Source organism: Electrophorus electricus, chromosome 6 (assembly GCF_013358815.1).
Source record: "Electrophorus electricus isolate fEleEle1 chromosome 6, fEleEle1.pri, whole genome shotgun sequence".
NCBI classification, from domain to species: Eukaryota; Metazoa; Chordata; class Actinopteri; order Gymnotiformes; family Gymnotidae; genus Electrophorus; species Electrophorus electricus.
This window is the reverse complement of record NC_049540.1, coordinates 22,268,402-22,412,580: the sequence shown is the minus strand read 5'-3', so window position 1 is coordinate 22,412,580 and position 144,179 is coordinate 22,268,402. Positions and strand designations below refer to the sequence as shown.

The following is a 144,179-nucleotide window of genomic DNA, read 5'->3' as shown; positions in this document are numbered from 1 at the left end:
TGGAGGGGCTTGCCATGTGGAAGCAGGAAGAAGAGATAGACTGCTTAGACTCCATGTTTATAAAACTCTGTGTTGAAGACATGAGAAGATCTCTCATAAATCATTCACCTCTCTGCCAGACAAGATGGGAAGAGCAAGAAACCCTCATGTAGTGTGGCACATGAAGACCAAGCCCGGAATATGGACAGTGCCGGTCTAGGACTAGCTCCGTGTTCATATTGCTTAGAGATATCAACAACAGAAACGTACCCTATATCACTGTTCTCAGTTTGAAACATATAAGCAAGTATGAGAGATGATATATGTGTGTATGTGGTAGAAATTCCTCCACAAGCGATAAATATACTCTCCACAGCTCTGGGGGAATATGGTCTTGTTTTTAACAGTTCAGCTTCATTGCTGAATGTAGAAGCTGACTAAGATAGACAGACAAGCACTCCAAAGGGTGGTGCGTTCAGCAGAGCGCATCACTCGCATGGAACTTCCTGACCTGCAGACCATCTACTACAAGCGGTGCCAGACCAAGGCCAGGAGGATTGTGAAGGTCCCCACCCATCCCAACAATAGGCTCTTCTCTCTGTTGAGGTCAGGGAAGCGCTTTCGCTCCCTAAAGACCAAGACAGAGAGACTGAAGAGGAGCTTCTTCCCACAGGCCATTCGGGCCCTGAATCAGGGAAACTGATAAACTGTGGGGACCACCACCACCATGTAACATAACTGTAAATATGTTCAATTACCACCATGTAATATATAACTGTAAATATGTCAATTACAAGATGGGACTGTACATTCTGTACATTGTGTACATACATATATACATATCATATATACATTGTACATTGTGTATATAAACATAATATACATATATTGTACATACATTGTTAATATATTTTTGTATATATATAGAATATATATTTCTCTATGCACCCCTGTTTTTCTTTTTCCTCAGTTTGGACAGAGCACTCAACCATTTCACTGCGAGTTATACTGTGTATGACTATGTATGTGACAAATAAACCAAACTTGAAACTTGAAAAGATGTGATGTTAGGTAATGCTAAGATCACTGCAATTCATGATGGCAATGGCCAGTTCAAGAGAGTGAGGCCCTGCACAACAGCTACTGCCATACAGAGCTTTACAGTGGACAATGGTTCCCTGAAAGTATATTCTCAAACACACACACACCCACACCCACACACACACACCCACACCCACACACACCAAAATACACAGAAATACACTCAAAGGCTCTGAAAGGCAAGAATGCAGATAAGTGTAGTCCATTTACTCCACAAACAGCAGCAGTCTGAATCACAGTAATTACTCTAATTACACAGATGGAGACACATGGTCAGACTACATCAGACCCAACAATGCACAACCACACATGTGCATAAGGGCGCATGAGCGTACTACAGCAGAGTGAATCACAACACATGCTTACAAACAACTAATCAGGCTAGTCACAATAGCCACAATGCTCATCAAACACATCAAGTCCGAAGTTATTTCACTGAACTTTAATCAAAACCTAGAGAATACACATCTACAGTCAGAACTACTACTCTGAAATGGTGTTCATAAACACATTCCTAGTATATGCCAGGGAGCCTGGTCTAGATCAGTCATTTCCACCAACCCCAGACAAGTGCAGTTTATAATTAACGAATCTTCTTCAAAGGAGATCACTTCTGTAAGTGCATCCATGCATTGTTATTCATGCCAGGCAGAGGTGAGGGGGTAAAAGGGGGTTTAAGAATAGATCTCTTATGTAATTGATCGCAATGTTCCCTGTGGTGCAGTGAGAGAGAGGGAGTGTATGGAAGGTAAATGTGTAATTGAGCTGTCATTTGCCAACCTCGACATCCATCTTAGGAATAACCATACTATGTGTAACCTCCACCCTGCAGTGACTCTCTCCGAACTGAACTCATCTCACAAATACACACAGCCACCTGACAGCTACCTTGCACATGTTTCTGCGTGGTACATAAAATCGACCAGTTTTGGGCTGAGGCTGATTCTATCTTTATCTGAATGTATTTCTAGAAATCCTTCCATTAGAACCAGCTCATTTGCTGAAACCCCTAAGCCATAAGGTAGCAGTGAGTGGCCGGGTTTGGAAGCCTCTGTCCACTCCTCATCAGGGATGGGTTTAGGAATGGCAGGGATGCACTAGACACACGCAGCATACACACACACCAGGCAAGCTACAGAGTTGTCTTTGGTTAAGGTTTTTCAAAGTCTAGCTAGTTCAGCTTAGTAGCCCACTTAATAAACTTCTGCGTGGTATTCTAAGACAGCACATCTTACGCTATGAATACAGCTTTCTGTGAAATTTTAAGACAGTACTTTCCAATCCAAGTCACAGAGCACCCCAGCAGCCTGTGTACATCTAAGACTTTTTCCATGAAAATCCATCAGGTTTAGCTAAAACTGGGCTTGGTAATAGTTGATGATGTTGGAAACACTAATCTGGAAGAACAGTTTTCTATATATAAAACGTCAGTATAACAGAAATGGTCACATTACAGGGAAATGTGTCAACTCTCAGCTGTCATAAGTAAAACCATATTGCTTCTCTCAAGCTAAGGTCTAATTAGATTCTGGCAGATCATCTATGTACATAAAGTACAGCAGTCACATGCCAGTAGACTTCTTTTAAGTTTAATTAAGATGCATCTTTTAAAACATATACACACAAATATCCCACATAATTTCATAAGCAGGAAATGCTCCCTCAGCATGCTGACTTCTTCAGAGACTACAAGTTTGAAGCATTTTCATTTTTGAATCTTTGCTAAGCACTAGAATTTGATCATTATGCTTTAACTTAGAAAACCCTCCAACATTATATCTTTCTCTGTATGAAGCAATTGCCACCGAGGTATGTAATATCTCATATTACGGAAAACACATGGCAAAGCAGTACATGATCCAACCAAAGCCTGTTGTGTGTGGCCAGTGGGAACCGCGTGGCTGAGGCAACTATAATTGAAATGATAAGGCACCCCTCGGCCTACCCTCTCTATAAATACCATCCAGGGCCCCACTCCTCAGCCTCTGCGATGTCCCACAATGTTCATTGTGGCTTAAAATTAACAAGCTGTGCATGCCAAAGCATCTTCTAACAATAGCACTTGTGCACCTCAATCGTACCGACGCAGCTTGTCACCACCAAGCTGCCATTTTTCATCTCTTACTCAGCATTGTGTATGGAAATGGCACCAATCTATGTCCTGCTGCAAGCCAAAGTCCCTGTCATAAGAGTGACTGAAAATGCATTGAGTCCAGGCTGCTCTCTGTCGTGTTTTTAACAACACATGCTTCATATCACCAAAGGTCTGGTGCTTCCACTGTGTTGTATCTGAGGTCACGAGGCTCAGAGGTCCACCAATGCCAACCCCTCTGCAGAAACCAAGCAGCCAATTTTCACAGAATGAATTCCTTCCAAAAATCTGCTGCATCCCTCAACGCTCCTCTTGACCAAAATAAAGAGCTTATCACTCTGCTCCAGATATCCTGAACTAGAATCTGTGATTATTGTTTTGGTCCAGGGATTTTGCATAATCAGCTCGGAACAGCACCGCAACAGCTGGCAGAGGATGGATTTCTGACCTGCAACTGAATCTAGCACAGCAATTAGCTAAGGGGGCAGTGGCCAGAGGAAGTGGAGGAGAATGGATCAGGGTTTCATGTATGAGGAGCACAGGGAGGAGCCACTGTAGCTGTGGGATTAGTAGCTGCGGGATTAGCCCCTCTGGATGCTCCATGCTTTGTAGCCTGCTCTACCAGCTCACGCTGGAGACAGGACCGAGAAAGAGGGCTGGTCACATGTGTGAGTTGTACAGAGAGATAGAGGGAAAGGGATTGAAAAGAGAGTGAGACAGAGGGAATAAAGACAGAAAGAGAGTGTAATGAACACATTGCTCAAAATCTAAGAGTGGTGCTCGGCACTATACACCTGTCAATCACATGACCACACCCCTTAATGCCCCAGCATGACCAGACTGGAGTGGCTGTGCGATGAACACTACAGCCTCCGCTTGCACACACAAGCTCAGCTCAAAGGGCTGATCTGATCAATATGGCGGCAACCTCTGAAGGAGAGATGACACAGAGCAGAGAGGGAGCACGAGAGATTAGTAACGGCTCACAGGCTCTACGGTCCCTCAGGTGCCAGAGCAGCAGGCAAGAGCGCTCAAGTCATCAGTGGAGCCACACACACGCGCACACACACACAGACACGCACACACACACACGCGCACACACACACAGACACGCGCACACACACACAGACACGCGCACACGCGCACACACACACACACACACAGACACGCGCACATACACACAGACACACACACACTAGTTTTCCCTGTCTCTCTCTCTTACTCTCGTCATGGGAGCAGGCAAAGCGGATAAGGTCTGGTGAAAACACATGTGTGCACTGTGTTCTCTCCTCCTAGAATCAATGCTGCAATCACGAAGTGTTTCCCATCTGACAGGTGAGTGGAGCGTAAAGATGTAGATTGTGATGGATACTGAGTACGTGTCCATGTGTGAGAGGCGTAAAGAAAGACCAGGGTTTGCCTTTCATTCCTAACCCTGCTACCCATTCCATACCCACTCCTCCATGCTAGAGCAGGCGCCACTCAATCAGCCAGCATGTCAGTGCAGCATGGCTTGGGATTCTGAGGATCTCATTAGCTCAGGGTGATCGTTTCTCTGGGAGCCAGGAACAATTTCCATGTCAAATTAAATTGGGACCATAAAAAATTGCTTAAAATATGGGATGAAAGCTAGCAGGCTTTATACAGGACCCTCCCATACTGCTCTAATGAGAGCCTGTGGATGTTACCACAGAGATTAGCACCTTTATTAAGCAAAACAATCCCGGTAGAATGAGGCCGCACCACATCCTTTCATTTTATTTGGCTAATACAATACCTGTGTCAACCAATGAATGAAACTATATCGTGACTTTCATTTCTGGACTAACAAACTGAGACTTTATTGTACTATCCATTTAAAACCACTTAAATCGCATGCATGAGAAATCACAGAGGTGTAGGAAGTGCAATCCCGATCTGCCCTAGGCTAGCGATCATTTGGGTGCTCACCTTGTATTTGGCGCTGTCCTGCAGGGGCTCGCCCTCCCGTAGCCAGCTGACAGAGGGCTTGGGGTTGCCGAACGCCGTGCAGCTCAGGGTGATGCTGCCGCCCTCCTTGGCCTCCACGTACTGCGCCGGCGTTTCTGTGAAGGTGGGCGGAGCTGTGACACACAGGGAAAAAGGCTTTCAGACACTTCGGCTTGCCCTGCGCTGACCGAACTCCTGCCTCAGATGGAGCCATTCAGTGGGGACATGGCAGGTACATGAAGAGTGCACACTGCAGCACTGGTTGTCAATAAAAGCGTGAGTTATCCCGCCATGGCAATTGGCACCACAGGGAGTTTGCGAGGCCATCTGTACTGTTAGCTCACACCGGCATGGCGCGCAGCCTCATGGCAATGAATCCTCTCCACGCACATATGCAGGCATTTATGAGCACTTAGTATATATGAGCTGCCACTGCTCTCTGCCTCAGTCTGGCCCTGCGTGTGTTCCCCCTAACTCTCTCTCTCTCTCTCTCTCTCTCTCTCTCTCTCTCTCTCTCTCTCTCTCTCTCTCTCTTTGTTTGAACAATTTCAGAGTGCTCCTCTCTTGTCCTTCTTGCCAGCTCCTGATTTAGTAGCTACAGTTTGACCGAGCTGCTTCCCCCCCCCTCCATAACTCAAGGAGACAAGAGGGCAAGAACAAAGATGGCCACTAAGGCACAGGAGTCAATCTGGACCCTCGCTGTGACAAGCTCAGTTACGGAGCTGACCCAAGCACATCGCTGAACAAAGAGCAGGTACGCAGGGCTGACATCTGTTATGTGCGCTGTCACCTCACGTAACAGTCATGCACACAAGCCTCATTATGAGAGACAGTAGAGATCAGAAGGGCAGGCTGCTGGAAAGAGTTTAGGACATAGCCATCTACAGAGAGGGAATGACGTAAGAGGATCTTAGTGTGCAGCGGCCTTGGTTGTAACTCACATGACGTTTCTGGGTTTTAAGCTTGAGGACTCTCAGTGGCCAAGCGTGTTCTGCTTTCTAATAAACAAAAATTGTAACTTCCTCAAAGATGTACCATTGCTATCCGTTGCTACACTACAAGCCTTTTTGACCATAAAAAAAACAAACAAAAAAAAAACACCAGCTGCAATAAACCAAGGTAGAGTAAGAGAAGGTGCACAAGGACAGAGCATTGTGGGGAAATCCATCAGGATCAAGAGTGTGCAAAAATATTTACAGCCTGGTGGTACCATGCCACTTTGGAGACCCTTGAGTGTAGAAGGGCCGGTGTCTTCACTATGCAGCCATAACATTTAAAAGACTCAGAGCTCAGGGATCTGCAGGGTGAGTGAGGAGACAGATGAAAAAGCAGCAGAGTGGGGAATGCCCCTCGAACCTGGACGCTGATCCAATTATACACACAAGCTATCTCTGACTAGGCACCATTGCTCCTCTTGGAGCCATGCAGGGTCATGCAGGAGCCACTGACCTCAGTAAGGCAGCACGGTCACAGACAGCTTCCGAGCCTTCTCCTGACCTGACTCCTCCGCATTTACTGCCATCTCCTTGATGGAACTCTGTCCTCAAGCCTTCTCATGGGCTTTTCTACTTTTGAAACATAACACATGAATGACTCATGAAGTCCCTCTGGAGGCTGACCATTACGCAACCCAGAGACTGTCTGTTTGAATGACGGCTCGGGCCAGAGTGGTGTGCTGTGAGGAATCTTTAAAGATGCCTTTTCCACTGAACAAGACATTTGAGTGGCTAACTTAGAAACAGGCACATCCTTGGGTACCAAGGAAGAGAAATGCAGAGACACCTGTCCATGTGGGGAGCTCCATCTGCTCAGCACTCACCAGTACACACACTCCTGCAGCAGCAACTCACGATGTTGGCTAAATACCTACTCTGCACACACAGATTACACTGCACACATAGACACACACTCATTTACGCTCTCAACCTCCCTCTTACAAACATCCACACACTCTCCCTCTCTCTCTCTCTCTTTCTCTCTTTCTCTCTGAAGCATCTGAAAGAAGGTCTCACGAGGCCGAAGGGCACGAGAATGCATTAGGTAAAACATTTGCCCTCGGATGCTGTTGCAGCCGCAGATTCATATCGATCTTATGGTCGGCCTCAACCTCCTGGATTAAAGCTCACCAGCCTCTTATCGAACCCACTTGACACCAGCCCCAAATTTTTGTTGATTCAGACAAGCATGGTTTTACACTTGCAATGGGTAGAAATCGAAGAGCCAGTGCAAAGGCATTCACGCAAAGTCAGACTGGGACTTTCCATAATCCTGTTTTCTCTGATTGCAGGAATGATGCTAGGCTCTGGCCAGCTGGAGTGGTCAGACAGCACCTGCAGTGAGGCTACAGAGAGCTTTCTGCTAGAGCTATACAGAGCAAGTGCCCATTACTGCATTTTCTCTATGGCTCTAACCATGTGCTTCACACATTCAAAATGACTGCAAGGGAGACCAGGAGACCTCCTATGAATAGAGCTGTTACATTCAGTTTGTCCTGATCATCTGTGCATTCCATACAGACGCGCACACACATGCGCACACACACACACACGCACACACACACACACACACGCACGCACGCACGCACGCACACACGCACACACGCACACACGCACACACGCACACACGCACTTAACAAAACGAATGAGAGAGCATGCACACACATTCTCTTGTCACCACTATATGACAAGTCTGTCAAATATTTTAGCTTTCCCTGGGAAAAATGACATCATTCCCACTGCAGAAAGTGTGCAAGTGTATGTGTGTGTGTGTGCGTATGTGTGTGCCACCAGTCACAGATAAAATCAGAAGCTTGTATCACAGGCACAGATTGTGAGAGGAGGGAGGCTATAATAAGGCTTTGTGGTGACACACAAGCAGATGTTCCCACAAGCAAACAAACAAAGATATGCACACACACAGACACACGCTGTCCCTGGACTCCAGTTCATCAGATCACACAGCCCATTTATGCACTCTGAGCAGGCTAAACACAGGCTAGCAGAGTGGCCTTAGCAGAGGCTGCCCTCTGAGATTAACACCACTCTCTCAGCCTCATCAGATCATTCCACCTGCCCCATCCTGAGGAAAAGCTGATGCATTTATTAGAATGCTCATGTCTATCATGTCTTTCACTTTCCTGTGAAAATGGAATAAAACTGCCACTATTGCTGCTTAGGAAGAGTAAGACATGGTCCACAGTCCATCTCTTAAACCTTTTTGATTCCCCTGGCATTTATGTCTGATTTCTTTCTTAAAGCAAGGCTTGAGATGTTGTTTTGCTGTGACGCCTCCTTTAGGCTGAGGAGTAAGAGCTCCCAGGACACAGACAGAATGTAGCCCATATTCTCCAGAGCCTTTATTTCTCAAAGACCCAGCTCTCAAACTCGGCTCATGCAATCACAGAACGGATTTGATCTCTCCAACAGTGCTGATCTGGGACCCGATTTCACAATGACTGTAATTATATAATTAGAGGGCACTGAGCGGAGCCTGGCACTCTTGAAATGTCTGCTGCAGAACTTATGCACAGAGGCCTGAGGGAACTAGTGGTGTTCAGCCTTAGGAACATTCGCTGTGGGCTTTCAATCTGCTCCTTTCTCATGACTTTCAAAAATTTCCAGCCATAAAGAAGTCAATTTAACCAGTTTATATCATTCTTAATCATGCATGGGTAGATGTTTAAAAATGCACATTTGTGAACAAGACTGACCATGGCATGACCTTCGGATCCCTCTTCCAGGAGAAGTGCCACAAGAGGACATTATTGGAACACTTTGCAGATACACAAAGGTCATGATTTTGCTACATCATCAGAATAGAGTCTCCCAGAACACAGAGCATGGACATGGCTCTCCTCAAGATCATATTCACTGTGGTGCTGCAGTCACAATTATATGATACAGCCTTGTGCTGGGGAATCAGTGAAGACCCTGGATACACTATTTCAATATATTTTCACCTATAATGATGGCACTGGAGTGCAGCACCTCCAATGCATTCTGAATGAGGAATGCTTATAATATCATATTTAGCTTATGTCCTGTTTGATACTGAGAAGGTTTACTTAAGTCTAGTCAACTCTGAGGAGCCTATCAACCACCTAGAACCACTCCCTTATCAGCAAGCACCTTTTGGGTGTGTGCAGACTGAATGTGAGCCTGGGTATGCTGACAAGCAGGCAGTGCCACTTCAGAGCCATGCACTTCATTTTCCCTTCATAGGGAAGCAGTGTGGCTGCTTGGAATACTAAGAGAAAGGAACAGGTGAGGAGAACAACTCTGCCCCTTTAACTCGATAAAAATCAGCACCTACCAGTCTTGCTGCTGCCACAACTACTGATGCAATTATCCCAGTCAGAGATATCTTTCTATGTCTCACTGGCTTCCATCCCCCTCTCTCTGTCTGTCTCTTTCTCTCTCTCCCTATCGGTGCAAATGCAAATAAAGTGGATGATAATGAGGTGACTTTGAAAACAAGAATCTTATTGAAACACAAGTGATAAACAATCTGAACACACAAGTGATAATCTAAAATCTATAGTGGTAAAGGGAAAGGCTTTAACACTTTAAAAATCTGCTTTGTTAATGGTCAGTATAGAGACATGAGATGGACCGATACCTGGAGCTTAGTACAGACAAACCCAAATACCATAACTATCATTTTAGAGACAATTTTCTCATAATGAGAAAATCCTCTTTGGACTAATCAAGATCATCCATACAGACTAGTTCATTCTGCCTATGAGGCCAAATTCCTGTTGCACACACACCCACCCACACCAACACACATAAATACATGCTCACATATATTTTATAAATTAAATACATAAATACATGCATAAATATATGCCATATATAATGACATAATCAGCAACCCTGCTGGCATATTTACATATTTACATAGCTCATTTTAAACACACAGACATGTGTACATTTGAAGGCAACAATTTCAGTATAACTTCATCACATAACTGAAACTGAAAACATTTAAATTTAGTTGGTGGTACAGAGCAATAGCTTCACTATACGAAAAAGGCAACAAACACAAAAAGAATATGACATATTCGATGACAAAATATGACATTATTGCACATACAACCACCTATAGAGGCACTGAAGCATATGGCTTGCTTTTCTCTGATGAATGCACCTACAGAAATTTGCAACGCCATCAGCACCATGGACAGCATCCAGAATGAACAGCATCAGGACCATGGACAGGTGCTGATTCAGTGTATTTGCCTGTTGCTGCACAATGACCAGTTGATCACAGATCTGCATAGTGCAGTTCATCCAGAATAGCAATTTGGAAACTGCTATTCCATCAGAGTGATAGGTCTTATTAAGATTGATAGTCAAGATAGGATTGGTCATGGCTGTGGAAAAGCATTATAGATCAAATGCTGAGCTAAACTTGTGAACTTGCTCATTACTGTCCATCATGCTCAGTGCCATAAGCCCAAGCTCATCAGATACACTGACTGCTATTTAAACACACATCTGTCTAGTGGCTATTTAGTATCCTGGTATCCTGATGTGACAATGAATTAATAATTCAAAATGGCTTATAGATATGAAAAAAGCAAAAGAAGGCAAAAATCACAGCACTGATTATACTGCGTGGTTACTCAATGAACCTTCAGGAACTTTAACAATATCTAGACATCCAACCGAGACATTTAGCTACAAGGCCTGAAGGTCTCGCCTCATTCTCTGAACTCTATTTGATCATATCATGGATGTTTTTCTTCCACTATGTCCATCAAGTCTCTCTGTTATGTTCCTAACTGCCTTCGACCTCTCTGGGGTATAATATTTTTGTGGAAATTCTTCTGCCCAAACTTCACCATATGCTTGCACAACAGTAATCTGCAGAAAGCAAACTTGATGGCACGGCATGAGGAGAACATGGCTTTGCCATCCAAGCCTATCTAGAGAAGGATATGGTAGAGCTGCAGTGTGAGAATCAGCAGCTCTAACCCTATGGGAGCACTTCACTCAATCCTGCAGGATTAGCCCTGTCTCACTGCCATGCACCAGTGCATTTAACCGCTTTGCTCTCCTCTCTGACCCTGCTACTAGCAATTGAGTTTTTAGACCAATATCCCTGTTCCTATGACAACAGCATCCCTCACCTTCGCTACAAGACATGGCATGGTGGTTATTCGCCACCATATTGACTGTCACCGCAAGGTCATTTATCTAAATGTTGATCTATATGTGGGCACCTTTTATTTGCAGTTCAATTGTGAGCGATTACTCTGTTGAGCAGTCGCCAAAGGCCTGGGAGGTAATGTGCATGGACAATACACAGAGGCTGTCCTGGAAGCAGCCTGACACTTAAACAGGTAGCTGGAGCCTGCGCTAATGACATACAGGCTAGATGCATATAAGTGAGAGAAACAGAGGGGAAAGAAGTTGCTCATCACACCAACCAGCCTTAACATATCAACTTGCCTCAACACACCAGCCAGCCTCAGCATATCAACCTGCCTCAACACACCAGCCAGCCTAAGCATATCAACCTGCCTCAACACACCAGCCAGCCTCAGCATATCAACCTGCCTCAACACACCAGCCAGCCTCAGCATATCAACCTGCCTCAACACACCAGCCAGCCTGAGCATATCAACCTGCCTCAACACACCAGCCAGCCTGAGCATATCAACTTACCTCAACACACCAGCCAGCTCTCAGCATATCAACCTGCCTCAACACACAACCAGCCTTAACATATCAACTTGCCTCAACACACAACCAGCCTTAACATTTTTTCTTAACATATCAACCTGCCTCAACACAGTAACCAGAATTCAAAGTGGGATTACAAGCCAGTTGAACTGCAAATTAAAAAGCTAGCCCTGTCAGACAGACAGGTATTTATTCAAATGAATTTGTATACAACATATAAGATGTGCCTGTGGTAAATATATGTGCAACTAAAGAGTTTAAAATATATGTACACTTTATATACTTTAAATACTGAAAGGATTTTCCAGAAAAGCAGCTGGATAGACTGACGTTCTCCAAATACTCATGTCCAGCAAATATCAAAATGACCCATTACAACTGAAGCTTGAATAATGTCAGAATAATATGGACACACAGTGATGGCAGTGATGGCAAACAAACATCAAGCTGTTTACATTCATAAATTAGAAACACAGAAAGCAAGGGAGAGAGAGAGAGATATTAATCATGCATGATATGTTTAGCTGAACTTGCCTCAATGACTGAGACTTATTACAATAAACACTATATGTGCAAGTAGGAACAGATATGCAGTGAATGTCCTACATGAGCAGCCAATGCCTTTCCCTTCTGTTCTCGCGTCCTCTTCTTTCTTGTCTCTGTGAGATAGCCACCAAGCAGTAACCTTGACAGGTTTGTCTGCAGGTCAAATAGACTAGAGGATAAAAGATTCTCTACTCATGCTACATAATGGATATGAAAAATATGCTGTCTCTCCGATATACTGGATGCATGGTAAGTCTTTTGTTTTTTTTAGCCCTTGGTATTGACCATCTTAAGTCCTCTCTACTATACATGCTTTACAAAATGTTTTTGGCTTAAGTAGGCCTGAACTCTTGGCATAGATAATTCAGTAATGCAATAAATCTTTTTATTTCTAAAAGCAGCCATTAGGAGGCAAATTTTCCTTCTAACCTAGACAGCCAAACTTCATCTTGAGTACACTGAGAGGCAGCTCTGTTTCACCAGACTGAGGGGGCAGTTCTGTTCCACCACACTGAGAGGCAGTTGTTCCACCAGACTGAGAGGCAGTTCATGTTCCACTAGACTGAGAGGCAGTTCTGTTCCACCAGACAGAGGCGCAGTTCTGTTTCATCAGACTGAGAGGTAGCTCTATTTCACCAAACTGAGGAGCAAACTGGTGCACAGCGGGGCAGATGAGATCCAGCAGCCTGAGGGACACAGATGTTTCAAAAGACTGAGAAGCACATCAGAGCACTTCAGTTTCAGCACTCCAGTTGGTAGCAGTTTAGGAGAGTGAGAGTGACCCAGTGAGCACAGAATAAGATAATCTAACATGAGCATACTTTGAAAATGCTCATACAACATAGGCCTGCATCCATACATGCAGCCCTAGACATATATGGACACACCTTCACACACACCTAACTTCTGCCTGCAGCACTGGTGGCATATTCCATCACTCTCTTCCCTTTCCCTGGTTTTGTGTGACATGCGCCGCATGGCGAGCTGCTCCAGAGCGTGTGTGAGGGTGAGGAAAATCACAGGAAAGGCGCTGCTAATGCAGGAGGTGACTGAAACCAAACCCTCAGCATGACATGTTCACTCAGCATCACTCTGCCGAGTGCCAACTTCTCCTCGATTAGCCCGCCACACACAGGAGCAGCACCACGGCGTGGTGCACCAGCAGCCCACCACTCAGTGCTAGGAGTGCTCTTCACTGCTGAGGGGATTCACCAACAGTCCACATGCATACATATATTCATGGAGGTCTGTAAAAGCGTCGTGCTATGGAGACACGGCAGAGCGCAAGAATTCACACGGAGGGAAAAAGAACTCTGCATGTCCTGGCAAGCACATTCGAATGACAGTAATAAATGGCATCTTCTAATGTCTGGACGACGCAACTATCTGGGATTTTCCACGCAGCAGATTAAATATGAATGAGGAGGATTTGAGGGTTCTGTGGTATGAATGAGAGGCCCCGTGTAGCTCAGCCTTTGCTAGCTCCGTATAGGCCTGGTGGGGCAGCAGTGTGAAATTGGATGTTGATCGATGAGAAACATGCTCTCAAACACAAACTGTAGTATTATTAGTGGCACACGCTGCTGCAGGGGTCTTATATCTTGTACTCCTCTGCCTGCATGTGGCAATCCAACATGGCAAATCAGTATTTTCAGTATTTTTCCAGTCTGGCCTCATGCAGACAGCGAGCGCTGCTCTAGCCTGCCAACCTCCAGTGTCCTGCTATGTACACAGCGGAAGAGACAGTGAGATGGGCCATCCCAATTAGAAATGTGATCCAGCAACGTCAATACTTGGCTACAATAAGTCAAACGCGCCTGCTTCCCTGGAAAACTACAGAATGTAAACGGCCATTTGATTTTCCAGCAGATGTTGCGGTAAGGGAGGGGAAAGTAGTTAACCGCATTGAATATTCATGATAGCAGTGAGGCAGCTGGCATGCAGCTGTAGGAGAAGGCAGCCCTCCAGGAAACAGCACGTGCTGCAACACAGGTGCAATGGGATGGAGGCTTCTACCTCTGGGTAGAGCCATGCTGTCACGCTGACCGGGGACTGGCTGCGTGACTCTAATCCGAGCCAGATCAGCATGAGAGATGAACCAAAACTTCTCTCAGTTCAGAATGAGGAGAAGTGGGTGGAGGCTCACCGTTCACCGTGAGGTGCACCCAGCTGCCATTGTGGAAGGTGTCGTACTGCTGCTCCAGCATCAGGACCTTGCACTCATACCAGCCCTGGTCATCCGAGCGCACTCGCTCAATCCGTAGGGACGACTTTCCATGCAGGGTAGCTCGACCTGCGGAGGGAACACACATGCATGTCATCAGCCCTGTCACACCTAGCAGGTATGGAAACAAAATAAACTTGACATGAGTAAAACAGGTCACTCTAATAAAAAAAAATTTAAAAACTGCCCAAAATGTTTAACAAGATGCCTGTGGGTGGCAATGAAACATTTGTGCACATATGTGCGTAATTGTTACTGCAACAGAAACAGCATGCAACACATGTAGACACTTAGACAAAGTGACAGTTCTTGACAGTAACTGCACTATGCCATGCAAAATTAACGTTTGTAGTATTTATTATTTATTTAATTCCTATTCATCAAGTTACTATGGCAATAATTAGTGCTCCAGTGTCAACTTACCACTGTAGTACATTCACCCTGTAGCCAGGGTGACAGTCAGTCAAAACTGACATGCGCATGAGACCATACATATTAAAGACCTATGCAAGAGGACAGATGACTGACTAACTTCCATCATGAGGCTAGTGGTTCGCTGGAAATTGCCAGTTACTTAAAAATGTAATGCACTTGTAAATTTCGCCAAGATGGCACCAATTTTAATGACTTCTAGTGGCAGAGCAGCACAACTGTATCTCTCTTTAGTTTATATCTATATGTGTAGTTTCTTCCTCTGTAAGAGGTAAATTTGCATTTCTGAGATCTTTGCCATCATGTTCACTCCAAACAGACCAAAATCATGTCTTTTAAAAAACTGTCAATCAGCTAAATGAGTGTGTGTGCAGAATGTTGTTGATGACTTGCATGTGTGACCAAACATTGTCATAGAAAACATCACACCAGTGTCCGACCAGGACATTTACCATCGGGCAGGTTCAGATGGTATTTTTTGCATAGCAGTGTTATTTTTATGAATTACTAACATCATATGTAAATGAGCACACAATGTGGTAGCACCATAATATAATGTGAACAGTATGATGCACTAGCAATCCACATTTATGATGAAAGTTGTTATTGCAGCATTATTTGCTGTGGTGAAGGGCACAGGTGATGGGAGAATAGTTGTGGTGAAGGGCACAGGTGATTGGAGAATAGTTGTGGTGAAGGGCACAGGTGATGAGAGAATAGTTGTGGGGGAGGGCACAGGGGATGAGAGAACAGCTGTGGCTCTTGGTCATTTCTTACACTTTCCTCTGAGCTCCATGGAGGAAAAATGCAACTGTAACCACAGCAGACACAGGCAGTATTCATGGATCAAGCAGTGGAGGGGATTTATGCCTTTCATTGAATTCTGGCAACTGTTCAGAGCAGATGGTAGGCAACAATATCAAGCTTAGGCAAAGAAAGTTTACACAACAGAAGACAGGGATATTATATGGCCTTCTGTGTCCACTTTATCCTTGGAATAACTTTCTTAATTCTAAAAGTAGCAGAATTCTGCAGGCTGCCTGTTCAAGTCCCATAACTAAAATAGGAAACACTGCTTTAATGTTTGCACGAATTTATGAACAGTGTATGCACATATATGGGGCTAATATATGCTTGCCTATACAGCAAAGGTATGTGCCCACAGGGTGCATGTCTGTGTTTCTGCTGGCTTTGGGTTCCCATCCATACTGTAATGTCATGGGTCAGCAGCAGCACTCAGCTCCTGAGTCTCTGGAGGATTAACAATGGCTATGCTCCAGATGTGCCCCCCTGCTCCTCTTGCTTTGTGCTGATGCAGAACTCTCATGCGGTCATCACCGCTTGCCTGCTAAGCACCATTCCTCACTATGGAGTCTGGGAGCAAATCCCCACAGCTGAGAACCCTACACAGCAAAGATGTTTTCATTTCTCAGAAAGGATGAATATGTTTCAAACAACATCTCAGGACTGTTGCTGTGAGGTCAGATGATGCCATTCATTGTTCCATTAAGGGAAGGTCTCCTTCAATCCTGAACTGACCTTAGATTTGCATAGAAGCGTGCGCCTGCTACCAGTTCAGTACGCTCAGTCCCAGATGAGAATGTGAGCCATCACTTTTTCCGAGTTCTGCTAGACACCAATACAGCTTCACTGAAAATGGTCTAGAGCAGCAAGGCAGCGAAAGGAGAGCACTGGGAAGTCTTGTGATGCGTTTAGAGCAGTGATTAAAGCAGTGACAAACACTGAGACATGCTGCTGGTAAAAATAAAGCACTCAGATGGAGACATTCTGGAGATGCTATAGAGGTTAATACAGCAAACCCGCATCAAGCATCTCTGTCACTTTCCCAATATCTCTCTTTCTCTCCACTATCTCTTTCTCTCCTTTTTGTGTCTTGTTCCATCTTCGTCTCTCTCTCTCTCTCTCTCTCTCTCTCTCTGTCTGATGTGCTTATATAACTTTAATGCTCCCTTTAAAAAAGGAGGACTAGAGAAAGTGACGTTTCTTTTTTGTATGTATAGAAAGTGAACCAATCACTTGCAGATTTCTTTATATGGCTGTTCTTACTATATTTGTTGAGCACAAATGTTCAGACAGACACCATCCCCCCCTTCCCATTAATGAGCTCCACTCAGCTCATAGTTACATGCTATCTTTCCCCATTCCAGTTCATAACCGTAAGCCCCATCACGAGTCCATTTAGCTCAAACAGAGGCATGTCAAGCAGCTTTCTGTAGATTCATTCAGCGAACTGCTGAAGACAAAAGGGCCCATTGTGGGACATGAAAGAGTAAGCCTGTCTGGGCCACAGTGGTCAGCCTGTTTAGAGATGACTCTCTTCACTGCACTATGAACTGTGCCCGCTGATGACTCCGCCATAACACGAGCCTCTCGGGCCTCAACAAAGCAGCACAGTGGCGTGATAAAGTGGAGACATTAGTGCAGCGCGGCCAGCGCCTGCTTCACATCACAGGAAATATGGCATCATACAGTCAAGCTCCTATGTCCACAGGGTGAGGGATCACCAAAGCTAAACCCTACTTTATTCGGCCTCTGTTCCGAATCATGCTACGAGCCTTGCTTTGTGGAGCAGTAACAAGAGTGGAAAGTTTTGAAAATGCTTTGTAAATAGAATAGAAGCACAAACAGCAGTGTAGCCATGTGCCTGACTGTAACGAGCGCCGAAGAAGTTGCGCTGCTCACTCAGGTAACGGAGTGGCAGGGAGCACTGTAGAGTGGCTGGCTGCGGGAGCAGCCGGCTGTGCCAGCACATTTATGGAATGCACATTTGCCTGAGATGCACTGCATCTGAAGCTAGGAATGCTGCACACCACCAAACTGCTCGAGGTTGTGAAGATTCTTTCACCTGCTTTTCGAAATTCCTGCCCAGCACCAAGAAATATGTTAAACCTGCTGTCAGAAATTCAGCAGCAATTTCAGAACTAAGAGCGGGGGGTGGGGGGGGTTCCTCTCCATCTCATTACCATTCTGCAGGAGCACAAGCCATTAAAATTGCATATTATGCCCCTAGTGACATCTGATATACTAGCAGAGTTTCTTTGCTTTCATAAATCTCTTACATTATGCCCTTTGTGTCTCTAAATATCAATAGGTGTAATTCCGAATCTCGGTTTTAGAGGAAAACATTGATTTGATCTGCCTCGCCCTCTCTAATCATCTGGTTCTCTAAAGCTCTGGCTTGGTTCATGCGACCTGCACCTCAACTACCTGACTGGAGGACTGCACTGGAATATACAGTATTTATTACTACAGATTAAAGGGTTCTTTAAATGGATGGATATAAAATATATTGGAACAGGCTCCCCCAGCATTTAGGTAAACCTTTGTAATGTTTATAACAGCCTATAAAGCAGGAAGAGAAATTTTATTTCAACAAGTTACACTTAGAGGAAAGTAGTCAACAGTTTATGCAATAAGGAGCAAACTAGGACACAAATATTTTTTATGCAGAGCAATAAAAAAGCCCATGTGTTCTGTGATTTCTGCACACTGTAGAATAAACTGTGTAATGCTGAGTAAATTATGTGAAAGCAGAGTGATTTTCTGATGCTATAAAGGGCCTTCATGCACTGTGAAGAAGGCTTCTGAATAGGTTCCTCATAAGGGAATGTCAGTTAATGAACCAAAACAGTCCCTTTATTGTTCAATGTTTGAATGGAAACCCTGTTTTTATCTGATGTAGACTGAAACTAATATACTACAAATGTTGAATCCCAACACAGATAACCCTTTATTCATTTACATGAAGTACTAGAGTAACAGTGAAAACATTCTATCTGGAATGAAGATGTACCTGGTAAATCCGGCAAACTGTGTTTCAATACACTTTAATATGAACATATGAAGGACATCTCTAGAAAAAAAAAAAGGCTACAATTCACTCTTTACATGCAGGCTGTACCAATGTGAAAGACCATATTAACATGCACTGTAAAATATCACATATATAGCACTCTTTCAAATGGAGAGCACTAAATCATTAAACACTAGAAATGTTAAAAGTGGAGGAAATGAAATACACCAAGGTTTTGGTAAAGTGAAGTACACGGTAAGATTATAATAAATTGAAGTACACTCCAAGATTTTGGTACAGGGAAGTATACACTATGATGCAGTGATGTACACTCTAAGATTTTGGTAAGGTGAAATTTTAATTTTACTTTTATCAAAATCTTATTTTTTGATATTGGTAGCATTGAGTTTTTGATACAATGAAGTACACTCTAAAATTATGACACAATGAAGTACTTTCTAAGATTATGGTACAGTGAAATACAGTCTAAGTGGCACTGCTGTGATCATAGCACATACTTTCCAGTAACAGGCTTCTAACAGCTCCAGGTCATTCATGTGAAGCCTTGCATGTTCCACCCACATATGCTACGTGTGTGCATGTGTGTGCGTGCGTGCGTGCGCGCATGTGTGTGGTGTGTATACGCCCAACACTGGAGCGATGCTGAGGGCTCACCGGCGTACTCTGGGTCCACATGTGGCGGGTAGAAGCGGAAGTTGATGAAGAAGGGGATGGGTACGCCGAACTTGAACCACTCCACCACGTAGGGCTGGCCGTCGAGCGGGTGGGCCACGTCACACCCCAGAACCACGGTCTCCCCGGCACGGGCTGTCACAAACTGAGGCTCCTCTCTGACTCCGTGGGCACCTGCAGTAAAACATATAATCAGTGAGCAATCTAAACACACATACACACCCACACACACCCACTACAATGACTTTACTATAGCAACCACTCTGGGAGACACAGTCACATGGTGAAAGTGGAGGCCTTGGCTTCAATATCTCTAATGCTGAGACTCAGAGACACAAAGAGTAGAGTCTGATGAAGAATGTGGCCTGCTTGTTTTTGTATTACATCATTAACAAGCCTCCAGGCTATGCGCTCTACCATGGCATTGATTTTCAGGTAATTCTTGCATGAGTAAACGTTACAACAGGATACAATGTAGCTATTTTACAAATCAATGTGCACACTCATTCACGTCACTGATAAACACCGGGACAGCTCAAGTATTTATGATGTGTTTTGTGCTTTGCAATTAACATGAAGCTGAACAAGACAGGGACAATGCCGTTACACAATGACAAAGAAAAAAAAATTAAAAGGAAATAAATCACACAATTCTCCTCCAGTCAAGTCAAATGCAGTTTCATTTGTGTGCTTTACAATCAGAGATATCAATCACTGAAACACACACAAATACACAGAGTGTGTCCTAGGCTCACTCCTTTTCCTCACTCCTCACAGAAGCAGTCACCTTGGCTGGAGGTCACCACCAAATAAAAGACATATCCTGTATGTCCTGTATCAACAGGACATGGGATTATGATCATGTAGATGGTCAAGCAGTAGAAACATGACAATATATGGCACAGGAATATTGTGGTTTAATGCTGTTTCATTATTTAATCTCACATATAAAAGCTGTGGATCATGCTTGCAATTAGATATTCTCAGTTTCTTTTGCTTTTTCTGTGTGCCTCGCAGTCTCTCTCCCTCTCTCCGTCTCGCAGTGAATCTGTCTCTCTCTCCCTCTCTATGTGTCTTTCTCTCTCCTCCATCCAGCGCTCGTAATGATGTGCTGATGAGAGACGCTGTGTTGCTAGCACGTCCCCATGCATATACCCCAGACTCCCCCTGCATCCACTGCCTACTGCAGCACCTCCTGCTGATTGGCTACTGATGACATCACCAGTGAGCAAAACAAGACATGGAATATATGACTTCACTGTATGCACGGATGAGAGCAACAAGCGGTTAACAAGCTCCTCTCCGCTGTCCTCCAGGATTACTGCCGTTTACAATGAAAGACACAAGGGAGCAGGGCAGTCCAACCACTTGATCTCTGAGAGAGAGGAAGAGAAGAAAGAGGAGGAGAGGCAGATAGAGAGAGCGAGGGAGAGAGAGAGAGAGAGAGAGAGAGAGAGAGAGAGAGAGAGAGAGAGAGAGAGAGCGCAAGAACGCACTGTTCTTATATGCACACAGACATCCTACAGAGGGGGCTCAAACTCCCAGTCTGGCTAAAGACTACATGCATTCATTTTATAAATGAACACTGTGAAAAAGGTACTGCAAAAAGATTTAGTATATATACAGTTTAATTGGTCAGATGCCATTGTGTCTTTTAAACAAAACATTAAAGCAGAGCAAGCAAGTTCTCTCAGCTGCTGTCATGATAATGGATTCAAACCTGCTCAAACCAACCTGTGGCTGTTAAGTATGTCTGACATAATGCAAAGGATGGCAGAATATTTTTGGCAGAATCAACTATGATCACAGAATGATAGTTTCAGCAAATGGACAAAAATGTATGATTCATTAAAAAACAATTCTTTCTACAAGCATGATTTCATCCATTTAAAGGTTTTTAATCATTATTTTGGCAAGGATTCATTACATTGACAGTCATACATGCAAAAGCATGGTTACAGCCTGGATAACCATCCAGTTCATCTTAAATACACATCCATCTCCATTACCAAACAGACAGACAATAGACAATGGAGTGCTCCTCACTACTGGCTTGTCACCAATGTGATAGGACCTAATACAAGAGATCATGCTTGTTGTCTGATGTGTCTGTGGTTAAAAACTGTCCATACCAGCATGTAAAAGTGGAAGTTAATGAGGCAATAACTGCAAAAAAAGGGGGAGTTTCATAGGGCAAATAAATTGATATGGTTTCCCCTCCATGACCATAACTGCTCTGCTCATATGCTTTTGCCTGCTATAAAATGGCCGACGGTGATTAAACCACCTTGGTGTCAGGTACGAATCAAGCTCTGGTGAGGAGGCAAAGCTTGACCTACTTCAGCAGATCCTCCTGCCACAGGTCACATGCCACATTCACAGCAAACCCTTAGACAGGAACAGCTTCACCCTGAAATTTAACCCCTGCTTTCCAAGAGTCAGAGATGACCTCTGCCCTCCCCTGACTCCACCCTTGGCCCCCATGTCCACCCCAACCCTCTTTCACAGCAATAGTCAGATTTGAAAAAGTGTATGATTAAAACCAGTGCTACCAATAGAAATGATGACTGAGTGGAAACCTGTTACTGTTAAAAAATACATTTATTCAAAAAGCTTATTTCTACTTGTTGAATGAAGGCTCACTGAAGTTCACCCTGCTCTTTCAAACTGATCCTTTCTGACACTCAGCTCGATCCACCAAATATCGTTTGGTGGTCTGAATGAAACATGGCCACACCTGGCAGAGAGAATGGCAGATACCAATATGACCCACAAACATGGAACATCCATTTTGAAAATGCCTGCCCCGCCAATGGATTTCCCATTTGTACTGCAGGCCTGTAGAATCATTCTATTGAGGTTATTGATGAACATCCCTGCTCTAATGACTATACCCAACACATGCACATACACATACACACAGACACACACTTCTGAAAGGTTGGCTTGGAAGCATTACCTCCCCTTTGCTTCTATAAATAACCATAAATTAGTCTTCAGTAATAACTACAAAACAAAATGTTAAGGGTTGACGGGCCTCTAATTGCAAAGGAGGAGCATCTTATAATTCATCCACAAGGCACCTATCAGCAGCCAGTAGCACCTGAACAGGTTCACAGCCATGGAACCTGCACACACCTCCAACACAGAGCTACAGAGGAAAGTTTAGTTCTGGCATTGTGCACAGGTGTATTATTGGAGCCTTTTTGTTTCAAAAGCTCAACTTATACAGTCTATGCAATTGTTTATCACTGGGCATCATAATGATAATACCACCAACCAGATTCTGTTGTACATAAAGGTTCTCATTTGCATAATGTAAAATAACTGTAATAAAAGATATTTGCACCTATAGTGTATAGCATTATGGTTTGTATTTGAATCTATTAGATTTAGCCAACATTTCAAAGGAATTCCTATGAAGAAGACCATTAAGAAGTCACTCCAAAACCTGCATAACGTTCTATTCAAAGCAATGTGCATTACGGTAATGTGGTAGACTACCATATAATGTCAGCAAGCACCAATAAAATCTTTTACTAATTCAAAACAAACACCCTTTTAAAGGACATAACTTGGAACTTCTGTGATTTAAATACTAGAGCTGCCTTCCTCTGTTCTATAAAGAAAGTGGGAGAAGGGAATTTATGCAGCCCTTCTTACGGCCTGGTACATGGTGCTAAGAAGAATAGATGGGCCATTATTCCTCTGGTCTACTAAGAGCAGTATGTGCAAGCCCCCACATACTCCACTGCTACCTTGCACTGGTCTTGACTCAGAGATCATCCATGAGTGTTCTAGGCTGTACCAAGTAATCAAGACTATAACCCTCTAATATAATTACAGTCTCATCACATTATCTCGGTACCTAAAGACAAAGTTATGGGCCTGACCTTTAAAAAGCTATGCTTTCATAGACTGTAGATATATTAAAGTTTCATTACACTAACATGGGCTTAGCTTCCACATTACATTTATACTGGTTAATTATGGTTATTCAAATCCTAAGCATCTGTGAAAATACTTCTGGAGACATACATAACCTAAAGATGTACATTTTTAAAACAGGCTTTAAAAACATCTCTGTGTGAACGCAGTACTAATTATCATGATACTGCAGAATTTTTTTGCTGGTTTGTTATCTGTTTCAGTGTCTTATTATTTTTTTCAATTCTTTAAGATGTTTCCTTTCAGAGGATCTATGCATGCTCTGGGTGTTTCTACAGCCAGTCTTGCATGAAAGGTCAAGCGCACCTAGGAAACCTGTGGTCTAATTGTTCCGGGATTATTTTTTTCTCCTTGACCCGTAGAACATGAGTGCCATTTTTGTTCTCAGAAACTAGAGAGGATTTAGAATTTATTGCTATACAATGGCACCTCTGATGATGTGTGTTAGTGTAAAATGATCTCCATTAATGTAAAGTGATTTCGTCTTTCAGTCAGAGAATAGGGAAATGCCTGTTTTGTCTTCCTATTCCCAGCTAACAACAAATGATGACGACCCAACAGGCAGAAAATAATGAGAGAAAATCATTTTATTGTGCCCTTCATTCAGGTCCCTGCGACAGGGCAATGGCAAAGATGGTGGGTTTAATTAATCCTGTGTGTTTACAGTATGTCATGCAGGGGAGGAGAGCTAAGTCCTCTAAGCAGGCCCAGAGGCCTGTTCTTTATGACCCTAAGTAAAGAGAACACCCAGCGGGGACACACAGCACTAGGTTTGGTGGTCATGTGGGCAACAATGAGACAGAGACACACACACACATGCACAACAAGGGCAATAGAAGAACTAGACCTCACTTATTTGCTTTAATGTAATGGTTATTAGGTCTTGACTTTGACCTCCACAGCCACATTTCATGGTTTGAGGTCATTTAGGGGGGTGGGGGGTGGTGAGCTGCTACCAATAAGGCTGTGTAAGCTGACCCTATTACACTCAGTGCATCCTACTTAGACCACTTTAATTTCAGCTCTCTCATCTGAAACCACCCTCAGCATATAGCAAGACTGGCCTCCAGACACCCTGCATACTGATAATGTGCCCTACAGTATTGTTCCGCAAAATAAACACTGCCTGAAGTCCCATAATTCCCTAGCAATTCTCTCCTCAACATCAGCAGCTGTGTACCAGTATTGTCATGGCTAGTGAAGTTCATCCATCCTCCAGATGGGAGACGTATGATTAAGATTCAGTCCCTGAAGTCTATGGAGGACATTGTCTGATTTGCTCCCCAATGTTTCATGGGGAGCTACTGGTGTGATTCCTCATGGTAATGATGTTAGGGGCTGACTCAGTCAGGCAAAGAAAGAAACAAAATACTGGATTTCACTAACGGGGTTTTAAAGCCTCTGTGACAATTACTTTTTTAATTGCTGGCAAGTAATGAAAGGACTGACAGAGAGAGAGAAATATGCTCCCTCACCACTGAGCCTTTCACCACAGATGGCTTACAGTAGACGTTTCCCTGAATGTTAATGACGCGAACCTAGGGTCATACAAACAAATCATTTCTCTGATACTATGGGGAAATAAAGGCAAAATCTTGAACAAAATAGGTTGGAAAAATTCCATTCTGTATTTATATGCAAACACCTTTGGTTAATGATGTACTAAACCTGTTGGAAACGTGCAACCATTAAGCTACCTATTTTGGCTGTATGTTGTATCTAGGTAGAAATTCAGGTATTTCTAACAAACCTCTCCCTACAGCTCCATGCCATAATATAGATGTAATGTGAGGTGGCCCGAGTGCTGCAGGGTGAGGGGCAGGACTCCAACCTCTGGGACGTACATTTATTCAAACACAAAGACAACCACACTCACATGTGTTACAAACAAAGGACACGAACATGAAACGATTAACATTAAACGAACACGATAAATACATCTAACAATGACGAGTATGACATTTAACATTATCACTAACAACAACACACCACATTAACACGTTACGTCAACAATGACCAAAGACGCTGCACACGCTGATGTGGGTTTAAATACACATGGACAAATGAGGCACAGGTGTTTGCAAGCGTGGCCACAAACGAAGGTCCTCCCACTACACATAGCTGGCCAAACCACGTGCCTCGTGGGAGGCGAGCGTTCCGTGACAATGGATACAATGGAACGGATTAATCAGATTTCTAATGAATAAAATTATTCTACACAGAGCTTACATATAATAAATATTTATATTATTTAATGCAAAATTTATTTTTTAACCAATTACATCAGTAGACAAACACTGGTCAGCACTGAAAAGTGTACAATGATTACGGGATTCTTCATTACAACATTACATAAGGGGTGGTGGAACTCTGATTTGCCTATTGGGCACTGATTCCATTGGCCATGCCAAAGGGTACAATACAATCAATACAACTTACTGCCTGCCCAACATCTAGTAGCAGTAAAGAAAATACAAATCAGTGGGTTTTCAAAGAATGACCATTTTAACATCATTCTCAAAACTGTGGGTATTGTTTGCGAACAGCATCTATTTATGTCATGTCCTGTTAAAATGCCCCTTGGGGATGTACAGTGATCAATGACCCCTCTGCCTGTCCCATGCACCACGCCACCAGTCAGTGCAACAGCAGACGTTCGGGATATGCCAACATGAGCTAGGCCAGTAACAGAGCTGCAGAAACCACTCTGCACCAAGGGCCACGGCTGAGACGGCCAAACCCTCCTCACATAATTCCACTGCCCTGGGTGAAATTTGCTGTGGCAGAGTTAGTATTTTAGCCAGCCTATTTTAGCCACTAGGCTCATCTCCAATAAAGTAGAGAGTGCTTCATCAGCAGTGTCCAGCAACGACAATGGAGAATCTACTCTGATAAATGAGACAGTGATGGAAGGGGTCTATGCCAAAAATCCTATACTGTTGAATTGGAAATGTTGAAACTGTATCCAAACATTGACTGTATCCAGTCCTCTTATTCTACAACTTTTCCTGAGTGAGTGCATCTCTCCCTCTATATCCCTGTCTCTCCTGTAGCAGTAACTTCCCCCATCTTCAAACAGGCAGAGAGGGGATCTGACTGGAGTATAGCACAGCTCCTGAGACCCCCCCCCCCACACACACACACACCAATGCATAGCTGACAGGTCAAAAGTCTGAAATCTCAAAACAGGATGCTCACCCTCTAGGGAATGAACAACCCAACCATACAATGATGATCCCTCAGTGGTCTGACGCTGTGCTAGTGACGTTACGATGATCTTTGTTTGTTTTTTGCATATTGTCTGGTAGGAGTTTCATGTAATTATGTGGCACACTGAGAATATTCAGACCTACAACATGATCAATGCAATGTGAAATGTAATCAATGCAATGTGAAAGATCATCTTTGATAATCCAGCATACTGGTGCAGTATATTAGTGTATTACTAAAGTGGAATCTCATGCAAAGGAGGAAGACATAATAAACTTGAGTGATCTCCAGTACACACCACAACATTTGATTACCAAAGCAAGACTATTATGGAACACACTGCTATATCTTTTGGCCTATGCAACAAAGCACAGGGAAACAAAGCAGCCCAGCGTATGTCACCTCCACACTCTCTCCATCAGCTCACTTTTGCTGGTAATACATCTCTCTGTTTATATCTGATACTCATTCCTTGCCTATCTCCTTTTCACGGTGTGCAAGTCGTGTTCATGTTCTACATGTCATTGTTGCGTGTTCTCTGAAAGGGGTGAACTCAGTGCACAAGCTAGCCAGTTATACAGCCTGATCTTCAGGCATGAATGGCTGAATGTAGATTAGCATGAAGGGTTTTTCCTGAAATCTTTTTATTATTTTATTAAGACCAGTGGCTACTGCTGGGAGCTGGAGAATGTCCAGCAGCACTTAATGGAGTATGGTTTGGCCTAGCCAAAAAACACTATAGTCCTCTAGTGTGCTTTTTCACACAATGTAACTGATCTAAATGCTTCTTCAGTTGCACTGAAAAAAAAACAATGGCATTCTTTTCTGCGGCTTTGAATTTAGATTTTTGTCAGGGAGGAATTCCATCAGTGCTGTGCTACACAGGATGATTACTGATGTTACACTTATCAAGTTTACTTGTTGCTAGTAAAATCAATATTTGCTACTTCTAAGCCAGTTCAATCACTCCCAACTGATGCACAAACAAACAGAAGTGAGGGGTGTGCACACTTTCCTGCATCCCATTGTAACACTGTGATTGATGTGGACAGACAACCCCCCCCCCCCACACACACACACAAAGCATGACCTATTCTTCTCCTCTAAATGTATACTTAAACATGACTGGGTTTCTAAAGAGACATCATTATGAAATCACTTCGTGTTGCTGCACTGTACACTTCAACAAAGCAAAGGTGAATCTAGCCTTAGCCTTAGCTCACAATCTGATGTACTGATGGACATAAATGTGTCAACCTTATGGGTGTCTCCTTCATATCCTTCCACTTTCTGCTATGCTCCTGCTATAATGAAAGCAGATAATTACAGGACCAGGCAGGCTTTAATGGCACAAGTTAAATGGTGGCCTTAATTACACTTCTATAAGCAAGTGATGGCAGGCCTGAGAATGATTTTACAGTGTGAAGGGTAGCCACCATCTGCTAAATGTGCTCTCAGGCATGAGGCCCAGACGAGGCCCAGACGAGGCTGATTCAACAGTCGTGCCCAACCATGCCTGTCCCAGCTCAGAGGAGGTTAGCAGCAGGATGGGGATTACTGAGCTGGGTAGAGGACAGAGGTGTGCTATTAAAGGACATTTCAACTGGGTCCAGAGGGCAAGGAGGGAACTCTTGCAGGAGGATACAGCTGAGCATGGCACCAAGCCTGTGCCAGGTGGGAGCCAGTGTGAGATCGTACCAGAGAGACAGGGCGAGCCAGTGTGAGATCACCTAGGAGAGACAAGGCGAGCTAGTGTGAGATCTCCCAGGAGAAACAGGGCGAGCTAGTGTGAGATTGCCCAGGAGAGACAGGGCGAGCCAGTGTGAGATTGCCCTAGAGAGACAGGGCGAGCCAGTGTGAGAACACCCAGGAGAGACAGGGCGAGCCAGTGTGAGAACACCCAGGAGAGACAGGGTGAGCTAGTGTGAGAACACCCAGGAGAGACAGGGCGAGCCAGTGTGAGATTGCCCCCGAGAGACAGGGCGAGCTAGTGTGAGAACACCCAGGAGAGACAGGGCGAGCCAGTGTGAGATCACCCTTTGAGCATGCACTCAAAGTGATCACTATATGAAGTCTAGTAAGGACATCAAGACCAGGGGACTCAGCAAGTGCAGCAAGGGACAGAGGGAGCATTTCCTGGACAGGGGCCTGAAGTACAGTGTGGGAACGTCTTATGGTCATGGAATGAATGTTTAATGGGCGCAGGAGAGTCGAGCAAGAGGAAGCAGAGAACAACGCATCAATAGCCACCTGAAAGATGAGCCAGCGAGGAAGCAGGCAAGCCTAGGAGAGAGGCAGTCAGCACACTGCCTGACGCCCTGCTGAGACCCAGCACCACAGTGAGGTCACAAACTCTCACGCACACTCACTCATGTCTCTCCATCACACACCCTGTACAAAGTAGGGCTCTGTGCTGTTCCAGTGCCCCTGTGCTACCATGCACTCATGAATCTTTGACTCCCTTTATGCACCATTTAGTTAGTAAATGAACCATTCCTATAATTTAGGAATATTTCCCTAATAGGTAATAAATAAATGACAACCATCTACTGAATTTATTAATTTAAAGATCTCACTAGTAACATGGAGCAAGACCTTTATCCTGTTCTCTAGGCCCTGTTTTGGATGATATACTCAGGAGCATATCTGCTTAATAATCTCAACATGAACAGCTCCCATTTACCTGGATCCCACTTACCTACCCATATATCCAAACCTTTACCCCAACAAGGTCTTTAAAAAGTTACCTCACTCCTTCCTGCTCTCCATAAAAAATATCCAATTACATATATAATGCATATTTTCCATTGCTTTAATGCTACATGTTTGTCTGATTGTACTCTCGCACTGGGCACTAAAGTGATGCTTGCTGTGCATTCAACACATGCCCTCAGATACATTAGCATCAGCTGATGCTTTCTGATTGTGCAGTGTGGGAGACAGCGCTGCCTGAAAGACCTTACTAACAGTCTGCTGATAAGTGAGCTCACATGACCCAACTTCACTCATTCACAAATACAGACCGACTGAAAGAGCTTTCGCACAGTATAGGCCCAGAGTGAGTTCCAACAGACAACCTGAACACAGCAGCATGAACTGAGAGGGACAGATCATGAGTTAATTTAGCAGCATGAACTTCCATAAAAGAGCCCATTTTCAAGGAGACAATTCTAACAAAAGTAAGCTCAACACTACAAGTAAATCTAAAAAGCCCTCTATTCAATATCTTGTTAATAATAAACAATAGATATAACAACTATAATTAAAAAGATTTTTAAACTGCGTATATTAGTTTTTATATTACATACACTTTAACTACTGGACTTTACCAAAACTTTCACTTATTATGTTCAATCTTATCTATGTAAAATGATAAAAATATATAAGGCAAACTTGACTGTCCCCACCAGATTTGTGTAACTATACAACAGGCATCCAAGTTTTATGTAATTTGCAGCAGGTCAATGCAATAATGCAACATTATAACACTATTCTGACATCTCCTTAAAAGACTTGCATATAGCATGCTTGGTAATATCTTCCAGTACATTTTTAATGGCCTCTTCTCATATGACATGTTACATTTCCTTTTCTCATTGAAAATGATTTGGCTTTCAGCAACTGTTAAAATAAATGATAAATGAACTTCTTAACCAAAGGTAAAGGTAGAGCTTGAAATTCAGTGAATGGTACCTGTTACTTACTAAAGAATAACTGGATTAATTACTCATACTGACGAATAATTAATGAGAGACTATGTAATATACACAGCTTAAACACATACCAATTTTTTTTAACAGTGGTCAGCCATTACACACACAAATTGATTCTCATACAAATATGACTGCTACATATTGCAGCTTCCCCTTTAGGCTCATCTTCAAAAACAGCTGGGGAAAACAGTCACATGGGCCAAAAAAAGGCAATTAATTTTATGAAATGTTCAGCCTTGTACTACAAACTTGAGAAATTGTCTCCATGTCCATGGGTCATGGGAAGTTGGCAAAGAGAACAGAGCTTCAAAATACAAATGCTTGAGTAAAGCTAAGTTTTCAAAGCAATAAAGGTAATCACAAAGCAAACATCTTGAATTAGAACTACCTGAAGTTTCCCTCTATGAGTCATAATGAGCACCTCTACAGACATACACATACACATGCACACACATGCACACACAGACCCACGTGGTCCACTCTACCAGCAGCTTCCTAACCACACTCACCTCCAACATAACTGTTCAAATACCTTTACTTTGTTACTTTGGATAAAAGGATCCATCAAATGAATACATGTAAATGGGGACATTAGCATTTTTCTTTTTGCTCACTCTATTTTATCCCACATTTAACAGTAAAGTCTAATTTACAGACTTTTTATATAAATTAAATATATTAGATTTTTTTTCTATGAATATAGTAAATCTACTACAAATTTTGAAGAAGTCATTCAAAAAAAAAAGGGAAAAATTATATTATTTTTAAAATATGAGCTAATCCATGTAATTTTGGTCTCCGTCATTTGAAACCTTACAAATGTCCCTTTGCATACAGATGTCAGCTCTAACACTGTATTATTCCTGCCATGTACATGTAGAGGAAATTGAAGGAAAACTTCATCTGAAAGAACCCTTAAATTTTGCACCTGACAGTAAGCTATTTCTAATGGCTCTGGCTAGTTCTATTTAGAGAATGTTTTCGTTAACGTGCTAAATATGTCATTTGTGTGCAGGAGGGTTTCAACGCCAGTGTTAGCAATGATCAGCATGTGCTTTGGACAACAGTTCTGTGACCTCATAGCTCGGATGAGCCAAGACCTCACTGCGACACAGAGAGGATGGCAATCAGGCAGCAAGCACCATCAAAGGGGCTATCCACAAATTGAACAGGCTTTCATAGTAAAATGCACGCAACTAAACTGACCTAATGAGCACTGTATTTGGGAGATCCTTGCCTATCAGTAGAGAGAGAAATTAGCATTGCCTACATGCTGTTTGTACTTAATCAAAAACTAATTACATAATGATGGCATGCTCTTTCCTTAAGCATGAAACACTCCTCTATTATATAATACAACTGACTGTCTGTTTAGCATGCTGCAGACATCAGGATACGTCAATCGTAAGAGTACTGATTAATAACAAGCTCTTAATTCATTACATATAACAATGTTAAATTAGAGGTAAAGATGCTTATTCCACAAAGACAATGAGAACAAGACTTTTACTTTACAGTACCTAAACTCTTAGCACATTAGAAAATTCTATCCCCACTACTTGCTGCTTAACAGATATACAGGTATAAGCCATAGAAGGAGATGGGTTACAAGGAGATGGGTTCTTTTCTCTAGAAAGACTAATGATTAGTGGGACAGAAACATGTCACACCTACAATCTACAAATGCATATTATATATATATATATATATATATATATATATAAAAAGAATGAAGGTGTTTTTTTTTGTTGATGAGACAAAAATAGTAACAGACTGACCTACACCAACTACTACACCAGCACAAAGTCATGAATAATTAACCAAGTTCCAAAGAGCCCTTTTGAATGTGTCTATATATAGAACTTATTCCTCTAGAGGTGTCTTACTCATGCTGGCTCCTCCTGTCACTATCAGCCAGAATAAGAAAGCAGGTGCTGCAGTAGGAGGAGAAGAACCCTGACTCAGTGTTGGCCCACATAACAGCTCACTGACACTGGTGGCTTTTGTAGAAGTACCTGTTAGATTTGAGGCAGAAGAGGCCTACTGCCATCCCTCAGTATCAGTCAGAAAGGATCCTAGTTGCTCCAAATACAGTTTAGTAATAATGGCTTGGTAAACTAAAATGTGAGCTAAGAGCTAAAGAAGGCTACCAGCCAAAACTGCATTTGTGCCTGTATAAGCAGTCTAAAACCATGGCAAAGATGACAGGCCCACCAAAGGTCTTGTTGGGCCTGATTTAATCCATGGTCTGAACCCATTCATTGAAAATGAAACTTTTGAAACAGCACGTTTGCAAAGGTTCTAGTGACCCAAGCCATGAGCCAACTTTTGTGTTATTGTCAACTGTGGTGTTATTGAAAAATGTGCTATTGCCAACTTTATAAGAACTATTTTAATCATTTTCAGAAACATTAAAATATCTACTTTAAGTCTCAAGTGATCAGATGTACATGAGAGTAGATAAACTATCCAATTATTCATGAAATCCTCTGGTTAAATTATTTAACTTGGACAAACAATAGCAGGAAACCTTGGTAAATTCAGCAAATATCAAATAAATGAAACAAACTTTCTTTAACAAAGAAAAACACAGTCAAACTCAACTGAGGACTCAGGAAGTGACCTACCCCATCTGATTTCAGAGACATGGGAACAACCCTAGAACAAAGACTGAGACGGCAGGTAGAGCTGTAGGGGTTTAAATGTTCAAATTTGAAATAATTTAGACCTTTCATAGTCCCTCTGGGAGACTCTTTGGCACACATGCCTCTCTCCTGGGCTGTGGCAGCAGACTACAGGCAGACTGCTCAGGGGAAAGTGTATCAGAGACAGGAAATGGCCTTTGAAGTGCTGAGGGAGGGGAAATGGAATCCAGGCACAGAGACAGATAAGATACTTACTCCACCTTCTACAGAGCTCAGGGCCTAAAGCCTCTACACAACTATTTGCCATTCATATTAAACAAGACTATCAAAAGCAGTTAATGTTTACAACAGAACAAAGCATTAATAAGAAGTCATAAATTATTCCAAAAGACAGAATATATTTTAAATGTGAAATCTCCTTACCCTCAACCTAAAATCTAATCCAGGAATCAGCTCTTGATGTCTGCATGATGGCAGAATTTAGCATATTTCAGCAGATACTTATGCATATGAATCAGTTGGGTTATACCAGGGAAGGGCTGTGCAGTGCTGTGGTCCTCAATGGTTTAAACCTAAGAACCCTGGGCTAGACTGTGCTTGCTAACTTCAAGTTACAGGATTAATACATTTTAACATTATTTCTCCTTCCCAATAGGTGCCCTGAACTTCCCCCTACTGTTGAATCACTATAGCCATCAAAATACATTTAGAAACTGGCTGCAAGAGCTATCCCCAATATGGTTAATGTTAGGCAGCCCTCCATGTGATCAACTGCACGCCACTGCCTGACTGGAACACTCCCTGTGAGTGATTTAACCAGACTACAGCTAACATTATAAATTGTAATTACTAGACATTAAAACTATTGTTAAATCAAGCCAACAAGGCAGATTACACCAAGTTCAAGTAATTATAGCTCTGACCTTTCCACCTTGAACAGAAATAGCTACAGGATTACAACCATAATACTTGTAGTGAATTAATATTGGACACTTGACCATGCTTGAAGAAAAGTCTTTAAATGCCTTTAATTACTTTTACGGGGGTGGAGGGACCTACACCAAAAATGTGCCAGAGAGAAACTTCCGAAAGCAAGCAGATTACATTAAGTTAAAATATGTAAAAATGTTACCAGCATAGTCCAACAGCAGCTTAGCGAACATTGTGCTAGATCTCTCCTTCATTTAATCGAATCACTGCACGAGGCCCTAGTCCTGAATCTCCTCTCAGGGTTTTACCACAAGCTGATGACAATGAGAAGGTTTCTCAGCAAGAAGAAACCAGTGGTCTCTAGTCTGTACTTACTTTCCACTGTCATAGTACTCTCTGCCTACTTCCATCCATATGCAGGCTAGAGCCTGGGTCCTGGAGCTCCACCAGAATCTGCATTCACTCAGGCACTGCAGATTAGTGATAAACTGTGCAATGGAAACAGACGTTACTAGGCATATGCTCATATCATGGTTAAAGTTGCTCTGTTTCCCTCAGGGAGCCTGCGAGAAGCTCCAACAAGTGCAAGCACAGTCTGCTGCCATCCATCCAGCCGGCGGGCCCCAGTTAGCAGACTTGACCCTGACTAGTTCATCAGCTCATGGCATTCTGAAGAGAGAGGCTCGCTTCATTGTGTTTCTGTTGAAGCAGAAAGAAGCAAGGCAGAGAGCCGAGCCTGGCACCTGGCCAGGAAAATAAAAGTAGATGCCTGTGCCAGATGACAGCTTGAGACAGTAGCATCCGAGCAGCAGCGGGGAGCTTCAGTAGTGCTGACTGAGAGTCACATGTGAGGGAGATGTGGAGCATATGTAACACAGGTGAGACACATCTCTTAGGCACTTAGACAGATGAGGTAGCTGTAAACGCCACCTCTGCCTAGACAATTAACTTATTTATGAGTAGACAACTAGTATATACCCTTTGAAATATCTGCACATAATGTTGTTTCCTTGCACATGGCTGATTTATTGATGCAAGAAAACCTACAAATGTGAACATGTTTACCTCTATATTCAGATGTGAATGTTACTGACCTGGTTGCAAATTGCAAAATGAAATATGAGAACATTTTTCACAGATTATCTGAATCATTTGAACAGCTATTACTTGCCTGCAACATTTAGCCCCCTAGTGGATCATTTGAAACTGCAGGGCTATATGAGTCCACTGACAATAAAATAAACCGCACCATTTTTCCAGTGCTTTCATCAACAAAACAGCATGTACTTATATATCTCTTGGTCAAACAATCTTACTGGGCAAATACATTTTAAATTATATTAACTTTTTAAATTCATGTTTTAACTAACCAAGCTAAGGGAGAAGGTACAAAAGAACAGCACAAAGAGGGTCTTTAGCACCTAGTAATAAGAAGCAGGTGAGAAAATGCTCGATTGGCATTTTTTATGTTTAATCGCATCTGCCTTAGAATCTGTTCTCAGTCACTAAGTTGAAGCAAACTTAAATCCTCTTTAGATACAATACAGTCAAAGTCATACTTACACAAACCTCAAGTTACATCATGATGTTAAAACAGGTGCACCATGCTCAGGTGCATACTGCAGAAATAGTTTACAGTGCAGAACACAACAGAACTACATACCACAGCCTGACATATTCTTTTCAGTTTCCCCTTCTGAATTTATATAAATAAAAATGCACAAATGTCACCTGTCCAAATGTCATCTAATGTATCTGTAGTCTGCAGAAAAGACATGCATGCATAAATAAAACCAATATTCACACAGAACTTCAGTAAACATAGTCTTACCTGGTACGACGCATTTAAAAGAAAGCTTTAAAAAGGTCAAACTGATTGTGTCTGTTAAACACTGTAATGACACTAAACCAAAGTTACGGTGCGGCAAGGGAAAAAAAATACAACTTGAGTATCGAACGGTATCAAACATCGTACTTCAACTCACCCTGAGCAGCCGTTCCTCGGGTGCTGAATACACTTGCTATCAAAGTGGCCACATACCAAATCATAGTACTATTGCCAGCCAGCAAGAAACCTCATCATATCTCAAAGTGCCCCTTTCAAGAAACCATTCATAGCCGAGCCCCAAGCACGTTAGACACACTATCGGCTGCTGAAATCCTTTTATTCATGCCCTGCACACTTTCTCCCGCTTCCCTTCATTCTTTCCCTCCCCTTCTCTCCTTTCGCATCCTCTCTCGAAGAGATAGAGCACCTGCACCAGCGCAAGGAAGGCAGACGCGGCTTGATAGCAATGCCAACGTGAAACCAAGCGTGAGAATTTAGTTATTGGAACCGCCCCCGCTTGAATTTCATTGGTAAGTGTGGGAGGACTTGCTGCGTGGATTGGTCACTTCTGCGTCGCTCTTGAGGTAAAAGCCGCTGGTCCATATTTCAAGGTGAGTTGGAGCGTGAAGTGGTACCGGAGCCGCAGTATCATGCGCAATAGCAAAAAAAAAAATAATAAAAAAAAAAAATTAAACGAGCTTGTGTTGGCGTCTCGCCGCCAGGGCTTCATCGCCGTCATGTTGTTAGACAACACATTAGTCCTGCCTTCTCGAGAAGCATGATGGAGAGGCGTAGAAAGGCTGCCGGGGTTGGAAGAGTCCTCTGACTGCGTGCTCAACCTGCATGCGTCATTCACAGATCACGCAGTTACACATTTTACCTAGAGGAGCAGCCTCTGCATCGCTGATAAGAAAACACAGTGTATTTACGCTGAGACGTTACATGAGACCGTGGAGTCATATCACATGTATATAGCCGTTTGATGATCATCACCGCAAGCGCTTTGACTGCAGTATCAAAGCCCAACAATTTTGAACGGCCCGCATATGAGACGTGATTAGGTGAACATCCTGGCGTTTGCCAAATATGACTGCCTCATAACAGAACACAGAATCATAAACTAATAGAATTCATTTCACAAACCGCTGGAAAAAACATTAGAGTTGGTCATTTTTCCTCACTGAACTAATGATGGTGCAGTCTTGTGCTTGAATACATAATTAGCATTCCTTAATTAAAATTAGTGAACGCTCACAACACAACTATGGATCATCTGAATGAACATGTGGCAATTTATTTCCATTTTAGATGGTGAAATTTGCGCTACAGTCCATTTGAGGCAATAAATGTAATGGAATCCCTGGTGTTCCGCCAGCGCTTACTTACTCTAAAATGCCATCGTCTTAGCAGTTTATGTCAAGGGGATCTCAAGCTGACATGTAGCTATTGGGCCCATCCTGCAACTGTATTTTTGTATTCTCCACTCACAAATTTCTATAACAATCACGTCAATTTTTCTATTATCATTCGATGCATAACATATAAAATATTGTATTGTGTTCTGTTGTCCTTTAAATACCCACACAGAAAACCTTGTAGGTAAACATTGTCTTTTTTTCTCTCCATCTTTGTCATGGTAAAGCGACCTTGAGTCTGTGAAAGGCGCTTTATAAATAAAATGTATTATTATTATCTACGATTTAACTAGAATAGCCCCACTGTCCCCAAGTAACTCAACTTCAAACATTTAGTACAGTTCAGCATAAGCCAACATGGATGTAATAATCAAAACTAGGCCCAGACATCAGCTAAAATCAGTTGTGTGGGATAAGGACACATTAGTTTCTGTTCACATTAAAATAAATCATGTATAGTGTTCAGAGAATAATGCAATGATGTTTATAAACTATCCCAAGTATCCCATAACTAAGTTTGTATTTACTTATGAGCACGTTACCATTGTACTCAATCTAGTTTACCTAATGTGATAGGTAAACTAGTGAATGTGTTATTTGAAAGTTAATTAATTTCTCAATGCATGCATTTGAATGGGGTTTCACATTTTATGTCATACATTACGGTAGTCATCTAATATACTATTATAAAATGTATAAAGATAATTTATAGTACATTGTTCACAAATCTGTGCTGTGATCTTGTCTACAAACGTCAGCTCAGTATGATGTCACTGTGGGATGAGTCTAAACTTTGGTTCCCCACACTACTCACATAGTCTTCAGCAGTGTTCCAAGAGAAATGTTCACGTAGAAGAACCCACTCAAATGCTGTCCTTTTCGACCCACACTCAATGACACACACTTTGCTCAGAGGCCTTGAAATAAAAACACCTCCATCAAGGATGTTCAGTGAAACCACATGAGCACAGAAGGCTTACCCACCCCATTATTTGTCTTGTACCTTTGTCATCCACACAGAACATGGGACAGCACTTACATCAGTGATGCTTTTTTTTTAAACATAAATTTTAGTATGCCTACATGCTGAAAATGTATGACTGATAAACAACCGGTGGGAATAATGAATCACATGTTCTTTGCTGTAAGCACTATAATATTTCAAAGACTGATGCTCAAATACAGCACATTATTCTTTGCTGACTCTACAAGCAGCTTTAGAGTCCTTTGCTATTTGCTGCAGTGAAAATAACAGACAAACATCAGAAAAAACTTTTCTCCGTCTACTCAGAGCAAACAAATTGATCAAAGTATTCTTCTGAGTCCCTCAAACAATTTGTCAGCTGCTCTGAGCAATTGTTTTAGAAAGGGCTGCTAGACGAGTTCCTTAGAGAAATATCACTCACATCTCTTCATAATCTAAAATTTGGTTTTGCAAGAGAAAAGCAAGGATTAAGTATTGGGATGAATGGAACCGTTATACTGGTACTGGACATACATCATTAAAAATTTATAACTAGATATGAGCTGTGTCCAGTGAGATAGCCCAAATGTTAAGTTAAAGAGTGAAACTTTTTATTTGGGACATTTGGTACATGAGTGCAATTATTCTGGACATACCACAGAGCACTCCCCTGAATCCCCTGAATACATTATTAAATACATAACTACTGTAATATCCAGTTCCAAATGAATGTGGATGTGACTTATATTCTCATGCTATATTGGAAAAGGGATTATATGGTGCCTCTGAAATCTTATCTATAAACCATAAACATAAACTAACATGTATTACATAAACAAACTTAAAAATGTATGTCTCTCAGTGGACCACTAAGGCAGTCATATGAAAAACTATGATAATAATGAGATGTTTTACATATTAATTGGTTTATGGTACTTTTGAACTTGGCTAACACATATATGTCAGCATCTTGTGTAGCATAATTTGTGTAAAACCTAAAGATGTTTGTTCACTTTTTCATTTAACTGTGCATGTGTGACAAGTTGTCACAATAATGACATAACCTGATAGAGCGTGGGCCTTCAAAATATATGTGTGTGTGTGTGTGTGTGTGTGTGTGTGTGTGTGTGTGTGTGTGTGTGTGTGTGTGTGAGGGACGAAAAAAGAGAGAGCATGATTAAAATGTAGAGTGTGCAAGTGTCATGCATCTGAGAACTGTTAGCTGATCTGATCAGAGGTTTATGATCTGCTAGCTAAACCTTATCATACTCACTCTCACTCACTCAATCTCTCTCTCTCTCTCTCTCTCTCTCTCTCTCTCTCCTCTCCTCTCCTTCTCTTGCTCTGTTGTACAGTTAGAGATAGGTGGGTTAGGAAGGTAAGCTAAATTAAAGTCTTCTTCATGTACTCCAGAACACCATGAGTACCACTGGCACAGTGGGCTTGTCTTTGGTTTTCCCAAAGATTTTGGGTCATCCAAAAGACCAACAAACAGTTAAAACTAAATAACAAAGCTAAACTAAAAAGATATATTCAATATATATTCAATGTAGTTGAAAGACTGGGCAGGTCCATATAAGGAACACCAATTATATGTTCATGCATCACAAATTAGATTGCATACAATTTACCAAAGACAAGAGGCAATATTAGCTATGGACTGGGGAAATTGTTCTCATGTGACCACTGTAAACAATAAATAGGACTTCTGTGTTTTTCCAATCGGTTTCCAAACAGTGAATGCTTCTTGTGGTCATTTATCCTTGTACCGGGTACATCTTGCATAGCCTGAGTTTCATGAAATGTTGAAAATGTAAAAAAATGCAAAGCAATGCAACTATGTACAGGTTCTCGGGCATTTAAGTAACATAGAGACAAAAGACAGATTGGCAGCACATTGGTTAATACCTGGAGCAGTCCTCAGGGTGGCAGAGAGAAGCTGCTCAACATACAGATAGCTAATAGTACTGCTCACAGCTGCTAAAGCTGCTAAAGCTCAGTTATGCTATTGGCTCATACATCACCTAATAAAGTCCTCAGCATGCTGGGTGTTCTTCATTCCAGTTCTTCCAACTCGCATTTACCTTCTGTTTCTAATTATTTTTTAGGGCCCAGCTGTATTCAGTAAAATAAATTGTAATTGATCAACCTCTACACATTTAGTCAATGGCATTGATTCCTTAATCAAAAAGACAAATTGTGTTTCCCCATATGGCATTTTTGCTAAACTGCTGTGTGTTGCACTGGTACTCCCTGCAGTAAAAGATCTAACTCTGACTTTTTTTTATACAAGAGACATTATTTAGACACAGTGGCAATGTTTTGTTGATTTGCTTAGGTACTTCAGGACATTACATCTGAAATGAAACAATGACCCTAACATGCAGGACAGCCGATTTAATATGAGAGTATTTCACTGATACTGGGTGAGAAATATAGAGAAATAACACCAAGCTCAGGGGACCATAAAAACCATGGGCAAATGAATATAATCTTAAATAAGATTGTTATGTCTGGTATTAGGTTGCAAATCCTTTGTCACAGCCAGAAATCTGTGACCCACAGACACCATGGCTTCCATTTTGTCATACATGACAGACATGGACATTAAATGCACATTAAATGCACTCACTGACCTCTTTAGTAGGTACACCTGTTCAACAGCTTGCTAACACAAATATGTATTCATCACTTGGCATGAAGTCAATGCATTTAGCCATGTAGACATGGTCAAGACGTCCTGCTGAAGCTCATCGGAATGGGGAAGAAAGGTGATTTATATAACTTTCAATGTAGCATGGTTGTTGGTGCTGGATGGGCTGGTCTGAGTATTTCAGAAACTGCTGAGCTACTGGGATTTTCATGCACAACCATCTCTAGGGTTTACAGTTCTCTGGGTGAAAATGCTTTGTTGATGCCAGAGATCAGAGGAGAATTGCCAGACTGGCTCACGCTGATAGAAAGGCAACAGTAACTCAAATAACCAATTGTTACAATCAAGGTATGCAGAAGAACATCCAAGAAACACACAACACATCAAACCTTGAAACAGATAGGCCACAACAGCAATAAACCATACTGGATGTCACTACTGTCATCTACGAACAGGCATCTGAAGGTATAATTCACACAGGTTCACCAATAGATTGGAAAAATGTTGCCTGATGAGTCTCAATTTCTGCTGTGACATTCAGATGGTATCTAGTCAGAATTTGGTGTAAACAACATGAAAGCATAGGTCCATCCTGACTTGTATCAACGGTATAGGCTGGTGGTGGTGATGTAATGGTGTGGGCTATATTTTCTCCAATTGAGCATCGTTTAAATGCCACAGCCTACCAGAGTATTGTTGCTGACCATGTCCATCCCTTTATGACAATCTTCTGGTGGCAACGTCCAGCAGAACAACGCGCCATGTCACAAAGTGTAAATGACCTCAAACTGGTTTCTAGAACATGACAATGAGTTCACTGTACTCAAATGGCCTCCACAGTCACCAGACCTCAATATAATAGAGTACCTTTGGAAGATAGTGGAACAGGAAATTCACATCATGGATGTGCAGCTGACAAATCAGCAGCAACTGTGTGATTCTATAATGTCAATGTGAACCAAGATCTCTTAGAATCACTTTGTAGAATCTAAATGCTAAATGCCATAAAATGTAAATGTAATGTAAATATAGAATCTATGCCATGAAGAATTAAGGCAAAATGGGTCTAACCTAGTACTAGCAAGGTGTACCTAATAAGTGGCCAGAGAGTGTATGTTTGCTCGATAATCAACATGTAATCAGCAGCACCAACAACAAGAATATAAAAGATATTAAAAAGCACTAAGCTGCATCCCCTCTTGACAGCTTATATTGTCCTGCATTACTCCATTCCCCAGGTCCTAATAAAAAGGCAGACTCCTGAATATGTCTGTTGCCTGTGGCATAACTAGCTGTGGTCGCTTGTAGTCTCAGCACATTTGGCTGGCTGCATTGGTCTGTTTTTCTGGGTGTATGGACACACTGCGTACCACACGGAATAGCTGCGGGAGGCTGATGCATGTGCCTCCAGCAGCTTGAGTTATGAGCTGGAAAAGAGCTCTCTGGACATCATAGCCTTTTGAGTGGGCAGCCTGCCTACATTCACTAGCCACTAGGTGCCACATTAGATGCACCCACCATTTTATTAGGTACACCTACATTATAGATTTCTTTTCCTTTGCTGTACAATTACAGCTTGTGACCCACTTACTGTCATGTACAATATGTCAGTCCTGCCTCTACTCCGTTCATTACCCGTGATCACAAGACCATTGCTGATTGACATTATTCAGATGGTGAACAATTCTCTACACAGCAGTGACGCAAAAATAGCAGGGGTAACGTAGTGAGTGTTGTGCAGATAGTGTGCTAGAGTTTTTAAATGTGAGTGTCACTGCTGCATTGAGAGAGGGCTGACACTCAAAAATGTTTTGAAACCTTAAAAAATAGTTGGAGGATGGAGAACACAAACTCTTCAAGACTACATGGTGTAGAATCTAATTGTACACCAACAAGATGTTTCTAATGAAGTGGATGGTAAGTGTATGGTTCAGAGTGTATTATTTAAAGCTGAACTACACACACTCGTGCACTATTCTTGACCACATTCACTCTGACAGTTTTACTTTTAGAGGTGCCCACGCTTTCATCTCATCCTTATATTCATCATGTTGCACTATATTTCTGTTCACTTTAACATTTTACCATAACATGCCTTCACAGACACTGTCTTTCTAATGCACTGTATATTAATTTTTCTGCACTATGATCTGCTGTTTTGTTTTTTTTCAATGTCATTCTTAGAGTAAAGGGCACCTTACAGCAGATTTTTTTTCAAATGAGCCAGTCAAGCCAATGTAATCCCTCTTCATTCTCTCCGTGGCTAAACAAATAATTGCATAGCTGTTGGCTGGCAATGCTCCACCCAGTCACCCAGGGGGAGCCTGGAATGGGAGGTTGGCTCTAGTGCTTTGGGTTTGAGAGAATGGGGAGGGGCAGAAAGTAGGTCATATGTAGAGTGGACCCACCACTCTCACTCTCCGGGCCCTGCCTGTTGCTATCTGCCTGTAGCTGTTGTCTGTACTACAACACCACCAAGCCCAGCACCAACACCAGCTCCCACCCCCTCCCCTCCGAATTACAAAGCAACTCTGTTTGATAGAGCACTGTGGAGTGGAAACTTTGCGCTCTATGGAAATTCCAGTGAAAAAGGCTCAGATGCCAGTCATTGGGCAGCAGCGTGATTCCACGGTTTCCCAGCCACTTGCTATCTCCATTAATGTGATGTCACTCCAGCATAAGACTGTTTTTTCAAACAAGTGTACCATTCAAAAATACGAAAATTATGTGGTTCCTCCACTTTACATTTAGATGTTACTTTGCCAATGGAAACATGTCTTCAAACCCCAGGGCACCACCGTGTAATCTCTGTCTAGCCATGAGTGATTTTTAAAGGCCATCGTGAATATGGAGTTGAGCAGAATTTCCCAAATATTCACAGTCAGATGTCTTGCTGTTTCAAATATAAAATGCAAGCTATAATACAATCATACACAGCCTGACTCTAATAGAGAGTGGAGTGGATTCAATGTTATACACACCTATTGGATTTTCATCTACCTGCTAAAATTCACTGCACACTAATTAGTTATAGTATTAAGAACTAAATTGTTATAATAATATGTTATAATAATATATAGAATTGCTATATATTCACAAATGATGATGAGAAAATAATTATTATTGTTGAATAGTATGCTTATGGATATATTTTTTTTAGATTGTCATGGTGTAAAATCATCATGTCAGATTCTGGGATTTAGCCCTTGGTGACAACAAAGAAAGGAAATAAATACATTTTTACTTGGCCCGTCTACCCTTCTAAAACCTCGGAGTTGAAGAGATATATATCTTCCCGTGACCTGAAGCAGTCTAGGCTCTCCAGGTAGAGAGCCAATAATTGTGCTCTGTTCACCATGCACTGTGTAGCATCCTGCATGTGCTTTAATGCATGTGAGTGTGCCCCCTAGGGGATGGGGCACATGTGCATATGTGCTGCTATTCCCACTGGAGCCATCAGCTGCCATGTCGTGTTTGCCTTATATTCAGATCTGTGTGGCTGTGCAGGATGGATACAATGCAGGATGGGGACAATGCAGGATGGAGTGTGCGGGGAAGACTGAGAGTGTCACTTACTGTGAATGTGAAGCACTCTGAAAGGAAGTGCAGTTACGTTCAAAATCTTGAGTGTGATCTGATCTTTCTGAGCATCTGGCCATAGACAATATGTCCTTATAAGTTAATATAGAGTATCATACTGAGAGTAAATCAAGTTGACATTTTTGCACTTAGAGAAAAAGGCTTGTTCCAGGACTGTGTTCAAATTGTCTAATAAAATAGGGAAGATTCTTTAATGTGGCACCTGGTAAATTTTGGGTGCCTACCACTGCAAGTGCTGTTCTTTCCTGCCTTCTTCAGCTAAGAGTTAATAGGCTTACCTTTGTTCACATGTTCACCTTTGTTGAAGGTCATTCATTGCTCTTTTAATATCTATAAATGTAATATTCAAATCTATGTTCAATCAAATTCATATAGGGTAGCCAAACTGAAAAGCCAGAGAGGTCATACACCACAATAACCTTTTTGGTTAATGAAACTAAGTATAGACATGCAAGAATCATCATTTTAAATGAATGAACATCTGAAAAGGTGACATGATAAAAATGAATTTGCTAAAAATTTAACTTGCTTTAAATCTTTGACTGATATCGCTGCTGTGCAACATATGTTTATATTCCTATCAACAATATGTTAAACTTTTTTCATAGAAAAATGTATGCTTTATCATTAGACTTCTGAAAGCTCTTGCACTAAACTACACTAGTAAAAGGCTACTCCGACCCCCCAGCAGACAAATCCTCCCTTTGTTTCATGATGCTTGAATACAGGCAGGCAAAAAGTATCTAGGGATTTCCCCAACTCTGCATCCCTGTACTTAATGACACTCTCTCTAAGTGCCTGCTTTGGCAGCCCACTTCACTTTCCTTTACCCCTGTTACATGCAGAGAGAACTGTCAACCCTTTTAAGATGAATGGGGCTTCCCGCTTCTGTGGTTCATATTTATTGTACGGGCCAGTACTAATTATTTGATCGGGGGGGACACTCTTTGAAAAGAGAAAGTGCTGAGGCACAGAAAGGTGAGACACGGGAGTAAGAGAGTGGAGGGGCAAACGTGAGTGAGATTACCTAAAGAAAACAGAGAATCTGAGGCAAATGAAACAGCATGTCCCCACTGACTACAGAACATGATGTGTTAAAACATTCAGAACTTTTCAAACTCAAGTGAAAGCCTCATTAGCAATCAAGTTTACTTGATGAAGTGTTATAGTGCAGTTTCTGTTGTGAAAATTCAGTGCAGCTCTGTACCTCCCACATGAAATCGTTAGTCTGAATCAGCCATTTTACATTCACACATGATTGAAGGAAATTCACAGCGGGCCAATCGGCTGAGCTGCTCTAAATGGAGGTTAGCTAATAGCTGTTCATGATTGATATAAAGATGCTGAAATAAGATGAAGATGGGCATGTTATAAGACTAGGGCAAAATATATCACTTGGTATTGTGCAGTGCATTATAATAGCTGATGAGACATTATATTCCTATCTCTCAGAGTGAAATCCACTTGATTTAGGAACTCCCTGCCAAATTAGTCAATATGCTAATCAAGATAATGTGGATTTGCAAAGGATAAATTGGTTTAAATCAGTGAGGTGTCATATTGCGATTTGCATGCATCTGAGATGTTATTTTCATATACTGATCATAACTTCAGTCACACAGCTTTTGGCAGTGCATTCACTATCTGCTGCTGGATCTTTCACATTTTGTGAAATGATCAGGTACCTTCTGAGACCCTGTTCATATGGCATGCCTGTCTTAGGTGATGAGGCACCTCTATCCCAGAAGCAAGTATTTCCACTATAACTTCTCACTGAGGCATCACTGAATACTTTGTCAATTCATAAGGAAATACCCTCAGACCTCACCTCTGCATCGTTCACCTACTTACCATCTCCTCATGACTGAGGTACCTCCACAGCAACATAAATTTCTCTCTGCTCATCTCTAATAATGCTGACACAAGAGCCATGCTTTATGGATCCATCCACTGTGTTATGGCCTCAGGCCAGTATTTTGGGCTTATTATTCTCATCAACAAGCTACAAGTAGGAGTGTGAATCATTCTGCTTGAGGGCAAAGATGGGAAAAGCAACACTTTCAGATAGCCTTTGCTTAAGTGCCCTGATCCTGGAGCATCATGAAGAAAACATAGCTGCTGCTATATTATATGTCAAGATAACTCCACAGAACACTGCATAATGTTGCCATACATGAAAAGCAAAGCCCAATGGTCATACAAAGAATTCGGCTCTCCAAGCTGCAAATTCCACATACGCAAAAAAATAAAATAAAATAAATAAATAAATCCAAGGCACAAATCATATTAACAAATCCAAGGCACAAAACAAAACACAGTGAAAAAACAGTTCAGGATCAAAAAGCAGAAGACAAGTGAAGAAGGCAGACAAATCCAAACAGAGCTGGCTAGCACAAGAGAAGGGTAAACAAACCAGGTCAGTAACTAGCAGTAATACAAACAACAGGGAACCACTCAGTATGCTTAATAGAATAGATGCAATACTTCACAGTGAATGCACATAACAGTGAAGAATATATAGGTATGCAGGTAATGAGAAACAGCTGACTGTAATAGTCCGGTGATGAGGATCTGGTGAGGTTGTGCTGGGGAATCTGGGAGCTGTAGTTAGTTGTGCTGTGAACAGAGAGTGACTGCATGATGCTTCAATTTACAGTTCCTCAAATAGATGTTTTTAATTAGTGTGTTAAAAGTGATATTCTGTTCTGTGACTCAAACAGACACTGAGCTCTAAGAACTGAATGGAGAGTGAATTTACTTGTTGGTGCTTCTAAAGAACAGCAAACAGTTATACAGACCTACACTTCATCATAAGATAATCTAAAGTTATTCATATTCTATGTTTATAGTATTGATGCAGAATACTTCCCACACGCTGATGATTCACTGGAAAAAAAATACAGTGAATCTACACGCATCAGACTTGAAAATCATATGCATGGATCGGATCTGTTTAAAAGGAATCATTTCCTGCATATCTTCATTTCAACCCACAGCTAGCTATGCAAGAAGTTGGTTTGTTTAATAATACATATTTGCAAATCTGTGCTGTGCACTGCATACAAGTACTCTCTTTTCTGACTGGATTACACAACCACAAGGAAAGCAAGACCCTTGTTGGGGTGAGAAAGGAAAGTAGCACAGGTATGCCTACAAAATTACTCTGCTTTAGAATTCAGGTCACTCCCACAGTGAACATTCATTTCAGAATGAGGTTTGAGAATCCTCAAATATTCATAAGTCAGAGGGCTTGCTCTAGCTTATCCAAATGCATTATTAAGTAAATGAAAAATGCATAGAGATTTAGTCATTTTCCCTTCAAAAATTGCAATTAAATAGGTCCAGGCTGTAACTACAACCAGCATGTTTGGAAAATTTAAATGAACAATGAATTCATGAATCAGTCAAGATGTAATGTATGACCTAGCATTGTTTTAACAAACTGTGGGTACAGTGTGAGCTGTGAGGTTTGATGTTGTTCCTCTAAGGTCTGAGGTGCCTGAAAGGATAGCAGGGTGTTGAGCAGCATGTGTGTTGGATGTGATGAATTTATTGCTTACATGCTGTTGTGAATGTCACACTCACAGAAACCTGATGCTCCCTGGTGCTCCCTGCCAAAGAGGGTGGTGACCTCTGAAGAAAGCCTATGTTGGCTCAGTTCTGTTATATACTGATATGTGCCAAAGTTCATGCACTTCACAGTTACAGATGATGCCATTCTGTAACATGCTTAGGTAAGATAGTGTTAGTTGATAGATGGTTACTCTGTGGTTCAAACACCAGTTTCATTGTCAGTATTTTGGTAAATTAATTAACATTCATATGTAGAAAGTCACTGAATCTTTGAACATGTTTAGTCAGAATGTAAATATATTTTATGTTTATTTTTATGTACATTTTACTTAATTTTCTTATTATATTTATTTCTCTGAGTAGTATCTCAAAATGGCATTGGATGAGACTAACATACCTCTGTCAGACACTCACAGAGAGATATCTACTCACACATACCTGGGTCAGACACTCACAGAGAGATATCTACTCACACATACCTGGGTCAGACACTCACAGAGAGAGATATCTACTCACACATACCTGGGTCAGACACTCACAGAGAGAGATATCTACTCACACATACCTGGGTCAGACACTCATAGAGAGAGATATCTACTCACACATACCTGGGTCAGACATTCATAGAGAGAGATATCTACTCACACATACCTGGGTCAGACACTCATAGAGAGAGATATCTACTCACACATACCTGGTCAGGCACTCATATCTACTCACGCAGGCCTGGGTCAGGAATCCTTTTGAGCGGAGCGTGAGCACTGTGAACTGACAACAGTGTGACAGCCAGGTGAGGCATAACCAACCTGGCACTCAGCTCTAAAAGAGACATCAAGAGTAAAGCTCTGATGGGCAGAAAAGTACATTTCTCTTGACTACATCTCCCTTTGACATGGCATGGCCCCTGATCTCCAGGAAGAACTCTGCCAATTGTTGTCACTCATGTAGTAATTACATACACAAGAGAGATCAACTGAAGATGTCTAGAAATCTCACTTGAAGCCACTGAGCAATAAGCTATGTGCACGGAAAACTAAGATATTTGTTCTTACATAAACAACATACTTCAGGTCAGTCACAGAAAATCATTCATTTATTTGTTCTGGCCCAATGAACTGTGCAACTGAAATGACTTATACACTCCACAGGCTTTGACACAATTTTTAAAACAGGCGAAGAACGTGCAGAAAGGAAAGAAGCAAATGCAAGTCTCCAACTGAAGAGTTTAATGAAACTAATGAAATGAAACTGAACATAAATGTGCACTAACAAGAACTGAAGAAAGCCAACGTAACTTCAATGACCGACAATCACTCATGCAAACAATGTAACAACATAACAACACACAGGTGACAGGGCAAATGAGGCTCAACACACACCACCTGTGTGAGGCATGGCATACAACCAAAACAAATAGCTAATACAACAGAAGCAACAGGAAAAGCACAACATAAACAAAAGGTCATGTGGATGCCACCGTCACCAGATGCAGGCTGCTGGCAGGGAGGCTCCATCACAAAAACATTATACAAAAACTGAAAATGCTCATGAAACAGATCAAATATGTCTCATTACCTATGTGATTTGTCATCATCTGCTTTAAAACATATGCCTTCCTCCTGCATTGCTCTACAACAAATCCATTTAAATGACAAAAATACAATTTATTTTTCTATTTGTAAAAGGGGTAACAGTAATTTAAATAAACATGTTTTGTTCAGTTAAACGCATGGTCTCACATTTCAGCTTTGCACCAAAAGATTTCAAAAAGAATGAATGTGGACAAAAGCATTTTTATACATTTCACTTCATGTTTTCCATGAATGTACACTAAATGTTAATTGTACATTAATTATAGTAACTATCCTAAATGACTACAAAAATATTCTGATGCACCAATTCTAGGAACACTTTGTCCCTTTGTAATATGTCCCTTTGTAATGTGTATATTAAAACAGTATATAACTTTGTAAGGCTTTTGTTTTTTTGTTTTGTTTGTTTTTTTTAAACGCATCCGAAGCCCAGATGTCCTATTCAGTATTAGTCATCTGACAGCTGAGCCTGCATTAGTCACACTGAGACTTCTGTCACATTACTCTTATATGGTAGCCTGAAGCTTTCTCTCTTTCTTTCTTTCTTTCTTTCTTTCTTTCTTTCTTTCTTTCTTTCTTTCTTTCTTTCTTTCTTTCTCTCTCTCTCTCTCTCTCTCTCTCTCACACACACACACAGAGAGAGAGAGAGAGAGAGAGAGAGAGTACTTATCTTTTTCATCCTGCTAAAAGTTTTTCTTGAGGCAAGCCCCACTGCAAAAAAAAAAAAAAAAAAAAGTAAAAAGATCTAAGCTTGAGAAGTAGGTTTCACCTTATGTGCTTTATTTCACTGAAACATCTAGCCTTTCAGAGCCATTGTGACACTGGTGGTGTTATCAGCGTCACTGACAGGCACTGATAAGATGTTCATTAACGAAAGTGCCTGAAAATAACGCCGCCCTGCTTATTTTGCCCATTACTCATCCTAGTAAACAATGAGCATGGAATGCGAATTGCATCAAATGCCCACCTCCACAGCAGCTGTTTCTATATTCACGTTTCCTAAGTAAGTTAAGGCCCTATTCCTCTACAGTCACATCACTAGTGAACATAGCCAAGGCAATGGTGACAGCAGTATACTGTGTGCACTAGAATGTTAAGGCAGCTTTTCTGTGGGGATCTTTATGTGTTTATAATTGCTGCACCACAGACTGGGGTAAATCCATGGTCTGGTGCATCCTCTAAATGACTGCGCTGCATACTGATCTGTGCTCGAGTCGTGAATACTGACTCTGCGAGCAGCACAGCTACGCTGCAGGCCAAGAGCATGGAAGCAAGTAGCAAGTCTGCAGACTGAGAATGGCTGGAGTTTACCATACAACAGCATCACAATTCAGAACATACTATAAATGTATGTCAGAAGTCATTAGACAGGAACAGTGAGGTATACAATGGAAAATCAAACATCTACAAAGAAAATATACATTAGTTCATCACATTTCCTATATTTACCATCTAATAGCAAACATCACACTTAATGTATTTTTTTGAGAAAGAGAAGTGTGACTGGACGTTTCACAGCATGTCCACTGTCATCTGTTATTTGAGTCAACCGTAAAAGTAACTGGATGGTGAGTGGCCTGTAATTCAGTTAATGTTCCATTAAAATCTTGCCTTCAAAGTTGATTAAATAGAAACCAACATATTAATGTCACAATGAGATATGCTTCACTTTTCTTTTTTTCTTTTTTTTAATGAAGATGACAATATTTAAAGTCATAGACAAGAATGTCCCATCTTTCTTCACTCTGTGAACATTCAGTAAAGAGGAAATGAGTGCAGTGCACTTTTATTTAAAGTGAATCGGAAAATGATGCTTATACATTGCATTCAAGTGTAAGCGTTATAGTGGTCAGTCTAAAATCAGTTTGAGCACTGCAAATATGTTTATCAAAAAGATGAATATTTTCAATGTCTAGTTTCTAGGGTTTACAAACTCACAAATCAACCTCATTTAAGACAAATATTTTTAAAAAGCCGTCTCTGGCTCTGATGTGCTTTCTGCAGTGTCGTACAGTTTAATCTGCATCAGCATTTTGGGTGTGACATTGGTCACATTGCTTATACTGCTTACAAATACGTATCATGTCCACAGACAGAACATTTGCAAAAATATACATCAGTGCAAGGAGATTGATTGTGAATAAAATATTTCTGCAAGGCATCTTTCATTGAGTTTCACTGAACTGTCTAAAAATATAGAGACTAAGTACAATTTTTCTTCTCATAAATCATGGATTAAAAGATAAAGATGCCAAAAAACAGCTACTAAAGTAAAGCATGGATTATCTAAAAAGCTTTCTGACTACAAAAATAAAGCAAATGGACTACGCTGCATCCCACCACTACACAGAAGCCTCAATGCCATGTGCACTGCAGCTCTTCATATGAGCACTAGTGGCTGGGGATTACCATTTGTTTCTTACAGCATCAGCCATCTAGCTGTCATGCACATGAGGATGAATGAGATTAGCCTTCAGCATGGCTGGAGAGGATCCACAAGGAGCATGGCACTCACAGCAACATCCACCATAGGTCCATTCTCATTTTCTCAATGGACACTGACTGATAAATTAGAGTGCATCATGCTTGGCCGCCACTGCCGATGCCTTACAATGGTGGACAAGCTTAATTACCATGGTGGGCAGAGCCGTTTGCCGATTTGCTTGCTGAAGGTCTCTGCTGCAGATAATCAACTGGTGAGTGCATTTAAAGGTTTGAAGTTACAACCTTCAAATAATCTGTGTCCAGTTTATTCTGAATCATGCAAAAAGGAGAAATTTTCTTCCCATTCTATAAACTGTGTATAGTATACTGAGGATATTACAGAGGGCAGCTACACACAAAGCATGGAACACTGAATTGTTTTATAAAAATGCTTCAGATTTTGTAACAGATGGTTTTAACTGTTAATTTTTTAGATCCCTCATGCTGTAGTAAAAAAATAAGGGATGAAGAGAGAGGGAAGACCTATTTAGATTATTTAAAACCTCTCAGATATATCAAACAGCTCTAAGAGGCAAACTGTTCTCATATAAACACATTGAAATTCTATAAAGTCCTGCCCAAATCAAATTGCTATAAGGTAAAATCCTAGTTCTCAAAACTACCTTTAGTATTGTAAAACTAGGTGTGTGCTTAGTGCTTCCTGTAATGCACTCCAGTTTCACATGTGAAACCCCTTTTATTGTCCATATATATATATATATATATATATATATATATATATGTCTTTAAAAATCAAATTACAGAGTAACCTTGTATATATTCTTCTTTATGTGGGCGTTATGGCATTATATATGAGGGCCATGGGAGTCAGATATCCGTATGCTGAATTCAAGAGCCAAGCTCTGGAGCCCCTTCCTGCAGAGTGGCTGTGAGAGGCTTTACAATGGCATGAAAGACTGAGAACAGGGCATACCTGCTTGTGGATGCCCCTGAATGCAAGAGTGAGGCAGACTGGCAGAGTCACAGATGCCAAGATGCACAGCAGCACAGAGGCAGGGAGGCAGCTCCTTGAGAGAGGACCGAAAGGCCCATGGTGAGTCAGAACTCCTGTACCATCTCTGCTTAATTACACAGAACACAAACAGTGCTTAAAGGATTATCCTAAGACACAGCAGGCTTCCGTGAAGATGTCGGCCTGCCCACCGGCCTCTTCCTTATGTTCAGTTGCAGCCGTTGGCGCCTGTCCAGTGAAAACAAGTCATTACTACTACATTTCCCATACAAGCCAGACACTTTTAAAAATGCACAGTCATCAGTCTGAGAATTTGACTAACGCACAGCAGTTGTATCATGCAGGCTGGACACAATCCTTTCTGATTGTACATAAGGGCAATACTGGCGACATGGCATTCTTAGAATGCATTGAACTGGTATGTGTGTAACACACAATTCACTACATACATACAATTCACTACTTCCAGCACAAGTGGCAACCCTCCTTGTTCATTCAGAGGCTTGTTTAAGCTGCTCAGTTGATAAGCAGTGAATGGAGCAGTCATGAAGTCCTTCACATACACTCAGAAGGAAGATGACTGCCAACGGTGGAGAACGGAGAGAAGCAAGGTCTGCTGGTAGTGCTGAGTGTTCCAGCTGGGCTCAAACACACATCCCACATAAACATGACAAACACGCAGCCACACACAGTCCCATGCACTCCTAAGTACATGCAGAAACAAACACCAGTCTGTAAACCAATTACTCCAATGGCCACAATTTCCACACAGAGGAAAAATGATAAGACTAGTTGGGGTGTGTTGCCGCTGAACTGCTCTTGAAGGGAAGACAGGGGAGTATCTTTGTGTACGTTCATGAATGTTTGTGATAGAAAAACAGAGGAGAGACAAAAATCGAAGCAAACAACTTTGTTACCTTCTCTAGCGCCCCCTAACCACATTACTCAGAATGCAGCTCATGCTGCTGCCGCATAAACAATTTTCAGGCAGGCAACACCTGAAACCACCCCAGTATCGCTCACAGTGTCTGCAGCTGCACACATCACTAGGGAATGTTCCCAGCAAAAGACTCTGCATGTCCTGGAGAACGCAGATCCAGTCTGTGGGTCCCATTTTGGGGCATTCCCCAACTCACTGTCTGCTCAGCTCCCAAGTGTTAGCAGCATGTAGTAACATACTGAACCACATCTAAACTCAGTCAACAGATGGGCCCAAACAGAATGGCTACGCTACTTTCTCAGCTAGTGTGGGGAAGGGGCTATTAGAGAGAGACCGCACTTGTCCTTTTGCTCAGAATGATGGTTGGCCTTGTGTTACTTGTCTTGTTTGTCTCCTGTCATCACGTGCAATATAAATTCTATCCAGCAAGCATTCTGTTCAACACTGCCAGGTCCCACTTCCCGAATGGCCATTGCCAACAGCAATGCATGCATTACGTTGACCATGCTGTGGGATGATTAAAAAGGCCTGATCCTAAATCCATCTAGTAGTTTGTAGTTGATATGGAATCTATGGATTTTGTTTGACCTTCTCTAGGCATAGATTCATATATATGGCTTCACACCAGTCAATACAAGGAGGGCAAGGAAATGCAATGGTCCATGTGTAAGTCATTTAACACACTTCACATTTCTCTTGTAGCCTGATTGGGGACACTGGTTGAATACATCTGTCCTTTTCTTGTTCATTAAATAAAACATCTGAATCATTGCCTTACAAATGGTCATAGGGTGTGCTCAAGACACAATCAGAACTTAAAATCATCATAAATTTATTCAGCATGAACTGAGGGAAAATAATATTTTCTTGCACATCTGAACCATGGGATAATAACTGTTTTGGAAGCTCTGCCCCAACCCTCTTCACAAACAGCCTTTGCTCCATTTTGATAATGCACCATAATTGCCCTCATATGCATGCCTAATTGCCTGTGTTTGTTCAGGCATGAGCTCTGCATGTTTCTTAATGGCCCTTTTTATGCATGATAATTACACATGATTGCTCAAGCAATGGACTGATGGAGTTAAGAAGCCTTTAAGAGGAGCCTAATGAAAAGGAATCACTTATATTGGCAACTTCATCATTCCTATGAGATTGCTGTTCTATACACAGTCAATGTCTATTTAAGGAAGGGGTAAGTATAATGACCACTCCACACTGAACAATATACAGAGGATAAGGGGGAACACTACCCACAGCTGGCTTCAGCAACCTTATTTGTGTCGCTTGCTGACTTATTTTTCAAAGACAAAGCGCTCTGTGCTATGCAGTACTTTAAAAAACACAGGTCAAATAACCTGATTTAAACCAAATTTAAATTGTTCTGTCATAGGCCATGTAAACAACATCATCATCTCAGTGTGATCTCTCTGCCTTTTTATTTATTTATTTATTGCCAGGCTGTTATTTGTTGGGATTTTTTGTGGCAAATATGTAGTGACATTGGTCTTGTTTACATAGATTTCATATGTCTGAAGTATATTAGTATTATATAAGGATATGAGTTAATCACGTATTTACACTAGGAGGTAAAATGCATCTCCAGTTTTCAAAGACAACAGGCAGACTGGACACAATTGTAAACAGTTCTTTAAATGAAAAGGGGGCAGACATATGCAGACAGGGTAGAGTAATGAGTTGGGTGATTGGCAAACACGGATACAAGGGAGAATCCAGAAGAGAGGTCAAAAAACAGTCATACATCAAAATGACTACATCGTTTGATGCAATGTATCAGGACAAATATCAATTGAAGAAATGAACATATTTACACTTGGCTATTTACAACTGGCTAAAAGACATTTCAAAAACACCTTCCGAAGTGATGTGGCGTGGTCTTTAATGTGCTTTGGATGCATTTGAATCAGCATTCATTGATTCATTTATTGGATAATCCATATAATCCTGATAATCCTGAAATGGGGCCTTTGATCTGAACATAGACCTTGGAGAGGTGATACTCTCCTATGTCTTGAGGGGCTGAGACATCATGTTTGAAAAGCACATCCAAGTCATTCATGTGATACCTTGAAAGTTCTACAAGATCTTACATTTCACAGGACATTGGACTGTTTCTTGTCCCTTGTGATTACTCATAAAATTGATTCAGATTTGTCACCCATGAATGAGCTCTGGTGTCTAGCATCAAAACATCTATGCACACATTGACATAAATGTCACAGATTACTGACTCCTTTCGGCAAATTAATGTGGATGAGATGAAAGTCTGCTTTTCAGGAGAAATAAAAGGGGAGCATGCATAGTAAAGGGAAGCAGTCATCTTCATTTCCCCTTAAATGATGGTGTGTTTTTTCCTACTGCGTGTGATGTCTCTGACCTCCCTGACACTCTTATCTCTGTACTAGCCAGTTTGGTGCAGGCTTGTTCAAACTCAGCAGCCTTCTGATAATCTGATTCTGATCACAGGTAGTTAGTTAGCAGCTGTCTATATACAAACATAGGTAAATGGGTACCTAGCTAGATAGATTATTTTATTAATTCCAGAGGGAAAAGGTTTTGTTATAGCAGCACAAAAGGCACATCATGTACATAGTTGGCACAGAATGGGCGCCATGGGAACCATGACGGGTAGACAGGAGATGATTCCATCATTCTCACCAACATGTTGTTGACAGGAATATAACCACCAGGAATATAACACCGGGTCTGAAGGGGGATAAGACCAGCCGCTCCAGAGTCTTTGTTAGATGGTAGTGCCACTGATATATAGTCATGAAGGGCTGTTGGGCACCCTTTCTTGGGTAATGGCACCAGGCAGGATGTCTACCAGAGTGCGAGAACCTTACTTTTCCTCAACCTGAGGTTGAACAGTAGTACTCCACAGAGCTGGTTAACACAGGCCTTAAGGACCCTCAAGGTAATGCAGTCCAGTTGAGCACCCTTGCTCTGGCAGAGTCTTAACAACTCTTTCTTCACCTGCAAAAGTCATGATGCGTTCATCATGCATTTTGGGGTTTTTTTGTGAAGCCTTGCCTTTGCCAGTCTTAGCCACACTTGTATTTTGTATGGCATTTCCAGATTACAATGTAGGTTGTTTTTCTGACTGTGACTCTGTCTCACCTGTACATACCTGTATGCAGTGTCTCAACCCCTGCCTGTCTAAGTCCGCCCATGTCTGCCCCTTAACCGGAAAGAATAATTTCCTGCACTTATGAACAACCTTCTCACATGGTCATTACACCATGGCCTTCTACATTTCCCATGATCTTCCCACAGATCCCAACAGCATCTCTGAATATTAACCAGGCCTGATGCCTCCCCAGGGGCTCTACCCGCTTCGGGAGGCGAGGTACAGATATTAGTCTGTCACGCCTGCAAATGGAGCCATTGAGTTCTTGGGTCACATTTACTTAAGGATCAGAGAATGGATTATGTGCCCTGAGTGCAAAGTTAGTCCACAGCAGGAAATAGAATATGTGCTAGGCCTCTGGTTAGTGCTAAAAATGTAATCATAAATGTGCCCACATGCATTATGGTCTCAGGGAGCAAGCAAATGTGAAAAAGCATGTAAAGAGGAGAAACTGTTACTTTCTGGGAAAGTAGATATAAAACTGAGACTGAATTTGTTACACAGCCTACAGATGACATTACTGTCCAAACATTAAAACTTCCAACTATGTATGCAACTATCATTATTCTGATCTTTTGCCCCTTTAATACTTGTGTCTACATTAATAATAAACAATCTGCCTTGGTTGATCTGCTATGCCAGCCTATACAGGTTGAGCCTTTTGCCACTCTGATTCAGTTTTATTTAAGATTGGTATTTGTGATGGTGGTGAAATGGGCTAGGTTGTATACAAGGGAAGTTTTTGGGGTGATATGGATGCTGAAGGGGGTCTTGGTGACTCACTGAATGATGGTATTGGTTATGTACATATGTGCCCTCTGTTATGACCCCACACAGTGATCACCATGGGGGGAGGCACACACATACACTGGTGCCTGCAGGGCCATTTACATTTATGGCATTTAGCTGACGCTTTTATCCAAAGCGATTTACAATTATGATTGAGTACAACTTGAGCAATTGAGGGTTAAGGGCCTTGCTCAGGGGCCCAACAGAGACAGTGGTGGGGCTTGAACCAGAAACCTTCCAATTACAAGTCAAATACCTTAACCAATGGGTCAGTCCCTGCATTGTAAAATACATTATATATTTATATACACAGAACAATTGTCAATGTTTATGTGAGTTATAGGCCAATAACTGTTTTAATTGTGTTAAATGATAAGTCACAATGCCCTCTAATGTTATGACATATATGCAACATATATACACCACCTTGACCATTTTTGCTTCCCTACTGGAAATGAACAATGGTTAGACAAACTCTTTGAAGGTGGTAAAATAATTATTAAAGATGTTTTGAGTTTTTCAATATTGTAGAAATAAAAGATTTGAATGTAAATATTTGGGGAAATTTTTAACCTACAGGAAGTCAGGAGATGTGAAGGCAGACTACCATATAAGAATACAGCAATGCAGTGCAGGGTGATCAGGTTGACATCACCTATGACCTTTAAAGCTAATAAATCCTAATAAGACAAACACTGGACTCTTCACAGCTGTCAGAACATGACACACTCCTCTCAGCTCGTGCTCAGGGCCCAGTCCACACCTGATCCACATGCTGAACAAGCCTGCTGCTCCACTGTGTCAAACTGAACATGCAGCCTAGGGAACAGTACATACTGTGCCCCATGTAGTGGTTCTCTGAGTCACCAACTGTCACTCTTAGAGGGGTTCTTTTGTGATGTGGAGGGCGTGCGATGGAGTTGAGAAGGCTGCACTCTCATATCCTGGTCTCCTGGTCGGCGTGAGTCACTGAGCACCACCCCTACCCACCACGGACCTCGTTCGTGTCACGAGGAGGCGCTGAAAATGAAGCATTTGCTGGACCTGCGCATATGAATCACAGCACTGAATCAATCCGCCAACCTTCTTCCACCACAGCACTGGTCAGCGTCACCGTCACTCTGCACGCACAGTAGAAGAATGGCAGCCCGCTTGCTCCCTGTTGTTGCCATGGTTCTCAGTTCATTCATCACAGGCGGCGTGTAAGACTCCCAGCAAGCTAAAGAGCATGAGAGAGGGAAATCACAACTTCAGACCACCAGCCCTTGGTGGACCCTAATGGTCCTACTTATAAACATCATAGTCTTCATTTACCTAGTAACTAATATCATAAAGTGTTTATATGGAAGAAGAAAAAAAAGAATTGTATTTGATGAAAAGATGAAAATAGCATGCTTTAATGACCTCTAACCAAGATAGCCTTTTCATTGCTACCCTCTGATTCCCCATTTTCCCTAGTTACATTATTGAAGGTCATAACACCACTTACATGTCAAGGAAAAAATCTAGCAATAATGTTCATGTATTCTTTTTTTTTTTTTTTTTAATCTACCTGTCTTGTTTAATGCATTTACAGTATTGAAAAAAAGTCTCCTCAAAACATTCAAACAAAGACAAATCCAGGATATAATCATATTTGGATGAGCCTAGATTAGAGAATAAACTTAAATCAGTATTACAAAAGATACAAAGCAGAAATACACAGAAAAAAAAACTTCTTCAAAGGGTCATTTAAAAGGCAAATACTTAGCCAAAGGACTTTTTGCTGAAGGTGGCATTAGTTATTTATTTGCATAGTATGGAAATAAAAACAGGCAGATGATTTTCTTTTAACTAGCACTTAAACTTCATAACTTTGCTTAAGGCATTATAACATAAGTATTACAGCCGACCTGAGGAGGCTGATGACAAAAGCATAAGTTAATCAAAAGTTATTAACAGCTAATGATCAGGAGGCTTAGTGGCTCCACAGCAGAATTTCTGACCACTAAATTTAAGATGTCAGTACATTATTGAACATACTCAGCAGGAAAGTTGTGACCACATAATGCTGAAGAGCAAATGCATATACAGGCATGTGTTTGCATGTGTAACAAAAATCATCATGGCAAAAAATTTTTTAATTTTATATATATATATATATATATATATATATATATATATATATATACACACACACACACACACACACACACACACACACACACACACACACACACAGGATAGTGAAGATGGTGCATGTGCTTTCTCTAAGATGTGAAGCCATTTAATCTTTCTGAACTGCTGCTCACAGCGTGTCATGTGGCACTGTAAACATTTGGGAGGGCCCTGAATGCACAAGATTGGCCAGCACTACTATAGATTGATAGGACAGAGGACTTAAGCCCTCCCTCCCAGCCAGAGAGCATAGCCAGCTAGACTTTCATGCACTCCTGGCCATAGATGGCTATGGCTTTGTCAGAGACATCTTCTAGCTGTCTATTTTTGAAAGTTGTAATTACAGCATGTTAACAAAAATATTTTCCTCCCTCACTAGAGATGTTAGTCCCTGCATTAATTAAAGTTTTCTATAACACCTTTGAGACCACTGCATCACTGTGCAAACAGCAGATGACCTGAACACAATATCACAAATCACAATTTTAGAAAAAGGTTTCCAAAGATTCCATTGTACATTAATAGTATTAGACACTGCATATATGAATTTGAAGGTGGCAGGACACAATGGGCCATGTGCCTCTGTTACAGTGGAGAGCCAATCCTCTGTAAAGCATCACTGGGGGAGGGGGGACACATTCTTAACCTGTCACTAGTAACCCTGGGCATATTCTAGCCTGTAAGATCTCCTTAGGGAGATCCTTCCATGTTCATCCGGATAATAGCAGCTCCTGGGGGGAGTCGATCACCTAGCAACATATGATAGTTATGGTAACCCTTAGTTTTGGACTGGCACTATGGTATCTGCTGGACCAATCTATTCCAGCAGATCACTGGATCATTAAAAAAAAATAAAAATAAAATAAAAAGACCTTTAGCCATTCTGCTGGAGTCAGATGCCCAACATAAATTTTCACTGCTGAAAGGTTAAACATCCTGGAATTCAAATGTTAAAAGGTTACTACGAATTGTGATGTATTAGACAGATATTTACAGTCAGTCAATGTTGCCATGTTTAAAACTGGGAATTTTATAACAGTGCAGACAGTGAAGGAAAACTATCATATAGCCAAATATGACGTGCGATTCAACATTCTAAAAAAAAAAAACAGGTTCGAATCATTAGAATATTTATTTTTTTGCATTTTATCCTAGGCGGGCGAACCAATAGCATATAGCAAGAGATATAACAACTTATATAGGAAACATTTCATTATACACATAGCTTTTAACTTTTCCTGGACATGAAACCGAAAAAGAAAACAAACAAACCAGGGACTTGCAATGCATGAAGCTTCTGTCTTTACAATTCAATATCTAGCTATTTAGTCAATACAGTAGCTAGCCACATTTGTAATTTTGCCTAAATTATTATTTTTTTTATAATTGTTTGCATTTAAATGAATTGTTTTTAATTTCGACAAAAGTGTCAAAGTCGCTTTAACATAAGGAGCAATTTACAATAAAGTGATATTTAAAAAGTTGGCTATTTACATTCTTGACGCTAGAACACCCAGTTAGAAAGCATTACACGCTGGTGGACATCAGGCCATAGTCACCTGGGTGCATATTTTCCAAATGTGCCCATGTACTGCTAGTGCGGGAATGTTAGTGTAACTGTCGCTTACATAGCTTGCATGCAATTTTAGCACAATGTTCCAGTTTTGCCGTGTACTGACCAAAATTGCACGGAGCGCAACTCACGCTCACTGCGGACGAGTTGTAAACTCTGTCAATGTTGCTGAGATATTCGTTGTTTCCGCTTGACTAACAATTCATTTTCAATAAACTGAAAGTGACGTTATGTGATTCCTGTCCGTCATGCAGTGTGTTCAGTGAGGGGCCAACGCGAGAACTCGTACAATATAGAATTGTAGCGAGGCAGCAATAGCTATTGTGAGAATGAGCACTGGAGCTCGATGCACGTGTTTTCAAAGACAGGAAAGTTACTTGTTCTTTTTTTGTTTTTTTCTTTTAAATATATCTTATTACACCTCTCGTAACACCATGGGAAAACGTGATATGCTTACACTCATATCAATCTGCAGTATTCCCACACGTCAAACCTATTCTAAGCAGCTGCCCACTGAAATTCGATGCGCCTGCACCGGCTTCCTTAACGCTGATTATGTTCAAACGCTCCTATAGTCGCAGAGTATGGTGATGTAATTTCGTCTATAGGCTGAGTGCTGCCACATCCCAAATTTAAAGACTTTCCCCCCCCTTTGTTTCTGCTGCTTTCACACTCTTATCACAAATCAGTTCTCCAGACTCTCAAACATACTTGTGTTTCTCACCTCTGTCTAAAACGATCATTTTTAACACAGGGCTAAAAGGAGTTAAATACAATCTCTCTAATTGGCCTTGGGATTCTGGTCATTTATCTGAATATGACTTAAAGACTTCTTTTCCCTCTGGGACAGAGTCTTTTAAAAATTTGCTCTCACTAAAGGTGCTTGCTTTTAAGAATTTTCTTTTAGTGTTTTGCATTGTACTGTTGAACATAGTCTGATAAATACCACGTGAAACCCGTGGGAAAGAATTAATGCACCCTGCGTTGTGTATTTCTGAACATCAAACAGTAAAACAGTGCCACACAGAGTACTCTAGCAGTAATTGCACTCCCCCTTTTCCCCCTTTAAAGATAGCACTTTATCTCCAAAATCTCGAGCTACCCTGAAGACAGACATATGTCATGGCATTAAAACTGTAGTGGATGGTGTTTTTGCGAAATGCATAAATGGACAGCTGAACTGGAATTGTTTGCAATTCTCTGCAGCTTCTTACATCAGTTCAGGGAAACGTATACCATTCTACCCCTAGATGGCAGTAATTAGCCAGGTTAGAGTGGTCCTCCATGCAGCAGTTAAAATCTCTCATGTATCCAAGTCTCATCTACCCTGTGGAGTTCCGCATTTTGATTTTCGTTCACAAATCATAATACGTGTGTTTCTATCTGAATAAACTCTTTCCCGGTAATTAATTTCCTTATGCAGTGAGGTCATTAAATTGTCTTTGAGGCAGTTCACTATTAAACACTGAAAATTACACACATAAAAGACTCACGTAGACTCACATGGGGTGCCCAAGGCAAGAGGTTGATGGAAAGCGCAATTTGGTGTTTTCCCATATTCCACTACTGTCAGAGCAATTTGTTCTGAGTTTGCCTGCTGGCACGACAGAGGCAGCCCTGTGGTTGTGGAGTGACTTTAAATGACTTTGCTCTGGGCAGGTGTTCCTGCTAACAGGTAAGTCTTGACTTTCCCCAGACTTGACAGGGTGGTTAAAGGCACTCATAGTGGTGTTCTGCCAAAGGTAGGCCTGTTGCTTAAGTGTTTGGTGCGGATGGCCTGGCAGACATCTAGCCTAGTTTCAATACGGGAACACAACATTCCAAAGAGGCGCTCCATAGGATGCCAGGTACAAACCAGGCCACGACTCCGCTGCGGCTCAGTTTAGTTCAACTTGCTATGTTGCTGGTTGTTTAAAGCCTTTTTATGACTGGTTTTCTGCTCATAAGCAAGAAACGGTGTGATTTTGTATGCACTCTCAAATACACCACCACCGCACACACTTAAGATATACACCAACCATATGGTTAAGATCACAAGCACCCTTTCAATAACTGTGCTAATTAGCGGTATGGCAATCAGTTTAATCAAACTGACTGAGCCTGACACCTTTTAAGAGGATTTTTGTTTATATGGCATTTAACACACCCCCACACATCACTTCCCATGTGGCTTTATAAAGTTCACTTTGCTGTTTTTAAAGTGCCATAATTGATTTCGTCCTCCCATTCTAGTTTAAGTCTAAGCAAGGCTTTTTAAACTGGCCTGCTTATCGGTCCCTCTCCAATGTGAACACCAGCTGATGCTAACTCTAGCTGATGTCAACAGCACACACTGATGGCATTCCTTACATTTGAAAGATTTGGCACTCCATGAAATGCCAACAACTGACAGGCTGGGGTCTTTCTGTTTCAAGGCTTTCACAAAGTTTCAAGGTTGATTTTACTAGGTATCCATTTTAAATGTGCAGGAATATTAATTTTCTTACTTGTTTGTTTATTTATGCATATTAGCCTGCTGACAGTGTAGTGGCTGCTTTTCAGGGTGCTGATCACTTTATTGTACTCATTAACATCTTGTGTAGTTGAGCTGCTGGGTATCAATCCCATGTCACTTTTGCATGTAACTTGCTCTAATGTGCGCTTCCCTGTTATGTGATAGGAAATGCGTAATATGACTTGTCCTATCTGTAGGCAACCTGTAAAAGCAATGAAAAAATGCTATTAGTAAAAATGTAGCTTTGCAAGGTCACATTACTTACTGTGCTTGTTAAAACGTAGAAGTTCAAGACTGAGGGTTATTTACAGTAGATGTTCCTAATGCCTTCCTGTGTATGGAGTGTGAACACTAGCAGTGAGAGATTAGTATGAGTATTAGTATTATAGAGATTAGAGGGTCCTTTGTGGTAAACTGACTGAAGTTGAATTTTGAGTCAATCTGAGAACACACAGTTGAGTTAATGACTTTGCATACATAGTTTGAAATTGAGATTGAAATTGGGCATTTATTCTAAATTTAGAACATTCTAAACTGTAAATATTTGTTTACTGTTGTAAATATTTTGTTTCGTAACTGAGGATGTTTTGTCACAATAACACCACAAGAGAAATAAAACAACAAAACTTTAAAAACCTTGTACTTTTTTGTGCACCCCTGCGCACACACACAGCTTCTCTACCAGCCATAAATTAAACTAAAATCCTTATTATCCCATTTATACTGGCTCCAGAGACTGCCAGTTGATTGCATGCTCTCTAGCATGGTTTGTTTTTCTGTTCAAACACATTGCTCTGTCTGTCACACTCCCACATTTAAATTGAGCTAGATTTTACAGGGAGAAAAACCAAAACTGTTGGAAGGGCACATTGTACTGCATGAACTAACATGTTTCATGACCAAGGAGACGAAATTCAGTATGATTAAAAAATTTAGGAATACAAACTCTATCTCTTGGAAGATCAGAAGAGGTGCACTGCATTGACCGCCATACAAATAATATTTAAATATTATTCTTGCTAAGCCGTCAATTTATTTTTGGAATTTTGTGTGCATGACTGCGACACACAGGCTACTTTTCATAAACTTCCCATAAGTCTCAGAGTATGCTTATACATTCCAGTAATAGATGATGATCAGTAATTCAAAGCTTAGTTCATGAAACATTCACTTTTACATTGGTGTCCCATCTTTACACTTAAGCACATTATGAGAACAACATTCCTCACAACACAAAATGCAGTATTGCATGATCTCTCTTCACCAGCAAGAGCCCTCTTATTTAAATGTAAATGAGCTTTGCCTCTTGAACTCAGAGCTAAAAAATAATTGAAAAGATATTAAAATGGTAGAGGATCATTAATAATAGTAGCGGATATATGTAGATATTATAAATGCATAGCACATGGACCAAAGGTGTACCAATTTCCCAAAGATTCTTGGTTTTCCTAAAGTGTACTTGCTGGTTTAATATGGCAATAGTTGGTAATAAGTATGATTAAATGATTTTTAACATGGCTGCTATGCTAGCATTCATTCAGAATAGAACCTTTTTATAGCTGAGTTTAATTGTCCAAGTTTGAAACCATGTGGAGAGTTTTTTTCCAACCGTATGAGTACTCCCTTATACATGCACATAAATGTGATTTGAAGGTTAGTCATTTGGGCTTTGTCTAAAATACAGATATTAAATCCTCTACCATCTGGAGACAAGGTCTGAATGGCTATTCTGGGAATTTCATTTTGCTGAAGGAACGTGGTCTGGATGCTAGCTGGGGTTGCTGGCAGGAACTTAAAGGCCAAAATGCCTGGACAACCTATCTGGAATGTTACCAGAAGCTCGGGAACAGGCATGAAGCATTTGACCCGATTCATCTCAAACATAGATGTAAATTGCTGTGACCGGGCAGTGTGCTAGATGTCATAATGCATATCCTTTCCATTTCTGCTGGTGCACGTTATTCACAAGAGTATCCACTGGATGAAAACAAAACCCTAAATAAACAAAGCACATTTTAAGACTGTCAGTTGGATGTTATCAACACAGTACTTTAAGATGAGTCTTTAATGTATAGTAAGCAAGCAAAGCTATCTACAGAAAAGCCTTCTTTATATGCTAGCCAACAGGCATTCTTGCTTAGAGTGGTTGCCATGCAACATAGTTGTATAAATTCTCCCTATAATGTAAATGAGCTCAGAAAAACAATGAGCAATAAATATGATCTAGGATGATTAGCATTACTTCAGGAGGGTTACATCAATGTAAGAATGTAAGCATGCACGTGGCTTAGCTGTGGTTAAAACGTGAGTTTAGCCATGCAAAAGGCCCAGGTTCTAGCACATGGTGCATCTGAATGTTTAGCTGGCGTCCAGATGCCCCACCATTAACCTGCCTGTTCCCTACAGATGTTGGCCTGTGTGCTTTAGGAACAGGAGCTTGGTTCGGGCTGTGTGCCAGAGATGCCACAGCAGACCCTGTTTCCCCTTTTCCACCAGCCCTGCCCTGCTCTGTTCCAAATGAGCCGGCAAATGCATGGCATGCCAGGGGCCTTGGGCAGCTGCGGCTGCGTGGGCGCAGTCCCTGCCTGGATCTTGGCAGGCTGAGGAGAACAGGTGAGTGAGGCTTGGCTGAGCAGAGCAGCCAGCAAGGGGTGGTGTGGGGTAGCCCAGACCACATGGCCGAGGGCACACCTTTATATCACATGCCAGAAATTCCAGGCATTTGTACCCCAGTTACTTGATCCATCTGTGACTAATACCTGAAAGCAAGTAAACAAAGAGCCTGGGAAAAGCCATTTATTCATCATGCTAAGGAAGCTGTCCTTTTGACCTTACACTGCATGAGACTGTATACACATGTCCATATGTGCACCTCCATATTCACTGTGATCATAATGTCAAAACAAAGACTGGGGGATTCAAAGCAATGAGCCAGAGGATCTTCAACAATGCAGATGGATAACGGCACTTTCTTTCTCTGATCTGTTTTACTAAGACAAAGAAAAGGTTTGCATGGATTATGTCTTTTTTTCATTCGTTTTATTTTCAGAGGACTTCTCATTATGATCATTATGAAGAAAAGTATAACAGCTTTGGGGATTTAATACCCCCTGGAAAGCAGAGGTAGTGCTACCTAAGAGCTTTTGTGGATCTGTTAGAATATAAAGTTTTTTTTTATAGTGATTCATTCAGCCACTTTATCCCCCTTAATATATATATATATCTCACACACACACACACACACACACACACCATCTAGAACTGGTAATTGACTCCCTTTCATGTGTGTATGCTTTACTCATATGGTGTGCTGCCCCTTGACTGGCCCATGAATGTTGGATGGAAGTCCCCACTGAAAACTCCCACTCTCCCCTTATTCACTTTTGGATTCTGTCAGGGCCTGCCTGTGTCCTCTGTCCTGATCAGGCCACAGAGGCATGGGATGCAGTGTTAGAGCTGCTGCCTTGCTTGCTCCACTCACATTGGGGCTCTGAGCATTGACCCTGTCAGCTCCCATTACAGTATTGGAATTGAGACTGGCCTGGACTGGTAACTGGCCTGCATTTCTGCCCACGTGGCACTCCAATCCAAGGCCTCAGCTAGCTGCCCAAGCACAACGTGGTTTCTGCAGGAGCTTGGTGAGCTGTGTGTGATGACAGTGAGATAATGTCAGGCAACCTTAACCTTGATTTTCAAGCAGTGTTAGTCAGCAATATTCTTTGTGTAGACACCAAGCAAATTTACACATATCTCTTAAAATCCAACTTCCACAGCACTTCAAGAATAAAAAGGCATGGATGAAACATCCAGTTGACAATGTACCTTAGTCCATCTGTCGTTGAGAGGGAGTTAAATCATTGTCACCCTGGCATCTCACAGGGGGGCAGGGGTTGTGTAGTTTGTGCTGTCATTTTGTGTACTGATGATAGACTTGTTAGGAGACTTACAATGCAAGGTCTGAAAATGCCATATGCCTCTTCAGGGAGAAAAAAGCAAGCAAGGATGACACTGACGTTACCAAACCTTTGAGCTCTCGGCATAAGCACAGTGAAGGAGCTCAAGATGCAGAGTCTTGAAATCTTTTTTATTACTATTATTTCTATTTTGAGATTTTCTACCATGTGTAATAACTTCTTTTATTACAATTTTAAATTGCATCTCATATCTTATTAGCTGACAGCACAGAGCAGGCCAGGGCAACAGTCTGATTGCGTTTTTAAATATCTGATTCTGATTTTGGTGTGCACTCTCCATGTCTGTGTGCTGAATTTTCCTTCATATTTTCAGCACACAGGGTACACAAGCTAAAAGATAGATATTTTGTCTCAACGACTTTCATATCTACAATGTAGAGATACATGTAGCATTCCAGCAGCAAAATCACTGGTTTAAATTTAGCCTTTTTAGCATTGTTCATGGACAAGTTAAATGAGTAATTTTATTTGGTTTTTATATTCCTCAAAATTGATGTATAGCTCATTATTCTGAGAAATTCAGTGTTGTTGAAACGGCTGTTTGAGAACTGCAACTCTATGCAGTTTTGAGGTATTGATACAGTGTAATTGTAATGTGATATTTCATGTTTTAAATAAATTACAAACACCAATATCAAATCACTTAATTATCCAGACATTGAACAAATGCTTTAAGGACAGTCAGCCTGTTTCCTTTTAAGCCCATCATGACAACGCCTAATCTGTGCTGGTGCCCTATTTATCTCAGTCTTAATTTAACTAGTATTATGTTTCTACATCTGAATGATCTCTAACACTTATGAACACATCTTTCCTAAACATGGGGGGGGGGGGTATAAGTTACTTTCCATTTACAGGGAATGACCTCTATACATTTTGGTCATTAGGGGAAGTGGTTGTGCTTCCTCGAGAGACTTGGTGCCTTCTATGAATGGCAGGATCAGTGTAAAACAGAGGGAGCACATAGATTTCTGCCTGACAGGATAAAGAAGGGCCTTAAGAGGCCAGTAGTCAGAAAATGAAATGAATTACAGAGCTGATTACATTCAAGCAAGCAACTTGCGGAAATAAATAATTATATTTGTATTTACAAGACATCTGCTGCAGCAATGCAACTGATCTATTTATTAAACAATTAAGAGATAATTATACAGAAGAACAGAGCATGCAAACATTTCTGTAAAGAATGTCAGTACCTCTACATATTAGTGCTGGTACCCAGGGGGCTAAAAACCCTCTCAGATGCTTATCTCATGATAGCAGAACAACTATATTTAGCTTTAATTCTGACTGATAGTGGGTGTGTCATTTGGCGCCCAGAGATATTTTCCTCTTGAATACAAATAATAAATGGCCTCAAATACATCAAAGTGAATTAGGTTTATGTGCATTCACTTTATGTAAAGTTGCATTAGGTCATAGGACAACCTAGCCTAGTCCAATCTTGGCTTTTAAAATAGTATAAAAAAGAGTTTATTGCTGGAGTTGGTCCTGGATGTAATTATCTAGAGTTGACAAATATTATTGTTTTCTCTATGGTTTCTTGGGCTTCTTAATATCTGATAGACCATGTCTTGCAATATCTTAAAATGAATGTGTTCTGATTTATTTTAAAGACCAGTTGTTCAAGACAAACTGAGTCGTCATAAAAAGACATCACTGGTTCAAAATGTGTAATCTTTACTGTAGCTACTAACCTTTTTATCTGTGGCATGCCAGTGCCCCTGCTTTAATTTCTGAGGATGCTAAACAACGTTTTGCTGCATTATATTCAACAATACCTGCTGTTATCTCATGGAACCATGGTTGTGTTAAACCTTAAATAGCTGTAAGATGAAGTACATATACAAAGCTAAACCTCTGAATTTTAGCATGCACTAATGGGTGAAATAGTTTCCTTGCACTTAGAGCATCTTCTCAACTAGAACTAAAGCATCATTTTGACTTGTTCACTTATGATAACCACATCCGGGAAAGGCCTATGGCAGATTTGAGAAGCAGCAGAATGGATTACTGTTGCCTTAAAGGGAAAAATCTGTTCAATCTCTTTTTCACTCCTTTTACTTAGGGTCACATTAATTGAGAGATTAATATAATTTCATGAAAGTGACAAAAAACAAACAAACAAACAAAAACTTAAAAGTGTTTGATTCTGGCCAGTGTCCTTTTTTTGTCTTAAGGTTGTGTATAAGATGAGATGAGAATGACACTCTTAATATAAAAGATGAAATATTGGAGATATAAATACACAGACTTGATCCTTCATTTCACCTCTTTGCCAATCAACTCTCTCATTGCGCATCTGTTTCCACCACATCAACTCTGCTCAGAGGGGAAGGAGCTCTGCTTCGCGCTAGGCCGATACGGCCTCATGCTACGTCGTATTTGTTGGAAGAACCTGTCTAAGTGGTGTGTCCTTGCTGCTGATAATGCCCAGAAATATGTTCATAAGCAAGACATAGCATGAGATACGCTGAGATAGTCTCTAACATTCTCTGATATTTTGATACTGGCTACATTCACATTGCCAAATAATAATAATAATAATAATAATAATAATAATAATAATAATAATAATAATAATAATAATAATAATAATCTTTCGCTGTTTTCGCAACTACTTTTACCACTGCAATTTCACTCATGTATTTTTGTTGAGGACCACAGCGTTCAGCGCATGCGTATAAACAGAAAGCCGCATGAACTCGGATCTGACCGTTCTCACTCAAGTCGCATGTATACGAATTTGATGTAGAATCACACACGAAAGTAACTCAAATCTAATTCGAAAAGATTTGTGTGGGAGCGCAGTGCACGCGCGTTGCCTGGACGTGAAGTCAAGACAACCCAGCGCAAAAGCATAGTAATTCACAGACAACTTCCATGTTTAGCCACACACTGATCAGAGAACAAAATATGAACGCGACACAGTAAGAATTCGCTACGTAGTATGAAATAAAGGCAGGATCATATATTAAATTATCACAGTTCACTCGGAATGTTTTGCACATTATTTTACACACACACACACACACACACACACACACACACACACACACACACACACACACACACACACTATCTATCTATCTATCTATCTATCTATCTATCTATCTATCTATCTATCTATCTATCTATCTATCTATATATATAATATATATATTATATCTATCTATCTATCTATCTATCTATCTATCTATCTATATATATATATATATATATATATATATATATATATATATATATATATATATATATATATATATATATATATATATATAATGTGTGTGTGTGTGTGTGTGTGTGAGAGAGAGAGAGAGAGAGAGAGAGAGAGAGAGAGAGAGAGAGAGAGAGAGAGAGAGAGAGAGAGAGAGAGAGAGAGAGAGAGAGATTAGAATTGTGAAGGTTTCCAGAGAAACGGGATGTTTTGGACGTTTTCAACTGGTGCGTGCAACCAAAGCTTTTGAATTTGTAAGAGCAGGGACCAAATTTCGGCTGCATGACCTATGTATAGCACATTGTAGTTAGCAGACAGTATGATTTTACATATAAATAAATAAAGAGACGCTGGCTAAGACATCCCTGGCAGGATCATCTAAATATTCAGGTAGGTGATGCTTACTGTAGCCATGGGAACTCTAGCTACACAATAGCTGTGTTCGCCTCTCACACTCGCCTCAGTGCGCCCTCTCCAACCTCCCAAAGCTCTTTATTTTGCGCATGTACGGCTAAAGTGAACATTACATCGACTCCAAGATGGCGTTAACACGGCTGACTTGCGTGCTGGTTCTCCTCAACATATATTGTAAGTAAATAATCTCTGTGGGGGAAAAAAAAAAACCATGCTTTACAAGCTGAAAATACTGGAAGTATTTTTAGTCTCTCAACCATGCTTTTTATACATGTTATAGATATAATCCGTCACATAAAATATACCAAAATGCTTAAAGGAAGTGGCTACCCATTTAAGACAACTAAACTATTAACCTAGCCAGCTAGCTCGCTGTTGATGTGCGCTTTTAAATTGGAGTGTTTAAAAGTACAATAACTGTCACTGATCCTAAATTGTACTCAGTGTTTTGTGCGCGCTGCTTTCTGTATTTCACCGTTTATTCGCGCTGAATGTTTCACAGCGTTGATCGAACTCACATCCCATGTCTAAGTACCTTGATAGAAATAATCCTACGAGCCTCTTTTGTCCAGGGATCTAGCTATTTACAGGTTTTTGGGACGATGTGTGGCTTTACAACTCTGGTTATCAGAAATATAGAGTAGTTTTAGTTAAGCACGTTGTTTGGTGTAGACTACACGTCCTTCTGAGAATTTTTCATCGTTCGAGATTTCGTCAGTCTCATCTATTGTCTGTACATTAAAACTTTCTTTAAAATAGCCAAACCTGGCATACAAATTTCGTGTTGTGGTCTTCATAAAGACCACGTTGTTTAAATACACTACATTCATGTCCAAAATATTGACAGAATGTTGAAAAGTTCTTAGTCGGTTTGCAGTTGCGAAATAACGGATTTCACCCGATGGTGTGGTGTCTGAGGACAGTCAGCGGGAGGAGCCGAATAAGGCCAGGCAGAGCCCATTAAGAGTGAAGCTCAGACTTAAGAGTTTTATCATTATCTAGCTTTGAAAATCAGTTTACCTTCAGCTGAGGGAGTTGTTGTTGTTTTTGTTTTTGTTACCTTATCTTTGGTAATTTGCACCGTTGCCGATTTTACCATATAAGGAGATTAAGAGCGCTACGGATTTCTTTCCTAATTAAATTCATACAATCAAATCTGTCCGATTCGATCCACTTTATCAGAACAAAGTTGGCAACATATTCTCCGTTCTGGTTTGAATATCTACTTACAACGTTCTGTGGCGTTTCTGAAATAAGTAGCAAGATTCGTTAAACTTGTAACCTATCCCTGTTTGATTGGAACAGAACACTGTCATGTGTTCATGTTTTTAACGTCATGTAGGCCTGCTCAATATGAATTATGTAATATATCGTGAGCTGTTTCTTTATTTCATTTACCGTGTATTGTATAGGTAGTAAATCTGTTACGAGGGGAAAGAAGCATTGCACTGAGATCAGTCGAGTGTAGGGACCGATTTAAACCACTCGATTGCAAGATAATTTCTTTAAAAATCTGCATCTGGTTATACCTGATTTAATATAAGGTCCCTTTCATTTCCATCTGTTTGCTATTTATTAGTATTAATAAATAATAATCTAGTATATATTAATAAAGAATAATATATTATTATTATTATTATAATTCTGGGGAAAAAACGTCTGTTTTACAGAACAAGATGGCAATTCATGTTTTGTGTCAAAAAGGTAACTACGGGACGTTATAATAACGGTGCTAAATTGTACTGGTTGGTAAGCCGTCAGAAAAATGCTAACAAAGCATTTCACAAATAGCAAAGTTCTGTGACAACTCCTATCGGATTTGGCGCACCATTGCTATGGCTTAGCTGTTTAAAAGCCATGCCTCTAGGAAGAACAGAGCTGGAAAATGCCGGAGCTGAACACCGCTCACCATTGAACAGTTTCAGCATAATGTAAACAGTGAAATTACTTTCTAGACATTTAGAAAAAAACACTTGTTCAAGTGAAAACCTTATATTTTAAAGCTGCTACAATATATGACTTTTGCCAGCAATATTTCGCCAATATGGCCTTGTGTTTTGTTACCTCAGTTATGGTGAGATCGGTAGGCTGGAAAAACGACATTATGGAAGAAAAAATCAGTGGCATGTAAGAAGACATTCAACAAGGTGCAGCTTTTAGCAAAGTGGGCGTTGGTTTCAAAAAGGATAAATTAATGACAGCATTTCCTCAAGAGGTATAAGGTGTTAGCTGCTTTCCCTCCCACTCGTAGATCCAGGGCAAATGTTCCTGTGGGTTTTGTAAAAAGCATTCTGGTCCTTCTGGAATACTCCATCGACTAGATACTCACATTTCAGTGAGTGCCAAAGATAAATGAGTGGCATGCATGAGAACACCATCCTCACATTTATTAAGGCAATGTTATGATAAGACCGTAGAGAAACACCTCTTCAGGTACTCAGGTATCCACAGAGTATTTTGTTTGTGTTTGTTTGTGTTGTTTGTGCTATGCTACAGCCATAGCACTCTCACTAGGTTGACCTCAGGTACACAGATTCTACAAAAGACAGGTATGAGTAAACTCTTGTGCCACCAGCTCTTTAGTCTAGAATCGTACCCCAGACACGGGGCACCACAGTAATCCCACGGGCACCACAGCAGTCAGTGTGATGAAACGCACCGAGTCTTCAAGAATAGCACGTCTGGTGGCCCATACAAAGAGTAATGTCCAGAAACAGCTGAACGTCTGTGGGCAGAAGTGGCTGGAGGAGGCCACTCACTCGGGGGTTGGAGAAATATCCGAGGCAGATCACCACGCCGCCGACGCTCGGCATAGGGAACAAATGTGGCATGCTCTGCCATAGTAGATCACAGTCTTCAAATATGCACTGGATCAGGAACTTTGGATTATATGTATTATCCCTTCTTTAACCAGTTAGGATAAGTACCAGGTGTACATTAAACTAAGAAAATGTGTCCGGAAAATGTCCAGCACGGTAGATATTTCTAAAGTAGAAAGTCATGTTAACTCATTACTAAATGAGCCATAAAAGGTGCTTTTTATCTCTTCTGTTTTGACTCCCCTTTTCCACTCGTGGTGAGCGGTGACACATGCTGGAGGGAAATGTTAGAACTTACACATTCATGGCCAGGAATGTCAAACATGCACATTCCCTGCATGTCAACAAAATTTCCATGTGTAAAGTTGGGCATTGATCAAAATAGTGCCTGACTGCTGCAGTGAGAATATGAATGCCTTGTCAATGCAAGATCAGCTCAAGCCTAACAAAAACAGACTTTTCTTTAATTTTCTCTCTCTCTGTCTTTCTCAGTGTATCTCCCCCATAACTTATCCTTTTCTCTCTCTCTTTGTCTCTCTCTCTCTCTCTCTCTCTCTCTCTCTCTCTTTCCCATATGCTTGCTTTTTCCCATTTGAAATGCTGGTTATTATAATAATTTTTAACATTACATTGTATATCTTTTAGCATAGCACAATCAAACTGCACCCACAACATTTGCTGCTTGTCAGTGATACTGCCTTATCAACAACTGGGTTTGTTAAGTTGTTTATTTAGATAACATATGATTGTTACACATTTACTCTAAATTCTAGATGATAGGTTTTTAAAGTCCCACTTAAGGAGAGTGTTTGAGTAACTTCCTGCTGGTGATCTTTATCTGGTCACATTCTCCCACTGGGAGAAAGTGCCAGTCCAGCATTCTCCCCGGTGTCTGCATGGTTTGACCAGCTGCTGGTGACCCCGCTCAGCGCATCAGGACCCCTATGGCCAAACCGTGGGATACTGCCACTCCCATGCAGTATTCTTTTAATTAAAGTTCAGCCTATGATACAGTGGATCAGTCTTAGGTTCATGCCATGTATTTTTAATTAGAGATAGGAGTTATGCTGTTTTCCTTTGTACTTGTTATATGCACCACATCACTGTCAGATAATTGCACTGGATTGAATCCCTATTTACAATGTAGTCACAAAGGCAATTATTGTTTCTAAAAATAGAATTGTGTGTCAGATCATGTAACTGCCCCTGCAATCAGACTGTTGCCCTGGCCTGCTCTGTGCTGTCAGCTAATAAGATATGAGATGCAATTTAAAATTGTAATAAAAGAAGTTATTACACATGGTAGAAAATCTCAAAATAGAAATAATAGTAATAAAAAAGATTTCAAGACTCTGCATCTTGAGCTCCTTCACTGTGCTTATGCCGAGAGCTCAAAGGTTTGGTAACGTCAGTGTCATCCTTGCTTGCTTTTTTCTCCCTGAAGAGGCATATGGCATTTTCAGACCTTGCATTGTAAGTCTCCTAACAAGTCTATCATCAGTACACAAAATGACAGCACAAACTACACAACCCCTGCCCCCCTGTGAGATGCCAGGGTGACAATGATTTAACTCCCTCTCAACGACAGATAACAAGTTCTAAAGTGACTTCTCAGAGGGGCAGATGACACCAGGCTAATGATAAAAAAAGATCAACGTAATTTTGTTGACTATCGCAGCAGTTTGAAAACATTGGGCAATGACAGCATGATTCACCTCTGACCCTCAAGAGGCAGACTAAAAACTGGTTCTATTTGCCAGAGGTATTTGCATACATTGAGGTAGAATGGTGGAGATTTATAAATTGTTGAGCAATCAGCTTTGTGACTAAAAGTAATTATGTGAGGAGCTGTCAAAAATGTTCAAACAGAAATTTCATCAGAACAATGAAATCAGTCCCCTGCATCACTTCTTACCCTGAAACATTCCATCAAATTATGTTTCATTCTTTTTATGACACTTGAGAGTTTCAAAAAGTCAAACATACCAGCGTTCATGTGCTGTGTTTACTTTCTGTGTGTGATATTGAGGTCGGATTAGCATCACATTCTACTGAATTCTATGAACCCTGTAGTTTCCTGAGGCCTGTGATTTATTATCAGTGCTTAGTTTAAAGTGCCTTGCTTAAGAATAATGCCTTCCTGTTCTCTGGTCTAAGCAATTTGGAACAGACCTCATTGCCTATGACATTCATAGTTGATATGTCAACAGAAACAGGACAAACAGAGAAACCTTGCTTTCCTCCTTATTGCAATCAGTAAATTCTCCTGGTATTCAGATCCTTCATTAGCACCAGATTTGCTTTGAGTATTCAGTTGACTGGTTGGATTGCACTGACAGATTAAAACCTGACCATTCAGCAAGTCTGGATAAAAGCTGACACTTAATGGCTTTGATGCTTACTTGAGGGAAATTAAGAAGAAACTGGCAAAAAAGCATACCTGAATTCTGCATGTTACAGTCAGTCAGAATTCAACAGCTTTTTGAAAAAGTCACATTTCAGACATTATTACTGATTTTGGGGTGATATAAGAGATCTTCTGAAACTTCTTATCAAATGATTTGGTTGCAAAAAAAGGTTGGGTTTTTTATGTAACTTGTTAAAGAATGCACCCAGAGTTCACTCAGTGAATGTTTCAAACACGACTCATCTTAGGACCTGCGTGTGGTGAGTACTGCTGTAGATCATGTGAGTGCATGACTTTATAAGTTAACAGCTACAGGTATTTTTTTCTGAGTTCACTTACCAGGCACTGGAGAAAAGCTGGATACTCAGAGGTCTACTTGCTACCTAATGGCAAAGAGGCTCCTACACTTAAGAAATTCCAGTAATGTGCATTGATTTCATATATGTGCCAAGCTTGTAACATGCCCATATAGCTATTGCAACCTTTACTAAACAGTTTAAACAGATAATGCAGGAGATAAATTGGGAGAGGCATATATGATGAACCAAGACTTACTCCAGGAAATAATGCTAAAACAGCGAGCAAACATAATAGCACAAAGGTTTAATAGAAAACAGCTTTGATTACCCTGGACTCAATGAAACATCAAGAATGCATGAGGAAATTAGGATTACAGGTATAGAGACAGATGTGTTTCTTTCTCATTTACTTGCATTTTTGTTTATGTATTTCCCTTGGAGAAGTTTAATGTTGCTTTGGCTAATCAAGATTCCTAAACATAGTAATGTAGTTGGTATATTAGCAAATATGTATGTATATTTATATATAACCAGGGTTTATGATTTACTATAAGTCTTGCAAATGTTTGCTTGTAGCTCATCTGGTAGTGAAGGTAACACAAGGTACTTGCAACATCTAAGTCTTGGGTTTGATTCCCAGGAAGTGCATACAGACACTGTCATCCTGGTAAATATATACAAGTTGCTCTGAATAAGAGTTGCAAAATGTAAATCATAGTGACATTTGTTTGAAAGCATCTACTCATTAAGTTTACTTTATGAATATGCTGCCAAATTAGTGTACTATACACTGCATACTTTAGCCCATATTAGTTAAGTCTGTTTATTTCTGTATCACTGAGTACATTCTGCTACAAGATGTTTTAATGCCTTTTTAAATATAGGAAGAAGAATCAGTTTAGATATACAAGTGAAGTATCTGTGAACCTGACCAACAAACTTTAAAATATTCTGGAAGTGTCAGGTCATGTGGCACAAATGGAGAGTTCATGTTCGTGACATTAAGAGTCCCAGCACTGTATGGCTTTGCCCTCTGCACAGGGCTTAACTGCGCAAGGCCTTGGACACCATGCATATGAGATTTACAGTCTCTGGGTTTGTTGCTCTGTGGATGTTTCAATGACAAGAACATAGATGTGTGTTTCTTGCAATATTAACAGCATAAAACATCTGAGAGAATAGAACAGACAAATAATTTATGGAGAAAATAAAGAGGTACAGGACGCTTCATGCAAACAATGAGAGGATTGAGATCACTCAGGCATTGATGTGTCCATGTGACACGGGGGGGGGGGGGGGTTGCCTACAGTGGACTTTTCTGAGCTCTGGTTTGCTCTTGTGCTTTTCACATATTCATAACATCTTCACTCAGAATTTATGTTTTAGGGTAGATGTGCCCTTCCAAACCACCCTGGACAGTCTGCAATGCAGGGTCATTGGTGCAGAAAGGGCCAAGCATGTGGCTTCATTTCAGAACACCAACACCCAGGATCATCCCCATATGTGTGTGGGCAATAGCTTGTGGTTGGAAGTGAAAGATTTTTGCTAGTCAGAGGCTCTTGGTACACTGGGACTTGCAAGCCTGCCATTCCTAGATTGTGTCAACCCAGGCACCAGATGTGTGGAGAAGAGTGTGCCACTCTGTCTAAATCAGTTAAATCAGTGGCTCTCATCTAATTGAACTCTGCTTACTGGATGCTTGAGCTGGATACATTTTGGGAGTTCATGTAAACCAAAAGACACTTATCATGGGTGGAATTAATTGGCCTGTGCAGCTGCAAAGATTCTATCCAAAATTGGACTGACATTGCGGTAATGGGCTTGCCAATGACAAATATTCTTAGTAGTCAAGGGGATACAATTCCCCTATGAAGAACCTACTTACTCTTTAGTTTACATTATGTTTTCTAGGGCAGGAAAGACTTAGAGTTGACTAGATATGCTATCATAAAATGTTATAAAATCCTGCAAGGTTTTGAACATTGCATAACATAGCTCCACAATTTTATGATGCACAGAGGTCAGATGGGAAAAGTCATTGCACTGCCTCTATTATGGTTAAATATTCAGGATTATAGCATTAAGCCTCAGTCAAGCAAATAAAATGGTTTAAAGTGGTTCATTAATGTTTCTTTTGTTTAAGCTACAGATGTGAATATGACTTTTTTCTATGATCAAATCTGTACATGTAAATATAAAATGTGTCTATAATCTGCAGCATATATCAGAGCACAGTCCTGGGCTTCAGGCACATAAATAGATGTGCATAGAACCATGAAATGTAACAGTACATCACTTAGAAATTTCTAATCTTTTTCAGTGCATTTGATGTCACTTTTATTGTCCGTGTCATGTTTCATGGTGGCACAATTCGAAAGGTCATGGTGGATATTTCAGGAGTGGGAAAATAGTTAAAGCCACATTTGATGATCCCTGAACAACAGTATGCTTTCATAAGTGCCCCATGATTTGAAAACACACTCAAACTAAGCCAGATATAAAGAGGAAGATATAAAGAGGAAGTTGTAATGATGAATAGTTGCAGAATAACATTTGTACTCATGAAGTCTGTCTGTCAGGCACCATAGAGATCATAGAGCTTCCTTCTGACGGTGCGTCATAGTTCCAGTTTTCTCCGTCCCCCGGTCCAGTGGAATGTTCACATTTGTTTTAGATGCCCGTAGAATGGATGGCATGAAGCTCCTGGTGTTTTAGCTGAGCGTGGGAGTGCAAAGCATTTCCCATATGCTGGGGGTATCCTTCCGAGCAGGTGATGGATCCGTTCCTGTGGGTAGGTCAGTTGCAAGCATGGGGCTTAGATGGTTCCTCCTCCCCTCACCATCCACGTCCCTCCCACCTGTTTCACAGCAACATTCCCTCGTAGGCCTTTCAGACAGCTTATGCTAACTGTTTAAGTCTGGACAGTCTGGAGTCTGCCTCTGATCACACACCCCCTTACTCACACCTTTCATGCCTGGAGTTCTTCAAGTAAAGTAAGCAAATTTAGTGAAGCAAACTTTCATAATTTTAATATGTGAAGCTTGAGGCAAATATCTCAAATGAATATGTTAGGACATGCCTTGTTTTTTTAATTCCATTTATTTGGTAATGGCAAAGGAAATTTATCCCAGTTGCTCACACCAAAAACCAGTAAACAGAAAAGTTGCAATAGTTCTCATAATTAATAGCTCGCCCTGGTAAAGCTAGCCACTGTGTTTGGGTAATGACCTTTCAACACTGCAGCACAGAGGACAATGCATGCTCAAGGATTTGTGCTGTGGCTGCTGTTTTAGGGCTGATACTATCTCAGTGAGCAAAGCGAATGCTAGCCCTTAGCGCTTTGTACAGAGGCTCCTTCTGCTGCCTCAGATATTGGTCTGGGAAGATCACTATGCTGGTCTAGAGTTTCTTTTCATAGGTTGTTTTCAGTGCTTTTCCATGAAAGTAAAAATTATGTGACCCGGTCAAAGAAATAGCCTTTCTTGGCACCAAACATGAAAAATTACTATTACAGATCTTTGACAAGCAGTGTTCCTGATGTTTTCTAAAAGCATTCCAGTGGTAATATCACTGATGATGGGCTATCCTCACAGAGCTTTTAAGCAGGAAGTGGAGGAGATTATGAGTACACACCCACTAGATTAACTAGTCTGCACCAACATGTGCTGCTATTATCCACCTGTCAGATGAGCCTGCTACATATAACATACTATTATATATAGATACTTTCTGTTAGTGCTGGAATTTCTGTCAGTGAACATTAGTGTTCTATCACTGAACACTAAAATTGTCTACCCCTTGCACTTGCAGATTCATTATTTTCCCTGATATGACATACTATATACATCTTATTGAGAATTTTAACAGATATCTTGTGCTGGATCAGTGGTATTAAATCAGGCAAAATAGAAAATTGTTCAGTACAGTACGGTACAGAAGGCTCATGGTAGCTTTTTAAACTTCAGCTTATTCCCTTAACCATACTTAAGGGTTTGACCTGAGCAACATTTGTCCCAGAACTATGCAGTGATGGTGTCGGTGTGTTAACCCCTCGTATGAATTTCTATACAGTTTAATCCATCATTAGAATGAGGTCATCACAAAATGTCTTTAACTATTGAATGATGCAATCAGTAAACAAATAAAAGCTGGGCTATTTAATTCGAAAAGCACAGACACTCCTTTTTCACAGCACTTGGTAAAGGATCTGGTGCAAATTGCATTCCTAATTAGGATTAAGGAAGAGGTCAGTCTGCTTGGATGAGAATGTAAGGCATTTGCAGGAGCAGGGCTCATTCCATCTGTGCTGAGAGGAAGGAGCAGCTAATTCTGGCAGCGGCAGCACGGCGATTTGCAGATTTCTGTGGCGGCAGCTTCATGGTAAATACGGGATTCAATGAGCTGAATTAGGCCTATTGTCACTAATAAATAAGACCAAGTTTATTTCCAAAGATTAAACATCGCAGTGCCTTAAAACAAACAGTTTCGTCAGTTGTTTTTTTTTTTTTTTTTTTACTATAAGTGGCTCTGTTGGTGTCTTCCCCAAGCCAGGAGGGTGAAAAACAAGTCTTGACTTGATCCTTGATTTCGTCCATGCTCACATCTGATTGCAAATAGCATGGTAGATATCTGGTGCTTTTACCTACCTGCAAATGTAACCAATTAGTAGGCTGTGCAATCTCTTCCTGGCATTGACAGCTGCTATAAATAGCAGAAGCTTCCCAAATGCTAACCTGTCCTCACCGCTACTAAAGAGTAACTCAGAGGCCTTCTGTTTCCAATTGTCCATGAGCATTGCTAACCCACTTTGACATGAAATATAATTATCATATTGTCTCCAAAAGTGCTTTAACATCCTCATAGTTAGTCTTTTTTTTAATTAGAATGTTTTCTCATTGCATTTACAGCATTAATATCTTTCCAACTGAAATGTGTTATGGTTAGTCTTTACAGTCATAGACAGTGAACAAAGAATGACTATGATTAGACCTATCTGTAGTAAATCTGTACTGAAAAACTACTTTGCCAGTGTAGATAAATTCAGTTTTTCCTTTTTCTTTACACTCTTTCTTTTCTAGTAAAATGGGCATACCACTGCAGTTCTGGAATGGTTTCATTCATTCACAATTGTCATCAAACACTTGATTAATTTACTATTCATATGCTCCTATTATCTAAAACTGTGTCACAATACAAAGGTTCTGTATTCATGAGGAGAAATGTGACAACAATGGGACAACAAACAAAAGGCCTATTTTTTTACAGGAAAACAGAGCAGTCTTATCTACCCAGAGTCATTTCAATTGCCTCGGAAATAGCCTCCTCTCTTCCCTGCGCTTCAAACTACTTCATTTCCTGTTTTATAGTTTTGTGTGTCAGTCAAGCGAAGCTATTCTTAAATATCCTGCAAGAGTTTATCTTAAATTTTGTATGTAAAATCACAGATGACTGGCCAGTGGTTGACCTGAACTGCAAGCCCGTTGCTGTGTCAGCTAAGGTGTAAGGGAATGTGAGATACATTTTGAGACTCACTCATTATCTTTGCCATCCTAAGAGCTCAAGTTAACTGGGGGACAAGATGAGCAGGACCTGGCGCAAATGCTTACGCTGACACAAAATGAAACGTTCCCAGGCATTTTGTGACACCATAGCCACCCTCATCCCTTTTCTTTGGCTCAGGCTGAGCCCAGGCTTTGACCTGGGTAGCTCAAAGATGCTCGGCCTCCAGCTGAAGGCCCCAGTCCTAGGGCTCACATTAGAGAGCCCATTGCAAGCATTTGCAAAATGCAGACAACATGAATGTAGCAGGAGAGCCTCCAGCTAATGGCGAACTACATGACAAAACAACCGATTTAGACGCAGTGCAAATGAGTCTTGCAGTACGTGATCCACTTCACCAAGAGATTAACAATAGTCTAATTCAGCCAGTGAGGTCAAGCTTATGTGCACGTTGATGTTCATCGTAATACTCTCATTGCTGTGCTTCTTAAAGGGGGGTGTTTTTTAGGAAAGCATGCCACCTTGTTCCCCACTACCCACTTTGAAGTGAAGCTTAGTGCCATTTGCTCAGCAGCTGAAGGAATATCTGAGCTATTGCCTTATCTTTATGGAGAGCTGCTATTTATAGTCCATCTGGAATGAGAAAGGGGTACAAAAGCCACCACATCCACTTCCAAACTCGGTTTTGTGGTTTCTGTCCATATGGATGAAATGAGTATTCCCTTCTATTCCTTTTGTTTCATTACTGTAATTATTAGTAGTGTAGTGGGAATATTTTTGTCCACTGGAGGTGCAATTTTTCTCATCAAGCTAATAAAAACCAGTCATCATATAAAAGGATTACCACCAATGCTACTAGAATGCTTCGATCACAGAGGTGTCTTATTCTGAACCAGGATTCCATTATCACATGCCTTCTCCAGAGATCCATCTAGGCCATTGCACCAAGTGTGGGGCTGAGCAGATGGTATGAATTTGAGGTGTAAATAGCAGGTCATTACTGTCATCGAATGAAATGGGGGCTACCCAGTTTATTTTATTTGAATATTTTACCTCTTATAGTGCTGGATATGTGCAATAAGCATATTGGTGAGTCAGGGCCACACTCTGGGCCCAGAATAAGTGACAGTATGTATGTTCACAGCTGTGAAAAGATCACTCATGCATAAAGCCAGTGAGTGAAAGCTAAAACAAGACTTTCTTATTGTCAGCAATTTTTACAAGGGGACTTGGGAGTTGCTCAGCTTCTCTTCCCCATTCACACACAACAGGTGGCTCCACTGGGCTGTAGATTATTTGTTTAGGGGCTAGCTAGAATTCCTGTGCTACTGTGTCAATTACTGGAGAAGCTAGCTCTAAAGTGAGTCATGTAAAAAAAAAATGTGCAAGAGAAATTCCATCTGTACATGGAATTCCTCTTTTCTCCCATTACTTCATGCTTATTTGGGCTTTGACAGTAAACTATGTATAGGTAGAGCATGATAAAGCAGGTACACACTAAGATAAAGCAAGTTGTTTACAGTTCCAGATATGGAAAATGGTAGTAACAATTCTCTATTGAAAATGTTTCATATGCAATCATATGGCTTAATCTGTCTGGAGAACCTGCTCCTCCAATTGATAAATCATTAGAATTCCCTAAGTCTTTGGTGTGATATGGCTGATATTTAGACACTTATTTGCAATGTGCACATGTTGTAGTTCTTGCTGTAGTATAAAATTAAAACCAATGGCCCAGATATTTCCTAATCTTGGAGAGATTCAACACTTTAGTTTCTTCTGAGGGAATACATGCCTCTCTGAATGTTGTAACATACTGTGAAAGCTGAGTGCAATAAACCAGTATCCCAGCAGAGGCACAGTGGGAGTTCCAAAAGTGACAACCGCGGAGGATTTGTGACCTCTTCCAGATCATGAACTGTTGGAAGCAGCAGCCGCACGGCTCTCTGTAGCGTGTTTGGGGTAGGCTAGAGTTAGAGAGCAGCTCCCCTGTGAAATGGGGCCTGGACACACTCCAGGGTTATATGGACAGCCTCCAAGCTCATACTGCCCAGTGTGAGTGACACTGACGCAGACACTGACTTGGGTATGTAATGAATGGCTCGAGGAGCACTTTGTCTTCAGCCCTGCCCTGAAGCACTGAATCAGTGCAGCATGTTTTTAAGAATAACCCTGAAACATCCACTTCATGGGTTGGGCTTCATGAACTAGATGTCTGTATGATTCCTGACAAACTGTACAGAGGCAGCCAAGGTTCTTCACTTGCCTGGTCGCTCTCTCATACATACATACATACATACATACATACATATATACATACATATATATATATATATATATATATATATATATATATATATATATATATATATATCCATATATCCACCCCCCCCCCCCCCCCCCCCCGCGCTCTCTACTGATTACAGCTAGCACGTTGCCGTTTGGGTGTGGTACTTTTTAATCCCAGGACTGTGCAGGCTGCCAAACAACGTCATGAGCGTAGATTTAAGTTGTTGTTCTGCAGAGTTATCAGGCCATTTGCTATGGTTCATCATTATGAGCAAAGAGTTTTGCTGCTATGATATGAGGTCTGGATTGTATGGAGCATTACACTGATTTGTCTTGGCATTTTTTGTTGCCCTATTGTCCTATAAGTCACACAATGTTTTTTTGTGTTTGTCTTGTTTTAATGTGTTTTTTAACATGTATGTGAAAAAATGCAGAGATCTAAGTCAGGAGAAGCTTTATGTTCTGTGCATTATTTGTCAATTTCTCTCTTGCCTGTTGCAGTATTCCATGCCTGGGTTTTGTGAGCATTGCACTAAAATTACTAAAGAGCATCACTCATTCGTACAAAGGAAGGTTAAACTGTAAAGAAGGTTACATCCAACTCTACTCCCTAGAATACACAGAAAAGAGACTAAGTAGGTCACAGGCACCTGCCTACATTGAGGGCTCATTTATCCCTTGACTGGCGTCAGAGCTCAGAGATTCTCTAACATGACAAAGTGCGTGCTTAGATATCCTGATGGCTGGTGTGAGGTCCTGGAGATGGGGATGCAGTGTGGCAGTGTAGAGCTACTGATCACCCCAGTGCTTCTGCATGGGGCGGGGGAGGGACCCTGACAGGGATGTTAGAATTCAGGATGTGGCAAACAGAGAGAGGAGAGCAGAGGACATTCGCATGCCCCTCCCCACACAGTCACACAGTCTTCACATCCCCCGACGTGCAGTCAAACCCCAGCCAGGACTTGCCACACTAATGTCTGCTTGAGCCTCCATCTGCTGACCTGCAAACACTGGACAGGATGTCACTGTTAAGAGGATGTGTGTGCGCATGTGTGTGCGCGCGCGCGCGCGTGTGTGTGTGTGTGTGTGTGTTAAATGCTCAGCATCCTTCCTCATTAAGTTCCTGCAGTTATAGAATTCAGGCAGAAGTTTTTCCTGGTTAGCGTTTGTATAATGTGAATGTTGAAAAAGGCATTTTTGGTCTCGCTTCTCTTAAGGTACAATGTTCTCCTGTAATACACGTTCAAAGATGTGATGTGCTTTGACTTTTCACACTATCACTGCATTTCTAAGACGATCCTCTCAACCTTTTAAATGGGTGTCAACTTAATTTAAGAACTCAAGATTTGCTGAAGTGAACAAAGTTTTATTTTTTAACATTATTTTCAATATGATAAGACAGTTTTTGCCTCTCTTGTTGTCACAAAGTTTTATTATGAGACTTGTAAAAATTGTACATAATAAAGAACTTTTGTAAAAATTGTACATAATAAAGAACACAGCAAATACTGTGATATCTATCCTTGTTTAAATGTTTTGCTTTTTGAAATCCCACCAGTGACCCTGATGTTTCTGGTATGTCTTGACATTTGTGATACAGCTCTACTCTGATTTTGTTTGTTAGATATTCCATCCTGGTAGCTGCTCTTCATTTGTGCCAGCTCTGGGTGAAATGGGGGAAATCTCAAGAGTCTTATCCCAAAATACAACCATCAATGATTCACAGAAATGATTCTTAGCAATCAGTGTTATTAATGTTTCAGTGTCCTGATTAGATGCCCTTTTCTGAAACAAAGCACTGCATCTTGAACTGAGTTCCTGTCATTAGGTTGAGAGGATTGCGGGGAGAGAAATGGCCTTGTACTTGGCCAGCAGCCTCCTGGCAGCCATGCGGGTTGCGTATGCTCCAGGAGGCTAGAAAGCCTAAGAAGCTGCCTGTCATCCTTCAGCAATACACAACATCTGTGATGTGGCTAGTGTGTGTCTTAAAGGTTACAGAGAGCAGATGTTGGTAAAAGCAAGCATAAAGATGCTTGAAATGGCTGCCCCTGCCAGTCTGAAGTGCTATTAATGCACCCATCTCTTTTTATGGGCATAACACTTAAGATTTTTATCATGGGTTGGAGAGTTAGGGTGAAATGAGATGTTGTAACTTGTCTGTGTAGCTGGCTCCCATGACATAGTTAAGAGGAAATGTGAGGGTTTGGTGCTGTTCAACTCCTTTCCGTGACTCAGGGTATGCAGGCTGGTTTTAGATGAATGCAGGTCAGCATTTCATTCATTGTTTTCGTTTTCCTGGACAGTGATTCAGTTGGGTAACGTATGTCCATCTTAGGAAACCATCCTGTAATTATAGTAACACAATCATAATCTTGTGATTACTGGTGCGGTTCACAGGAAAGCGAAAGGTGACATAAGCGTCAAAGCGTTTGGACAATCAGCAGCCTGTTGAGGCTCTTTTTATAATCAACAGGAGTGGTCGTCAAAACTAAAAATGGATGGTAATGGATCTGCTAGCAGGACACAGGAGCGTAAAGTGTGTGGGTGGGGTACAGGCTCGGGATGCTGGGGGCAGAGTGTTAACTGAGTCCCATGGTATACATGTTCAGTGATACCAACAGTCTCAATGACTTCGCTTCTCATGAACATATAATCTCATGTCACTGTGCAGTGGAAAAAATGCCATAACACCAATGTTAATTCTCTTTATCTTCTTCATTACAGGCTATATCAGCATCTTGGCAGTGATGCTCACAACTTTAAATCAATCCCCATGGGCCAATGAATTTGAATGTAAGCACAAAAGAGATTTTTTTGTCTGTTAAAAACACTGAGGAACATCAAAAAACAATGGAGCATTTAGATTGTCTTGTCAAATAATGCGACCTTTCTGTACAAACCTTCTCTTTTTTTCTTGTATAGCAATTGAGCTGTCTTGCTTGATAAAATCAATCTCCACAGTCAGTCCCAGGATAGAATGGAAGAAGATTAAGGATGGGAAACCAAGTTATGTCTATTTTGAGAAACAAATAGCAGGTAATCTCAACAAACCATTCAACTGGACATGCATTACTGTATTGCAGTGGCAATACCATAGATGTGCATGCACACACAGAGCTTAATATACAAAAATAGTCCAGACCGACCCAAAGCCAAAAACAGAAGGGCATCCAGAATCAATGGACAAACAGAAAAAAATGGACAAATAAATCCCAAACCCAGAAAGGTAATACAGGTAAACAGATGACTCAGAATTCATCAGGGTAGAATGAAAGCGGAAGTCTGTGGTTGACTGTGTTGAAATCATGCCTGTGATTAGAAGTCCAGGCAATCTGGACAGGTCTTTCCACAGGGCGGTGTGGTATACTGCCTATCTGTATTTACATAGTTTTAGATTTTATATAATTGATGAAATATTACCACCTTTCATGTTTTGTCTCATTTTACAGTTACTGCACATAATTTTTAAATGACTTATTTCCTTTAGGTGACTTGGAGAACAGAGCAAAGATTCGAGAGCCTGCGACTTTAGTCATTCTTAATGCAACAAGATCAGACACTGCACAGTACCGCTGTGAAGTTACTGCCCCCGACGACCAGAAGAACTTTGATGAGATTCTGATAGATCTTGTCATTAGAGGTGAGGGAGATAAGAGCACTATAGTACTCAGCAGGAACATAATCCGACCAGGCATCCTAATTGGAATAAGCAATAACTGAGGCATGTCATGTAAAACTTTCAGTAATGTTGGAGTACAGTGTGATGATAAAACCTACAATTATAATAAGCATATTCTGACTAGAACCGATAATTCTTTTTCAAAATGTTATATGATAATGATATGCAAACATCAAGTTCAGAATAAAAGTATCATCAGTATATCTAATGCTGATATCAAAGTATTGGTATATCTAATTCTGATAATGTATATCTAATTTGCTAAGACAAAGAGAAGTCCAAGTGCTGGGTGATATAATTTTCAGACATATTGACAAACACACTCAACAACTTGATGTGCGTCTAATCTTTCTTGCGTATGTCTGACTTGTGTTTTCCTCAGTAATACTTCTTAAACATTTGTTTATATTGCTTACACTGGGTTTAATATTGGCACACTGTACTTGAACAAGAATATTTAAAATCATAATATTGTTCATCTTACTGGTGACTCCATCTGCGCTCTCTCCATTAGCTAAACGCTATTGGTCAAATACGTTAATGATTATATAAGTTTGTAGATCATGCAACAGTTCAACTGAAAAGAAAATACAGAGGCGCCACACGGTGGTTATTATTGAAACTTCATATACTTGTCTTTTATGCAATGTGCTTTACCATTACAAATACGCACTCTGTATTATTATAAGGCCATGATTATTAAAACTGCCCTAAGCTCAGCCCAAGCAGTCAACAGGATGGGGTTTGTTTTCTCTGAAATGGTGTTGTTGGTGTTCCCTGAGCTGCTTTGCTGTAAGCTGAGCTGGAGCACACTGTCCTGCCCGCCCTTGGCGTACGTTGGAGGATGCTTGCCTTGCCCTCCGCACCAGGCGTGTCCGCAGCTATATGCGGACATCTCCGAAACGGCATCCAAGTTTAATCAAGCAGCTAAAATGGGAAAGGACAGCGCAAGCATGGCCGGGATGCACCACACGCTGGCCCAGATGCTCCGGCATGGCCTATACTACCCTCACCTGCCGCCTTGTGTCCTGTGCCACAGTGAAGCCTGTGGTGCCCACATGCTACGTGCCCAAGTCTGTGCCAGTGGGGCAGTCAGCCGAGCTGTCGTGCATGGAGAACGAAGGCTTCCCCAAGTCCCAGTACCAGTGGTTCCGCAACCATGAGGAGATCCCTGAAGACCCCAAGAGCAGTCCCAAGTTCCTCAACTCATCCTACGTGCTGAACAGCGCAATGGGCACGCTGGTGAGTGCCGGAGGCTGGGGGCCAGTGTGGGATGTGCCTGAGGAGCCAGAAGGAATTGGGCATGGGGAGTTGGTAGGGAGATTATTGGGGGTGGCAGGGGCTGGGGGGTTGGGGTAATGGGGAGGGGTAGTGCTGGCGCCGGGCTAGGAGGAGGGGATATTTTAGGGAGCCAGTTGATGTGTGACGACCCCAGCCACGAGGGGAATCTGCTGTCCACACTTGCGCATTCCATAGCGCCATGCTTTGCCCTCTGTACTCAGTGGCCCACCCCAGCCAATCAACCTTCATACTGCCCTCCAAAGCCTGGCGGCGGCTGCCGCTGACTCCCACGGCTCTCTCCTCCACAAGAGACTGCCGTCTGCAGTGGTGGCGGCTTTACCACAGGTGCCGGCACTAGCCGCCGTCCCGGATCCGTATTCACTCAACCCTGCATCGACATATAGCCTAAACAGCATTTAACCTGCATGACTAGCTCTTTTTAGTGAATGGGATGTGTTTGCACAGTGGGAATCAATGCTTTCCAGATATTTTACGCCACTGCCTGAGAAACAACAGCATGTGCACAGTGGCAGGAGCTGAGAGTGGTGTTTTTTTTAATTACCCCTGCAGAAATTCAGTGATGTGAGAAAGGAGGATGACGCCCAGTATTACTGCAGAGCTAAGAATGAGGCAGGCTTGGCTCAGTGTGCCCCACAGAGGATGGAAGTGTGTAAGTCTCTCAAAACACACACACACACAAACAAACGGCCACCACTGTGCCCTTATGCTTCCCTCTCTTTCTAGACGACATTAACATCACCAGCATTGTTCTGGGAGTGCTGGTGGTACTGGTGGTCCTCTTGTGTATAACTGTGGGCATCTGCTGTGCATACAGAAGAGGTTACTTCACCACCCAGAAGCAGACAGGAAGCAAGTAAGTGACAATAGAAAAGAGCCTTTCCTGCTGATTCACATGTACACACATATCCCAGAGCTGGTTACTGCTCTGACCAGCTCAGTTTTTATCATTTCTTCTTTGGTCCTTTTTGCAGTTCAGTATATTTGCAGTTCAAATTATGCCGCCTTTACAACGTGGGCGATGATGTGGCAGCCCACATAATGTTACCAAAGGAACAAAGGGAAACTATAAAGCTGTTAATGCTAAGAAACCAACTAAATCTGCTGTCTTTGTTAGGCACATTTTCTAGGATGGTAATAGTATTGAACAGGAAAATGTAACTTTATGACAATTTGTATGTATAAACAATAATAAAAATACATGGTATTTATATAGCACTTTCAAAGGACCTAAAGATGATTAAAATGTAATAATACTCGTATTTTTTGCTTTAGTTACAAAGCTCCAGGAAAGAATGACGGAGTGGATTATGTCAGAACAGAAGATGAGGTAGGAAACAATGGTTCTATGTAGGCCTGGATCTTGTTGGCAGGAATCTTCTCCACACTGCTCTGAAGGTGTGGAATCCCCCGTCCATAATCTCACTCTAACCTCCTCTCTTTCAGGGGGATTTCCGACACAAATCCTCGTTCGTCATCTGAGGCAGGGTGAGGCGCAGACAAAGAAAGACAAGCATGTTGGTGTTGTGTGCAGTATCTCGGGCACACAACACGAGCCCAACACTCACACCCAGGAAAGACTCTTAGCAGCGCAGCTTTACAGCGCGCATGCAAAAACACAATTCAAGTTTGCCAAAGGTGACAATTCATCATTCACCAGTTAGACACATTCATCTCTATAGAAGACCCGTGAAATTTCCTCTTTTTAACCTTTTATCACTGAATGAAAAAGTGTTGCTTTCTTTTCAATAACAGCTTACTAGAAATCCAACAAGAACTAGAAAAGTGGACAAGTAATGAAAGTAATATAGTGTTATTGTATACATTTTGCTTTAAAAATTGCTTGTTGTTTATATAACTTTTGTTTTGTACCAGCTAAATGTGTCAGAATATTTTTTGATGGAATATATTTTAAAATGCCTATAGAAAAAATGTTTACTTTTTTAAATATTTGTAAATTACTAACACAGAAGCCAGTACATGTTTAATGTAATGGAAATAAATAACCATTTAACCTCTCTGTAGTTATCCTTAAACAGTCAGCCATACAAATTCTGTAGTTTAATAAATGACACTCAGCCATTTGATGCTTAGTTCCCAACCTTTCCATGTTTAGCTCTATTTTTCTTTACTCCAAATGACCTTCTGTAACATATTCAGTTTTACAGTTTTCTAATTTCGTATATATTCTTACGTTACTGCTGGGATCTAAATAGTACTAGTGTAAGGTTCCATGTTAATGTTTGTAGATAGTCTTAGCATTTTAAAAATGCCAGCAAAAAGCTGGAAATCACTGTAAACAGCCAATATGGCATGTCCTTCACTTTAAGTGTCCTTCTTTGCTCATTGTTCTTCTTGTACATAATGAATATAATGTCCAGGTTGTGCTCTTTTTTAAAAGTGAAGAATATTTTCAGTATTACTTTTTAATAAAACAGGTTTCTTGTGTTAGCTAACAAAATGTTGTGCTAGTTGTAAATAGACTGTTACCCAACCTGGTTATAAACAGTGTTCTGTTCGGTTTGAATGTAAAACCTCCAGAAAGAGGCAATCATGATGCTCTTTCCATGGTTTAGGGTGGATGAACTTACAGCCTGAGCATGAGAAAGAGAGGAGCTGCCTTGTAGGCTGCTATCTTTTACAGCAGCAAAATGGCACATTTATCAAATAAGTCAAACATGAAATATACATTTAAGAATATCTGAAGTACAATCAAAGCTGATACAAGCAATGGTGGTTCATATGTAATAAGTCAGGCATTTTTAATGAAGTTTGATCATGCACAAGTAGTTAGTAAAATAAGTAAGATAAAGAAAAAATTCCTCTTAAGTGCCTTCCAGTGTGGTTGAACAAGGATAAAAAAGCATCTTTAAATTATTGTATGCTGTTACATTTAATAAAAGATATGTCACTGTTTAATCCAACTACTTTCCAAATCAATTTATAATCCTTTTAAGTCATAGATATTTGTGAAACAATGGGTGTTTGAGAGGATTGATATGATGCTGTTTTCAAGTTTCAAGTTTGGTTTATTTGTCACATACATAGTTATACACAGTATAACTCGCAGTGAAATGGTTGAGAGTGCTCTGTCCAAACTGAGGAAAAAGAAAACAGGGGTGCATAGAGAAATATTCACCAACTCCTAAATAGAATTTAGGTTACTCTGATATCCAGGACACTAATCAGATTATTATTTTTTTTGTTCTTTGTAAATAGTTTTTAAAAATCAGTTCTGTTGCATTGATGTGCATCGATTTGAAAAATACTTTTGTGATTGAAATAGAAATAGAGATTTTATTATGCACTAGTGCCTAAATATAGCATGAAGAACTGTTCAATTTAGACAAAAGCACTATTATTGATGCAACAAATACACACTCAGAGACAAATGTACAGTTTACACACCTAGGTACTTGAATAGCAGAGTGGGGCATATGCATAAACTGATTACATAACGGCAGTTAAGACATTTAAACTGCATTATACAAGTTCCAATTTACTATTGTCACCTGAGTGTTCAGCTGGTAAAAGTAAATTGGACTGACTGGTTATGTGGAACATTGAACATATTCAAATATTGACTGGTCTTGGGAATAAGTGTATCTGGAGGTTAAATTCACATATTGTCTCCTTTCTAATTTCTGGGGGTTTGTTGTTGCTTTAAGGACTTTACTGAAACAAATTTCATTCACTGAATGTTACATCTCTTTGGTTTGACACTAGTACTGACCCTGTGTGAATTCTTGAGCAGTATCTTATGTTTGTGATTAATAAAACTCACTTTGTAAGACTTGTCTTTACTATTCATTTCTAACAACATCATATTACAAACACTCTGTAAAGTACAAGGTATAAAGTTAAAAAACAAAGTTTTAAAAAATAGCTACCAAAGTTTTGTAAAAAAACTAAAGTTAGGTTAACATAAGAAGAGTCTTTAGGGAGAGAGAAATAAAGTAACTCCCCACCTACTTCTATTAACAGAGGTGAAGTACAGGAACCTCTGAATCCCTTCAAAACTGAATGACATGGCAACCTACCCTACAAAGTGTCGAAGGAGAGAGCAGGGAGCGAGAATTTAAGCATATGTTCACAAAAAAAAATTAGCCATTTACTAGTTACTATACATCACTATATCCCTCATCTAAGAAAGATGCCAGCGGAGTCAACATATGGAATCAAAACACATGGTGGTTTGGGGGGGGGGGGGTTTGCTTACTAATTGTGTCCTGGCAGCTGCCTCAGCCTGTTCCTCTAGCCACTGCATGCTCTCACACTTATGGGTCACCCTGCTAGTTGCCTGCTCTTCCCTTCTGCCCTGCAGCCCCTAGCGGTGACATGCCAGACAGCCCTGCTGCCAGCATCCAGTCGCGACTGTAAATTGGGTTTACTCTGTCTAGGTAATTTCATTAGCCAGCTAACTCCAAAACAGCAGCATGTGCAAAAAGTTCGTGGTAGGCGCTGCTCAACCTTCACTGACCTCTCACATCTATGGTGGCCACTTTTAATGACACCTAAGAGGACAACCTACCCCCCAGAAAGAGGACACACACAGGGGACAGGGATATAACATTACAACACACAAAAACCATAACCTATACTGCTAGCTAACAGAGCTGACCAATTTGATCTAGAAATCTGTAATATAAATGAATGGTTACTCACCAAACTCGCAGTGTTTAAGTCCAGCATAGTATGCAGAAGGCATGAAGGCTCCTTCAAAGGAAAGATGTACTGACCATTGAGACCTTAATTTCTTTTTGGTGTTTTCACACCATTGCAAACATCTCGAGCAGCATTTAGAGTGCAGACTTTCTGCTGTTAGCTAGTACGTGAGGTATGAGGCGATCTGTTAAACCAACGAAATACAAGGCATTTGCTTTGACATGTGACTCAGACATGCTAAAATAACAACCAATAACAAATACAAGCAACTACCAGTTCAACTCAGAAGAATGACAAATGGGTGTTATGTTGACCGTTAAATGACAATTTTATATAAAGGCTGGCTGCATGTATATGTGTAGATCTGAGAAAGTGTACAGTTGCATGTGCTGTAACAAATCCTCTAGCACTGATCACATTTTAAATGACCTTTCTTAGTAGAGAATTATGTGGTAAACAGCACACCCTGGTGGTGCTATAAATATAGGCGCATGTCACTCTGTTGCATCTCTGGTATTTTGTTAAGGCTAGGGATGCGTCCTTGGAGTGCGTTTGACATCTGAACTATTGCTGCAGGGACAGCATGTGGGCTTAACATGTTTGTATGCAAATTCTAGGTGGTTGCTGTAGCCTTGATAAGCGGTATTAATGCACTTCAGATTAGTCTGTATAAATTGAATACAAAGCTAGCGGGTTTTTAAAAACAAAATTGTCAAATAAAATCACTGAAAAGACAACTCAAGAAGTGTGTTGAATTGAAATATCAATTTTTCTTTGTGAATTAGCTAAATGTAGTTGAGTGATCTTTATACTTCTATGTATGATCATAATGTGCATATTATCACGAGCTACTGGTCCTTGGGTTGATCTGTAGTTTATTTTGTTCAGAGGTCAAAGGCATTACAATGTACTTCAAACCGTAGGCATAGAACCTAGCAAGGAAACAATCTTAACCTACTGTGTCCCGTCTATAACTGATTTGGAGCTTATCAAAACGTCAAACAGCACGGATATATATTTGGGGGAGCTATGCGAAGGTGCTTATACTGTATCGTCGTGATCCCAGGTGACGGTATGGCCAGTCTGTGGACCCAAATATCACGGCAAAGCCTGAAGTAAACACGATGCGTTTCGCAAACCGTCGCAACCAAGACGCTGTAGACTTAGCAAAATACTTAATGACACAGGACGAGCTCTTCAAAGGCAGTGAAAACTTAAAACGCTACCGAAAGTTGCTAATCTAACTAGCTAGCCTGGATATAGGTTTTGCGGTATCGGCTGTGTTCGTGTACTGTATTCACTCCCTCAAAAGGGCTGTTTTTGTACTTTATTTTAATGAAAATATTAGTTGGGGAAATCTATAAAGGTTAGAATTCGTCCGGTTTTGTTTGTGTAAATTTTATTTTTATGCGCGCTGTCTAGTGCAAGTAAATTGGAACGCGAAATGAAGGGGATAATATTGCCTCTAACTTTTATCAGCAGCATTAAGAAACTTGAGCTGTTTGAATTGATTACTGTTTTATTTTATTTTTTTGAAGACAGCATTGCCTGTCGCAAGCTAGAGAGAATTTGACCAATAAAAACAGCGCCACCAGCTGATGCACCACAATCCTGCGTTCCCTGGTCTCCTTCTTTCCAACAGAAAGAGAGACGGAGAGTTACAGTAACACCAGCTAGCTAGCTTAGTTTGCTCCTGTCTGAGCTGTATATTCAGTGTAGGACATATTAGGTAACGTAGCCCATTATCATTCTAGAGTCTTATTTAACCATCGTGTATTCCTCTGTCGGTATATGTATTAACTTACATTTGAAAAGTGCTGGGGATAAGAATTCCTTTTTCCAAGCCTATCGCCACTGAATACAAAAAGTATCTGCACTATCATTTAAAATACACAAAAAATGCAAATGGCGCGAGGCACAATGAAGACCAGCTATTTCTTCCTTGTTGCTAGCTAGTTTAGCTAACTATACAGCCAACTCGATTTAAGCATATTCTATTAATCACTAAGGTAGATGCTAAAGAAATAATACTTCTAAAAACGTTACATCGTGTAACAATTCCGCCCAGCTTACAAAATATACGTCTAATACACGTGAATATAAATCACTCGGTCGTCGGCATCGTCACTTCTCATTCGGCTAAACTCGACTCTGCTCGTTTGCGCAAAGCATCATGAGTGTGTATGGCCAGCGGACGCTTGTTCGCCCCAGACCAAGCAACGTTTTCTGTCGCGTGAGTATGACTGGATGTCCGAGGGCTCGTACCTAGCTACCTTTATTAGACCTCTCGTTAGTTAGTGCAGTCGGACGTTCATGTGCGATTCATGTGGGCCTGCTTATAGGATTTCGAGATGGCTATCACTAAGGGGACCTGCTCGTGGTGTTTTGGGTAAGCTCGCCGATGCATTCCGTTAGTACAGCTGGCTAATTGTGTTGCAACCTGTACAAGCTAGCCGGGAAGCAGCTTGTCTTGCTACGTTAGCTGTCAGTGGGAAATTCGTAGCGTGTCATTCGTTATCCTCCCTGAAGAAAGCACAACGCGCTAGATGTAGAGTCATGTGTTCTCTGTATCTAGCATATTATACTTATATGGTTTTTAAAGGCTGCTAAATATAATGCATGCAAGAATATCGGCTGACGTCGGTGGTTGACTAGCACAGCCGGAACGTTAGACTGTCCAGATGTGCGTTATAACGTTACCTGTCAGATGTAGTACTTTAACAGATCTTTTAGTAACTATTTTCTCGATATGTCAACAGAGGAAACAATAAGAAACACAATTACACAAAAGCTCTATTTATAAAGTGATGGATTATAAACCAGTCATTATACATGATATTATATGTATCATCAGTTATCCTCCTTTCTATCATGTACATCAGAGATACTTGAGTGATAATAGTCCCAACTTATGTTGAATCCTCAGACTTTCTAAAGGAGTGTGTGACTTAATTACAAGCCAGATCCAAGAGGTGTTCTGCATTTAAAAAAGACTGCTCTTTCCTTAATATACCTAAAAATCTATCTTGCAGTTAAACAAAAATGTTGAAGTAGAAGGGTTTTTTGTTTGTTTGTTTGAATTGCTAGAAAGGGGCATGAGAGCCTCCCATTATAGCTGTCTCTGTGTGGACACGACCGCCACCGTGGAAGAAAACAGCAGTTCATGGCGCCAGGCCTACACAAACTCGGGCTACAACCCCTCTCCAACATCACCCGAACAGTTGTGCAAGGCCTGTGGTGGCCAATTTGACACATCAAGAAGGGTAAGCAACACACTGTCCTAAATCAGCCAGTAAGGATAGCATTCATGCCAATGTCACACCAAACTTCAATATAAAAAAGGAAAGGAATCTGTTGTATTGCAGATAGTTTTAGAGCAGTCCCAGATATTGACCAGTCAGATCATAGCTACCCAACTGCCCCATTGGCACGCCAGAGCCGACCACCTGACTCCACTCCCCACCCCCTGTTCCCCTCCCTCCAGAATGCGTGTGTGGACTGCAGAAACCTCTTTTGCAGCCGCTGTTGGGAGCAGCCAGAGCTGCTCAGGCCCCAGCTGTGCCCCACGTGCCAGCGATTCCACAGCACAGGGTTCGAGCGTGCCGAGCTCATGCGGCTGAAGGTGAAGGAGCTGCGTGACTACCTGCACCTGCACGAGGTCTCCACGCAGATGTGCCGTGAAAAAGAGGAGCTAGTGGAGCTGGTGCTAGACCAACATGCCCCAACCACAAGTAGCTGTAGCACCGGCAGCAGCAATTCCGTCTCTCAGGCTGGTGCTGCTGCAGACCCTTGCCTGCCAGCCGAGGAGCTTGAGCCTCTCACTGAGGAGGAGGAGGAGGAGGAGGAAGAAGAAGGTGAAGGTGAAGATGATGAAGACGACGACGACGATGAGGAGGTGCGTACAGTTTGCTGAAATATGTACATTTACATGTTAGAAAAACACAGTGCATTGCAAATGTATTAAACTTCCTTAAAAGTCAGAACTGTTTGGATTACACACAGATTGTTTCAACCAAAATTAAATATTTGTCAGCATTAAAATTTTTTTTACAAACTTAAAAATGCTGCTTGCATAAATATTCAATATTTTCGTTTTCGTTCACTCTTGTTGTTTTTTGCCTTGTGCATGGGGCATTTGTCTTGCTGAAATTTGGAGTTTCTTTCAAGATTTTGCTTTGTAGACTAAACACTTGCATATCTCCCTGTATTTTGCACCATCCATCTGTCCTTCAGATATATCAAGATACCCAGTCCCTGCTGAGGAAAAATATCTTCCCACATACTTGTACTGCCACTCCATACTTCTTTGCTGAGAGAGAATTTGTTGTGACATTTTAAATTATGGCCAAAAACCTCCATCGTTGAATCATCTTACCATAAAACTTTATCCTACATTTTAGCTGGGTCACTGATGCTTTCTGGCCAACCCAACATGTGCTTTGATGTGTTTTTCAATAATGTCTTCTTTTTAGCCACCCTCCTGTACAGGCTGGTTGTATGCAGAGGTCTTGATCTCGTTGACTAATGCACCTTCACCCTAATCTCAGCCATTGAATTCTGTTGTTCCTTCAAAGTGATTGTTGGCCTCTCAGTGGCTTCCCTCACAAGAAGCACTCTGGCTCTGAGACAGAGTTTTGAGGGTTGGCCTCGTCTAGACTGATTCACAGTCTGACCAATCATACTTGAATAACAGGGGTCTTTTACCCAGAAGAGGTGAACTTTATGATTCACAGATAGAAGCCAATATTAAATCAATTGCATGCACATTATGGCAATATGTTTCATCTGTTGAAGGTTCCCCAGCAGGGAATTTGAATACATAAAACAGTATCACTTAAAATGTATTTATTTTGCGGGTCAGTCTTTTAAAATAAAATATGACAGTGCAAAATATTTGTAGTTATTGTTTATATATTACTTTACATCCCTTTAAGTTAATTCTGTCTTTTTTAATAGTAATACATTTGCAAAGCACATTTTAAAAGTGAGTTTACAAGGTATTTTACAGGGTCAATAAAACAGCTAAATGGAGAGTAAGTTGTGAAATAGAAATTTGTAAAATATAATTTTTTGATAGTTCAAAAATCAAAAGACAACTTTAAAAATTCCTGTTAGAGTCCACTTCATGTGACTTTGCTACAGATGTATTATGATTGTTGATGTCATGAGGTTGTGATGTGAGTTTTCTGTATGTGTTCCTTAGTCCACAGACAGTGAAGAGACCCTGGTGCACAGCCGCAGGGCCTCTCTGTCAGATCTGAGCAGCGTGGAAGACATTGAGGGCCTCAGTGTGCGGCAGCTAAAAGAAATCCTGGCACGCAATTTCGTCAACTACAAGGGCTGCTGTGAGAAGTGGGAGCTAATGGAGAGGGTCACACGGCTCTTTAATGACCAGAGAGACCTCCACAACCTGGGTGAGCCATGCTCCACATAAATACTCACAACCGCGATCAGTTCCTCTAACTGTGCAGTAAAATATACCAAGGCTTTATTCTTGTTTTTCAGAGTGATTTATTTTATTTATTATATTTTTTTGTGGCATCTACAAGTTAGTTGTTGTTTAGAGATTCAACTAGACTGACTCATTTAGAAGTTATGTTTATTATGTGAAAATAAGTGTGATGAACTAATGCATACTAGTCTGTGCCGAGGTTCCCCAAAGTATTGTAACTCAGAGATCATTGTTAAATGATACAGCATCTATGAAACTGAATAGTCTCTCTCATTTAAGATGATCTTAACACGACAATGCTTTTGGAAAATGGGGCCTTGATCTATGGAGATTCGATAAAGTATTACCATATTTTTGCTCTTTTATTTTCAGTTTCAAATACCAAAAAGGAAACCAGCACAGGTATGTTTCCTAGCCCTTATAAGAACCTGCGTATGTAATGTTGTGTGCAGTGTGATAAACCGTGTGTCACTGTGGCTGCAGCGGAGCTGGCTGAGCCCGTGGGCCAGGAGGAGAACCTGTGTAAGATCTGCATGGACTCGCCCATTGACTGCGTGCTGCTGGAGTGCGGCCACATGGTCACCTGCAGCAAGTGCGGCAAACGCATGAGTGAGTGCCCCATCTGCAGGCAATACGTGGTACGCGCCGTCCACGTGTTCAGGGCCTGACGCCAGGGCAGCAAGGAACCCAGGAGCCTGCATGCACAGAGCTCCTATAGAGGAGGTGTGCACCCCACCTTCTGCTGCTCTTGGGAACTCACGGGAGTCTTGGGGATTTGCCCTCCCTTTGGTTTGATTTCCTATATTTCCATTCTTGCTGAGAGTTTTTGTTGTTGATGTTTTGATTGGTTTTGTTTAGTCCAGGGGTTTAGCTCCTGCTCCAGCCTAGCAGATTGTATGTGTTGATCATTTGATTTCCAAGATTGTTTGCTTTCCCATTGCTGTCCGCTTTGCCTTGTCTATCTGTACTTGCGCATTGACACAGGGCTGATTAACAGGGTTCATGTTGCGTTTTGATAACTACATTTACTCTCTTGCCATCTCTGCAATACTGTATTTTACACACTGTGTTTTATCAGATGTTCAGCAATTTATCAGTGCTTTGAAGTCCATGCAAAGATATGGCTACAGCTACGCAAGCCAACTTTTCAGCTTCAGAGAAACAGCTAGTGTGTGGTCTTCGTGCACACTTCTGTGCAACTTTCAGGCTTCTGGATCTCGAGCCTTACCTCTTCTGTTCCAGCTTTTTCTTGCCCACTGTCTCTCTGTGGTGCGTTTGCACACAGAGACGCATGGTGCTCAGGTGGGGCCACATCACTGCAAAACCGCAACAGCCAAACTGTTAGTCTTTGGCATGATTAGACGAGCTGTCGTCTCCATTGCTTCTTATGCACAGTTCTGCTAACCTAATGGTTTCCGGATGGTTCCGTGGTCTTCCCTCAAATCCACTCAGCTGTAACACTAGCCTTGTCTGTGATAGGTATAAGGTGCTCTTATTACTGCCCACGCATCCATGTAGTGCTCTGCAGTGGAGTGCTTTTTAACAGACTTGGTAGGCAATTTGGATATGTTAACCCAATGCAAAATGTTCTGAGGTTTGCCAAGCGTGAAACATGTTTATACATATAACTGTAAATACTCCGTTTGGGCTGATTAAAAACCTTTTGTGTCATAGGAGACTCACGAACAGTGCAGCCACTTCAATAAGTGATCACTAGGATTTGATTTTTGAGTATGCTTTTTCTAGATTCTGAATGTAAGAGATGGATGGGAATGCTTTGCTTCTGGCCCAAATACTGTTTGCCCCTGAGCCATGGCCTGCCAGAAACTAATGTAGTTTATGTTTGTAATGACACTACTCCCCTGTAGGATTAGGCACATGTACTTCGCATGGAGTCATCTTTTAACACACACTCAATTTTGGTCCATTTAGCGGGGAGATGCATAATCATCAGCTTGTAAGTATTGAGTGTACATGGGATAAGGTTTTTTTGGCAAGTGTTTTGTATATTTATTTTTAGTTATTCTCTTAGATAGTTACCCAGGCCTGTTTTAATGCCATGCTGTGCATTATTTGAGGAGAGTAAGATGTGAAATCTTCAGTTACATTTTTGTTCATCTGACTATAAAGAGACATTGATTAATATTCTTTAATTGGTTAATGGGTGCATATGAGAGTACATGGCAGTGTTTTTTAACAACTTTACTAGTACCCACTGATGAGCCTGTATTTGAAAGTTAACTTCTGTGCAGTAATAGTGAAATTAACTGATGATGATAAATTTAAAAATAAGACTAAGTGGCTTATGATGCATTTTTACCTAAGTGAAACAGATGCCCAAAAAAGTGTGTGTGCTGAGCTGTTCTCTCAGTCTTCGGCAGTTTGTGTTCCTGTCTGAAGACCTAAATGTAACTGAATAAATGTGAATCTGAATATAAACCAAATCAAATAATATGAAAAACAAAACATTTGTTTATGCAAAGTAAAATATTATACTATATGAGAAATCAAAGTACTGTGATACTGTACTTAATTAGTTGTTTTCAGAGTCTTAGAAAACACTATATGTGGAATGCAGCGATGACAAAAAAAAAGTATTAGAAAACACTATATCTATGTGGAATGCAATGATGACTAATCCTTAGACAAAAATTAGCTGTTTTAGTTAGGTTATTATATTGGATGTGTATCCTGACTAAGATAATAATCCTGAACATATTAAAGTATAATTAAGAGCTATGTATGCATTTGCCGAAAAAGGTTATGTGAATGTGTGAAAAGCACTTGAAACTCCTCAAAATGTTTGTTGAAATTTGATTTTGTGTGTTCTTTGTGCTTTTGTCAAAAAATCTCATAGTATTGACAGTATTTCCAAATCAGGAGTCTACTGACATTGATTCAGCTGATTGTCTTAGATGTTTTGTTGTACATTTATCATATAATTCGCATGTAAAATCGACATTTTGTCTTGAATTGACAAAGCAGTGAGCCGACTGTGCTAAATGCTGAATTTATTATTATGGAGAAAAATATATTTTTAAAATTTTGTTACTATACAGTGTGTTATTGTGGAAATATTTGGTTTGACAGTTTTGTATCGATAAACAAACATGTAATATTAAGTTTCCGAAAATGCCGACGATTAAATCTTGCCTTGTCCTCTTTAAAAGAACTCAGAAATTGTCCTTAAAAGCAACCAACAGGGGGAAACCGTAACACAGTCATCAATAATCTAGGGTAAACCTATCAATCTACAGGTAATCACTATAACTGCACGTGGTTTATGATTGCATTTGTGTTTGTTAAAACTTAGCATAACTGTTTTGTGTAATGATCTGTACTAACACATTAGGTTAACTAATTTACCGTCCCAAACTGCACAACTCACGTGGTAGTGTTTCTGGTATCCATAGAAACGGAAGAACGGATTGGGCTGGCTGGAAGGCACCGAGATTTGTTTTAGGGAAAATGCATTTTCTATCAAGCCTGCGTACATGAAAATAAATGTTAATCAGTGCTGTTATCATCCAGAGTAAAATAACAGGCGGTGAGTTATCTAATATAATTACAGATAAGTAATACTAAAATGCTGCATTGATATCAACTAGCTAGATAACTAGGTTAGGTTTAATTGACTAGCTAGTTAGCTAGCTCACTGACCTAACCGGTTAATTTTTTAAGATATTGCTAGCTCGCTAACCCTAGCTACTTAAATTAGCCATTCTAAAGAACTGTAACTATTAGCTACCTATCCTAGTTAACTAGTAGGGATGGCTAATCTGGATTATAGTCGTTATCTTGACTAGCTGTTTTTGTCGCCGGTTTTAGCACCATATATTAAATTGTAGCTAATTAAGATAGCTAACAATTTAATCTTAAATAAAGTTTAGATAAGCCATAAAGAAATAAACTCATAAATTTTCCTCCTGCTCCAGCTAGCTAGCTAGGTCATCTAGCGTTAGGTAGGATATCTGACAGCCCGGTGGTGTTTCTCGATTTAAACAACTAGGTTAGCCAACTAGAACGGCTATATAGCTAACTAACTTGCGTAAATGATGTGGCTAGCTAGCGTTAGCTAACTAACGGAAGAACAAGACTCATGCACAAATAGCTAGCGTTAACGTTATATTCTTTATTTACCTGTCATTTACTTTGCAGGCCATTAAGATGCATCGTTCCTCGACTGCGGAGGGATCTGTAAGTCAAAATGAGATCTTTAGCTAAGTATGAGTTTATTCGAAAATCTAGATTCTAGTAACCGGTGTATTACCTCTGCTTCCCTTGCACAGAGGTCAATTTCAGCATCTTTTTCTATATCACCACATTCTTTGAGTTACAGGTATTCAGTTATATAGCGTTATGTGATTGAGTAAATTCACAATATTATGATACACACTCTATCCCTTCATATAACTTCATGCTTAACAGAGTTATACACTTCTTTGATAATGTGAACATGTTATTGTTTATGATATGGAGCTACAGGTGTTTGATCTTATCTGCTTCAGGTTGGGTTCAAGGATTTACAAAGCACCTATATGATTTTTTAAAAATGTTTTTGGTAAAAATGCATGATATGGTGTAGTCTTGTCTCCTGGCTGAATCAGGAAGTCTGAAGCTGACAGGAAGGATGTGGTCTGTTAGAGCTGTACTCAACACAGTCACTCTGAGTACTCTGCTAGTAATCTTTGTCATGAACTGTTAACAGGACACACTTGGAATAAGTTGTTTTAGAATTATATTGCCTTTCACACTGATAAAATCCCATTTCCTGTAATACTGTAAAAGGGTATAATTATCAAAATTATCTTTCAAAAAATCTTAAGGTGACAACACAGATACACGACTTTAACAATGGACCTAAAGTCCAATGACACTTCTATTAACTTTTTTCCCCCTAATAACTTACTGTACTAAGAGTATAATTGCTAGATAGCTATTGCACACTTGTAAAAAGTTACCCACAACTCTTTTTATTCATTTTTATTTTATTTTATTTTTTTTTGCTTCATTGTAGGCAAGTTCATTTGGTTAGGGTAATCGTTGCTCAGTGATGCTGCATAGATTTAATATTAACATTTTGTACAGCTTTTTTCAAATGGTTTCTGAATAAATCCTGATTATTGTTTACCTTTAGGAGAAAATATAAGCATATGACGAGGAACAACAATTGCTGTAAACTTACCTAAACGTACATCTTGATTAATACAATTTCTGAAAGCTGGGGCGTCGCCATAACGACGGTGGAGCGGCAGCATTCAGAGCATTCAGAGCATGCGTGTTACATACTCGCTAACCCAGTCAGTCTCGTATCCTGTTACTCGAAGCGAGCTAACAGTGGTTGCACATATGGCCGTCGCACCAGCTGAGGTGTTTTGTTTAGTTTCTTTGTTTCCCCATTTTGTAACGATGCGCTCTTAAATTACTGCAGTGAAAAACGAAATTTAAATTTTCTCCGTTCGCCTCCACTCACCTCCACTCATCTTCATGAGAAGGCAGAAGAATGATTGCATCTTTATCCAAAGGAAATCTGCTTGATGTACTTCAGGAAGGTTTCAATGAGGTAGCTAGACAGTTATTGGAATCCCAAACAACTTTTATGTTGTCTTTGAGCTGTTGTGTTAGGACTGCGTTTCTGATTTTCCTCTCGCTTAAACTGTGACCGATGCCTGTTGTGTAATATTCAACAGATAAATAAAGGTTGTATTTTTTGATAGCTTTTTATTCATACAGAAACTATTGCAAGTTGCCAAGCGAGTGAAATATGCATTTATTTTTCCATCTACTACAACTGAGACGTTGCGGACGATTGGGTTCGACAGCTGCCAGTATATTAATGAAGTGTCCAGTTATTTAAAGCATTCGTTCTTGTATCTTTATGGGTACGTAGTGAAATACCTCCTCCCCTCAAATAACTAAGAACTATCTCGTTAACTTTATGTATGTTGTGTAACTAACTGTCCTGTCGGCATTACGTGGTACAGTCATTCGTAATGATTCGTAATGTTGACAGCGCTGAAAAATCAACTGCCGGCTATGTACGCTAAAGTACTTGTTATATTTAGCCATTTACAGTGACAACGTTATTACTTTACATCGAGTTAGCTTTATAAGTTATCCTACCTCGAAGTGAACGTATTATCAGTAATACTGAATGAAATCTATACAGAGACACCTGAAACAGTACTCAACCGAATTTGTTGGAACAGTCTGTCGACATTTAAGGGGTGATGTGTTTATATGTACCATAGAGCTGATTTAATTTGCATTTGCAGGAAGAGCATTGTTTAGGTTAGGAATAGAGTAAGTGTTATAATAAGGAATACATTGCAGACCTGTTATAGAAAAACACTGATGGGGGTATAGAGATGTTCTGTAAGCATGAAAAAAAAAAAAAAAGGTTATCCACAGTCATTTACAATCTCTTACCACAACACGTATTAGACTGGCTTACTTCTAGCAGCTGTCACTGTATTTGACCTTAGCAGTCCATTGTTGTTCTCTCTGCTGTGCATCATTTGTCGTGATCCTAGTGGCTGTGCTACCTACATGCAATGGAGGTGTGTCAGCTGATTAGGAAGCAGTGACCTGGACAGCACTGTCCAGTACAGTACCGCTCACTTGGCTGATTTGACCTATTACCAAGTACTTAGCCTGGTTGTACTGAGTTAGGGCCATATTCTGAACAGCAGGATCAGCAGTTAAGAAGGCCTCCCTCCTGAGTGTTCTCTGTGTTGGGTATTCCCTCTTGGGATGGCATTCTGGATCACTTGGAACACTCCTAGCAAGATATTTACTGGACAGGTCTGAAAAAAATTAACACCCTTCTTAAAGGGTTATTGAGGTTGCTGAATGGGCAGAAAATCTTTTCTTGTTTACATGTAAAACCCCAAGGAAGGAAAAGAATGTGGCATACTAGCGTTTTTCAGCTTGAAGTGGGTTTTATTTCAACAGTTTGCAACAGGTGCTGAACATACTTCACTTTCAGTTATGGCCATTTGTTTTAAGGATGTTTAGTATTTAGATGATTGCATAACAAAACAAACATGCATCCAATGTGTAGTCTTTTTTCTTCTGTGTGTCTGGTCTCTGGGTGTATGAAAAATACATTTATAATTGCTATGCAGCCTAAAAATAGATTATTCTTAACATATAAGCTTTTATCTATCCAAACCTAATATAGTACAAAATGTGTTAAATATATTGCAGTCCTGTTTAGAATATTTGCCTGTTTGTATTGTTTCCAGGCACCACACCAAAAGTACCTACTAATAGAAAGGCTGATCATGATGTACATTTTATAGTTTTCAGACCATGTCAGCTTTATAATAATTAACATTTAACATTAGCAAACTACCAGACTGAATACAGAAAATTGCTGTGTGGAAGCTCTGAAATTCATTCATTTTACAGCTCAGTTTTATCATTTTAGTTCATTTCTCTTTTTCTCAAAAATAACATTTGGCACATTTCCTGTTGTGTGTGTTTGGTGGATTTTGTAACACAGCAAATAAAATTTTCTGGTGTTAATTAAATTGGAATGTAGAAGGGTTGTTGGAGTTATTTTTAAACAAGGCGTTTATTTTAATTAAACCTGAATTTTGCTACTCACTGAACATTCTTTTAGTAGCACGATTGAAAATGTACCTGTAGTTCACTATTATCATTTTGCCAGGAGTCATAGCACAGCAGTCCATGTTGGGGCACCCCATTGCTGGATGTGCACAGCTGCATTCTCAGTGCATCCCTACATGTGCTCACTGGAAAGGACATGCAGGATAAGCCTTAGTGTTGTGATGGTGCAGAGAAAGTGCCAGTCTAATCCAGGCTGTTCAATACGGCAAAATGAAACCGGGATAATGTGGAGGGATTTGACCTGTCACAGGCTGTGAGTCCAAAACCCTAAGCAGAGCTTCTTTGAAAATTCATATTCCTGCAGGCATCATGACAGGGATACCCTCTCTTTTGTCAGCTTGGTAGAATAGTCTGCTCTTTCATAACTGAAATACATTTAACTTGCTCGATGTGTCAGTAGTTGGCTTACATGTGTTTACCCCTGCAGGTGAGGCCAGACTTTCATTCTATGCTCTTGTATCTACATTGTATCTCTTGTATCATACAGCTACAAAATCACAACAGATGCTAAATAATATGCCATGAGAATCATAAAAAAAAAAAATAAGCCCCAAGTTTGATTAAAAAAAAACACAAACAACTTTTCCTGATATTGTAATACAATATATAGATGCATAGTACAAGGAAATAAGTAGATCTATATCCTATGCTCTCAGCTAATTGTCTTGTGCATTGTCTTTTACTCTGAGATTTAGAGCTACGAGCTGCAAGTCACAGTGCATTTTTGGGGGTTGTGCAAGTATATAGTGTCGCTATAGAATAGATGGTACAGACTATATATAAAGTATAGAACAAATATATAGAATAAAATGTAGGTTTTTCTTTTGAATTGTTTGTTGGTACTAACTCTGATGTAATGTGACTGCCCACTGTGCTGTGATGGGATTGGTGTTGTCTACATGTTGGTATATCATTAAATGTTATGTTTTTCAGCAACAGCTAGCAGCGTATGTGTCCTGGGTGAACGCCCAGCTGAGGAAGAAGCCAGGTGTGACGCCTGTCAGTGACCTGCGGCAGGATCTCCGCGATGGTGTCGTGCTGGCCCATCTCATCGAGATAGTGGGTAAGCCAGCGCAGGCAGGGCCTGTATCCAGCTTGTCTCTTAACATGATCATTTGAGTACAGTCACATTTAATTAAAGTTCTTAATGTAAATAATTAATATCTTAGTTATATCTAGTACCTTAATCATTTACATTTATGATAGTGTTGTTATTGTGGAATACATAAAAGAGCATTAGTCATTTTTATTAACAGGGACTGATGTATTACATTAGGTATTTTAACTCCAGGAGATCCATACTCCTACAAATACAAACTTCACACACCTTTCGTTAATATTCAGTCACCAGTAAAGGTCTTGATTAAGTGGGTAAGTCATATCAAGTTAGGGTTGCAGCTAAACTAAAGGAGGTCACCTTTTCAAGATCAGCATTGGAGAAGTATGTTTCTGGGCTTTGCAGTGGATTAATTAGTATACAGCCACATAAAAGTGAGCTGTGATTGGTGTTCAGTGAGTGTTGCAGTGAATCTACTCTCAAACTGCATTGTCCACAGATGCTGTTCTTATTGTCCTAAAATCAATGCTAAAATGCTACTGCATGAACCTAGTGGTACTAGAGGCCATAATCCATGCTTTTATTTTGTTGTTTGGTAGCTGGTGAGCTGCTTGAGGGCATTCACTACTCACCAAGGGACAACCAAGAAAAGAGGGAGAATGTGGAAAGAGTTCTGCAATTTGTATCATCCAAGCGGATACGCATGCCCCAGACCTCTGCCAGAGGTGTGTTACTCAGCATCTTCCAATTAAATGAGCTCAAACAGACTTAACTTAAACTGACTTAAGGTCTTTGCTGAATGTCTTCATCTTTTTCTTTTCTTTTTCTTTGGTTCTTTGTCTTTCGTTCTCTCCTCTCTCTTCTCCCAGATATTGTGGAAGGGAACCTCAAACCTGCCATGAGGCTCATCTTGGCCCTGGCAGCACATTTTAAGCCATCTGCCTCAGCCAGTTACAGATCAGGCACAGCTGTTGGTAGGAACTCAGTGGGGTCTTCAGCCAATCACAGACCTCATTCTGCTATGGCAATGGCACAGAGTGCAGCAGCAGCCTTGGCAGCAGCTCGGCATGATGCCGCCCACTCAGGCCGCAGTGTCCTCCACCTCAGACAAGAACGGCACAGGTCAGCTCCAGTTCATCCCTATCTGGCTCATCTCCTTCTCACTCGCTCACTTTTTAACACAACAGACAAATGGTCTAAAACAACAGTTAGTAATTTGTTGTGTGTGGGTAATACAGATTTGGTTTGGTGTTCCTGTTGCATTTGAACGGTTATCCGTAAAGTGTAGTGTGTCACATTCACAGGCCTGCAACACTGATGAAAAGAGTGAATACATACGCTAACAACATTTTTCTACCTTAATCATGAAATTGAAGGGTATTTTTCTACACAAGCCTTTGTGACAACTGGAGCTCTGTTTAAACCTTGACCAGTATGCATTAAATTTAGCAGGATTAAAGGACAGGGGCTCAGTTTCCCTCAGACTAGAACAGGATCCATTTGTTTTGCTTGCTCTGTAGAATGTTGCCCCCTTGTTGTTGTATGCATGTACTGCAGCTCGTTGTTCAAACGTTAAAGAATTCAGGCCCAGATCTACAGATTTCATACAAACTGTAATTTGCATTTGTCAACTATGTAAACAAACTGGGGTGCACAGTGCCACATATTTGATGTCTTGAAGACAGTGATTGGCATAGATAAGTATTTAAGATGACACCCTTAAAAGCACATTTTAAACTAAATTTATCACTTTTCTGTAGGTTCAGTTGTCATAGTACAAGTAAAACGGCTTTTTTGTTATGCAGCTTTTGTCTTCCAATTCAGTGAAAACTGACACAGTTGTGCAAAATAAACTGTAACGGTTGCAGAATACATGCAGAATACAGCGATGTATTGCACATCGAGTGTTACCCTTATCACCTTGATAACAATGCTGCACATAACAATAGAAACAATAGTGCTGGGTTTAAACACAAATATGGCATTTAACTGCTTTTCACAGTATTGATTGTATATACTGCCAGTAAGAAAGGAAAATGTTATGTGTACTGAATGAAGTAATAAAAGTCTGAAGCAAGTACATATAATAGTTAAACAAGTAGAACAGTGGTTTGTTTGAATATGCTTTTTAGTCTAAGGAGACAGTGTCTTATTTAAATCTCCTGCTGCAAGTTGAACTTTAAACTTGACTGACCTGAAGGAAACAATGTACTCCCCCTCCCCTTGCCCACCCCACAGCCGATGCTCCAGTGCTGACGAGGAGATTGAGAGCCCATGCTGGAGTGTGCGTGCCCTTGTTCAGCAGTACGAAGGCCAGAGAGGGTCATGTGAAGAGGACCCAGAGACAGCATCCTGCAGGTGAGGCCCAGGCACCCCGGCGGGGCAAACCATGTGCGCTAGGCCTGCTCATAGCGAACAGCATGCTTCTGGGGAAACGGGCTGTACTAAAGCTCCATGAGTTGTCTCACGCAGTCTCATCTTGGACTGTGTCTAATAAACACAGGTTATTTCTTCAGGCAAGAGCCAAGTGTGGTTTTTAGCAAAAGCAACAACCGCTAGCAGCAGGAGGCAGACCTGTGGTACACAGGAGGCCCTGTGAAGAACATAAACATGAAAAGTAAATGAGGGGAATGAAAACGTTGGACCTGTTGGCCTTATTCTCTGTGTGCCATTTACGTGTGGGATGAACTGGTTCTGTGAGTGGCATGCTTCTTCCCGTCCAGTTTGGAGCTGCAGATGCTCAGGGGCTCCTTGCCCAGACATGAGCTGGGCAGCTGGGGTCAGGACTGGAGGAGCGGCTGCTGTGGTTTGGCACACTGGCACTGCCGGCCCCCTGTCAGGAACCGGGAACAATAGCACCATTCTGTCCACTCAGCTGGACCCGTCCAGCCTCACGGTGTGCAGTGTCAGCACAGCTCACAGCCTAAGCTGTTTAGGCCTGAGGCTCGAGTTCCGACACGTGGCCCACAAGGCCCTCGTTCCCCTCCCTGCTGTCAGGAGCTGCAGCTGGGATGGATGACAGGCACGAGTCCATCTCCCAAGGGCTTACTGGTGTTTGTTTTGTAAATGTGGGATGTTGCTGGAATGTTTTGGACAGTAACACCTTCAGAGGCTGCAGCATGCCTTGTCATGCTTTATTCCTCACTGTAGATAACAGCAAACATGTGACGTGCACACTGACCTACTGCAGCTTGGGCCTGCAGTTGTTAACCTCAGTTTGAATAATATAGACCTAACCTGCTGCTGTTGTCCCATAGTAATCTTTCTGATGCTCTGGAATTAGTTTTGACGCTCTTTGACATGCATAGGTATTTGGAGGAAGTGCTGTATACCTTTAAATACAGAGGAAAGCACATTGGACTGCATTACCTTCACATGCAACACCTTGTATGGTTGGAGGGAGAGAAGTGCAATAGCTATATACCTGTACATTTCATTTAGAGGTTTGGTTGTATTTCAAAATGGCACAAAAACACATTTCACTAAGGAGATGCAATGTTGCTATAATGTTACTTCAGTGTATACAAAAATACAAAGCAAAAGAATAATGTCTGTGTTTTGCTGTGACTTGATAAAGAGAGAGACATCCACTAATGCTGGTCATTTTTTATAAGAATAGTGACCTTTTTTGACCAATAACTAATAATAGTTCATTTTGAACAGCATTGCCTTCAACTTACTGTAGTGTGAGATGCAAAAAACCCAAACAATTAAGCTGTTCAAAATAATCATTTGATGCTAATGATGTTGATTTTTTATTATTATTATTATTATTGTTATTATTATGTGGCGAAATAAACATTTGATTATTATTACGAAATAACAATCAAATGAGACATGTACCAGCTAAGACCCATGTGTTTGATATATTATAGGTTTAATTACCACCAAGGGCTGTTACACCTAAGATCAATAATGTATCGTAGGTCTAATTATAGTTTACCCTAAATTACATCCAGTTTTCTTATCCAATTGACTCTTAGTTTAATACAGTGATTGTTACTGTGCTTAAGGAGGAAAGGTGTTTGCTAGCATCCTAAGATAGATTTTATTTGGAGTAAGCCATTCAGAGCACAGCTGCCCAAACATTTTTCTTTTCTGTTCTTCATTCCCACATTCTTCTGTTCTTTTAACCAGCCTTAATTTTGACAGTTCCCACTGCTTTGAACCTCACGCCCCAAAGTCTCTAATCCCCAAGAGAGACCAGGAGGGTAGAAAGGGAGGGAGGCAGAGAGAGGGAAGGAGGGTGGGGGGGAGCGGAAACAGAGGAGGGCTGAGCTGCGTCTGACATTTCAGCAGGCGAAAGATCAACAGGAGGAACGTGGCAGTGTTCTCTGAGAGCTTTGTGGGGGAAGGGGAAGAGAGAACTCGCACAACTTCCAGAGGGAGCGAGGGAGAACGAGGCAGGATGCAGCTGCCCTGGCGACGGAGCAGTGTCCCTCTGTCACTGAGGCAGTGCGGGTGAAAACAGGACTTCCATATGTGCCACGTCGGGAGCAGCTGAAGAGCACGTCACGCGGTGAAAGGCTTCCAACTGGCCCCATAGCTGGCAGACACAATGCCGGCTCTGGGATATACATTTTTCGAGGGGCTCCTCGGAGTACACAGGTCTCCTCTCTCTGATGATGTTTGCGTCCTAATGTTGTGCCACTGCACACCTCAGTGAGCGTCTGCTGCTGTCTGGTTTGCTGCTTACTGTGACACTCTGTGGATGTGTCAGTAGTTGCGGAATAGACCATAGAGGGGTGTGTGTTTGTTGTGTGTTTGTGTGGGAAAGATGCCGGTGACTGGTTTTCTAGCCATTACTGCATGGATGAGCAGGAGCAGTGCAGTGGGGTAGCAACCTAAACCAAAATGGGAGCTAAACAAATTAAGTGGTAAGTTTTCATTCTCAAGCTGTGTCCTAATGTTGTGAATTGACCTTTACAACTTATTAGTACTCTTGAAAAATCATATAACCTCAGCTTCTGATAACTCCCTCATTTATTTTGCTCTAATGAGATCCATCTTAATTGTTCAGTATGGAATGCTGGATTGTCAGGGTGAAAGGTCCTGTGCTGTGCCTACTGATCGTGAGCATAATGAGTGGGGAAGAATTCTCTGGATGTCCCTGGCTGCATGTGGATCAGTGGACCAGGGCCATGCTTCAGAAAGATTTAATCAATTTAACAGCACTCAGCGTTGTCACCGAACTCTATACAGTGTCAACTGTCAGTTGTCCTCCGACTGAAGTGCTGAGTTTGTCTGCTCAGTTTGTTGTCATAGTCACTCAAGGTGATAAGTTTTACTTGGTGTCTGATGCAGGTGGAGACAGTAGTTCAGTATTTCCTGTGGGTTTTGATGTATCCTGCTGGTTACAACTATTAATTGGTGTCTGATGAGACAAATTAAATGTAGTTCCTCATCTTGTTTGATGTCTTTTGAACAGCTTAGAATGGAGGAGGTCCATCTACCTTGGTAAATGTCTAACATGCAAAGAAATGAAATTTAAATGCATAGAATAGCAACAAGTCTTTATATCCCTTGACTTTCCTTGACATGCACAGATTTTTTGTTGTTCCAGCTTTTCACTGCAGTGGCTGTATTGTTCCAAAGAACTTGAATTTCTGGGAGAATTAGCAACGTAGATGTGTAAATACACTGTTCTAATGGTTTTCCTGTGATTAGACATAATCACAGCTGGTTTAATGTGGGATGACTAATGGGCCTTCACAAGTAATGTCTGATGCAGAGAGAGAGAGAGAGAGAGGGGGAGGGAGGGAGGAATGGATAGTCCTGCTGGGACCTCCATGTTGTCCTAGACTTCCTGTTTTATGTACAATCACACAGGACACAAAGATCTCCCAGTTAGCAATAGCAGTTTATCGCACACAGTATCTGCCACATTTAAGACCTCGCATACAAGAGCTCAGGCTTTAAAGCCAGTCACAAGTGGTTTCCTCATCACTGCAGCATGATCAATATGCGTGTATAAGAAGACCTTTGTAGGCTAGTTTAGTGGGCTTTGATTTGTTCTAAGAGCAAAAATAAAGCTGATCTTTATTTTAAATCAGAGGATGGAGATGTGCTTTCACATGCTGTGGGTTTTCTGGACACAGGCAACAATTATTTATTTATCCTCAAGCTGTCCTTGTGCAATGGGTTTGTCTTAACAAAACAGACACTGTTTCACAACAGTGTACACTGACGTTCTGCAGTCCAACACTGGACTTTTGTAAAGCTTGCACAACGTTCTTTCATGCAGACTTATCAGTATTTAAACTTTCTGAGCAGAGATTTGCTGATGTTAGCCTGTATGTCATCTGTTACTTACCAGCTTTTATTCTAGGGCTACGAAGTAGGTTCATGAAAATAATCATATGCACCCGAGGGCATTAGATGTTAATGAAATTATTAGTTATGCTCTTTTCTCACTACTGACTGCTGTGATTAAGAATTAGTGGCTTGAAACCTTGGTGCAAATAAAGCAAAACTACATCAGTTCAGGAATTCCAAATAAAGAACCGAGACATATTCTGAAATTGATGGTTCCTTACAGTCTTTTTTGGACAGTGCAGTATTATCGCAGTGCCCCATGTTCTGTGCCCTACCCTAGTCCAAAGCCAGGGTAATCAGGGGGAGTTGGGTGTTGATGGGGATAGGGGTCTCCAAAAGAGGCCACTCCCCCTCTCCTCTGTCCACAGCGTAAGAAATACAAAACAAAAGGTGGAACTGCAGAGAGCAGCAAGCCATCTCTTTCAGTGTCTGTCTTTTGTACCCCACTGCCCAGCTAAGGACAATGAGTGCCTCCAGAAACACACACGCGCACACATACACACAAAAAAAAGAAACAGCAACAGCAGTACAAACAATCCTGTTTCTTTTTAGAAGTACCATTGTTGTACTGAAAAGTAAGATCGATTCTCTCATGTATCTGTTGTTCTTCTATATCTATATCCGACACACATCCATCTAAAACATTTAACATTTAGAAAGCCTACAGGGTTTTATTATCTGTAAAGAGTGTCATGTTTTATATCTCTACAGTGGTTAATCTTTGCCAGGTTTTCTGAAAATTTCTATCATTACACCAATGTTTTAATGGAAATGTGTGTGCTGGTTTTATGAGCATATAAAGAAACTCTAGAGGTGATTTGGTTCGCTTGCCCTCAGAAAGACTATTATCAGAAATGTCAGTTTGGGTTACTGAAGGTGTATGTAGAGGCAGTAGGATGTAGTCAATGCCTTCATGGACACAGGAGGACGGTATTGATTGAGGGAGTTCCTTTGTCCTGGCAATTTAGGGGGATGGGTTAGGTCGGAATGTAGCTACTGTTGCTACTGTTCTCCTGAAATGTGGGAGTGAGTGAGAGGAAAAAAATGGAGATATGTATGTTCCTGAAAGGGGTCTCTGGCCTGGCTGTGGTAGACTGCCCCCTGCTGAGCTGCCTCTGCACTATTGGGACTGAGTCACAATTCACTCGCCAGTGTAAATCATTTGGAACATTTCCCTGCTGGGCAACAGTTGGATAAAGTGCAGGCGACATGCATCAACACAAATGAACGCATGAAAAGTAGTAACGCTAGTTTATTTAAAACATTTGTTCATCAAATTGGGATTTCTTTATCCCAAGGTTTTGAATTAGATTAGAGGTTCATTACTGATATGCTTTCAGATCAAACAAAACTACCCTACAGCCTATGTACAACTGACAATGTTTCAAATGTGTTCATAATATGTAGATTGTTAAAGGTATTATAATGCAATTGAATTGCCCTGAATCCTTTTATTGTGCAGACTCTGGATGTGTCTATGATGACATGTTTTTGATTATTGTCCTTATCTGTCACTTGACTTGTCACTTTTTGTTTTGTTTTTTTTTAAAGCTGAGTGTCATGTGACTGACCAGCTTTAAATAAACATCATCTGGCACTAAGGGAACTGAACTAATCAGAGTTTGTTGTGAATAAGTAGTAGGAGAAGAAGGACAGTGAGTGTATAGTGGGATTATGTTGTTGTTGAGTAGTTCAATTTAATTTAAACATTCATTTTTCTTTGTCCTCTCAGCTTGGCTTCCCCAAGCCCCACCCATACTCCTGTCAACCTATCAGAGGAAAGAGGACAACTTTTGGACATCCAATCAGGAGAGCCCAAAGCTGAAATGGGTACTTGTACTACCTGTTCTCTTGTGTTAAATGATCAGGTCGATCCTGTCTCCAGTGTACTGTTGGACAAAGCTGGTCATGTAAGCACCAGTTTTGCCTGGCCTAGTGCCTGATCTCTCTTCTCCATGCTGGCTCTCAGATGACGTGTTCAAACTGGTATTATGGGGTGATGCCTCAGAGCATGATGGGAGGTTTGTGGGGAGCAGTTCCTGGGAGGAGCAGCTATGGGAGCAGCAGGAACAGCTGCAGAGAGAGATGGTGGAGGCCAGGAGCATGGTGTTCAGCCTACAGGTCACTCAAAACTCACACACATCTATACAACTTCAAAGCCCATGCCAAATTAGACTCATTCTCAACATTTTTTTTCATTCTTGCTAAATTGTATACTTGCTAAATTGTATATATGTCTGTAGTATGAAAACAAATCGGCTATGTAGCACTCAGCTATGGTATCTGCTTTCTGGACTGAAAGTATTCATTTTGAAGGTTAGCACTGTTCGTGTTATATATCTTGGGCATATCAAAGACCGCTTGGGTGATCAAAGAAGTTTTTTCAGATGCTGCAGAAGTGCAGATGACACTTAAGAAGTAAAATGAAAGTCACGTGATGCTCATCAGTTCATGACAGAATATTTATATATGCTTTCAGTTCTTGGGCTACAACCAAGTGTGTGTGTGTGTGTGTGTTTATTTTGTATGTGTGTCTGTTCTGTGTTACAGGCTTTGCTTCTCCAAGGCTCATTACCTGAAGATGAGCACGAGGTTTCAGTCAGCCTGGGAGGAGTCGAAAATGCCGAACAACAACTGGTATGTTTCTTTCCCGCCAATCTCTTCACACAGTGTTTACATCTCTAAATCTTGTCTCATGTTGCCAACTTGTTTCAGCGTCTTCTCTCTGTGCGACCAGCATATGAATACCCCCTCTCCCCACTGACCTCCCGCTCACTAGCTGTCTCTCACTCAGTCGTAGCAGGTTGGGTCAGGTTACTCCATGACAAGCTTTTCTTTGTCTCTAGCCATGGTGTAGGTATCTGTTTCCCACCCTCCCTGTTCACCTGCTCCTCTCGCAAACTCATCTGCAACATTTGGCCATTTTTCTCCCTCTCTGACTCCCTCCCTCCTTTACTCTTGCAGCTGTCTCCATCTAATACTCTTTGTTTGAATTTGTCTGGTGGAGTGCAGTGTGTTGAATCAGGCAGTGAAGAAATCTGTGGTTTTCCGCAGGTTATAGTCCGCAGTCGTCTTGACCAGAGTATGGAGGAGAGTCAGGAACTGAAGGTAGCTTCTTTTATTGTCATCTGATAGTGTTCTGTTCTAGTTCAGTACGTTTCAGAACAAAAGTACATGTGCCATTTTGTATACAAATATTTTGTATTTGCATGATTACTGATGTGATTTGTACCTTTCAGCAGATGCATTTTAAGCAATATCTCTTATTTTCATACTTTAAGTAACTGAAATGAAAATGTAGTGTTACATTGCCAAATTATTGTTCTATTTGTATGTAGTCGCAGACCTTTTAGTTGATGGATTATAATAACCTCAGTCTACTTTCATGCTCATCTCTGTTAATAATCTGTTGCATGTGTAATTGTTCTTTACCCTACTTTTCTATTGTCTTGTTTTGGTTTTTGTTCTGATCTCTGGTTGATATCTTGCTGTAGAGAGAACTATTGAAGTACAAGCAGGAAGCACGCAACCTGCAAGGAGTTAAAGTGAGTCTTTGAGGCTTTTTTTCTAGACAAAAAAAAACAAACCTGTAGCCCTTTTCTTACAAGCTCTTTGCATGACAGAGCACAGTGCAGCAGACACACAAAACCATTAGCAGCTAATGGTGTGCAGTGTGTGAAGAAGGTCAGTTAGCACTTAACAGTGTGCTATGTGCAGTGTGTGCAGAGTATGATTGGAGCAGATTAACAGATAACAGTGTGATGTATGCTGATGAGCAGGTAACTGTGCTGTGTGATGAGGGCTGATGAACAGGTAACTGTGTGTTGTGTGTGTTGAGGGACAGTGATCAGGTTATCATGTGCTGTGTGTACAGGATGCTCTCCAGCAGCGCTTGGCGGTGCAGGAGGCCTCGGTGCTGCAGCTCAAACAGGAGCTCTTGCGTACTAGCATGAACCGAGATGAACTAGCAGCACAGAACGTGAGTTGGGGGGGGTGTATGTGTGTGTACATGTAGGTGTACAGGATGTATATACTTGTGTTTGTGTGGGTTATAGATATCTGTGGCCACATGATAATTGGTGTGTGGGTGTTTGGTTCCTTAGGCAGAGCTCCAGCGGAAACTAGAGGACAGAAGCCGGCTTCTCAGCGAATATAAGGTACAGCAGTGCCTTCCCACTTAAAGAGTAAAATATATAGACTCTTAAGTGTAAGATCATAGCAGTATTAGAGTCATTGGTGCTCTTGCTGTGCAGAAAGAGATGGGGCACAAGGAGCACCTTCTGCAACAACAGCAGCTTAGGCTGGATGAAGCACTGCGAATGATGACAACCAGCAGCAACCAGCAGGTACTCTACTAATCCAAATCCACCATAGCAGAATCCATAGGTGCTTTCCACCATCTTTGCCTCTCATTACCCCTGCCTTCTGTTAATCCCCAGGTTGACCTGCAGAGGGAGCTGGAGCACAAGCAAAAGATTCTGGAGGAGCTGATGAATCAGGAGCAGGATGAGGTAAGACCCAAGCAACTCGCACACATTCTTAGCATACAGATATTTGTAGTGAGGAGCTTTGAGCTTTGTCCTGTGTTTCAGCATCCTGGTTCTCAAAGCAATGGCTACCCACATCCTGCAGCCTGTGCAGCGCAGTCACACAAAAGAGTGAGTGGGCATTCCCTCCCCCCCCCTTTACATGTCATACGAATACTCTAAGATCTGAATAAATTTGTAATTAAATAAGAGTTATTAACCAGGAGCCACTCGTGGATTACATTTATAGCTCATTTGCAGTGGGCTCATGGGTATTGGTTGTGTTCTGGCAGACGGAGGAACTACAGCTGGTACGTGATGCCCTACGCAGTCTGAGGAACAGCTTTGGAGGCCACGACCCTCAGCACCATACACTTGACACACTGGAGCAGGGTGTGGCCAGCCTCATGGACCGCCTCTACATACTAGATTCTCAACACAGGCAGGAGTGCAAGGTGGTTAAGCAGAAATGTATTCTCACATACATACATACATACACACACACACACACACACACACACACACACTCACATATACTCACATGCACATCTGCATGGTCGTCACACATCCCAGTATTGTAATTAAAAATATTTTCTGAAATAAAACCTTTATTACCCCTAAGAGAATTTGTCTTACATGGCATGATGTAAAGAACATAATGCATAATACATGAAAGAAATACTGAAGAATGGATCAAAAGGGGCACTGTAAGAGTAGTTGATAGAATTTTTAATTTTTTTTCTATCAATCAATCCATTCTTCAGTACATGTGCCATAGTGCCAGCAATAACATTCAGCAACACATGGGTTAGGCCCACTGCCCATCATCCACTAAGACAAAAGAACCTGTGGAGAAGACGACACGCTCCCCTTACCATCTAACGTCACACCTGTTAGGGATAGGATTACTAACTCATGTAACGAGTCATCCTCCGTCTCTCCAGCCTCCTTTATCAAGAAAACCAACTGGTTTAATGTGTTGGGGATGACACATTAACTCTGCCTTTTTATGCCCAATCACATTTGAATTTTAGTGCCTTGTGTTATGTTGTGTAGCTAGGTAGGAAACTATCAGGTATAAGAAATCGTATGTCAGCAAGTGAAAACTTAAATCTTGAATGTAGAGAGTTAAGCATTTCTCATTATCAGGTTATTATTATTATTATTACTAGATTAGTCTTTCTTCTGTGTAGAAATTATTACCAGATTAACCTATTTCTTATGTGTTGAAACAATAAAATAAGGCTTAATAAGAACATAAGGCTTAATATTAGTTGTTTTATAATAATTCCATTTGATTTGATCAAATTGGCAATCCAATTCAATTGTGATTGTTTGATTCATGCTAACGTGATTCCACATACCCTTTTTTTCTGTGAATATATTAATAGTTTCTCAATTCTCAAACATGTTTGTCTTTATTTTTCTTTTGGAATGAACCAAATGTTTATAACAACCTGCCCTGAGACCTTTGGTAAAGATTAATATACTACATGTGCTGTAAATTTTTCCTTTGTGCTACCTCCTAAAAAAAAGGTGAAACCTACAACCCTGACCAATCCTGATGAGGTGTTTGTGACTCTTTTTAACCATTTTCAGGTGAAGGGGAAATCTCCCACACTCAAGGCTACTCACACAGATCGAGACTCCTGGTCTCCCAGCACCAGTAAGGGGTGGGGGTGTTGTGCACAACACTAACAATAGCTGGCATTGACCATTATTCTTGGCATGAATTCTTTTTTCATGTCAAAAATGAGATTTGTGTAGGAGTGTGGTGTAAGTGTTTCTGTGAGTCATGTTTGTTGTGCATGTGTGTTTGGCTGCAGAAACTGCCCACTCTCACAGCAGCCCTGTACTCCCCTCCACAGCCTGCACCAAGGTCCTCTACTTCACAGAACGCTCTCTCACACCCTTTATGATCAGCATCCCAAAGAGGTCCATTGCACACTTAGTATTTGTTATAGATATCCTATAATGTCTATAAGCATGTTTTGAGTGTATATAAAGATTTTATATTTATTATTTCATCTGCAGTATATGTTGTTTTAGCATGTCCATTGCATATAGTGATGGTGTGTTATTTGCATTTATGTGTTTGATGTGTTAGATTGGGAGAGATTACCCTTCGAGACTTTAAGGCAGCTATAGACCGAGAGGGCAGTTACAGGTACCATTTTAAAGCCCTGGACCCTGAGTTTGGTACTGTGAAAGAGGAGGTAGGCTACTTTCACTTCTTTAAACCTACAAAAATCAATCACATAAAAGATTTTATGTTGTCTTTATTAAAGATGATTACTACATCAAGATGGTTTGAACTGTTGAAGACCTGATTGCTTTACTGTGTTACTGCAATATTGCACCAAACACTGTAAAAGCAGTAATGGCACTGCAAAGGCAAGTTGCTGATCAGTGGAAGAATGTGCCAAAGTGCTGAATGACCCATGAGGACTGATTTGTCTTGCAGGTGTTCCAGGATGAGGCAGTGGTGCCGGGCTGGGAGGGCAAGATTGTAGCCTGGGTGGAAGTGGATCTTGGGGAGGGAAGGTAAAGCACAGGAGGAAATCAACACAAATAGAATTTACCATAGCCATTTTACAGTATGCTGCAGGTCCTGGGTCTTTGACAAACCACATGCTGTTATCGACAAGGCAGTGTACTGTTAGTGACATGCTGATGTACTATACAGCTTAGGTTGCTTCACACTCTATTACACTCTTTCTTTTCCCCCCACATAGGATCTAACAGGAGGCCTGAGTAGACCCACACCAGGATTTGTTGGAGATGTGAAGAGATGCAGGGAACTGTGCCAAACTGCCAAAATGTGTGTTGGCTGTAGACGTTGAGCTGCCACTCTCAGCACTTTGAATTTGTGCCCAGTGCCCCTTTTCTCTTTCCCATGTGAGTTAAACAGAAACTGCGCCAGAGGATAGCCAGCAGGAGGTTCAGGAGATGAGCAGGAAGTACTCATCTCAGTACTGTGGTCTCCATATCAGCAGCAGAGCCTCCCCTCAACGGGTTGCCAAGGTACAGACATCCTTTCTCAGCACAGTCTTTTGGAACAACGTGTCAAAGTGCTCCACTGTGACTACAGCAACCGTTTGTTTCGCATTTCAAAGAGCTCAGTGTCTAAAGTCTCCCAATTTTATAAATAGGAGCCGCCAGAGGGTTTTTAGTTTTTTTTGATAGTTTATGAACAGATGTGTATGCCATCATGGTGCATAGAATAAGTGAACAGAATGTTGTGTACATTTGAAGATTCTTAGAGAAATGGTGGAATGTGCGTGCTAGCTAGCTATGGGGATCTTTTTCATTTAGAACCATTTGACATATCAGGTAGTTATTCAATGATTTCTGACATGGTAGAAGTACTATAAATGATCTGATGCACCCAGAAGCCTCCAGCACAAAAGCACTGAAGGATTACTAAATGTGATGTCAGCTAAACCTGCAATCAAAGCAAGATGATGCATGTAAGGTTGAGCGTTCATGCTGCCTTCAGTGAAGGCCAGGCCCAAAAGAGCAGTTTTCCTTTCTCAACTTCTCTCTTTATGATCCACTTTCAGTTAACTCTCTCAAGGTCAAATTTTTTATAAATGTATATTTAGATCTGCATAGGTGGTCAACGTTCATTGTTTGTTTCTAACCCTCCAAAACAATGATTAACTTTATTTTCTTAAAATACATACTCTAGACACTGCAAGTTTACAGGACCAAAATGACTATGATAATGCATTTTATGCATTTAGTGCTTTTAATAAGATTTATTCATAGTAAGCTCCAGATGGTGACTTCCAGTAGTTATTTATTTATTTAAAAAAAAAATCGTTCTTTTTTAATAGAGATTGCTCCATAAACACCAAATACATTTGAAAGCTCAGTTTGTCTTCTGCCTTGTTAAGCAATGAGGAGAAAAACAGATTTGTAGCACCATCCGTTATGAGCGTAGTACATTTAACATAATTAGGTTTTTTATTTATTTGTCTGCTTGTTTTATGTGTATGTAACTGTCAAGAACTGTAGCATTGCTGCATTGAAAACCACAGTAAAAGGAGTGTTTGGGCTGTACTGTACCTGAACTGGAGAAAGATAATTGAAATGAGGTTTACTACCAGTGTTGCTGTTGAATTTGTTTAAAATGTATATGTAAATGTGTTTATACTTTAACGAGAAACTTGCTGCTTTTATATTATCAGTGTTAATTCAGTACTATGTCTTAAATGATGCTTGCTTTCATATAAGTGGCAGTTTGCTTACTGTAAGCACCTGATCTTTTTGTAGTGTGCTCTGATTTACTGTTCAGTGTTGTACTTCAGACCTCACAAGATATCACTTTTCCTACTAGCAACTTCAAAGTTGGATTGTTAGAACAGTTGGATTGTGGATGGTTACTGTTACAACAGTTTTTTGGTTTGCAAATAAACAATTTGAATATCAGCATGTATCCAAATGTTTTTGACTCATAAATTAAAATTGTACACTGAGTAGTCTATGGAAAATGTCATTAATTAAAATTATATATTGAGTGTTTTGACAAAAATAGCACAGGTTTGAACATATATTTGTTAATGCATTCCCTGATACTATTTTCAAGATGTTTAAAAGGTTAAACATACCCTGATTTGTATACCTGAATTGAGAGATTCATAACTGGTTAAAACTTTTTATTAACTTTCAAGTTCATCTTTGTGGATATGCCAGAGGGATTTTCAACTACTGTTCAAGTTCCTGTGTTTTTGTATGGTTTATTTTTTACTCATAACTACGCAGCTTACGGGGGTGGAATTTTACTCCACTCCGAGAGGGGCGGTAATGAGTTTTCATTCCTAACCGTACTGCTGAGAGCTCTGGAGAGAGAGGACTACGTTTGGTCCACATGTACTACGTTGTAAACTATTGCGGTCGGTTAGATTTAAACATTTGCATCGGAAATGAGGATAAAAAAGGCGAAAGCAAACAAAAATGTGAACAGTGACCCAGTTAAGAACTTTGAGAAATGGAAAAAGAGATATGACAAATCCAGGAAACAAACAAAAAGACCGAATAAGAAACGTGATTGGGAGATAGAAAGAGAAAACATACAGAAGCTGGTCGATAAATACGCGGAGGCAAGTAGTCTACTAACGTTAGCTAGCTCGCTAGCAAATTGTTAAAATTACTTTGTACTATGTACTACTGCTCACGTACTGTAGGCTTTGTTGGCAAGTTTGTCTTGCTTTATTAGCCATTTTCTTAAACCTACCTTGAAGGTACAACCATTAGGTATAGCAGTGTACAATTTGTTATCCATCCTTCAGCCGTTTACTAGTGTCACTGACACGTGTAGAAAAACGAGCAACATTGGTATGCGTGATCAGTTTACCTTAGCAGCTCAACACCTGCAGTCACGCCATTTTCATGTCAGGGTAAATGCTGTGCAGGGAATTGTCGCCCAAATAATATACAGTTAGCAGCTGTTGTGTGGACAGAAATTGACCGGTGATGAACAGTACAGAAGGTAGCTGATGAGCTGAAACAGGGGTTTACAGTGTGTGCAGCTATAAAGGTAGATTATAAAGATACCATCCATAGATGTTTATTATAAAGTGGTGTGTGTATACAATTATACTAATCGCTATCTGAGTAATTCAACATCTAAAATGTCTCATGAGTTAATCCCTTCCTTTGTGCAACAAACATTTGACAAGAACAGCTCAACAGCACATTAGTTTGCAGTAACAGAGTTTTGTTTTAGTTGTTATCTGATTGTTTGTCTGGTGATGTGACATGTTTGTCCTCCTCTCATTCAGGGAAAACTAGCTGATGATGCTTATTATTTTGTTACAGATAAATCCAAAGGAAGCTGTTAAATTTTCTGATTTTCCACTCTCAAAGAAAACTGTAAAAGGTATGTTGGGCGCGGATGTCAGTGTTATGCTTGGAATAAAAATAAGGCATAGTAATGGACTTTATGAAGACTAAAGTAAGCAAGCAGTTTTTAATCATTTCATCAGGCCTTCTTGAGGCTCAGTATCGACAACCGACAGAGATCCAAAGACAGACCATTGGCTTTGCGTTGCAAGAAAAGGATGTTCTGGGTGCTGCAAAAACTGGCTCAGGAAAAACTCTGGCCTTCCTTATTCCTGTAAGTAATCCTCACTAAAGAAGTAATAAAGACAACAGGGTGAGTTACATCCACTGCAAAAGTTCAGTATTAGTAAGACTTGGAGAATTGATTCAGACCACGCTGAAGTGGAGCCAGCTATGGTGTTGATGTAGTACTACAGTACCTCATGGCCTCTGTTGGTCCTGCTAGGTCTTGGAGTGTTTGTACCGTCACCAGTGGACTGCTATGGATGGCCTTGGTGCTCTTATTATCTCCCCCACTCGAGAGCTGGCTTATCAGACATTTGAAGTGCTGAGGAAAGTGGGAAAAAATCACGAGTTTTCAGCTGGCCTCGTAATTGGCGGAAAGGTTGGGCTTCTCTATCTTTGTGTTCAGTATTCTCTGATTATTGGTGTCGATTCATATGCATTTCAGTCTTTAAAAAAGAACTAAGTAGATAACTGTTAGAAACAGCTGCTGGAGCAACTAGTTTTGTGCCTGACTGCAGGACCTCAAGGAAGAGTCACTGAAGATCCACCGTACCAACATCGTCATCTGCACGCCGGGGCGCCTGCTGCAGCATATGGACGAAAATTCCACCTTCCACGCCTCAGACCTGCGCATGCTCGGTAAGGTGTGGCAGGCACCTGCTTGGTGTCATCACAAGATCAGTGCGAGGTTGTCCTTTATGATTAACGTCGAAATCTGCAGATTTCTTTTGTTCCTTGACTCCATGGAAAGACCAAAGGGAGCAAATGGGAACTCTTGATATAAGTTCTATGCATAGGAAACGATAGTTTTGGAGTTTGTTTAGTATATACTCCTGTCCGATACTGAAAGGATGCATCTGGATATGAGAGAAAGCTGCTTGACGTTCATGATCCTGACTGATGTCTGTGTTTCGGATGGCAGTTCTGGATGAAGCAGACAGAATTTTGGACATGGGTTTTGCTGACACACTCAACGCCATCATTGAGAACCTTCCTAAGACCAGACAGACACTGCTATTCTCTGCTACACAAACCAAGTCTGTCAAAGACCTGGCCAGGCTCAGCCTAAAGGACCCTGAGTATGTGTGGGTGCACGAAAAGGCCAAGTTCAGGTAGGAGCACCACCCCTCTGTACTTGGCAGGACTTTCTGAGTTCACATATCACAGTTCTGAATTTCTAATGATTATGATGATGATTGTTGTTGTTGTTTATATAGCAGCTCTATACTTGGTGCTATGGATCTAAAATCAGACAGGATTTTTTTTTTAAATTAATTTCTATTTGAGTAAAAACTTACTTTTCTTGTGTTTTTTTTTAAAGTAAGTTTGAAATTGATTTTAGTTAAGAGATGGTCTTGAATGCCAGTATCAATTTTCTTTCTAAAATCATGCTGTGTTATGAAAAAGGGCAGCTCTTGCATTGCTAAAGCAGGAGTGCATGAATGTGCAGTTTTCTATAATCCCATCTTGGGTTTGCTCCTGAATTTATTTTAGGATTTTGGGGGTCCTGTAGAGTCAGTTTTATTTTTTCCCCAAATTATTTCATTCTAGCATCTTCGTAGTGGTAGTATAATTTGTTCTGGACTTATTTTGTATTTCAGCTATATATTTGTTAGGAAGAGGGCCGTAGGTGCTTGGAGGCAGATTTATTGTGGTGTTCAGTACTGTTGAAGTAAACTGTCCTGTCGATCCTCTCCTCAGCACTCCTGCAACTCTGGAGCAGAGCTACGTGGTGTGTGAACTGCATCAGAAGGTCGACATGCTCTTTTCTTTTTTGAGGAGTCACGTACAGAAGAAGATTATTGTGTTTTTTGCTTGCTGCAAGGAGGTAATAATTCATATCTCACCCATTTTTCCTGGCAGAATAAAAAAGCTTTTGACAAGTTGTTTGCTGGCAAGTGTGCCTCTTGAAGCACAAGTAATTTGACCAGAGTTCCTAAGTTTCAAATAATATAAAATAATTTTTCCTTTTTGACTAATAGCTTCACAGACTGCTCTGCAATATGGTGCATACCTACAGTTTTCCTGTATATTATGTGCAGATAAATCAAAGCAATAGTCAGTGTTAGCATGTGAGTGATATATAATGGCTGAAGAGAGAACATATGAATGCCTGAACACTGAGGGTTTGAATAGACCGTCTGTTCATATAATCAGCCTCATGTGTCCCTCGGGCTGCTGTGATCCAAGCATGAGTGTAATCAGTCTGTTGCAGCAGTCATGCTTAAGAATCCTGGGCTGCTAAACTTTGCTTTATTATTGGTATCTAGTACTCTTGGAGCCTGCTTGCTATTTTATAGAAAACCTCTGTTGTGGCCAGAGTGGGTAAATGGCCAGTTGGATTTGCAGTATGCCAGCAGTTTGGGCCGTCTCTAATATGTTACTTTTCTCAGACCTGATGGCTGCAAGGCCTTTTTTCCAGTCCCTAATCCTGAGCTGAATCTGCCTCAGGGCAGGTCAGGAGTGCTGTACCAGTTGCCATGGTGATGTAGCTCTCTAAGAAGTGAGCCGTCATGAGCTGCAAAATCCAGGGTTAGTTCAAGCCAAGTTTAGTTAGAGGCTAAACCATTAATCCCACTCCGTGAGCCATGCGGAAGGTGTGTCTAGAAGGGAGCCATGCACCGTGTTGAGAAATGTGTTGGGTGTGTTCAGTGGGCAGTGAGAGTATGGGCTGTGTCGATGGCGTCAGGCATGTGTTTAGTGGGTAGTGAGTGTGCTCACGTGTGCTGTGTTGATAGTGTCAGGAGTGAGCGTGCCCGTGTGTTCTGTGCCCAGGTGCAGTACCTGTTCCGTGTGTTCTGTCGTCTGCGGCCCGGCATCTCTGTGCTGGCACTGCACGGCAAGCAGCCGCAGCTGAAAAGGGTTGACGTCTACAACGACTTCGTCCGCAAAAAGGCCGCTGTGCTCTTTGCCACGGACATTGCTGCGCGAGGACTCGGTAGCTACATTTCACTTATCGCTGATACATTTCCCTTTTGTGAAGGCTTCATGGGTAAAATTATTTCAGAAATTACATAATTCACCTTCCTGTAATCCCTCGCCTGCGTAAGATTTGTGAAATGTTTTTGATGGCAGTTTGTACAGTAGTACTATGTCAACTTTTAAAATAATTGGAGCGGTGGTTTTGTAAACCCTTAATTAGTGTTTAATGCTTCTGTTTGTAGACTTCCCTGCTGTGAACTGGGTGCTGCAGTTTGACTGCCCAGAAGATGCCAACACGTACATCCACAGAGTCGGGAGGACTGCCAGGTGTGTAGACAGGTGTTAACGGGCATAGAGGTTATTCCAGCAGATGGCAGTATTATCCAGTTTTTTTTTATAATTGCAGTTCAGTGGTTTGTCCTCAATGGTAGTATTTATCCTTCTGGTTGTACTGTGGTACAGTAAATAATTCAGTTGAGCAGATGCTATTTGGGCTTTACTTTTAATTGCAATGCAGAAAGCCATTCCTGTGTAAACCGTCATGTAGACCCAGTTTTGCCCATGTGTTGTCACAGCACAAGCATTGCCTCATAGCTGCCTCTCCCGTTTGTAGCAGTAAGTGACAGAAACGGTGTGTGTTGCCACTGGCCACAGCCCTGGGAGTGTTCATGCCGAGCACCTGCTCCTGCTCAAGCCCGGCACGTGGAGGCTTGTGCAGGAACCCCAGGGTGAAGGCGCACTTGTGCGCAATCTTACCCTCGGCCCCACCGGCATTGCTCCTCCAGTCAGCATCTGCTCGCGCTGTCTCCTCGGCGACAGATCAGCCCCTCCCCTACAACACCCAACTGCTTTAAGAAAGGGCTTCCCAAAACAAAACCTGCCTGGTGGGTGATGGCCCAACTGTTTGTCTATGGCCCATTTTTGCAGTATAAGGAGACTCTGCATGCAAAAGTGGGTTTTTTTGGGGGGGTTTTTTAAACAGTAAAATGAAAGTCACATTATAAATGAGTAAGCATGTCAGTTGTTAGAAACGTGACTTGTGGTATGACGGGAGAATTGAATTAGGCAGTATGATTTCTGATGCTGGGTTTTTTGTCTTCCTGTGTCAAGGTATAAGGAAGGAGGGGAGGCTCTGCTCATCCTATTGCCCTCTGAGGAGCAAGGCATGATCTCCCAGCTTCAGGAGAAAAAAGTCCCCATCAACAAAATCCAGTGAGTGACTTTGATCTTTGTGCACAAGATGCCCACTGCAAAGGAATGAACATCCACTGCAGACTTTATCATGAATATAAATGTGTAAATAAATTTGGGTTGTGGGTGCTTGTGTGCCTCTCCGCCGGTGTGTGTGAGATGAGTGCATGTTTATATTGTGTGGATGTTTGTGTGTTTGTGTGTGTGATTGTGCATCTGTGCACACACGCGTGAGTGCATGTGTGAGTGTATGCGTGAGTGCACGAGTGGGGGTATGTGTTTGTGTGTGTGCGCATGCCCCACTGCCTGCTGCTGTATCTGGGTGCTGGTTTATCAGCAGGCAGCAGTGTTGGCAGCTGCTGTGTGTGGAATAGAGATGGCCCCATGCAGCCGTGCAGGCCCAGAATAGAGCTTTAGTCCTGCGCCACAACACATCTGGCTCCCCCCGCTGTATGCATAGTGATGGTAAATGAATACTGCCTGCCATGATTATTCACCTAGAAAATGCAAACGGAATTAGCAGGCAAAGTATAACATGTAAAGTAGCTTTGTCTTCATAAATAAGGTGCACAATCTTTGATGGTAAAATCTGGAGAAGGAGCTGTCGTTGTGCGGCTCTGTGCGCTCATTACATTGTAATGGGTTGTAAGGGAAAAGTGACGCGTGAGTTTTGGCAGCTAATGCTCCTGGCTGTTTGTGCTTCTGTATCATGTAGGGTGAACCCAGACAAGCTGGTATCTGTGCAGCAGAAGCTAGAGGCCTTCCTGGCCCAGGAGAAGGAGCAGAAGGAGCGGGCTCAGAGGGTGAGTGCCAGTCTTCCACAGTCCCACACAGCTTCTGGGCTAAGCACATTCGATTTAGCTCATTATGTTAGTTGTCGCACCATCTTTTAGAAGACCATTTGTTTCGGGTCTGGCTCAAGCTGGAATGATCTGCTAATGCTCTTGATTTTTTTGGAGGACCCTGCTGGCTGAAGTGCATTGAAATGAAAGCGTTTTGCATTTCCGTTTCCGTGGCGTCTGTCTATGCCGGACGTGGCTCAAGGCTTCAGTGTGTGCCTTTTCTCATCTTGCATCTGCAGTGTTTTGTGTCCTACCTTCGCTCAATCTACCTGATGAAGAACAAAGACGTCTTTGATGTGTTTCAGCTCCAGCTGCCAGAATACGCCACGTGGGTAGATTCTTTAAATACATCTGAAGAGGTCTTGCTCTCTGTATGTGCGTTCCAGCTCTTGAGACGTTCCATCACCACTGTTCCCTAAAGACTGAAAATAGCTGATGTATCTAAACTTCTTGGAACCTTTTATGAAGTCTGATCAGTGTCTAAAGGTCTGCTGTGCCGTTGGTGCACGCTTAGTCACTGATGTGACTGGCTGTTAGCTGAATATAATACATGAAATGTATTCATAAATGTTTAGTTCTCAACTGAGTTATGGCATAGCACTTTATCTGCTCTTCACATGCGTGTTCTGTGCATATTGGCTCGCCTCTGTTGCGTGTGTGCAAGTATGTATGTATGTATGTAAATGTGTGGTGCTGTGGCAGGTCTCTGGGGCTGGCCGTGGCCCCACGCGTGCGCTTCCTGGATAAGGCTCAACAGCAGAGGCTGGGCGAGGCACCAGAGAGTAGCACTGCACCAGACCGGGAGGCCGATCAAGAGCTCGAGAGCTTCAAGGCCCAGCTCCGAGGAGACCGTACCAGCATGCAATTAGAGGAGGAGGAGGAAGATGTAGATGAAGAGGAAGAAGAGAATGGGGAGCTACCTCGAAGTCTGCTCCATAGTGCTGAGGAGCAGGAGGACGAAGACCTGGATCTGGACCTACTGACGGTCAAACGGAGAGATGTGTTTAATATCGATGATGGGCAGGATGAAAAGGTGTTCTCACATACTCTTTGCTTTCAGAGTATGGTTTACAACCACCTATCCCTTATTCTCAGGTCTTGTAGTTTTTATATTAAGGTTGAATATTTTTTATAAGCAGTCAGAGATTCCGATATAGTGCACAAATACACAGTGTAATCCACACATTTTAAGTGACTAAGCATTGTGCAAAGAGTCTGGATGTACCTGTTGCGCTACTAAAAGAGATTTTAATAGAAGCTTCTGAAAGCCTCGACTAGGGTGTGTGGGTGAGAAGTGTGCCTGAGAGTCTGATGGGCTCCATTCTGTTGTCTAACAATTCTCCTGGGACCTTATGCACACAGGAAAAAAACAAATAAACCTCTGTACGCCTGCAGCACAGGAAAAATAACTTCTTCTTAGCAAGCTTCTCAAGACCAGAGATGAGTCAAAGCTATGACTCATAAGTTGTGCTGTGTAGTAGGGAGCAAGGCAAACACAAAGCAGTGCTCTCCTTTGATTAGAGGTTGTTGCAGTCAATAGCACCTACACTGTGGCCTTCTTTGCTTAAACTGTATCTTGGATGTGGGATTGTTGCGTTACAAGAATGTTAGTAGTGCTGTGTCTCTTCCAAGCATTCAGTGGAAGGTTTCCTGAAGGTAGTAAGAAGCCATAGCTGCTGAAGGGGCCGAGAGCTGCAGCAGAACTAATTACTAGGGACTTCAATTTGTGTTATAGTACTAAACCATCTTAAGATTTCTTTTTTGCTAATTATATACATCACAGTAAAGATGTGCAGTATGTACTGAAAGCACATGTTAACTCCAGTACATAATTATTGTGGTCCAGAATTTTGCATACTGTGAGCTTTAGTTATCCATGCTGGAATTAAATGTATCTAGTGAAAAATGTTGTGCAGCCAAGTTAGCATATTCCATCTAATTCCACCTAATTTGTGTGCTGACAGCATTTTGTCAGTTTACCGTGACATTGATTCCAGTACATTTAACCCTGCCAATGTTCTGTGCTGTTCAACTAGCTCGTATCACATGCTGTCAGCCTGTTCTGTCATTAATTGTGTTTTTATTGTAATTTTCCCGCCAAAGCCGGATGCCAAACAACGGAACAAGAAAGCGTCCAAATTCAAGGAGGTGAAGAAAGTACTGAAGAGAAACTTCAAAGTGAACACCAAGAAGGTCTTCACAGAGGATGGAGAGGTCTGTGCGATTGGTTTCTCTGAGCTAGTGTAGCTGGGGCATGTTGTTTGCTAGGGGGAAGGTGTCTTTTAAATGGAAAGTGCCATCCTGTGCTGTAAATGGCTCTGGATGGCTTATGTAGGACGTCAGCTCGTTTTCCAGTAATGGAGCTGCATAGCCAGAGGTGTTCATCTCTTTCTGATGATAATGGCTCACAGTAAATGCTCTTGCCTGCGGGGATGCTGTGTACAGACGGTGCAAGAGTGGCCTCAGCTGCAGAGGACGGTCATGCCCGAGGACGAGGACGAGGGTGATGGTGAGACGTCGGGCATTAACGTGGAGGCGGCCAAAGAGCGCCTCTGCAGGGAAGACCGGGAGTTTGACAAGAAAGAATACAGCAGGAAGATCAAGGAGAAACACAGGGTGAGATCCGACACAAGCGACGCGACCTCGACCACTAGCCACCATGCCTTTTGCTTGGCAATTTAAGGGATGGGTGAGATCCCATTACATTTCTTATAGGAACTGAGGTTCAGTTGTTATGCTGGAGAGGATCCATAAAGCCTAACGTCATCGTCACCGGTGGGGGTGGGACACAAACTGCGTTGTTTGGCATGGAATGCTTCAACTGCAACCTAATAATGCTTTTTTGCGAAACTTCATGAGCTTAAATTCATAAATTGTGAAACAGCCACCTCACTACTGCTGAGTCTGGAGATGAACTAGCCTGCAGTTCCCTTGGACTTGGACTTATTAAGCTGGGCCGTAGTTCTCCAGGCAGAAACAGTTTTGATTTGGCCACTGGGCAATGTGAGAGGGGCCCTCCAGAGCATAGCCATCGCAGGTCCGGGCAGATGTGGGAATAGCTGGGATGCCTGCACAGGGGAGGGTGCATGCACCTCAGCCCCAGGCCCTGGAACAGAGAACAGCAAGCTCCTGAGGTATTACCAGCTGGCCAACCTTGTGATGAGCTCCTGAATGATTGCTCTCCTGCAAGTTCATACAGTTTTCACCATACATGGGGAGGGGGAGGTGGGAAAGCATTTTTCAACATCAGCAGTTCGGCACAAGTATTGAGAAGAATACTTAATTTACGTAGAGCAGGGATTTCACATTTTGTTATTGATCCGAGTGAGAGCTGTGCACTGAAGAGGCATGAAACAGTGGCTTCTCTAATTCTAATAAATAGTAGATGAGCATTATACTCAGTGGTGCAATTTGTCACAGTCTTCCCCCATGTCCTTGAAGAATCAGCAAAGGCCTCTGTCTGATAAGCCGGTCTCACTGTTTGAGATGAGATCACATGAAGCAGATGTGAATAACACATTTGAAAATGGCCCCCTTCTCCTGGTCAGTTAAATCTCTGTCTCGCCCCAATGCTCGCCTTGAGAGTAGACGGGGGCTCTCGCTTCAACCTCCCAAGCAGAGCCTCCCAGCTTTTGTGCCGATACTCAGAGACGTCAGAGTAGTGTTCAGCATTAGCTGACTGTCGTTGCGAAAGGCCCTGATGAAATTCTGTCCAAATCTTGTTTAACTTCTACTTTCGTGCTGCCAATGATGTTGTGAAACAGTAGCCCCAGTAATCAATCAGCAAGGAGCTCGTGTGCACATTCATCATTCCTGGGCCGTCTCGCACACGCTCAGCTCAGAGTCGTGCGCCGTGCCTCTCCCCCCTGTGGCAGCAGGCTTCAGCACTTCGTGATGAAGTACAGAACTTCAGTGAGCTTCTAGCCTGGATTTTTTTTTCTTTCAGACCAAGAGATGCAAATATCCTCAAGAATTTCAGCAAATCCATGCCACTTACCATGAAAATGAGTTTTAAGTCCGTTATACACCAAGAGCATTGCCTGTCCACCTCAGTGGGAGCACATCAGTTATTTTTGGCCAGTAGGTTCTGTCAGCATGGACAGTTTTGCATCATCTACTTATTGCATATGCAAATGTATATATCAATATCCACTAGAACAAAAAGGCCTGAGGATTTACCCACCTTGGCTTCCACCTGGATATCGCTATAGTTATATTGCATTACCTGATCAGACCCACATACAAAATCAATTTATGTCATTGTATATTGAGAGAGGACGTGACCGAGAGAGAGAGTGAAAGAGAGAGGTTTACTCCTCTCTCTGTGTTCAGAATAGGTGGGTAACAAACCAAATCAGGTCTTATTTGTCTTATTTTAGACATTAGCACAGCACACTGGGCATCACCCAACACCATCTCCACCCTGTGTCTCTGTCTTTCTTGCTTGCTTGCTCTCTCTCTCTCTCTGTCCATCTCTAGCCAGCCTCAGGTCCCAATACCTCCATTTGCCTCGTGGTCCACTGAATTAGAGGAGGCAGATAAGTTTCATTTACTCTGACCCCTCAGTTTCTCGAGAATATTAGGTTTGCTTTTGTTCATTTCCTCCTCTGTGAAGGGCCTGTCCACTCCTCATCTGTCCGACTGTTCCCTGGACACCCTTTTCTCAGACACTTCCTCTCTCATCCCCTTGTTTGCTGCAGATGCATGGCACTTTGCTCTTTCGTCTCTGTTGATATGATTCCATGGGGATGGCGGGATGCAGTTGTATCAGTTGTCTCTGGTGCAGCTGTTTATCATTCTATGTTGTTCTTCCCAACCAGGAGAAAAGGCTGAAGGAGAAGGCTGCACGGCGAGAAGCCAGCAAGCGGGCGAAAGAGGTGAGTATGTGCGCCACAATTCATCACCCAAATCGCCACTCCACCAGATGGAAACTTAGTAGTTCCCTCATACTGATGCTCTAAATTGCGAAATTGGTTGCATTAGCTGGATCAGTCATCACCGAATGAATACGACCTAGGAAGTAGGAATGGAACACTAACTCAAGGTGCAAAAAAAAAAAGTTCTGAATCACCTCTACTGAAAGCAGACTGTTCCAAAACCATGTTGTCTCCCAGTCAAAGGTCTAAATCTATGTTTTCTGGTGGGCCAAGTTAAAAGTGAGCTGTGCCACTTCTGCCTAAAATTCACCGGAGTGATGGTGAGTGAGTGCGACAAGCGGGTGGAGGGGCACCCTTGCTCCGCGCCCTCCCTGACGGGCTGTCAGTTTCCACCCGCAGCTGTCTCACCTCTCGTGCCGGCCACCTGGGGACAGCTCCGTCCACATCCATATGGAAATGCAGCTGGTCAGGCTTTTGTCTTCTGATCAATGCCGCGGCCTGTCCGAGAACAGAACCCTTTTCATCAGCGGTGAACACTGGGCTGGGCTGTCCCTGGCATGGTAACGACCCCCGCGCTGCTTCACCACCCGGCTGGCTCCCACTGCCTGCCTGCCTACCACTGTGCCTAGAGATTATGCCTGGAAAAGAAGCTACTAAAGTCAGCACAAGCCCGAGCGCTGCCCATTCAGGCTCTTTATGCTGCCCTCAGCAGTAAGACGAGTCGTGCACTTGCTGCATTACTATAGAAATGTTACTAGAAGGACATTTGGTGCAAGGCTGTGTAAATTACCTAAAAAATATTTTTTTAGGTAATGTGAAAGTTATGGTGCTCAGTGGAGATGAACCACCATAACTGCAGAAAGCTGATTCACCCTTCCATGTTTCAAGTGATGCACAACACTGATGATGATGTAAAATATAAATTGGTTACAGTGCTTGTTCAATTACTCACTCAGATTGCGTAGAGCACTTGCTTTTGTGCTTGTTCTTGAGAGTGCGACAGCATTTATGTACCCAGGAACTGAAGCGGCACGATTCCGGGCTTTTCCAGAATAAATCGGATGAATTTCAAATAGTTGCGAGCTTTGATAGCCCCCTTGCAGATTGACTGGAGTGGGCCTGAGGATTTAGAGAGTGTGTGATTGATGGGTTATTTAAAGCAAAGAGGGATACAGTGAATGGGTGAATGACAGTGTTGTTGAAGGTTTTGACATTGCTTAAAGACACACTTAGACCTAGTGTGGGCCAAGAAAAAAATCGCCATTGCATCCAACCAGATGCATTATAATCTTGCATGACTTATAAGTATACACGCTGTTCTGTCCGGTGAATATTTTAAAGTTTAATATTGAAAGGGGTGTGTTCATGTCCTTGCTCTTGGCAGAGTGTCCTTTGTCTTTTCTCTCCGCCCCATGATGCTCTCTTACCCACCTTCTCTCTCACTCTTACCCATCCTCTTTCTCTCTCTCTCTCTCCATCTCTCATTCTTCTCCACTCTTTCTTTCTTTCTCTCCGTCCCCCCCCCCCCCATTCCCTCTTGCTGCGACTCATTGAAGGCGCGAGCGGGAGTCGGCTTTATTCCATACACGTGGATGTGAGTGTTCAAACCGCTAGTCTGTCAGCAGAATTTCAAATGCCTCTCAGAAAACAAGGTTAGGATATAATGCAGGGCTGGAGTCTTACCCCCCCTGCTTGCTGTCCCACTGTGCACGCTGTCATCCAGCAGAACCCACAGCAGCCTCCCGACCCATTCCCCCAGCTCGCAAAAGGGGGTTTATTTTGTCTTTCTGGCACCTTTCCTTGCTCTCCAGGTCTGGGTCGTAAATATAAACCCAAGTACTCGTTTCCTCCCCCACAAGTGCTTTATGTTATTTGGCCAAGAGGCAAGGAGGACAGTTGCTTGCTGCATAGAGGTGGAACGAGTCCATGACCAGGGCAGACATCAGCCCGCAGCTCACACTGGCAACACCCATCTCGGGGGGGTGAATTACTCGATGACTTCCAGAACGTCTGCGGCAGAGTGCCAGCTCCTAAGCAGCTCTTCCCAACCCCACTGCTCCTTCATGGATTAAGAGCCAAGGGAAGGGTTGGGGTTGGTTTGCACAGTGTGAAAGTCCAGCAACTGTGGAGAAGCTGGTCCAGGTTTTCTGCTGCACATTTGAAACAGGGAAGATCTGGCTAGTTCCCAAAACACTGTTGCCCACTGTGTAGTAGCTAGTAAGTATATTATTTAAGCATGATATCTGTAAATATGAGCAGAAAATGAGAGCTCTTGTGTAAAGGGGAAAGTGGTAGGCACAGAACATTTTAGCTCTCACTGATTTGCATAGGAGAAGAAGCAGGAAGCTTCTGGTGGTGGTGATGAAGATGAGGATGAGGAAGTAGTGGCATACTTGTCTGGCGTTGACGAAGAGTTTGACCCCAGCACCTTGCCTGACCCGGACAAAGTACGAGATTCGGAGGACATGAAAAGGTAAGAAAGGCTTGAGGGAAGAGCATCGATATTGCTTATGGATGCTTTTCTTCTATTAAAAAAATAGCACTTCAATATAGCTTTAATTTTTATATGCTGCATGAGGTAATCTAGCAGTTATTCATCACAGTTAAATGTACAGTGTTTTTCTGTCGTGTGTGTCTTACCAAGTCCTTGTTTCTTGTGTGTGATGGACATACAATAAATCTAGGGCATTTAAAAAACTCTTGCAGTAATCCATGCCAGAACACCAAATCATAATCTCCTAATTATCCCTAAATGAGAAATTGATTCTCTCAGCACTTAATTACCGTACAGTCGCTCCTGATTCACTCACCCATATTGGGTGTCCAGACTTTCATTAGGCTTGCAGCTCCCTGGTCCTGTGCGTAACAGTCCTGGAGTCTACTGCATAATTGCATCTCAGAACGAGTTATTCCTTACAGAAGAACAAGATCCATTTATTAGCAAGCACTGTAAAGCATTGATCTCTGCGCTGATGGAAGTTAGTCCATAAAATCTGTAATTACATTCAGATTTAAAGTGGGAGATGTAAGGGCAGAGGTAACATGGCCTTGTCTGAAGAGTACTATACAGAAGGTATATGCTGGGTTTTTTTGTGTGTAACCCTTCTACTCTCTGTCCTGTAGGATGTGGTCCTTTCCACATACCAATTTACTTACACATTAGTTTTCTCTCAGGCTCGCTCGCTCTCTCCATCTCTCTTTCTCCTCTCCCCCACACTCAGCCGTAGTCTCCTCGGGTGTGTGTTTTGAACGGGGCAGGTGATCACGGCTGCTCCCTGCAGCTCCGACAGCCGAGCCAGCCATGATTAATGGCTGTAGGCTGGCCGTTTGCTGCATGGCTACACTCGCCGAATGCAGGAGAAGCTCACGGCACCGTAAATCTGCACAAGTGGCGCCCGCGTCCTCCCTCCCTGGCCCACGGTGCAGCCCGGGGGGGGCCCTCTGCCCAGCTGGGCCCGAAGCCAGGGGCTGTGCTCAAAGCACCCACTCATTTGTGCATGCTACCTAAGCTCCCTCTGCGCTTGGCCGCTCTCGTGGACGCCACCTGTCACAGGCTGCATCCGCCTGGTTTCACCCCACAGCACCTGCCAGGAACACACCTCCCCCTGGCTGGCTTTATCCCCCTGTCCACCTGCATTAGACCCATCCTGAGGTGTACTACTTCTGGCTCCCACACATCCTTTATGGGCAGCACTATCAATTCCCCTTGTTCGCTCCAGAGCCTCAGCAGTACCTCCCGTCCAGAGCGATTTTCAGCCACACGTCACGCTGCCGTTAGGAACTGGCTGATGCTGATTTATGGCCGCAAGTGGAAGTCAACTGACTTTAAAAGGCTAATGATGTGTGCTCGCTACAAGTCTAACTGTTAAATAGAGTAAATGACATTTAATGCCCTTTCATGCACAATCTCTCATTGACGGCGAGGTTCTCAATGTATTGGCTGTTGCTGATGCAATGAGTGCACCACAGTCGTTTACAGTTTTATACAGTGGCGCGTTGTTTAAGAAGCTCATCTGTGATTTAAGTGCAGCATTTAGCTACACCATTATTTTCCCTAGCTTCTTGCTGATACTTTGCTGTAAAAAGCAAGGAAAATTTAAATGCTTTAAATAAATGATTTAGCAGCAAGCCTAGTTAGGCTCATTTAGTGACATAATGTGAGCAGAAATGCGATGCTGTGCTCATGCGTAGACGTCCCAGAGGATTCCAACTCTTTAGAGCTGTCAGGAGCCAGGAGAAAATGCTTCCCAGAGGTCTGCTCATACATGCTTCTCACGAAGCCCTGGCCTTGTTGGCCTGGGCCTCCGCATATTACCTGATTTCAACTTTAAAATCTATATGGGCACTCCTAGAACAGAACTTATGGGACACTGTGAGGATGTCACATTAGCTGCTTTATTTTTACATAAAGATAGCGTGGTACTAAAGACATAATATCGGCTCTTCAGACTACTGCAGTATTAATCCAAGACACTGTGCAGGACACTAAACCTTTCTGGAGGAACTACATCGTCATGTCAGTACCTTGTTAACCTTCTGTTAACCTTTACCCTCTCTTAAGCAGTGATTGTCCTGAGCTGGCTAGGAGGAAGAGGGCTCGCGGCAGCAACAACGACGGCGGCAGTGAAGATGAGCATGAGGGACGCTGGGGCACGGGGAGGAAGAAAGCCAAGCAGCAAGCCTTGCAGGCTGAGCCCCTGGACACTGGCCTCTCTCTGGCTGAGGATGAAGAGCTGGTGCTGCATTTGCTGGGCAGCCAGAGCTAGTTGCACAAGTGACTGCAGGCCCCACCTCACACACACACACACACACACTTAATTTCCCTCCCCTGGACTCTGATTACTCTGTCTTCTGCATTTAGATATTGTGTATTTACATTTTGTCAAATAAAACTTGATATACTGTGTGTAAAAGAAATGGGTTTTTTTTTTCGGTCTTATCAGATTGTGCTAGTGTGTCTTACTCTGACTGTTATCAATGTTCATACTCTGAAGATGAAGTCAGGAATTGAATTGTCATCTGGGCCTGTAACTGGTGATTTAAATGTCCCTGTTTTTTCAGTAACACAAAAAAAACCCTGCACTGCTGATGCCGGTCTTAACAGCTAAAAACATGTTCAGCTCTCAGGCACCATCTGCATCTCATTTCAACTACCCTCTTTTATAGCTTGAGCGCACATCTGTTCGATCGTCATCCTCTTCCCATTAGCATGCATGCATTCCCTTGGCCCCCCTCTCCCTGTTTTGCTTATTGAGACTGAAGTAGAAAAGTCTTCGAAGGTAGAGGCTGTGTGAATGGCCTCTATTGTTCCCCAGACAAAGCGTAAAAGCTGTCGACCAGAGTATTAGGATATGTGCGCTCATCCAGCTCAGCTCTGGAGTGGGCCTGCCTTGGCAGTACATGAGAAGAGTTGACATGACGCATGTAACACTTTGAAGCACTCTTGGTGCTAGCCCCGGCAGCTAAGGCTTCAGCCGCCCATTTTCGCACACTGATCCTGTCTATCCATGCTAAGGTGCTAATTTCATCTGTTATTTGTCCAGAACGTTCTTTAGGCTGCTGATTATCACTCTTCTCACTCTCACTCATGCATACGGGACCTTTTTTGAAACGGTGCCATGAAATGATGGGCTTGTGAAATCATGTCACCTTTGATAATCAGTGCAACACAGGTGCAAAAATAATTTCAGCTCAGTGTGAACTAAATTGTTTCACATCCAGCATGTCTGGGTGATGTATATTTATCCACATACTGCTCATACCATGTACGCAGCTGTTGACAGGGTTGGCAAACGCTTAGATGAATTGTGTTTGTGTACAAGAGGGGCTGGAGCAGCTCTCTTTGTACGTTGGCTTGGTGGGTGCATAGTCATCCATCATGGACGTGAGTTTATTAGAAGCCCTACATCCTGCCTGCAGAGTCGTTTCCCTTCACTGCTATTTCTCGGCTCTAATAACTATTTCAGCACAGAAGGGCGTGGAACGGTTGAGTTCTGTGCCCAGCCTATTTCTGAATAACAATGTGCTCCAAATATGGTGGGAAGACACAATCATTAGTGCTCATGCTCAGATTCCTGTGTGTTTCTCAGATGGAAAACAAAATGCTCTCTGCATGTAAACTGCCAGCCTTCAGAGTAGCAGAGCATTTTGTCATTGTTGTTTTTTTTGTTTGTTTTTTTTGTTTTTGTTTTTTTATTGAAGACATTCCAGTAACCATTTTGAGGATCTGAATCCTTTGTAAGCTTTCATTGGTTTCAATGCTGTACATAGGATTGGATTTGTGCTTTGGCATGGGATACATCCTTTATAAATAAGTACATTGACATGGGTAATTACAGGCTATGGATCCGGCAGTGCCCTCTGGGAGAGGAGATGGGGTGAGTCCTCACAACCCAGTAAACTACACAGAGATGCTGAGATTTGTTTGCATGTGATTCTGCAGCAAATCACTGGTAAGGTTTGAGAGCAGCTCCAGTATATTGTGTGCTTTATGAATGAGAAGATGAGTTGGTGAGAGGGAGAGTTTTTTTGTTTTTTTGTTTCTGTCTTGCATCAGGGAATTGCACAATCTGGTTATTTTTCTTTTTTCTGTGTCTGTAGAGTTCCTGTGTTTATGGTTAAATTAGCTAACACGAACCGCTGTTCTCTCAGAATAGTAATTGGTGCTTGTTATTGCTCTTACAGTGTCCATGGTGTACTTGTTTACCTACCCAGTGTTGTTAAAGTGAATTGTTTCATAATCATTCATTTCTGTTCCCTGGAGTTTTATGGGGGGTTATGGTGACAGTTCGTATATGCATGGAGTAGAAAGCTGTTCACATACCTGAATGACCAGGAGTAGAAAGTACTGTAGTTCAGTGTCCTGTCTAAGATGTTGGATTAAAATATATGATTGAACACAGCTGGCACAAGGCTAGTTGGTGAAATATTGGAGGAAAGGGTATGTGTTATGAGAACGTGCCACCACACGACAAGGAATTTATGTCCAGTCATGGTAGCCCTATGGTTTTATCAGCTGGGGAGATCTCAGAGGGTCTTCGTCTTTTAACCTACCATGGTTTAGATTAACAACATGAAGCTCAATAAATTTTGCAAAAGTTGGGTCTAAAGTCGTTTTTCATTTTGCAAGGAATGTTTACAATACTATTTATTCATGTTTTTTTAAATTAATAAACGCATAAATAAATAAAATAAACCTTGTATGAAATAAACAAGAAACCGCATTTCCTCCGCCTGTATCTCATTCTCTTAAAATGGTAGGAAACGGTTATGGGGTTGTTGTGCCCTGAACATTTTCATGAACTCCGTTGTTCAAGATCTCTTCCAAGTTGTGAATAGGGTTTATAGACTCTACATATACAGTTTACATCTGCATAATGGTTTCAGCACTGGACAGCGACATTAACCTCTCCATTTGCGCATAATCTATTTCAATGCAGACTCCCACGATTGAAGAATACAGGATTAAGCACCCAGTGTACTTGTGTGCCCAATTTACTAATAACTATTTATTTTTGGTTTACTGACAATTCAATACAGACAGTGCGGGCGACCAAATAAACACTTTGAGATAAGAAATTCATAATTTAATACATAATTGCTAAGATAAAGGTCCATTTGACCCAAAATAATTGGGAGACGTTCGACTGAAGCGTCTTGAAATTATATCGCTTACGTCAGCGGTCCCGTGGCAAGTGGTTGAATTCTGTGAGCTTTTCAAACCACCTTCTGTGTCGATGTCAAGTCGGGCACTGCTGGGTCCAGACAATTTTAGCAGGTACGAACAACAACAATGCAACGTTCTCGGGTGCTGAAATCTGGGTGAGATCTATTTGCTTTCCGCTCAAAAGCTGCTGTATTTCAGCATTAAATGCATCTTACAATAACCGAATAGTTTCTTCATTTCCTCAGTTCAGTATACCATATTTGACTATCAGTTGGTGGTTTATTGCATTCTTCAGTTGCCGAGCATTCATTCTATCATGTTTGATTAATTTCTAAAGCTGTTCGAAGAGGAAATCTAGGATTTCCTGTGAAAGCCTCCACGACAGCCTTTGAGCGGTATTTCCCGGAACGCACTGGGAGTCGTCAGGAATTAAAACACATTTCGGAATTTGAAGAGTGATAGACCACAGCTACCCGGTATTGAGTAATGCCGTTCAGTTCTCAAGAAATGAGTTCTAGTGCAACCCAGAGTTCGGCGTCGATCTTACCACGCTGCGTTTTCCACGGGGCACTCGAGACTAACGCGACGTGCTTTGAGAAAGTTAATCCGTTCCTACCGCGGTTCTCTTCCACCGTGGCTCTTACTTTGCTGGGTATCGTAATTATTGGGATAATAGTGCTTTCTCTGACAACATACCACTACCACAAAAGCAAGATGAAGAAGCGGAAAATTCAGAGAGCTCAAGAGGAATACGAACGGGATAACTGCAGCCCGGTCCCGAACAGAGCAAAGCCGGATTTAAGGCGTTGCATGATTGTTCGTCCTACAGCGAGAGACACTGAACAACAGTCATTTTCTTTATACGAGCAAAGTGCACTGCCCGACGATCATAC

At 41.5% G+C, this 144,179-nt stretch overlaps 5 protein-coding genes and 1 long non-coding RNA gene across 10 annotated transcripts in view; 4 read left to right on the top strand and 2 right to left on the bottom strand.

The window, feature by feature from the left end:
• igsf9bb (immunoglobulin superfamily, member 9Bb) overlaps positions 1–36,199 on the bottom strand; it is a 67,876-nt gene extending 31,677 nt beyond the window's left edge. The window contains exons 1-4 of the mRNA XM_027003590.2: positions 35,970–36,199; positions 19,521–19,712; positions 14,522–14,668; positions 5,123–5,274 (exon numbers count right to left, since the gene is read on the bottom strand). Of these exons, the coding sequence (XP_026859391.1) occupies positions 5,123–5,274; positions 14,522–14,668; positions 19,521–19,712; positions 35,970–36,033 (555 nt within the window). The 5' untranslated portion in view covers positions 36,034–36,199. The remainder of the gene's footprint in view (positions 1–5,122; positions 5,275–14,521; positions 14,669–19,520; positions 19,713–35,969) is intronic.
• Positions 36,200–71,846: 35,647 nt separating this feature from the next.
• Positions 71,847–93,859, top strand: jam3b (junctional adhesion molecule 3b). Of its 2 annotated transcripts, XM_027005698.2 has the most exons (9): positions 71,847–71,949; positions 87,813–87,881; positions 88,011–88,124; positions 88,576–88,728; positions 89,807–90,009; positions 90,619–90,718; positions 90,793–90,922; positions 91,342–91,396; positions 91,513–93,859. In XM_027005698.2, exons 1-9 carry the CDS (start codon positions 71,901–71,903, stop codon positions 91,546–91,548), a joined length of 909 nt encoding a protein of 302 aa, XP_026861499.2. In that variant the 5' UTR covers positions 71,847–71,900; the 3' UTR covers positions 91,549–93,859. The 2 variants fall into 2 exon arrangements, with proteins under 2 accessions (XP_026861499.2, XP_026861489.2); XM_027005688.2 differs by lacking the exon at positions 71,847–71,949 and having other exon boundaries at positions 87,731–87,881.
• Positions 93,153–96,622, bottom strand: LOC113574642. The gene is made up of 3 exons (XR_003410339.2): positions 96,537–96,622; positions 94,732–94,915; positions 93,153–93,164 (listed from the first exon to the last, which is right to left on the bottom strand). It is a non-coding gene; the product is annotated as an uncharacterized LOC113574642 (long non-coding RNA).
• Positions 96,623–96,957: 335 nt separating this feature from the next.
• zgc:171740 (uncharacterized protein LOC795694 homolog) lies at positions 96,958–101,700 on the top strand. Its single transcript, XM_027005674.2, has 6 exons — positions 96,958–97,120; positions 97,819–97,994; positions 98,216–98,626; positions 99,935–100,145; positions 100,556–100,585; positions 100,667–101,700. The coding sequence occupies exons 1-6, from the start codon at positions 97,045–97,047 to the stop codon at positions 100,849–100,851; spliced, it is 1,089 nt and encodes a 362-aa protein (XP_026861475.1). The 5' UTR covers positions 96,958–97,044; the 3' UTR covers positions 100,852–101,700.
• Positions 101,701–103,601: 1,901 nt separating this feature from the next.
• On the top strand, positions 103,602–124,157 carry dixdc1b (DIX domain containing 1b). Of its 3 annotated transcripts, XM_027005651.2 has the most exons (22): positions 103,602–103,730; positions 104,342–104,380; positions 108,752–108,881; positions 109,475–109,600; positions 109,745–109,997; positions 111,114–111,233; positions 116,923–117,020; positions 117,160–117,311; positions 117,741–117,827; positions 118,245–118,298; positions 118,685–118,735; positions 119,065–119,169; positions 119,294–119,347; positions 119,444–119,536; positions 119,630–119,701; positions 119,783–119,848; positions 120,010–120,171; positions 121,316–121,382; positions 121,543–121,651; positions 121,824–121,932; positions 122,181–122,260; positions 122,452–124,157. In XM_027005651.2, exons 2-22 carry the CDS (start codon positions 104,351–104,353, stop codon positions 122,456–122,458), a joined length of 2,025 nt encoding a protein of 674 aa, XP_026861452.2. In that variant the 5' UTR covers positions 103,602–103,730; positions 104,342–104,350; the 3' UTR covers positions 122,459–124,157. The 3 variants fall into 3 exon arrangements, with proteins under 3 accessions (XP_026861452.2, XP_026861460.2, XP_026861445.2); XM_027005659.2 differs by lacking the exons at positions 103,602–103,730; positions 104,342–104,380 and adding an exon at positions 105,516–105,746 and having other exon boundaries at positions 121,585–121,651; XM_027005644.2 differs by lacking the exons at positions 103,602–103,730; positions 104,342–104,380 and adding an exon at positions 105,516–105,746.
• A 401-nt stretch (positions 124,158–124,558) lies between these two features.
• On the top strand, positions 124,559–140,526 carry ddx10 (DEAD (Asp-Glu-Ala-Asp) box polypeptide 10). 2 transcript variants are annotated; one of them, XM_027005905.2, is made up of 18 exons: positions 124,559–124,821; positions 125,540–125,600; positions 125,707–125,837; positions 126,009–126,167; positions 126,307–126,427; positions 126,711–126,900; positions 127,490–127,616; positions 128,564–128,726; positions 128,953–129,037; positions 129,821–129,922; positions 130,617–130,704; positions 130,983–131,071; positions 131,446–131,776; positions 132,847–132,957; positions 133,189–133,359; positions 135,564–135,620; positions 137,951–138,093; positions 140,185–140,526. In XM_027005905.2, exons 1-18 carry the CDS (start codon positions 124,645–124,647, stop codon positions 140,384–140,386), a joined length of 2,508 nt encoding a protein of 835 aa, XP_026861706.1. In that variant the 5' UTR covers positions 124,559–124,644; the 3' UTR covers positions 140,387–140,526. The 2 variants fall into 2 exon arrangements, with proteins under 2 accessions (XP_026861706.1, XP_026861699.1); XM_027005898.2 differs by having other exon boundaries at positions 140,182–140,526.
• The last annotated feature ends 3,653 nt before the right edge of the window (positions 140,527–144,179 follow it).

Coding starts and splice junctions, on each gene's coding strand:
- dixdc1b (XM_027005644.2), top strand. CDS start 105,687: ATGATTGCATCTTTATCCAAAGGAAATCTGCTTGATGTACTTCAGGAA. Junction 111,234..116,922: donor CCAGAGACAGCATCCTGCAG/GTGAGGCCCAGG, acceptor TTGTCCTCTCAG/CTTGGCTTCCCCAAGCCCCA. Junction 118,736..119,064: donor GCAACCTGCAAGGAGTTAAA/GTGAGTCTTTGA, acceptor CTGTGTGTACAG/GATGCTCTCCAGCAGCGCTT.
- ddx10 (XM_027005898.2), top strand. CDS start 124,645: ATGAGGATAAAAAAGGCGAAAGCAAACAAAAATGTGAACAGTGACCCA. Junction 127,617..128,563: donor TTTTTGCTTGCTGCAAGGAG/GTAATAATTCAT, acceptor TTCTGTGCCCAG/GTGCAGTACCTGTTCCGTGT. Junction 129,923..130,616: donor GTCCCCATCAACAAAATCCA/GTGAGTGACTTT, acceptor TGTATCATGTAG/GGTGAACCCAGACAAGCTGG.
- zgc:171740 (XM_027005674.2), top strand. CDS start 97,045: ATGTGCGATTCATGTGGGCCTGCTTATAGGATTTCGAGATGGCTATCA. Junction 100,146..100,555: donor GAGAGACCTCCACAACCTGG/GTGAGCCATGCT, acceptor TTTTATTTTCAG/TTTCAAATACCAAAAAGGAA. Junction 100,586..100,666: donor CAAAAAGGAAACCAGCACAG/GTATGTTTCCTA, acceptor CTGTGGCTGCAG/CGGAGCTGGCTGAGCCCGTG.
- jam3b (XM_027005688.2), top strand. CDS start 87,746: ATGTCACTGTGCAGTGGAAAAAATGCCATAACACCAATGTTAATTCTC. Junction 87,882..88,010: donor ATGGGCCAATGAATTTGAAT/GTAAGCACAAAA, acceptor TTTCTTGTATAG/CAATTGAGCTGTCTTGCTTG. Junction 90,010..90,618: donor ACAGCGCAATGGGCACGCTG/GTGAGTGCCGGA, acceptor TTACCCCTGCAG/AAATTCAGTGATGTGAGAAA.